A 121,896-nucleotide genomic window follows, 5' to 3' on the forward strand; every position below is an offset into this window, starting at 1 on the left:
CTGCCCTGCCCGGGGCTTAGGCCCTTTAGCTGCCCCTCCGTGACCATCTTTTCCATGTTGTGTATGGCGTGTAGGGGACAGCTGTACCTGCCAGCTCTGCTCACAGCACTAGAGCTGGACACCCATCCATGAGCAGCGACCAAGCCCTAGTGCTCAGCTCCAGCCACCCTGCCCTCCCCATGCTGACCGCAGGGGGAACCCCCTCTGCCTATATATGTTATATATATATGTTTACATATATATATATATGTTTGTATATATATGTTTTATATATTTTTCTAATATGTATATTTTTATATATACACACACATTATACAAAATATATCTGTAGTGTTTTTCCTAAATAGACAAAAAAAAATATTTCCAGACATTTCTATTTCATTTTGATTCCATTTCAGAAAAAGGTTTTGGCCGCTTGAAAATATCACATTTATTTATCCTTTACTCTCATGTACAATCTGATTGTGATGACTTTAAGGAAATTTGAGAGATTAAATACAGAGAAGTTTCCATTCAAGTATAACTTAAGGATTTATTCTTTCCACTATCAATAGGCACACATGTACATATTCAGGAAGTTTATCATAAACTCACTTTTTCTTTGGTCTGACCAACTCCCAGCCACAAAGCAGTACAAAGGTTACTTTGAAATTGTATTATTTAGCACTGTTGTTTATCTGAAATCATCAATTAACGTTAATCTTACTCAACTACTCTACAGAAGATCGGTCCTTAAATTTCATTTCAACTTTGCAGAAGAGCAGCGCTCGGGCTCAGCGCAGAAGTACAGGAGATCGTATCTCTTTGTAATAAACAAAGTAAGGGCTAGCAATACATCCTGTCATTCACAAAGGATGATAAATGTCTTTTGGCTTCACTGAAAACATTACGTTTTCCCCACTTCTGACTTAGGCTGCCCATGCATAATTAAGAACAATGTTAAGAGAGCTTTGTTAAAAAATAAAGGTTTTCACAAGTGCCTGGCAACTGGTGCAGCATAACACTAACCCTATTTGAACAGCTACCCTTCTGCCATGAAAGAGAAAAAAGGCTTGCCAGAACATTTGCAGTGGCAGCTTCCCTTCAGATTATAGAAAGGAATGCCCAGAGCAGTTGTGTAGTCTCCATCCTTGGGCAGTTTCAAGACCTGCCAGGGTCAAGCCCTGAACAACCTGACCTGACCTCAGAGTTGAGCTGAACATGTGTTATCCTATTATCTTGTTACCTTACCTTTATATAATTTATACAGGATAGTCGCTCAACCAATTCTGATTTTCTGTTCTGACATCTTCCACTGATAATCATCCAGCTACAGCCTCCCCGGCCAGCCTGCCCCACAGCACTGGGAAGAGCACTGTAGGAACAGTGGTTCCCAAAGCCACCTTTGGGGCAGTCCCCTTCACTCACGAGCCACAGTACAAAATAAATAGATAGAAAAGCGCAAGGGTGATGTGACACATTACACCTCACTCTGATTGCTCATTTCATTTCTCAAAGCAAATCCTTCATTTCAGGTCCAAACCAAACTGCAACCTGACCTCTGAAGTTAACCCCAAGTCAATTTTCTATTCTCAGTAAGAATCAGCAACCAGAAAAAGTAGCATATGTAGGTATAAACACGGGTATAATTTAAAATTCTTTGTATAGTTAGAAACTGGTTTATGAACATTTACTACTACAATCACTGCAGACATACAAAAGCAGCATCCATTTACATAATCAGTAAAAGCACGAGGTTCACCAAGAATTTGGGGATTCTGCAGTCAGTGAATGCTGTTGCTTGATTAGACTGTTCTCTTGCGAGCTCATTCGATTCCCAGCGTAGGGGACCTGCTGCATCCAAGGGATGTTGATCTTTTAGTTGTTGATTCCACTTGGCAATCCTCCCCAAAACTGCTCCGAGCCTTACAGCAAGCCGTGCACAGCACAGATGACCAGTAGGCAGCCTGAAGATCAGGCACTGGTGCAATCAAAACTACCTTTACAGCATCTAGCTTTGCACAGAAAATACACTGTAGTTATGGGAAATCCATCATCACCCAGGGAAGCTAAAAGTAAGGAATATTGATCTTTACCCAACTTAGTGGTAAAGTCTCGAACGAGCAACATCAATCCAGACAGCTTGTATTGACATGAAGGCAGAGCCCCCCATGCCCAGAGCAACCTCCGAATGCCACCAAGAGACCTGAGAGCAGCAGGGCTTGCTCTGGCTCGCCAGGTGCCACAGCTCAGCCGAGTGTTTCACAGTGCTCCTCACACAGCGCCTTGTAACATCTTACAACTTTAACACTGAGTCTTCAGGCTAATCTTACAAAGAAACTCCTAACAAATGATAAACTATAACATTTCTTAGTCACTATAGCTCTTAATAGTGTAAAAAGCACAATCTCTTTATCACTGTAACATTTTTTATATATCACTATAAAGCACTTCCCTTCCCTCCTCGCTCCCCATCCCTCACCCCAAGCATTCCTCCTGACCACAACTCATAAGTAACAGCTCTGGTTTGACAATATAGGGACTTTGATGGCAGTACCATCTCAGGGACATTTCCACCCCACCACTGCCCCCATTCCCTGCCATAACCTTCAATCACATAGTACACAAGGTGAAGCATTACGAAGCACAACTAAGGAAGGACCCAAGTTAAAAATAAGTGAGATAAGGAGAAATGTTAAGTTGAAACACAACCTTGTACAGGCAAAGCCACTGTATCAAGCTACAGCCACCCCAGCACCTGGGGAAGGGCAAGCCGCAACCCACATGGCCTAAACAGAGTGGTGGAAATAACAAAAGGAGAACAGAACTTAGAGGTACAGAGCTGAGTATGGTAAGAGTCAACATAGCTTTCTTGAGGAGGAACTACCCTGCACAAATCTACCAGACTTGCTCAAAGGCATCCATTAACTGCTGGAGCACATGACAGGGGCCTAGAGCAGACAGTCTGCCTGAATTTCTTAAAAAGGTTTTCTCAAAGCTCTTCATGAAAATCTCTCTATAGAAGACAGACTCTCAAGACTTCTTCAAATAAGAGGAAAAAAGTCTTCTTACATATTAGTAAATGCTTACAGGATATGAAACAAAAATAGTAAGTTTTCCTAATGGGTAAAAATGTTATGAGAGTTTCCTGGGAATCTGTGCTGGAACCTACACTGCTCAAATGTAGAAGAACTAACAAAGGCTGCTGACAATACAGAGTTATTTGGGATAAGAAAGGTGAAAACTGAGTGTGAAGAATGGTAGAAAATGGAAAAACGGAATTGTATTGAAAATTGAAGAAATTTCTATAATGAACGACAGGATAATAAATCGACAGACGAAATTCAACTTTGAAAAATTCCAAGTAACACATTTGTAGAAAAACAACTATTATGCGGCATCACCATACTGGGCTTTAGATTAGCTACTACCACTGAGAAAAGAGATTTGTTTATTTTCTCTGAAGTACCAACTGAAAGTCAAGCAGCAGTAAAAGTGGAAAATCAAGTATTAGAAACTACTAAAAATGTTACTAGAAATAGAGAGGAAAATAGAAAAAAAAATCAATATAAGCACGAATAACGCCATAGAGTATCCACTCTGGTGCAGCATGCAGTTGTAGTCACCTTATTTCAAAGGGAATGCAATAGAACCAGAATCACTACAGAGCAGGGCAAGGTGGAGGAGGGAGATTATGGAGTGACTTCTATAGGTTCATTTTAGAAAAAGTCAGCATAGTGCAATAACATCAAATTACTCGCGGAATCGAGAGGATGAACAAACACCTACTTTTTCACATAAGGGAAATCTCAGTCTGAATATAATAAAAGTATCATGCAGAATATTCACAACAAATTCAATATCTCATGAAACATAACTACATTATAGACTGCATCACTGTAGGATGCTGTGTGGAAAAAAACAGAAACAAAAAATAGTTAAGGCAAAAAAAAGTCAGTCTAGGCATATTAAGCAAAATGTAGATTTATCTCTGCTTGGAAAGACACAAACTACAGTGCCCTGCATCCTCAGAAGCAATGTTCAAGGAAAGATCAATTTTCATTTGTCTTGACGTATTTCCTTTCACAGTCACCATCAAATGAGATACTGAGTTAGATGGATTTGGGCTTGACCCCGTAGAGCTGCTGCTGCACCATGACTCCTCCCAGCCGAGCCAAAGGGAATCCCACCCAACTGGCACCCTTCCTGCAGGCAGGAAAACAGCAAGTGCCCCAACCTACCTGTCCTAACTGCTACCAACTCACCTGGCCAGCAGCACCCAAAGGCACACAGGGCACCCTCAGAGACACCACAAAGGTGAACACGGAGGAAGGGGTGTATTTGCAAGTGCTGTCCTCTGACCTGTGTCATATATCCAGCAAGCTGCTGATTGCAGCGTCCCCTGTAACACAACTGTTATCACGGCTGGCATTAATGATCATCTTAGGTGACGCTCACTGACAGGTCCCGCAATGTGGGAACACACACGGTTCACATCTCATTCAGGAAGAAGTTCAGAAAATGGTGCCCACCTCTCTCTGTATGTCAAGAGCCAGAATAGAGGCAAGCACGGCACAACTCACCATGTCAGAGGATTTGTTCTCCCTCTGAAAGCAGCGCTCCTGCCATCTCATTTTCATGAATCTGGGCAGTGTAAATAATTCCAAAAAGTCAAACAATTGGATAGCAACTTCTCTTCGAAAAAATACCTTCAGTAGCCCTGAAATGACAGGACATTTGAGAATTATGCCACCAGCCCTGCTGTTACCAATGACATTACAGAGGCTATTTCCATTGCCAAACTGGCACACAGTCATGAAATAGAAATGTAACGGAAAGGCCCAAAATAAAAATGAGGAGGAACTCAGTGCATATTTATCTGAGTTCCCTGGAGCTCATTATGGCGTACAAGTAAGATCTCTGTTTCAGAATAACATCTAAACACATGCTGCAGGCAAAGTAATACAAGCACGTTACAGGAGGGAAACTTCTTTATTGACATCTTATGGTATACTCTGTTGAGCATTCACGACCAAGCCCTCTAGTTTTTTTTACCCAAATTTCCTCCATTTTCCTATGAACAACTTTGTCATTCTCATGATTATTCAAACCCTCAACATGAGTATAACCACCTGTGAGATATCCTTCCTATTACATTCTTTTTCTTTGTTTTTCTAATGCAGCCTGGCCACAACACAAGTGACATTTCTCCTTCCTTCCCCTGAACTAAGCAAGCATCACAGGAATGAAAAGTTTGGAATAATTTTGTGTAATTTCATACAATCCATGCAATTTCTAAGTGATAACTTATTAAAATCATACAAGAGATGGGGGTATCAAGGGAAGTCATGCATTTTGAATTCGCCTCTAGAAGAAAAGAGTTGATCCATAGCACAATGTGATTCACTGTAACAGGATGACAGAGGAAAAACAGATACATAATATGGCAACAGGGAAGACAGTCGGATAAATGCAAAATGACTATGGGTAGAAACATCAATAGAAACTGTATCAGTAAATACGACCAGAGTTGGAAAATTTCTATCCTCAATGGCATAAAAAAATTCATTCTTAAAAATTAAAAAAAAGGAAAGCCTTAAATGCATTACCAATGAAGATTAAAACTGCCATATGAACAAATAATTAATAGATAGACATAATATAATAGACATAATCAACAATATCACACATTAAAAATAAGAGAAATTCATAACCAATATAATTTCAAAATAGTAAATCAATTTGACAGAGGTGATATAAAATCAATTAATTTTTAATACTGAGTATCATTAAACTCTTGGGAGCAAATTTATAATATTTTCATCTTTTATGCATTGTAACATTAATGTTTTAATTTATAATTGATTCTGAAATGCATGGACTAAAGCACCATCTCTAATAAAAATAAAAAATTCAAAACCACATTCTGCAAATAATCCATCATTTGATTTTGATATGGCCAATAAAGGTTCTTACAGAAATAGTTTCTATTTTCTCCCATCAAAGCTATATAATCTTCAAATAAAGACATTCACTAAATTGAGCAAGGTCATCAATCTGCAAGTTTTAACAAACGTATATGAAAACGTCTAGAAAGAGATGGAAATCAGAAGGGAAAAAAAATCAAGAAAAATGAATAATGCTGAAGAGAAGAGATAGCCAAAAAAAAAAAAAAAAAGAGTTTATAAGACCTTAGCAAAACCTTTTTGCTTTTCACAGATTATCTACCACTTGTCCTCTCTGGAAACTGCTGAAGCAGTGAGTAAACCCATAAAAGAAGCTAAGTAACAATACTAACAGCAGCAATATTCCCCATAAGCTTAAAAGAAAACTTTCTGGATGCGGATACCTGCCTCCAATTTAGAAAGTCAACAGGGCAACACAAACATATCCCCTAGGTCTGTTCTCCGAATCATGGCAAACACATCTGTGCCTTTGTGCAGATCTCTGTTGTCAGTGGATGTGGCCAGGTTTGTAAGTGCAGTATTTTGGTGGTCTACCCCATACTTAGACCAAGGACAAACTCTAAAATGGATACTGATGCCCTCCAGAATACTCTGCAAAACCTTGCCATTTTCAGGTAATTGTATTGAGATTTTTTTTTTAATAATACCAGAGGTAACAACAGGAAAACAGGATCTCAGTAGTTGCTTCATAGTTCTTCTTTCTCTGCAACTTGATTTTCACTGAATTCATGTTTGTCACTAGAGACATCACCATTAATTGCCTAAGAGTTTGTTAATATGTCAAAAAGTAGGAGGTTTTGAATTGATGCAAGAAATTAAGCCTGAGAAATACAGCAATTCCTCAAGTCCAAATTCATTAACTAACAGGGCTTAATCCAACCATCTCTCTCCCACTTTTAACTGAGCTTTAAAAAATTATATTGCAATACAGTAATTACACATGGTGAATTATGAACTTTAGGCTAAAAAAAAAAATTAGTTACATACTTCACACTTTGGAAATGTGAGAAAGAAGCTGGTAGCATTAGTTACTCTCATATTTCTTGTCCCTCCCATACATTTCACCACTGAAACAAGTCAAATAATTTGCTGCACAGTGAATAATGTCACTTTAAATTTTTTGATTCAACATAAGTAGTGCAGAAATTAAATACTGGCTGCATGAAAAGACACTAGAGTAGCTTTCAGCACAAAAGACAGATACACTATTGTAACACACATAGTTGTGGTTAAAAAAATCAAAGATGACATGTAAGGAACACTATGGCAAAGCACAAGGAGAAAGTTTAAACCTAACTAAATTAGTGGATAAGAGAGAGGAGAGTGAAGAAAGCCACCTCAGCTCACATAGATGAAAAGGAATAATTATTACATTAGGCAGGAAAACCTAAACCAAAGCACAAGAAATAAAGAATAGTCTAGAATGAGTCACAAACATATTCATGTAAAAACAAGGAGTTAATGTAAATACAAGGAGTTACTCATTTAAAAAGAATATGCAAAATACAGCTAATTCTAATTAGATGAAGAAAAATACTTTCCCCAAGTTATATGATTAGACCTCATTTCCACCAAAAGTAGGTGAAAACAGCAGCAATTAATAGGATTCAAAGCAGAAATTGATATTTTGGCATTTATCAATATTTGCCAAAGGATTTCAAATTAATTTATATTAAGATTTGTTCAACTTAAACCAATTTTGTATGAAAATAAGTTCAAAATATTTCATATCTGTCTATTAAAGTTCAGCTGAGAATGTGTCTAGAGACAATGACTCCCAGAATCAGGTGATTGCTGCGGATAGACCCTGGATCCAAACTAGTCAGCTCTTCCTATAATTCAGGCATATATCCTTTCCCATGCTCACTGTATCAAAGGATATCAAAGGTCAAAATGCAAGGAAAGGATGCTAAGAAGCCAACTCCTTACTTTCAGTGAAAGTAACAGAAAATGATTCTTCAAACTGCCTTCATAAATTTTGTCAAAGTGAGCTATCATATCTATTTCATGCTCCTAAAGCATCAAAACACATTTATTTTTGTAATTCCAGTTCTAGTAATCATAGATGAAAAAGTTGAAGGAGCATCACTTTGTACTGGAGAAACCATCTGTCCACACACCCTTACTATACAGCTGAGGAGTGGGAGACCACTATGACTGATTTATCTTAAGTTGCTGGGGAGTAAGCATAAGGGTGTTTACGGACGGTTACTGTAAAGCAGTCAATAACATGGACTTTGCTCATGTGTCTCTATCCTTACACTCCTGCAGTCTGTAAACGGCTCAACAAGTTTTTTGTTTGATGGTGGTTGTTTTTCTTTTCCCCTTTTTTTCCCAATAAAATCAATTAGGTATTTCAACTTGAAAAACATTGTGGGAAAATGAAATAGCTTTATCACCTGACATAACCTCTCCGCTGAACTGAACTGCAACAGAAGAGGCAGAGCAAGGCTGCTATATACCATCAGCATCCAAATGCACCTGCTCGACTGCATTTATGTTTAAAATGATTAAACTGAAGAAAAACGATTTGGTCAGAACTAAATCACTACCACATATTTCATGTTGATTGAGCTATGTCACTTCTGAACCCCTAAAAGGGCTCAAAGATTTTTTTTTTTTTTACCTGTTTAACTAAAGCGACTTTTAGCTAACTTGCACAACCCCTCTCCTATTTTTTTTCCTTTTAGCATGACTAGATGGGCAAAAAATGGCAAGAGACCATTAAGACCACTTTAATGTAATGGTTCATTCCTACTCTTAAAAAATTCAGAAGAAAAGCTTCAAACAGTTTAACACTTGGATGGGTAACACTTAGAAAGTCAGTGAATGTGCATAAAACAGAGATAGAAACGAACCTGAAAAATGACTTTGGTTTCCTGGATTAATAATGTTTTCATATTTTTTCTTATTAACAAGCATACAGGTCATTATTTCCATTGATCTCTTTGATTTGTATGTGGTCTGTAAAGGTTTATCCTTCTACTCATTACCATTAGTCTTCATCTCCTTTCTTGTAGTGCTAAATAAACTATGGAACAAACTATTGGATTTCTCCTGTGAATTTATTCCAATACTGGAAGTAACTAATTGATGTAATCAATGTAATGAAGTTCCCCTCAGACAGATTTGGCCTTGCCCTGTTTAGTTTAGAGGAAATATGGACAAATGCTGAAAAAAACGAAATAATTCAAATTATGTCCAGTAGCGAAGCAGTGTCCTATTGATTTTCTTCTGCAGACTTCCTCTAATGCAACTGACAATATTGCCTCGTCACAAAGACATGGATTCTTTCTCCATAAAGCCTATATCTTCTCTTTTTTTAAAAAAAATTATATGACATCTTTTATACACACAAAAAGCAGAGGACATTTCTGTTATCTTACAAATAAAAAGAAATAAAACTTACACTATTTTTTTAAACAGCATTATAGGCAAAATAAGAAATTGTAGCCAAGCAGAACACATCTTAATGCAAGATTCTTAACAATTTAGAAAAAAAAAAAATCTAACCTTCAGAAGGCAAAAAGCAATTCAAAGGGCAGATTTCTAAAGGCTCCTTTTTTTTTTTTTTTTTTTTTTTAATAAGGAGTTTACCCCAAAGGTTGCAGAATCTGTCAACCTTTCTTTTGTAGCTGCTACACCAGATAGTTTTGGATTCAGTCACTTCTGTCTCACTTCAAGCTAAATTTCTGCAGGATGGGAGGTGGTGTGTAGGATGCCTTGCTGGAACTATTTTCTTCATTTAAACAAAGCTTACTATAAAGTACATGTTCCTAAAAGTGCGAAAAACCTAACCATTTTCCTTTCATATAATTTACTAACGCCGCTGGAAGTGGTACAAAGCTGCTAACAGAAGGAAAGTCGTCCTTGCTTTGCCCCATCACTAGCACGCGCAGGGGTCTGCCGTGACTTGGATGAAGGAACTGCCTTAAGTTAAAACTAACTTGGCAAAAAGAAATAATTAGTTTAACGTGTATCAGAGAACCAACTCATTTCCCAGCTAGGCAAAAGTTTGCTCTGACCTGATCACACAGCTGTGGGAAGAGAGGACATTTTTTTCATGCTAGGGAAAGTGCACAAGAAACTATGGTCCTATAGCAAAAAATGGCTGCACTTTGGAAAGTGTGAGTCAATAATGTTCCTCTTCCCCTCTAATTCCTATTATTTTCCTCTTTCCCTGCCAATTCAACTGCATTCAGCTTCTTTCTTTCAATTAATTTTGTAGACCAGCAATTTTATTGCAATTCTCTCTTTGAATAAGCACTTTCCTGTATTTTACTGAGGTTTCCTAAATTGAAATCAATCCAAAACCTCCATTAATTTTTACCTATCTTTACCAGTATGCAACCTCTAACTAAAAGAAACTGGTCAGATTATATTTATATAAACTCAGAAACTGCATTAAGGTGACAAGCTTTGTACAGAGAAATGACATCTCTTTTTCAATCAGCATAAAATATTTTGAGAAAAACAACAACCTTCTGAACACTTAAGTCTCTGTACTGCACAGAATACAGGTACCACAACACGCAGATGCTTAAAATATAGGGTCCAAAAAGGTCTTAAATATACTGTGAAACATATGTGCTGAAGGATTCAAGCCTTCATGAACTCCTTCAACTCAGATCAAGGTTAAAAGGTGTGGGACCTCACTTAATTTTTGGCTCTAGCAGAGGCCATACTTGCTGTGAAGTAAGGAGACACTGAAGGTAGAAGAGGCTCGAATTGCAATTCAAGAATCTTCACACTTTTGGTGCCTTGGTGTACTCCTTCCTCTTTCTAACTTTCCATCTGCAGAAATTACATTAGTCCTAATACGGAGTTCTAGCATACATTGACCCATGTGGGGTCCACTGAGCGCAGCAGAGCACAGTCCAGATGCCTTGCTGCTGAATTATTTAAAGCAAAGCCATGCTTTAAGACACACTACAAGACACGCTTCAAGACACAGAATGCCCTCTGCTAAGAAAGAAGTCGAAATCAAAACAGTGCTTATAGGATAAATTTAACTCATCCAAAGAGAAATGGTCAAAAAAGAAAGATTTCACCTTGTGCAGAAGATGAAATGGTGAGCCACAGATGGTTTTGAGCAAGAAATTCCATTGCTGAGATTTGAGTAAAGATGAGAACACAGCATGTGAGGAGAGACCCAGTGCTCTTAACTGTGCAAGAGCACAACAGAGGAAGGAACTGATGAGATGGGGGGACTCTAATCTCTTATTCAAGGGCTTAACTGAAAGTAGAAGCAACAATGACATAGGACCTGTGTCCAAGACACGCTGGTAGATCCGTCCCAGTGGAAATGCACCAGCAACAGAACTAATTCATCTGTTGCCTGCCCAGCAAAAAAAAAAGACACAGGTGTCAATGCAGACATGTAAACACACCAAATTACTTGAAGTGATCAGAGAGCTTTGAAATGTAACAGCTCAAAGGGGACAGGCAAGTGAGGCTGAAGCTCCCATTTGAAGCAAGGTTTATCAGACACCTACTCTATCATTCGGGAAAGAAAACAAACTCAACATTTGTAACATACTGCAAGCATTATCAGTATGGTACACATTCGACCAGTAGTTTTCCCAAGCCTGTCAAGCCTTTGCAATATAGGGTTAGAAGGCACAGAATAGACAATCTGTTTTCTAAAACGTTGGTCTAAACGAGATGTTTAAAAAATAATTTATTCTATGGGGAATCAAGCAAAACTTCACTGAGGATTGTTTTAAGAAATATTTTATTCCAGCTAGAAAATGTTTCCCTTTATTATTAGCTTTTAAAATACTTCAGTGTCTTAATTCATGATAGTCCTTCCAGAGGAAGATGGATGAGCCCCTAGTTTATCTTTCAGAAACGTATACATGGAGCCCAGCATTCATACCTGAAGTCCCAAAGGGTGGAGAGTCTTGCACTTGTTTTAGATACCACACAAGTTCAAAAATTAACAAGACAAACATCTGAGAAGATATAACCTACGGAAACAGAAGTTGGGTCTTTATCCTGAATATTTCTGTGTAAACTCATTAGCTATATTTTAACAAAACATAAAATCACATCAGCTTATTTACATAAACTGGAAGGTGTGATACAACAGAAAGAGAGAATGACAGAGGGAAGATACAGCTTCCCAAAAAAGAAGGTATAAAAATAATCACGGCAAAAGCTGTTATATTTGATTCTTTTACTTTTTTTGTGGACTATAACAATCTAAAAATGGATACATTTAAATAGCGCTCTACAAATGCAGCAAGCATCTCAGAGGATCAAATCTGCAGGTGGTGGGTAGCCACTCTACACATCCTACCAATCTTTCTATTTTGAAAGAACTGGGCTGAAAGACTTTGATGAACTGGCATCAGATTCAGATTTCCAGCTCAGATGACAGTCATCACAGCTTTTCATCTTATTCCCCATCCTACTGTTCCTATGCCTTTTGTAACGAATATTCCCATTTGCAAAATGCCATGTACTCCATCCACGGAAAATACCGCGTTAAATCAGCAAGAGAAGCAGTTATTTATTCATCCACTTTTAAGAAAAGGACTCCAACCTCAAGCTTAACAGGCATTGCAGAGACGGTTCTAGCATCTGTCTCCCCTGGTACACGCGCAGTTTATTTGTAGCCTTTGACTATAGGAGCCTGACTGCTGCTTTAGCTACTCAAGTGCGCACGAATCCTGCTATTGCCATTTCCACTGGTGCTAAACTGACCCCTGCTGGCATGATTTCCAGGCGCTGGAAACATCTGGATTTTTTTTAAAGGATCACAAGAATGGAAACAATCTTTTTTCTTTAATGACACCAAAAAGCGTGCTAGTACACCTCCCTGTACAAATTTTTGCAACCCAAGGAACTCACAAAATTAGTTTCTGATATGACCCAGGGAGGAGTAATCAGAGAATACAGAGGAAAAATGAAGACAGACATGTAAGATTATGTGGCTATTCAGCAAGCCCATGCACTAAAAGACAGAATATTTTCTCTCCAAACTTAAACCAGATCAAGTCTTCATAACAAATCCATATAATTTAGAAAATTATATAATAAAAATATTAACCTATATAATTCCATATGATGTTTTTGTAGTTTCATTATTTGAGATTCAGATGCTAGGCTTTTTTGTTTGTTTGTTTTAGGGTTATTGTTATCAGCAAGCTGTTTTTACCTTGAAGAGTTTTTCCTCTATTAGATTCTTTTTTCTCAGGGAATGCCCACATAAGGATGTTGTAGAGTACAAAATCCCCACATGGATCCCATCACAGAATTTCCTCTGAAACACTACCTCAAAGGAAAAGCTGATTCTGTGGGCCTAGCCCAGCCTTCAGGGCCTCATGCAAGTAAAACTATTTATCATGCGAAGCTGAATAAGGACCATCACATTTCCCTACAGGTCATAACAGTGCTTCTTCCTGGGATTGCCTGTACTTCTTCCCAGTTCCCTTTCTCCCAACGTGCCTTTGTCCCCACTTCCAGCCCCATAAATTGCAAGCTGTGAGAAGCACCAAAATCAGAGCTAATGCAAGGTCACTTCCATTCCCTACAGGGGATGTAGGTTACATACAGGTCCATTCATCTACGTATACATATATATATATATATATATATATATAAAATATGGCATCTAAATTTTTTTCTGCAAGATGATGCATATCACCATGACACAAGGAAGCTGCAGCAATGTGCATTTTCCCTGTGTTTTGATCCTGAAAACCGCACATTAGAAAAAACGCAGCACATCCACAAACACTAGCACTCGTGAAGCCTAGTTTTCTTGCCTTTCACTCAAGGCATCTCTATTGGAACCATTTGCTGTCCACTACTGCTGTCTACTGATACATTGTCATGGCCATTTCCCTAAAGGAAACACTAATTTAGGTCTCTCTCCTCACTTATGTACCTACTTTCATAAAACTTGCCGGAGTTATCTCTAAAAGCTCTGTCCTGCTATCTTTGGTGGTAAGCAACCAGCAGTTCCAGAAAGGCCTCATGGAGCAGGATACAAAGCGAGTGCCTCGTCACTTCTTCAGGAAGCAGGCTAAGAGTAGAAGAAGGGGGACAAATTCTCTGAAAACAGAGACAAGAAGAAAAGGAAGGAGCAAGCATGTTACAGAAAAGAGGAGCTGGCAAGAAATGTTTCTTCTTAAGTCAGAATAACTAAAGAAAGTGGCTAAGGCACAAAGCAATTTAATATACTGAAATAAAGGCCCTGGGAAAACAGGGTCAGACAGCAGCCCACTTTTCAACACACGCAGCTCCTGTGTCGTGACTGCCAAAGGGAGCTCAGTCTCTTCACTTGTGCAACACTTTTAATCTTTTCAAAAAACTGAAATTGTAACATGCACAGCTGTATAGGCATGAAAATATTGAGAACTGCAAGATGCAGGAAGACATTTAATTTAATAGACAATACAGTTCAATACTCACCAGCGACACTTTTGGGAAAACTAGGAAAAGATGAACTCTTTTTATATTTACAAAGAACCTGCAAGAGGGCTTTTATTCCTTCCTGATTTATGCAGCCAAGCTCAGAGTCAATAATAACAGGTATATGTGCACACATCTCCATATCAGCATATAGGCAAGCCATTGTATATGTGTCACATGCGTGTGTGCAATACATAATTATAAAAAGCTTATAGAAAATATCTGAAACATTTGGACCACTGTGATTGATGAAGTGTCATTTATGGATACACACGTATTTTAGATAATGCAAAGCAGATACTATGTTCTGATACCCAAGTGCTCAGACATTTAAAATATTTACAGATACAGTCTAGAAAACAGGACCACAACTCTGTAAATAAGAATTTACACCTTATACTTTATTATGTGTGTTTGAATAGTCTCAAACATTACCTGCTTATATCTGACAGTTAAGAATAATAAAGGTGCAAATAACGAATATCATTAACATGACAAAATAATTCAGGGAATCTAATAAGAACTTTTAAATAGGATTTTTTATAGATCCTTCATTTTTATTCGCAATTGCATACCACATGCCTTTTTTTTTTTTGCACGCTACTTTTACCACTTTCATTAAAATTGAATTTTTAGTTTTCACAACAGCATTGCATGGCTTACTGTCAAACACAAGTTGAACACAGAAACAACCATGTGAAATTCTACTGCTTTTGTTATTCAGATGATCATACTGAATAGAGAAAGCTACTTCTAACCTTAAGAGTTTATAAATTTTGAACCAAAAACATGTGGTTACAGCAGGCAAGATACAGATGTTTCAATAGATAGAAATGGAAGAGTAAAAGCTTCTAACAACTAATAGTTTCAGGTTTTGCATACCTATTCCCAATTCCCTCCTCCTCCTTTTGGGGATTGATGAAAGGGGGATGGAGTTAACTGAATTTTTAGTTGATATCTAGTAAATGCTTTACCAGTAAACAGTTAGCCACATCAATCGATAAGCAATACATTCTAACTTAGGTCTCACTGACCTCTCTAAATGAAAGTTAGCTTTTGAAAGTCTGGAATCTCGTTCAGTTACACAAAAATCACTAACCTTTATTTTTCTCCTTGAGGAGAATAATCAATATTAGATATCAAGGCTGTGTATTAGTGCATAAACACAGGGGAAGAATCTGTTTTTAGTCAGAAGAGAAATATTTTTAAAAGTAAGAAAAACAATGCTTTGGTTATAGAACTGTGATGACTCTTATGCCTGTGCAACATTTTCTTTCTACATTTGGCTCCAGTTATTAAAACCATTCCCTCTCTTCTAAAACTACCAAAAACCAAGGTGAAAAAATAATAATAATAAAAACAAGGTTTAAAGATAGCTAAAGAAACAAATCTTTTCTGGGTAAAAAATCTTGTTCTCTTCCACCATTTTGCAAGCTGTTCCAACATACACACTTAAATATAACTATTCGATTTTTTTCTTAGCGTTTCCAATTAATTATATATTTTTAGATATTTCTTAACTCTTAAATCAAATGTCACTTCTGCAGATCAAAAATGCTTTAAAAGCACAGAAATCAGTTTATTAAATTGTTTTATCTTACTTCTTTGGGAAAGCATGTTTTTAAGCAATCATTTAAATCATACAGCTTGCAGTTTTACATGCGTAATTCAGTACTAACATAGTAAATCATTTCATTCACTGAGGTTATCAGCCAGCTAATGATAAAATTATATATACTTCTTCATTAAAGAGGCATATTTCTATTTTCACATTTTGGAATGAATATCACATTTCAATATATAAGCACATCTAGGTTCCATATACAGCACTGTATGTCTATTCCAGTTATATTATCACAGGAAACATAGTACTAGCAGACACTCATATCCAGTATCATCTCTAATATCATATGCTGATTCCAACTTTAGAACTACAGCTAATCAAAATATCCTCAAGGATTCTGATTTTTCTGGGCAAATACTGGAGTAATTAAGCACCTAAAATTCTCCATGTGCTTGCAAAGTATGTAGAAACACTGAAAAGATCAGAGAGGATCAGATTATCATTCTGTTTTGATGACCTGAAGCTACCTGTGAGCTGCCACTTTAGTTGATTGGGCTGTGTGAAATAACCAGGCACAGGAGCAAGCGCCTTTTGGTGACTGTTCTGCTCTGCGGCTTTTGCTGTCCCACCAACCCAGCCCGGGGAGGACAGCCACCAAACCTGTGAACCTCCTTAGGGTGCATAATAAATGGTTGCTGCTATTACTTACCACCTGTAAACGTCTTCTAGCCATGTGTCAATCTCATTTCTACAGGGCAAATATTTTCTGTCTATGAGCATTCAAGTAGAACAGCATGTTACAAGGGAATGAATTAAGAATACTCTAAAATAAACTACTGTAGCCAAAATCAAAAACAAGGCCAGGTGATTGCACAGCGCAAGATGAGCTAGTAAAACAAACAAACAAAAACTTAATTCTATGTTAAAAATCTTGAACAAGCAGAGAAATTAAGGGTACCGTGACCCAACAAGTCAGACAGGGAAGTCAAGAATTTTGGCTTACTTTATTGATTTCACCATCGAATTCGCTCTACTACTCGAAGAATAAAGTTAAAAATTTGTGCCTTCATTTCTTATTCCGAACAAGAAGTGAAAAGCTCAAAGGGTTTTTAATATTAACAATGAATATTCTAATCACAAAAAAAAAAAAAAGATTCAAAACATTTACAAGTTTTTAACTTTTAACTGTAAAAATTAAACATAAGTTTGACTTTTTGGTCTTGTCCTTCCTTGCTTTGTCATGCTGGATCTTTTCTGAATCTCACATTAATTTAGAAAAGCTGCAAGGCTAAATACATACATAAATATATGAGCTTGTATACTAGACAGCAAGATGACTTTCTGAATTACAGAAACAGATTGTGATAGTCTGGCTGACACAGTTCCAAGTTAGTTAAAAAAGCAACTCCATTTGGTTATTCACACCTCATATAAAGATTAAAGCCCTTTGCTGCAATTTCTAAGTCTTATTCCTTAAAAATATGAAGCATTTCATAATGTTTCATACTGCAAAAGCAAAGCAAAGGCGAGCTGACGTTGCCAGCTCTCCCATTCAGCCCCATGCTCAGCAGAGCACCACGTCCCTGTCCCACTCGGAGAACGGCTCGGGCTCTCTGCCCTCCTAATGCCGATGGCTACAGAACCTCCTGGTTAGCTAGCCAAGAGCTTTGCCACAGTACATTCAAGACGGCCTACAAAACACTGCCAAAATGCTAGGAATTACCTCTTCATAAAGATCCAATTTGCTCAGGTTAGCAAAAACAACCTTCAATTTTTACAAGATTAAAAAAAAGTCATGTCTCTCTCAAACACCTGGTTGATCCCAACAGGAGATACCTAACAAATGAGTCAGACATCTCAGAAATTCAACAGAAGTGAAGGTATAGTTTTAATGTTTCCTAGCACACTTGCTTCCTATACAAATAGCTTACTCTTCACTATGCATTTGAAAGAGCACAACAAAATTAAACACAGTTGCTTGGTAACAAACTATGGCAGTTTGTCTCTGCTGTTGACTAGGCACAAAATGCTATCATCATGCAGATCACTATTTCAGTTTGATGCTTTTCTTTTCCCCTCTGTAAACCGTGCTTACATTTTCAGAGCCATAATATGCAATGACAGAAATTGTGTGAAAGCCTTGTCTGTGACCTGCATTAGCCAGGAGAACTAGACCACGCGCTTGGAGGATGCAAGGAGCACAAGGAGGCCAGGGCACCTGGTTCTCTTTATGATATGGTTCTCGCTGCTTATTTATACGGGGACATCAGCTCAGTTTCAGATAAGGCTGTTTCCTAATTGAAACCCAACAGGTGATTAAAAAAATGCAGCAACACTCTTCACAGATGGTAAGAAAGGTAGAAGAATGCTGAGAAACTTGAAGTAGTGTTAGATTAAGATAGGTAAACTCTTTGCTGACCAAGCTGGTAGGAGCAGTACTAGCTTAGTCAACACAAATGCCCATATGTCTCGACCTGAGTACGACCACAATTTGCACATGCAGCAAGAACAAACTCTCATTCCAAACTGAGCATACATAAAAACATTTTTGACCAGAAATAATTCATATTATCCACATAAATATGTCACACTATTTAAAAATCAACAGAGCTACTCAGCTGAATAAAGCAGCAGGATTAAGTCTTTTATGGATGCACGCAGGTTCTATTAACATATATATGTATTAAAGCTTTTTTAGAACCAGTTGCCAACGCTGATCTGGCACGAGCGCTCCCATCTCTACTTTCAATGTCAAAGACTAGGACTTCAACAGACCAAATCAAATAAATCTTCAACTACATTTAAGCAATTAGTTGTGTTAGAAATTTAACTCCTTTGTATTTTTTAGCATCTATCTCTTGATCTGCCTTCAAGTCACTTAAAACAGTTAAACAGATGCAAAAGGTTTATTTTGAGTATCAATATTGGTATCTACTTTAGAACATCAATTACCTAGTATATCTTTTCAGCTATTCTTAAGTTTAAGGCATTTTGGGTGGGCTTTTTTTTAATTTCTTTCCAGTGGGAAAGGCTGTTCCATGAATTCACAGCTGCTTCCTGTAGAGGTTGAGTAGTTTCCACAAGCAAATCATTTTGCTATTCAAAAGATCATCAATGGAAAGAATAGAGAAGAAACATCAGTGTAGGAAGGATTATCCTCAAATTTGCAAAATATTCACTCAGCTAGAGCTTATAAATGCCTAATGTAGTTTTCAAACATACGTAAGGGAAAAGTAACTGTTTTCTTTCTGTTCAGACAGCACATCAGCTAGAAGATTATGCATCTAAACAATTTAAGAAATCCCTGTGTTTGCTTTTCTTTTGTGATTTTTAAACAATAAAGAGCTAATTTGCAGAACTACAGATTTGAAGCCACTGGAAATAGGAGCTGCTGTCAGAGACTCATAATTTTTTCAAAACAATCATCTGCTTTAATTGAAATTTTCCACGCAGAATGTCTGATTCAGACATTATTTTTCAGGAAAGAATAAGGAGATTTGGAGGAAGTAAAAGACTTAACCAATAATGTCTCAAGTATTCTTGAGGTTGATGCAAATATTTCATTTGATCATAAAAGAAGAAAAAAAGAAAAAGAGGTGGGTTTTACTGGCTTGGAGAAACACTATCCTGAAAAGAACTTCAATACCAACTAATGAAAGCTGAATTAAAATCCTCAAAACGTACACTAGCCTCTCAACTACTATGCACAGTTAGAGCATTTATTTGGCAGTTTTAGAGAGCCAAAAAGTAACTCCATGCCAGGTACTTAGGGTGAGCATGAACTTGGTTACAGCTGCTCAGGACCGCACAAGAACAGAGAATAAGTGTCCTTATCTTTCCTCTTACTCCCCAGAAGTGTGAAGCTCTTTGATGGCATTCGGGCCTGACATTAAGCACTAGTAAGACAAGAACTGTATCAAACAGGGAGTGAAAATCAAATGTAAATGCTCACGAGAAATTTCTGTCTGGTGTCACTATTTTCACTGAAATTTTAGTAAATAAACATTTTTTTCAGGCTCCTGCTTGCAGTGGAAGGAGTTCATTTTTTTGATCCATCGTCATGGCTTGCTAGGTATATCTATTAACCACCTATAAGCTTATATGTCTTTCCTGCATTTGAGAAGGATAGAGCCAAGCCGATGTTACAGTCTGATTTCCAAGCTAAAATTCGAACTGCACTTCTTCCCTATACTTGTATTTACAAAGTCATGCAGCACAAAGCAACATGGGGCCACGAATCCCAAGTTCATTTGTAGAGAGCATCTGTAGCTATCAACATATAAACTGCATAGTTAAGAGATAAGAAACATAAATCATCTCTGTTCCCCAAAATGTTAAGACTGAACTAGCTGAACTACAAGATGACTATATGCTCTGCAGAGGACACAAATCAAACTCTGAGGCCTGTGAACATGTGAATACACGGACCAAAGCCAACTCTATACTACACACCAGAAAAACCTTACCCTTCCTAAGGGTGGCTAGACAGGATATTAATCTAACCACATCCTTTAAGTTGTCATTCACTCAACTTAATGAGTGCTTTCCTTTTTGCACCTTCTGCCACATCAATACTTCCTTTTCTCAATCTTCTCAACCTGGACATCCACTGTAGCGTGTAGGTAACTTTGAACTATTTTTCATACTCTGTGAGACACAGGAAGTGAGGAGTTCATCTGTGTGACAGCAAAGTGACAGGATTTTCCCTTTCTCTGCTGAAAAGGGGCTTGTGTTCTCCATTCCATGTAACAGATAATTTGGGAATACAGGATGGAAAGGCCTTCTAGTATCAATTCCAGGCTCTGAATTTACTCAAAGGAAAAAAAAATGCTTGTGAAGGAGCCAAAAGGCAGCATTTCCTTGTACTTAAGACGTTAGAGTGTCTAAGAAACGTTTTAATAGTTATGCCCCTAGATGTGCTTGCACCACAGTATCTTGGTGAAAACCTATGAAAAAGGTATCTGGGTGAAAACCTCTGAAAAAGGTATCTGGGCAAAGGCAGGCAGGGAAAGCCAGGAAGGTGGATAAAATAAAGAAGCTCGCATGACAAGCCAGTAACATAAATATGCCTCAAACTGGGGCAAAAGAGCAAATGCAATTATATTTATTCCAGCGCCTTTTTACAGATCACGATCAATGCTAACATTCAAGCAACATTAAAATAAACAAAATACCATGTGTTAAGTTACATTCCTACTACAGTGAGCTAAATTTCCACTCTGTATTCAAAGATGGTCTAATGCAACTACAAAGTTGAGGTTCTATCATTCAGGCTCTATCATGGTAAAAACTGAGTATGCAAAAATCTCACTCTATTGCCAAAGCCCAGAAAACAAGACTTAAAATTATCCTTCTTCACAATAATTTTCCTAGAATGGAAATACACAAAGGTCACCCTTGGCAGGGCTAACATTTCAAATGTTGACCAAAAATAAAGAGGGGGGGGCTGGTCAGAAAGGGATAATAAGAAATTGTGAAAACAGAGCAATTAACTTCATAAAGTAAATGAAGCAAAATAATCTCTGTTGTGTTGCCAAAAATACATTGGTTTTATCTTCTGAAGAGGCACTCTTCAACTTAATGATAATAAGAACCTCGTTAAGCTCTTCCTTACTTGGCTGAAAGCTTTTAATGCCATAAGCTTTGTGTTTTAACAAGAAAATACCAATATATATTCTGTCAGATTGCCATGATAACAATCAATTTGGCATCACAACGTTTACAGCCTTCTAACGCTGTATTTCTGTCAGGAGAATATAGACAGAATATGGCCAAAGAATCCAATAAAGGGACTGACAGAGTCACTGCCATGCTGCAAAAGCTGACAGCATTTAAATATACAGAAGCCGACCCTGGGGTCGAGGCACCGCTCTACCTGTAAAATTAAAAGATTTTGACCTTGACACTGAGACAGGATGAAGCCACATGATCAAGACAGCTGGATTCCCTGAGCAGCAAAGATAAATTATGAAACAACTGAGAGGACAGGCAAAGAGGGGGAGGAGGAGGAAGGGACAAGTCTGAATTCAGAAAGGCAGAACAAAAGCAAGGCTCAAAGCAAGCAGGCACAGAGATTTTCAAAACAGGTCTCCACAAATTTCACCACTGAAGTCCACTTTTGCACTCTGAGATGTACTTTTAAGGTTTTTGCAGCTTTCAAATATATTCCTTAAAACATTTGGAATGGTATTTCTCAATACATCACGACATTTGAGTTTTTATAACTTAAACCACACTTACAGAATAAGCAAATTGAGTAAGTGGGTTAGGAAAGGTCTTTGCCTTAAGAGCAAAATCTGCTAAGCAGTCCTACCCCTTCCACATGATACCCTCCAATTTATGCCACCTCTATGGTTAAAGCTACTTCATGTTTCTATTCCCACAGCCCCAGTTTCATTGCTTCATGTAGTATCGTATTTTCTGCCTTTTTCACTTTGTCCTCCAGCATTTACACAGCTGTACCTCTCAACTGCACATCAGCGTTTCCTGCCTCCAGATCTCGCACCCCATGCACAGGTTTTTCCTTTCTCTCTGTGGCCCATTTGCTACAACATAGAAGCCACCTGTATTTCAAACCATCACTTTTTTTTTGGTGAAACAACCTCTTTCATTCTCAAAGACTTATTCACTTCAGCTGCCTGGCTGTGACTGACCTCCACTTCAGTGTGACTTGTGCTCTTGCTTTGCTGCCTGACCTTAAAAAAAAAAAAAAAAAAAAAAAAAAAAAAAAAAGCTTGCAACTAAACATGACAGGTACTGCAAAAAATACCATAGCCTGTACAACCTGTTCATCAAAGACAAGCCAGGCTGCAACACCTCAGCAAATGTGACACCTTCTACTTTGCCTTGTACTATTTTTTTTATTATGCAAAGTTTCAGTTTCTATTTATAACATAAAGTCACTGATCTTTATTTCCTTCCATCTCAGGCTGTCCCAACACGTAAGTGCAGGCAGAAGCCTGTGCCTGCTGATAGGACATGGACTCATTTACAACGCCTAGGATACGTGGTGGGAAGGAAACAGAGGAGAGGTAGGAAGAGAGACTGCAGGAACTTGGCTAACATTGCTCTGGGCAGGTTGCATGATATTTTATTTTTGGGGTTGGTGAAATACGCAGGGGAGCACTTAGCTGTGTGTCACTGTGGACTCCTCTGACCGGGATGGAATGACAGTTACAGGGATGTAGCTCATCTGCAGTCCTTTTGTATGGTCACAGCTGGGAAATCAACAGTTAACAAAAGAGGCCACGCTCCTACTTCCCTTCAAATTAGAGCTCCTGATTGCTCTCCCTTTCCTGCACTTCAGAGAGCTCCCCCTCTTGCCTCCAATCAGTTAGTAGGGAAAGGGCAAGTGGAATATGGAATAGGTACACAGCAGGAAATCTTAATTGCACCTGGATTGGTAGAGGAAGCTGAAGCAGCACTGGCATCACCGGCCCTGAGGTTTTCAAGTAAGTCTAAATGAATGAGCCAGGAATACAGGGCATGTATGGGAGGGTGTTCCAATCCTCACAAGTTGGGAGCATAAAAATGTTCCCACTGTCAGATTCATATGCATGCACACATATACACAGCTTTTCCTTAGCTACATACATTTCTGCACTTGGAAGGAAATCATTAGGTTAAACATTTGTTCCATTGTGTTATATCCATCTTCCTCTTCACATCACGTTTAGGTTTCTACGAGATTATTCAAGTATAACACTAATGATATCACATCAACATACAAATGTTGTCAAGATCTTACACTGGTCTAATTTAAGTGTCGGGGCTTTACAATCTTTCCACAACCCAAATTTCACCATTGCCCAAAACTGAAGAATGCTGCTCTGTTGACATAACAACAACACCATACCTTCATTTCTGGTGAAGGTTTTATGCTGTATGTAGAAGGCCATGAGTCTGCAACAGCTTCAACTAGCATATTTTTTTTTTTACTGGGACAGGATCCATGAATTTAAATGCAAAATTATACTTGGAAACAGAATAAAAGATTTAATTGCCAAAATTCAGAATAATCCACTCAGAACATCCTAAAAAGAGGTGATGCAGAAGAGAAGTATAAATTTTGTTGACCTCTAAAGTTTAGAATAATTTCTTTAAGCTGGAAAAGCACATAACGAATGCACTGTGGAGGAGAAGAGGAGGGGTTATCCAGATCTCCCAATCCACATCTAATGAGTAACTTCTCCTTTCTCTTAATCAGTTGTTCATACTTTCAGTGCCTGGAATTCAGGCTTAATCCCAACAACCTGATAAGAGCCAATGTCACAGTGGAATTGCCCCAGTGAGGTAAAGATGCTGAGTCAGAAGCCACGTAGAGATGTGGTCGGTCATACAGGCCTTATTCAAAGGGTCTTTGTTTGAAAAGAGAGAGAAACCCAGTCCAGGCTGATTAACTGACAAAACAAAGATTCATCAAGCAAAAGATTTCTCAGTTAACCATATTCAATTACTTCTGTTAACAGACTTAACCAAACTACACACAGCAGGATCATTGAAAATACAAGGCAAGACCAGAGCAAATATTGTTTTGTTGCCATTCTTAATGTAACGTTGTTTTCTTTTTTATTGCATGCTCAATGTCTTGGCTTTTAGCAAACACTGAAATATAATACCATTTACAAGCGTTGAAGTATGTAACACCTCTGTGGGAAATCCATAAGGCAGAACTTAACAGAACAAGTCTGTCTGGGGACAAGTCCATCTTTGCACAGCAAGTTTTGCATTGTCTCGTTGATATTTGCCAGCAAATTGACACTCAATCTTTTGTTAATTATTTCTCCATGAGATAAATTTTTTTGGCAAAAAAAAATGATACATTCTCATCTTAAAATGTCAAAATTTCATTTACTTTTTGGCATGTAAACAGTGCGGGTCCATAAAATCTTACTGTAGAGGGCTGCAAAATCTCCCTAGGATTAATTATGCTTTTAATTAAATTAAAAGATTCCTCCTTACATGACCTTACATATCAGTCCCATATGCATGTTATCTCCTCTCAGACCTGTCTCAAAGGACAGCAGACTCCACGTTACAGAACTAGACCAGTTTTGTTTTCTTGTGTCTGCCAAGAGACTGTTTGGAATTTAATTGCTGCTGTTATTTATGAACAGTTGTTTGTGAGAAGAATAAACTATGAAGTTGAATCTTTATGGGAATTGTTATTGTAGGAAAGAAAAGAAGTTGGACGTTCTTGTTTTATCTTCTGTTTTAAGTAAGATCTGCCTTAATTATTTTTTAAATAATTATAACTAAAACAATGATTCTATTTCATCACTAAATAGGGGACACTCGTTTAAATTAATATGTAAACATATGTTTTGTGCATGTGTTTTGCATATGTATAAACACAAACTTTTTGAAAGGCTAAAAAGTCCTGGAAGGTTGTAGTAAGCTGCTGTGAAAGGGGGTTGGGGCAGTAGGTAAGAAAAGCCTTCCATGGCAGCCAGCACTGCGGATCCAGCAGGCAAAACGAGACCCACACAGTATTCATTCATCTTCTCCAGTAGAGGCTGAATAAAATAAACAAAGCTCCAAAACTCAATGTGACATGGTCTGATTAAAACACAAAGCATGTGCTGGAAAATAAAAGCTGTAAACAACATAACAACATCCTTATGTGAAAGCATGTTTGCAGTACAACTCTAGATAATGTCACTTGCTCTTCCTTAGCAGGCATAGCAGCATTAGTTTTTTCCAGATCTGTCACAAAACACCAGGGACTGAAAATCAAAGAACTGCACAGTGATAAGACAGATTCCTTTCAAGCAGCAATCTTTCAGGCTTCGAAAGCAAACAGATGAGAGCAGGGCAGCTCCCCTCCAGCCTTCCATTAATTACTAACTACAGCTTCATTCACATTTAGTTTGGGCTCAGCACACTGAGGTAGCTTCAGCACAGGAGCCTGAAGAACACGTGGCACTGAGAGGTGGCACCTCCTGTCACTAAGGCCACCACGCACATGACGTTTGCCTGCTGGACAGGTCAGCAAAGCACTGGCTCCATGAGAGATTTTTCACTTGGAAGTGCACCAAGCTTTTTGATAGCACATTCAATATCAGAGAAACAAACAAAAGAATGAAGACATCACAATCTTTCTGGGCAACTGCATCCAATCCCCCCACTTTTGTCTCATCTACAAACTTGCATTTGGTCCTCCCATCATCCACATAATTAATGAAGATGTTAAAAAATATTGGCCCCAGTGTCAACCCCTGGGGGACACTGCTAGTGACCAGCCTCCAGCCAGACTTGGTGCTGCTGCTGACAGCCTTCTGAGCCCCACAGCTCAGATGGTCTCCTGTTCATCTCGCTCTCCTCTTATCTAGCCTGTGCTTCTCAGCAGCTTGCCTGTGATGGTGGCAATATCCCTAATTTCAAATTCTTACTAAATTTTTAACAGTTTTTCTCATTCAAGTTGTCAAAGCCCATGAGCTTCCACTATGATTACCACTTCTCGAAGTGACTCACATTTAAAACTAATGTGTTGAGCAGTTGACTAATGGAATCACGTTTGGTCTTAATGCCATTAATTACCTCCGCATTTTGACTGAAACAGGGCCAAGTCTCATCCATATTTTTTCTACTACATCTATCATTGCTTGCTGCATGCAGATGCCACCTGCATTACTGAAGAAAAAAAAAAAAAGAAAAAAAACAAGCACGAAAAAGCAAAACATCTCCCCCTCCTCCTAATTGATTTGTTCTACTCTCTGTGAATGAGCTTTTAAATCAGATCCCCTCCTCTTCCAGGAAGATGACGCTACTCTAAAATTCTCTTACTGGAAAAGCTTATTACTTAGAAACAGTACTACAACATACCCTAGAAATCCTGGAACTTTAGGAATTAAAGTGATTTCCCATGCGAATGGCACTTCCTTCCAGTAGCAGCTTGTTTTTGGACAAAAACGTGCTTTTTGCAAACATTGGAATCATTTGGAGAGCAATTTTAATAGCAAGATTAAGAGAATAGAGAGGTAAAAGTCATCTGTGTATGTGTTAAAAAGTCATCTGTTAATGTTAGTCAATATTCTTCTTCTGTAAGGTTTCCAGAGGCTCCCTGACCGTCATCTCCACACAAAAGAATGGCTCTTGAATGTCATCTCATTCAGATTCATTTTGGTACAACAATAAAAACACCTTCTCGTAAGATATTCTAACCTTATCAGAATGCAGTCGCAATATATTATTACAGAACATTTTTTTTAAAAACAAAGAAAAGATTTAAACCTATTGTCAAATAAGACCTTTCCAGTCCAAATCATTTTTTTCTTTATTATCAACAAGAGATCAATATTTTTTCTTATTTTGCAGCATCTTAGGCTATAAAATTTCAGGTTATAGCAACAAGAAAATCAGACACATCACTTCTTATTGCAAGTGAAACATAAAGAGAGCATGGCCAAAAGGAGTAGAGATATTAAGGGATTTTGTTTGTTTTCCCTAATCTCCAGAGTGAATTATTCTGATAACCTGTAGTATAAACCTGCATATTATTAGTTAAGTTTCCAATTAAAGGCTTTCATTCACTAAAAGGGTGAAATAAATAGCCAAAGTGATGTTGCTGAATGCATACACTTATTCACATATATTTTTTGCAGCTCCAGCTTGCTCTTCAAAGAAGTTTTATTTTTAGGGCAAGTATTGCTATTGTTAAAATTACCTCCATCTCCTAAGATACAAGGGGCCATAGAGGCCTGTTCTCACTTTTAACATGCTTATGAAATCTCACCCAAAAGCAGCATTCAACCATAACAGAGCCAAATTACTGAAGCTCTCATTACATTCAAGCTCGTGTAGAGTCATGGTTGATATATGAGTCTATCATTCTCAGCATTGATTTCCAGAGCCCTCTGAATGTCTCTGAGCAATATAATACTCTTAAAGCATTTTTCCCTCTCTCTGCCATTCATCATAACTCAAATCGTCAAGCCTTATTTACATTTCTTTGTTAGATTAAAAATATTCGTCATATAAATCACTACATTTTAGTTATACCTTCTCTTTCCCTTTAAAAAAATCAAATCACTGTAGGTAACAGAAGACCAGCTGATGCATGAGAAATCTCTCATGACTATCATAATGAGGAATGTTAAAGAAAAATATTACAGATTTATTTCATTGAACTGTATTAGTTAAGAAAAGGCTTTCTTGTGCCCCAGTGTGGGCGTTGCTCATGTAAGCAAGTATAGGGATCAAGGTCAACGAATTGCTCACTAAACTCTCCTGACACTGGAGGTGCCTTCTCTGTGCAAACACTTATGTAGAGTAATGCAACATCTGCAGGTAAAACACACACAAAGTGCATAATGCTAGTATTTCTTGTAAAGGCTAGCATTTTATTTAAAAAAAAAAACACTGCTGTGCTGTATATACATTCATAAACAAAAAATTAAATCATAAAATTGTATTTTGGCAAGTACAACATGTAAGTTCATGGGAATAATTAATCACTTGGTAAAAGTTCCTTACTGACAGGAACTGCAGCAGTTTTATTCAATGGAAAATTGAGTTGTAAAGAAGCACACTCTTCATGGGAGGTAAGGCACTGCCTGCTCAGCATGTTTACCACACGTGAATGCGCCTGCACTACGTCCTCAGTAGGTAATCAAATGAAAGTATGTTTTATCAAAGGCCAGATGGATTCAGCTGAGGAATTTCTGTCTTCAAGAAAGCAAAGCTAGTGTTTTTATTTTCTTTTGCCCATTTAATACCTCAATTATTAAAAAATAAATAAATAAACTAACAGTATAATTTTTTTGCCACCATTAATTATTATAGTTGGTGTGTGAGAGTACATTAGCAACAGAGGTCCTGGGTAAACACACAGATTAAACTAGAGGGTTTCCAGATGTATTACTGCTTATAATGATTTCTAGCTGAGAGTGTGCTTACAAGATTTTTTTCTCCTTGCAAATTTGGGGTACCAAAGAGTAAGGATGGTAGACAGTTGTTGCCATTCCATAAAAAGGACTGGTCCAACAGAAATACAACATAACGTTATCTAAAGAACATTTCCTACTAATTCTAGTAGGAGTATATCTAAATTTAATTTCTCGTTATGAAATCTGTGTCTACAGTTCTCTAAAGCAAGTTCAGGGTAGGATCTGAACTTCAGCCTCTTACTCAAGCAAGAAGTCCTACTTAATCAGTCCCATCTTTAATAGCTCCATGAATGGTCCTTTCACTAAAAAAATGTCATGCTTCACATTTTTTCCTTTGCCTTCAGAAACTCCCTTGGCTTTTTCCAGCCCAAAACTGTTCAAAATTCTTTTTTTCCTTTCTCCTTGTATTTGTTTTGCAAGTATCGGCTTTTTCCTGACACTTCACAATTGCTGATTAGTCTTTTTTATCTAAAAGCAACCAGACTTAATGAGAATGAATTCTCAACACCCGAATCACTGTACCTAATTCAGAAATACCAGCACAGTCAGTGAGACATTTACCAAGGCATTTAGAATCATATCCCCAAATTACTTTTTTTTTTTTTTTCCCAAAAATGTAGCAGTCCTGCTGAAGAATTTTAGGAATAGGCAGAATGTGCTATTACTTAAAACAAAGAAAGACAAACATATTAGACAGGCTAATTTATTGAAAGCTCACTTAGAAAATAATTATACTGGGAAAACAAACGCACTAAAAACAAATGCAACAATAATTCAGAACTATCAAGATATAGCCATACCTCAGCTTACCATGAGAACTTATTTCATTCTTCCTTTCAATATACAGCTTTATTTATTACCTTCACAGGCTCCAACATCGTTCAATTTTATGACTTGCTTTCCACCTCACAAAGCTGAAGCTTTTTTCTCTTCCTGTATTAGATTTTAGGCAGCTCAGCTCCCAAAGGGCCTCCTTGTCTGCTCTGTTGAGTTGCAATGCAGTTGCAAAGGAGAAGGTGCATCTACGTGGCCAAGGACAGCAAGAAAATAAAACCATGAACATGCCCACCTTAGCTTGGCTTATGCAGTCATGGAGGCACATTTTAGGCTATAACTTGCCCTTACAGCTAAGCATGACCATGAGAAGAAGCAAACATCTCCAGCCCCATCTGCTGACCCAAACTTGGTTGCCAAGTCCCTGCTCCTGTTTTTCTCTGTAGCTTCTTGCCACACCTCAAACATGCAATGAGTCAATTCAGCCAGCTGACAGTAGCAAACTTACTTTTTTGTTGTACTGGACGATCAGTTTTCCCCTAGATTGAACATGCTCCACCCCAACAACTCCTACGCACCAGGAGGAGGTGGTTGAGCTGGCCCTGCCATCCATGCTTCATCCTCCTGCCAGCTTAGCATCAACACAACAGCACCACACACTCATGCTCATCTCTGCTTCTGGCTTTGGCGCCTGATCCAACCACATAAATTTCACCAAATATTGCCATCCCTTTCATTGGCATTGCTCATTTCCAAAATTCAAGAAGTAGTTCAGATATAAAACCACTGTACAGCTATTTGCGGTCAACTATGCAACCTCAACAACCAGGGCAGATACTTTGTTTATACAGCATGAGAGCAGCACAAGGTAACTCTGAGACCTCTTAAGAGTCAAGATTACTAGCAGAAAAAAACTAACTAGTTTCTCCATGATAGTGCTTCATGTTTTTACAGTTATCTATATTAAAAAAAAAAAAAACTAAAAAAATCTAAAAGCAAAGTTTTGATATGACACCACAGTAGTGATTTGAGTATAGGCCCATCTGGAAACACACACTGATAATTAAACCCTAGTGAGCAAAGTTGTTTTATTCTTATAACAAGATAATTGAAAACTGTCAATTCCACTCCAATATAATTAAACAACATTAGACCACTATCCAAAAATAATATTCATTTGGTAGCTGACTGGCACTTTTTATAATTTCTGCCTTCACCTGAAACCTCTTGACACTCTTTCATTATAGTGAATGCATTAGAAAACTAATTGAAAAATGTGCCTTTCAACAGAGTTTCACTTTGTTATTTGAGATTTAGAAATGAGATTGCGAGTGCAGACTACAATGTGCAGACTACAAAACCAGTGATTGTGTTTGCTAGAAACAAATAAATCAATACAGCATGTATAAATTGCAACAGGCTAGAAATTTTGAAGCACAGTTTTTATCCATAACAGGAAATAAAGTTAATACAAGTAGCTTAAGAATGACATTTTTATTTTTAACAGAAAGAACATTAATAGGGATAGCAAAGCTCTCTTTCAACCCTCTGCCAGAGACTGATTTCAACGATCTGTTTTGCTCCCATAAATCTCTTTTCCTGGTGTTTACTGCGTTGCACACCTCAGGGTTGAGAACAGAACAGATCTGAAACACCATCAAGAGAAGCAGTAAGAACATGGAAAGACTAATAATTTCAGACAAAATAATTCAAAATAATTGGAAATCAGATCCAGATCCACACAGAAGATAGCAAGCGTTGTTTATGGACCCTACTATGCAAAACCAAATGAAAATACCAGAAGGTTGTGTCATAAAAGAAGTAGCTGAAGAAATAGCCAGAGAGAAGCAAAAATCTTATTTTATGTCTGCCTCTCCTGAAGGAGTCAAAGGCAGATGGAGGTGTGTGTCCAAGGGACACAAAATTACTTCAGCTCTTTGATCAAGTTTTCAAGAGCCCAAAAGATGGCAAGACACACAAGACTTTCCGTTTCTTCTTATTTCAATCAAAAACTCACTCACCCTGAGCACAAATGTCATTATATACCCAAACAGCTTACAATGTTTTTTAGCTATGGAACAAAGGAAAAGATTTAAAATCCTTTTTATTTTACACAAGATGTGCAGTACTAATTGCCCTGCAATCCCCTTCTCTTTCCCTGTGCCTCTTGAGAAACAAGCGGGTAGCAGAGCAGGAGTTGCTGGCGCCTTGCTTGCTCCTGCGCTGCCGCCTCACGGCGGAGGCCGCTGCGGGGCCGCCAGAGGCCGCGCTGCTCCTCTCGCAGTCTGGGCACCGGCCCCAAGTGCAGCGTGAGGCCCTGAGACGGCTCAGGAAAGCACTGGGTAGTTTCCCATACCACACTCAGATCCTTCTTTAGTTGTTTAATCTAAAAATGCCATCCAGTGAACCAAAAAAGCTGTTACAAAACTAACTTCTGTTGCCAGGGTCTTGAAATAGTAGAAAAGCGTTAAAAAAAAGAGCCATTTTGTCATTTTAATTGTTTGCTTTTCACAAATAATACAGCGCTTCTCAGTCTATACCACATTTTTTCTATACGTGATACATACAAGTTTCATTAAAAAGTGACTAAACTGTTTTCACTGGTAGCATGCAGTAGTACTAAAAGAATGTGCTGCGTACGATATTTGATAGAATGTGATATGTGCTTAAATATTTCATATCTTTATAAACAAATATAATGAAAAGGCTGAAGAAATTAAGTTGAAATTATCAAGCTGTTTCAGTGAAAATTCAGATATTAGTTTTGTTAGGTGGGGAAAGGGGCAAGGGTCTTTGGTTTTCTTTTCTTGGGGAGATGGTAGGGTGGAAAGGGAAGGCTTCACCATGACTTCCACAAGATTTTCTAGGTGATTTTTTGGTTCAAGAGAGCAATAAAGCATTTAATGTATTAAGAGAGATCAGAAAGCTTGAAAAAAAGATTTACAGAAGTCATTTCTAAAGCAATTTTGAAAACTTATCATTTGGGGACTACTCAAAAGCATTTTGAGGTTTATCTACTGCTGCAGGTGGTATTTTTGTCCTCCAGTAATTTGTAGCATTTTCAGATTTTCTAAAGAAAAAAGATGTTTTTATATTATAGCAAAAGCTCCCGAAGGTAAATCATCTTTTCTAGAAAAGTTAAAAAACATGTTTTAATCCTAGTGTGCACACTAATTATTTCGTTTTGCGTTTTACCCTGTCTGAAGGTTTTTGGAGAGCAGGGAGGATAAGGTATACAATAAATATATATATATGTATATATATTTCTTGAGATAGGTGTATATAAAATACATACATAGAGAGCGAGCGTGTGTGTGTATTTGGACAAACCTTCATTTTGCCTTTTGTACGCTGTCAGAGGGTGCCTGGGGACCAAGCAGTAGAATGAATAACTACACATACATACCTATAGCATTTGGACAAAACCTCTGCTTCAGTATCTTTACAGATGTAAAAGGGTCAGGACAAGGTTATGAAGTTATTACCCCATATGCTTTATAATAAATTGTTATGTAATATTTAATTTACATTTAAAAAGAAAACACACAAAAAAAATAGCGTTCTTATGTGTTGAGAACTAGTCATGTTCTAGACAAGTAGTAAATCTAGAACAGTTAGAACTCTGCATTTCCAACAGCTAAAATATTATGTATTATTTTTTGGCTTTTTTTTTAATGAAATACATTCATATTTCACTATGGCAGTCCACAAGTTCATTTTTATGTAACTATAAATATCAATATTTTGCTTTCTTATTTGCTACAAATCTGAACATGAAAATTGATAATATAAAGTAGAAAAAAGCTCAAATTGTTATTGAATAACAATGTCTTTAATGCCTGACATACCTTGGGGTATATTTCTGACAGTACTCAGTACTCCACTGTTCAGGAGTGAGGGCAATTCAGTATTTTCACTTTCAGCCATCAAGCTTTATCTTTATAATGAAGCCATGCATGGAGGAAAAAAAAAAAAAGGAAAAAAAAAAACACACACCAAGACAAAATACAGCTATTAGTGCGCCTGCCATATAACGCTATTATAAATCAAAACTTGAAATATTTGGCCAAATCCCACAGCAAATATAAATACGCAAATAAAACCTTTTTGTCCTCCCTGGTGTTTGAGATTTTCTGTGACTTACAACCATGTTTTAAGCATCCCCCATTCCTGCCATTATGACCACATCTTAAGGATCCCCCATTATTTACACTCTATTTCCTAAAACATAATTTGTTAGAACATTCTCACCAGAAAGGGGAAAAAAAAAAAAAAAAAAGAGAACCTGAGGGAGGAATGTTTCCACACGGCAGTCTAAGAAAGGAAAAAACAAAATTGTGTAATATGTCACCATAAAATGCATCAAACACTCACTCACAATACTCATTAAACCACTTCTGTCTCACAGGGATCTGATGAACTTGAGAGAGAATATCAGTACCGGAGCCTTTGCAATCACTGTTAGGAAGGACAAACTAAATGGATTTGGGTACATGTTGTATAGTAGCAGCACTTTAAAAAGAAGCCTTAAATAGTGGAAACTATAAAGAATAAATGGTTGAAGCACAAATAGTTCCCAGCTGGGGGTAATCAGACCTGCTCTTGGAAACTCCCAGGAGTTGGCTACAGAAAATTCCACACTCCTTCCAGCAATATGTTGTAAAGTTTTTATGCTACCCTTCAGTTCAATAAATAGACCTAATGATTTGATATGTTTGAAAAGAATTATGGTCAGCCACATTTTTACTATGCCGATATCACGTAACTCTTCACTCTATTAGAGCATTTTGTGGAAGCCCAGAGGGTCATAAACGTTTCTTCAGCCTGGAAGCCCATGAATCAGACCTACCTCGCTCACTGCAGCTACTGACCTAGGGCACAAGTATGGTTGGAAGCTGGACTACATGCAGCTGGCCACAGCTAGAGAGGCAAAACTGAAGTAATATCAGAAAATTGCAGAAATGAATCAGAACAGATGGAGATTTCAGTACTTTCATATGCCAGTTGACAGCTCCTCATACAGCACTAAGGAACTGCAGTAGAGTAGGGGGCCACGCACCAAGGAAGAACAATCTAGACACAGCACCAAGGGTTCCACCAAAATAGTCTCGGTAGCAGCAAACAGCTGCTGAAAATGCTGAAAATGTGAGAACGGCATCCCTGCTATGGAGCTGATGGAGAAAATTCCCAGTGAGTCATACAAAACCTTCCATTACATACATGACTGAATTTCTGTAACAACTTCTTAGGGATAAAGAGAAATTCTAGAAGAGGGTTAAATTTTGATTAAGAGGTACGTGAGCATGTGACTGGGAGCAGAACTGAACTTCGTTTTCTTTTAAACAGATTTACAATTAAGGGCTTGGTTAATTCTTGAGACCTTTCTATTCAAAGGGATAGCCAGAAGTTATAAGCACTATTTTTAGGTCTCTTCTATTCCTACTAAAAATATATATATATTTTTTCCAGTTATAATCTTTTTTATATTTACACAAAACTGTCACGTCAGAAGCCAATTACTGTAACCTAACCCAGCCAGACCACATGAGGCTGGTTAAAAGCTGAAGTCAGTGCAGAACACGGCTGCTTGTTGAATTTTGCTGCATGCTAGTAACACTGTTTTTTTTTTTCCTCTGTAGACTGACTGCTAGCTACATATTGCTTTCTGGATGGCATTTACTCATTAAAGCTCTACACATAATACCTGCAAATCTCTGCCTGAGCTGGTATCTCCAGTGATAAAAGAAAAGGCACTACTGACCAGGTGGTTTCCATAAGGTATATTTGACTCCGTAACAAGTCTCAGCAGAAGGCAGTCAATTTACAAGTACAAAATACACATTTTCCATAAAGACAGGAAAACAAGTATAGGATACTATAAGCACAGAGACAAGGATAGCAATTCTGCCCTTCCTCAAGTGTTTTTTTTTTTTTTTTTTTTGGACATAGAATGTAATGGTAGTTACAGGGATATTATGGAAATTAAGTACTTTTGCTCGAGAGCACCAAAGTTTTTCTGAGGATGCAAAGTGATGATGTATATACATTTTTTATAAAGCATCTGCAGTTCTTGCCTGTTAAATTTTAAAACAGAATAATCTCCATGTCTGCATGGTTATTTTATGCAGGGAATTAATTTTTTTTTTTTAAAAGTAGCTTCTTAACCTGATAGAAATGGAAATATTTTTCAGAAGAGAAAAGGGAGCATCAGTGACTAATATATATTTAATTCTCTGCACAAAATAAGTGTACAGACATGGATTTATGATAACACAGACAATGGCCAGAGAATTCAGCTATCAGGAAGAACATCAAAAGATTAGTTATCCTCCAAGTATGACCTCAGCATAAATTTAATGTCATCCACAAGAAAGGAAGATTCTCTCTGTCTCTACTGTCTACCAAGGAATTGTGAAACTTCTTCATATGTTATCTTTCTTTTGCAGCCAAAATTTGGGAGTTTATGCTATACTTTAAAATAATTATTAAATCTCTTCTTCCTAAGCAGCTTTGTGATTTCCTAATAAAAAACATTTACACTTGCATGAGCCCATGATTTCCTATCACAATAATTGGAACAGAGGTTACTTAAATATTTTGGAGAGTCTTAGCTGTTTTCATTTGCTGGAAGTGAACATTTGACTTTATTCCAAATAAAACATTTCTGACATCTTTATCTAGTTATACAAGTAAACAGCAGATAATCTTATCTGAAGAGCTCAAACAAATCATTTAAAGGAAAAAAGATCATTAACATTTTAATGGCTTTCCAAATCCATGAAATCTATGAAAGTCTGCTGCAAATATGCACGTCAGAACCGTTTTTATGCTATCTCAGTGCAATAATACAAAACATTAATTTAGCTTAAGTGTATCATGCAAAATTTGCTGCAATTCTGCACTTCCCACTAATTTGCCAGGCAGTTAAAATAAAGGGAGTGGGGGAGGGAGTTCAAAAAAAAAAAAAAAAAGAGAGACACCCAGCCACTTTTCTTCTGCTTCCCTCAGGCATTCTAGGAGTACCTCCAAAGGACTCAAGGACTCAGACCACAGAGACATGAAGCCAAAGGCAAAGTGGGGTCTCCTATCCAAATCCCCAAATTAAACTAAAGTAGTAGTAACAAAAAAAAAACAAAACAAAACAGCAACTGAAGAAGCTGTGTAAACTCACAGCTTTAAATTATGGAGATGAAGACTCTGTACTCACACATATAGATTGCTAAATGAATCTGTCCCTGCGACTTCAAAGAAATGAATTCATCAGTTTTCAATTAATCATTGATCTGTAAAACATAAGAATTTTGTCCACACCAGTTACCATTGCTTCAAACTCTGACAAAAAAAACAGCTACTGGAGTGCCGCACTTCACCCCACTTAGACTATATTGTGAGATACATGAGCCCTGATGGCTCATGTAGACCTCCAGGTGGCACATCCCTACTAAAGAGCTTTGATGCTCTTAGTACCAAACCTGGCCACAAAGAACAAAAAAACAGAGAACATGGAAGGAAGACTTGTGGAGGGAACACCACATAAGTCTGGACTGAGCACCTCTGTGAAGAAAATCAACTCTCTAATTTCTTTTCCCAGGCAGAACTGCATAGTACATTAGGCAAATAACTAAAAAGCTATGACCAAAAAGTATGTCTGTGAAGAGACTTGGTTAGACAGTACAACCTCTACATAGGAGATCAGGGCCATCTCTTTGGCTAGGGCCACCGTCACTGCAGAAATACTGCCAGAAGGAACGCAGTTATACACCACCCCACACCAGGTACTAGTCTTTGTACTTCTCTATTTTTGCATATTTTAGAGATGAGATTTGGGGCACTACCACCCCCTTGCACATGAATCTCCTCACCTGCATAAATTCACTTCTGAGTTGCAGGCGAGGGGGCCCTCCCATGCTCTGTGCCAACCCTAACACATGATGCAGAAAGCAGCACTTGCCTCTCCGCAGAACTGTTAGCTTGCGGCTCTCCGCATCCAGGAACACATCCCCATTTCCATATTCACCCAACGGCACACAGGATATGAGGGAATTTAAACAAGCCCATGCTAGATGTGCTAACATAACACCCTTTGCTCTTCAACATTTCCCACCATTGCTCCTCTCCTAAGTCCCCAAAATTAAACATTAAATCCTAGAGCCCACCTTAAGAAGGAAGGTCTCCCAGCTCCTACTGCTGTGACATATATGATGTTTTGGTCTTCCTAATCAACAGTCTTTCTACAGCTTCATGAGAGAGAGAAAGGAAAATAATTTAATCTTGCCTATAACAAAATTTCTGACAGTGAAAAATATCAAAAATCTGCCCAAATTGCTAGGGTTCCTCAATACACGTCCATCATATTCTGCTGATCCATCATCTACTGAAACTCAAGAATCTCAGTTATTTGTCTGCCTTGGAGAGGAAAAAAGAATCTGAAATGTTTCAGGGGAATTTAGAATGTACGAATATCAGGACACCTCGGATTTGGAAATATCAAATTATTGAATTCTATAGTCTCTAGTTTACCCTGAAATTAGCAGTCGTTCTATCATTATGTATCCATTTTATCAAGCAATATAGGTCATTCCAAACAACTAACCTGTCCTCCTCAAAACTGAAAACTCCCTAGTCTTTAGTCAAAGCTTGTATATGTTAATCTTTTTCTTTGGTCTCCAAAGCACAGACAAACATACCAAATAGCACAGGGTCAAGAAGCTATCCCCGTGAGAGATTTATCAAAAAACGCTGTCACACTGTACAGTGAATATTCACTCATTTAGAGTAAATGCTGAGAAACGTTTAATATTCCACAAGACTTTGAGCCAGGATGTGATTTTGATTTTCCTCAAGGCAAAATGACAAAAAGAAAGTAAAATTGGCTTAATGTCAATATTAGCATTCTCCTCCAAATTTGTAAAGTCATCAGAAGAACATACATTAGTTTAAACAAAAATCAATTTTCCGTGAGGTCAGGCAACACTGGTTTGATGATAATTCTATTTTAACCATCTGTTTGTCTTCATTAAGAGTATTCTATTTATGTTGCTGACATTTATTTTGTCTACACAATACCAGGCTGAACGAGAAAACAATTGTCTGATGCATGCTGATCTATTGTTCTAAAACACTGATTTAACTCCATTTTTTGGCCAGTTTTGTAAAAATTCACCACTCACCGCTTGACTTTCCAGACACTGTTTTGCCAGTTATATTATACTGATCAAAAGATAGTATGCCATGAAAATAAGTCAAATAGAGATTTTTTTTTAAGACAGCATACATAAAAATTCTTTTTTTTGTGTCCTTTGCTGGTAGATCAGAGAACAGCTCCCTATGCTCAGTCAGAGAGGCTTACTTTAACAGGTACGTATATGCTTCCTGGAAAACAGCAAGAATAGAGGAATATATTTGTTCACTTTCCAGTGAAATAAATATTTATATAATAAAAATATATATTTTTACATATCAATGTAAAGCATTTTCACCCACTGATCATAAAATCCACATTAATCAGGTGCACATTTGCCAGTAATCACTACACTTTGTTTCTTGGCGGAAAAAAAAAGCAGCGCTTCCTTCTGCAAATTATCACAGGTATCTGTTTAAATCACTGGAGTTATCAAAATTTATATCTGTTAGGGATTTGTCAACACGGCATACAGAGAATATATTATAGCATAAAAATATAACAATGAGCAGCACAAAGATTTACAGGGATCTCTAATCATCTTCCCCTCCATTAAGTTTCCATAATGCGACCTTTATTGGGGCGTTTTTAGCCCTTTTTTAGGGCTTTTGAAATGCACAAAATTCACTTTGAAGGGGAGTTTTAATCAGTATTTCTATGAATGTGAGCTTGAACACAAACAGATGCACCATCTTAATTCTCCCCTGAAGTTCAATGGCAAATGTAAACCTTGTCATTTCTGATCACTTTTTTTTTCCCTCAGTACACTAATAAAATTCAACTTCAGCAATTTGGCAGAGGAAGTCTTTTAAAATAAAAATGATCTGCAGAAAACCCTAGCATTGAGTACACTGAGAACTATTAACTATCTTACAAGCATTTTTGTGTGTGGGACTCAACAAGCCTCAATCTATGCTGATCTCAATTCAAGGCAGTGAATTCAATATTACGAAATATTTTACTTTCTGCACCAAGAGATGATGGAATAGGCAGAAAGTGGAGGGAAAAGCAAGCAGCCCAACCTGGGTGCACAGGCATGGCAGGGTTATGGTTGTGCGGTGCAAGCAGACAGGCTAGGATAAGGAAGTACAGTGCAACAAGGTAACCCTTCCAGATCAGATCTCATTGTTTCACTCATTAATAATGGGGAAAAAGTCTGCCTTTCTCTCAGCGTTTTCTTAAAAAGACCTGACGAATTTCAAAAGTAGAGCCAGTCAGGTTTCTATTCTGATTGCTTCCAGGATAAGCAAGTCCTCATCTGCAAATGGCAATTTCAGGTGATACCAAAGGTTTGCACAGGACAAGCAGTACTCTGAGCGAGGCTTTTTGGATAGACTTTCCTAGGCTTCGCTGGTTTGCTTCTCAAGGAGACTCAAGCCGCCTTTCTCGCTCCCCTCCTTTGCCCACAAAAGTACCATCCTCTTTTTCTTCCATACTTCAAATAGTGTGTTAGCCTCAAAATAGTTAGAATATTCTAATTCAAAACAGAGGGGTAAAAAAAATAAAGAGCTTGGAATCAAGCATATAGGAATTTATTTTGTCAAGTTTATGTTGAAACACAAGTCTTTCAAATAATAATTACAGTAAAATAAACACACTGCATTAACATGATTAAATCACACTATACTGATCCAGTTCAGCTTAATTTATATCACGTCAACAGACCATTAGAGGCACCAGGGCTTTGATGTGAACTAATTAGTCTTCCCCCTTTCAAAGAGGCCAATTGCTTAGTGACAGAACAAGAACAAATAAAGCCTCCCTTCACAAGGCAGTTTCTGGAGGCAGCATTTAAACACCAATTATGTTATTCAGAACAATCCAAACTGGCCTCCAAGAGGTAGACGCAGGCCCTTATCAAGAAAGACAAATGAGCTCAAAAACTAATCTATTAAATGGATTAAATTTAATAATAAAGTCACCATCATCAATGGCTCTTTAAAGAGAGGCAAGAAGTCTGCCAACTTTCAGCAGTTGTGCATGGTAATCTACTACATCCAGGTTTCCAAATGCAACTGCAACTCTGTAATTACACAATAGACATAGCTAGTTTTGCTGACAAAGCCGAGTTTACACTAAAATACCGATTATTTTGTATTTAGATTATTCTTCATTGTGTTTTCTAGTGCTACAACAAGCAAAGTTCAGGGAAATACCCAATGTTAAAAGGGACAAAAAAAAAAAGACAATTGAGGCCTAGATCATGTCACACATTATCAACATGGCCTATTTTCTACCTCAGCTCCAACTAAAAATGACATTTTAAATAATAAGGAAGATATCCATTAAAGTTTACATTATTTTGTCGCAAGTTAAAGAAGTAGCAGGATCTTCTTCACCAGACTATCTTGTGGCAAGAAGGTCTGGTGATCTTCTTCACCAGCCTGTGACCCTCTTTATTTAGTCTCAGAGATTACTGAAGTTGCACTATAGGTTTAGATAGGAAGCAGAAGGAGTTTGAACTTTGAAATACTTTTATCTTCCTCTATGTCAGTTTGAAATATGATGAGATTGGCCAGGACAGCAATGAATATAGACTCCTGTATAAAATTCCAGTTTCATTTCAGCAAGAAAATGCATGCTACATCATTCTAAGGCTAAAATAAAAACCTCAAGCAATTCTAACTTCATTTCCTTTCCTTCTGCATAAAGACACATTCCAAGAATACAGGTTAAACTGCGATTAAGTGAAAGTTTTTATAGCATAAAATTATGGTGCAAGATTAATTAGTGACACTATAATAATAGCAGTGCTAATTAAATCATCCTAGTCTATAGAAAAGCAGTATGAGTAACACTGTGTTAAAAGTTATTCCATGGTGTACATCTCATACTGAACATTCTCACACAGTGCTAAACGTAATTGAAATATAATGTCTTCCAGAACAGGGATTAGCCAACATAAATGGCCTTAAAGTGGATCTACTTGCAAAGTCAGAATGGCATGTGGAAGGAGATGATCAGGTTCTGGCAATAAAGCAAGCGGCAGAAGTTCAAATTTAGCTCCCCTACTTGTCCCTAAGCGTCAATGAGTGCACTCAGACCTTGTTCCTGTGCCCACGAAACCAATGGTGCCATTCTGATTTAGACACCTGAAGTTACTGGAACCTAAACACCCAAGTTCCAACCTAAGAGAACATGGTGGGATGGATACCCAAGTCATATAACAAATACCTGCCTGGGCAAATAGACCTGCGACGGGGCGGGGGCGGTGGTGGAAGGGCCTGTGTACAAGGAGCTGCTGGAAGATGTGCAGGACAGCAGACAGCTACAGAGCTGCACTGGTGCTTCCACACAGCCTCCAGGACTGACCGCTGCATGTGAGATCAGTGAAAAACCAACCTGTGTCCACAACACGGGACATCAGAAAACAAAATCTGACATGGTAAAATGCAGCAAATAAATAAGCCTTAGTGGAGAGGCTTGGAGCAGATGGCAGAACAGCCAGAGACTTGAGGGCCACAAAAAGGTAAGAATCCAAACCCTGTCCAAGGTTTTGAGCACTCCTGGAAATGCATTATATGCATTATGATTGGTGGGAGACACTGATGCTCGGACTTTTTCAAGAAAAGGCTACTTACTCCTGAGGAGAAAGGCTATACAGTCATAATACAGTCTGCCGAGACTGATACTCTTAATGCAAGAATGGGCAAAAACAGCAGAGAGAAGCAGACCAAACTCTTAAAATTCAGAGAATAGATCAAGGGGGATTGCAATTCTACCTGGGATCTCAGAGAGAATGGTAGATAAAGATCACTATGCAAAATTATCTTTCAATTTTTTTTATATCCAAATTGCCTAAAACATTTTATTTGTGCCTCCTCTTTGTTACCATTTAGGCTAGACAGGGAGACAATTATAAAAAGAGTATTACTGGCAGAAAAACAAGAAAGAGTACTTAAAGCTAGTTACAGTTTGAAATAAGACCAAATGAACCTTGTAGGACCCCATGCTCAGATCTTTTACTGCAAGCCTTCCCTGTACCCTTCCCCCCAAAGAACTCAAATTTCCTTGCAACAATAAATCAAAAGCCAACATACCTCATTATTCTCAATCCCACTATTTTATCATTACATGAATTTAATCAACACCACTTGTTTGCATGAGCTAGAGGGCAGGTGGCTGTTCTCTCTCTTGGACATTCTCCAGAATTTCATTTTCATTTGTTCAGTGATGAGGAGCTTTCCTAGTAGCACGGTAATGATAACCTAAGCTGGATGGAGAATATTTTATTGGCCTAAAATAGTTGTTTCTTTTTCTGATGTAAAGAACTAAGAAAATCAACATCTCCCCACTGAAACAACAGGGAATGTAAAACAAATACGATTGAAAAGATTGGACACTGGGAGAAAACTTGCCAAGTTGCAACTACATGGACACACACTTTATTTCACATTACTATATGGAAATAAATCATTAAATGAGGCCCAAGATGATTCCTAACTACTAAAGACACTAACTGCAAAGTTATTATTAAACAAAACCCAGCCTTACCCACTTAACCCTAGTTAAACTAAGTATCAGCTGCCACAGAAACAGAATATGGCACAGTCCTACCAAAAGTTTTTTACCTTAGAGTAGTTCTGATTAGCTCAGGTAAAATAATCAATAGAACCACAAAAATAAACTCAGAGAAACCCACACACTCACCCCTTGATCAGTTTTGTTACTCACTCTTCGGCAAATCCCCCTACTCTCAGTCCATCCATCTGTATTCTCACCCCAAATAATCGAGAGAGATGCTTTGGCAGCAAACAGTGGTGATCAAATGTTGTCTTAGCATTAACTGCAAATTCCCATATTCTCTCCCAGTCACTGGACTTGCTTTTCCCCCTTTCTGTACCTTTCTCATCCAAACTCCACATCTCCCTCCTCCCTCTCTGTAAGTTTCAAATACATCTACAACATTTAGATAGTACCAAATACCATTACCAGAAATCATACGACTTTGTACCCATTCAACTGCTTTTTTGCTTACTTGTTTCTATCCTGGGCATGTTTATCAGCATAATTTAGATTCATTGTTTGTGGTGCCATTCCTTGATTAGCAGATAAAGATTTTCAAAAAACATACCTGGCAAAATGCTTGGAACGCATTTTCTAAGCTCATTTTAGACTCACAGCATTTAAAAATATTTCCAGAATCATGGATATTGTCTCAAATTTTAAAAATGTGGGGAAAAAAAGTGGAAGATTACAAGCAGACTAAACTGCACAAGATCAAAACAGCAAACAATTACTCAAGAATTAGATAGATAGCACAAATGCACATACTGTGAGTTTCCATTTAAAATAAGAATTCTATAATTTATTAAGAGCTTAATCTGCGAGACTGAAGTGACTGCAGGATGAGACACATCAGCATTATTTAGTCTACATAATTTCTGCATGATATAGGAAATTGATATTACAGTGAGCAATTTTTGTATTTCCCTCTTCTCTTAGGTGTATTCCTAGGAAGTCAAAGTAGGGAAAGTACTTTTCACTCACAATGAAGAACAAATGGTGATGCTTCCTTATTTCTACCTATACCAGTCTCACATCCTACCTATTTACAGGATGAGTGCAGACAACTCAGATTTCAGTGATTTTTGCACCATGCAGAAATATCTATCAAAAAATAAAAGGGTGTCCAACCCATTTCCTCTGAAAGTTGAGGGAAATATTGGCTTCGACAATTATGGAAAAAAAAATGAGGAACTTAATTGTGAATAAAGGAAGAATGCAAGGTTCACTGATGTACTAAAACATTTTTTGGCATGGGTAATGGAAGCTTTAATCCCAGGTTTTCTATTTAAAAACAGAAACAATAACCACAAATTTCCAAAAGTGATTATAAAAGCCTTAAAAAGAGCCCACAATCACTTTAAATTCATAAGGGAGACACATTTAAATCATTCACATCCATCTCTAAAATATTAGGGACACGTGTACATACACTCATTACGTTTCAAAAAACATGCAACCAATAGAGGAAGTATAAGATGATCTGCAAGAATAAATACAATGAATTGATGGTTTGATCGATGAAAAATCTTGTCAACATATTCATGCAGGTTGGACAAAAGAGGCTGATATGGAAAAAAATAAACATGAGGCCCATTGGATATGCTCCTATCGGAACTATTCCTGCATCTAACTGCCACGCAAAATGTGGAGGTATATTTGAGGCTTATACATTTAGGTGTATGGAGACACAGAATTATGATGCCAAAATTTAGCTTTTACCACTACATAATCAACAGTTTACCAAAGACAGTTTTAAGTATGCCATGTAGTAGTAAGAAAACTTTGAAAGCCTTCTCTGTGAGCTATGTTAGTCCATGTAATGCAAAGGAGAAATCGAGTTGCTTAGCATTTCACAATGGGCTCAAAGGATTAAGCCTCAGAAGTTTTCAAAATTGTCATCTCAGGCAGACCTCTGAAACCTCATATTTGCAATATAAATACTAATAGCTAATAGGAGTAGCATGGGATAAGCTGCTGAAATCTGGATAATTAGTTTTTCATGTCACTGGAAAAATTATGTTTTCACATGACTGATGAAAAAGCAGTACATCAACAAAAACTGTCCCTTCATATTGATATAATGAAACTCCCTACATAAAAGTAATACTAACAAAAAGTTGGAAACTTCCTCTATCAACACATATAAGTCAACTCCAAGTACCTGAGCATGAGAACTTCCAGGAGGGAAATGTAGGGAGGCAAAGGACAGGAAGCTGTGGCAAATCATCATGCCAGAACCACGTCCAGAATTCTCACAGCATCTTCCCAGGTATCTCATGCCAATGACTATTAAAGAGCTCTTTCAATAATTAAATTAATCTCATAGCATGAAAAATATTTTTAAAAATTCATACTGTAGATCCTAAAAAACATTAAAATTGCTGCTAAATTTTAGGAGTTGAAATGGTAAACACACAAAAAGAAACATCAACACTGAACTATGAATAAAATAGAGAGGAAAAAAAAAAGAACACATTGCTTTTTTAGACTGAATCTCACATAGATAATTCAATTGTCATCCACAGAAATGCCTGCATGGGACAAAAGCCATGTCACCTTCTGTCATTGACTGGATTAGATTTACCTCTGTAATAACCTGTAACAGACAAGATTGTCCTCATTTTCAGAGAGACTGAAGCAGGTGAGATAACAGCAAGTCAACAGGAGCAAGGCCACAAATTCATGGTTCCCCATGCTAAATTCACAGAGCATAACATTTTTCAACAGACTATCAATCTACCTTAACAGCACTCTAGAAGGAAGACTTTTTTTTAAAGACTTTTCAACTTTTAAATATATGAAGTAAGTCTCAGAGCTGATTGATAATCCTGCCACACAGAACTCTAGCTTTGCTCGCAGCCAAAACAAATAGGCAGAACAGCTCCAAGTGACCCATTGCAGGTCATCCCGAAGACAGAAATAGAACAGCTCACTGCCAACAGCATTGCAAGTAGTTATGAAGCTTCTCCTCCTTAATTAAAGCCTTTTTAAAATTGCTAAAAGAAAATGTAAATGTTTTTCCGTTTAACTGTCTCCATGCCCTCAGTTATGAGGGGACTTAGTAATTGAAGTTAATATTGAAGGGGCTCCCATACTCCATTTTTATGCATGTACTGGCAACTGTCGCAGCCATTAAAGCTTTTCATCTCTACTGTTTCCAGGTCACTTCCACAAAGGTGCTAGAAAAAGAGACTGATGTAGCTCAAGCCTTAGAGACCATCACATTTCAAGCCCTGTGCCATGCAGACATGCTCCAGGCAGTGCTAGGCAAAGTCCTGGCCGCCAGGATCCCGCGGAGCCCTGGAGGGCCCCACCACAGCTCTGCAGCACAACCAGCAGAAGCGGCGCCCAGAAGCGCAGAACAGCCTTCCGAGCCGCTTGGTTCTCCAGGCTCTCTTCTCTCTTCCATAGTCAAGCATGAGAAGAGAAGGTGGTCTGCTGAACTTAATTGTAGGCCCATTCAAGAAAGTCAACTTTCCTGGAGGCTTGTGCTTTTCAATCTAAGCTAATGTAACCTGCTTACAAATCCTCTTTTCTTTTCTTCCCCACCCCCAAAGAACAAAGTTTTCTTTCTGACCGTACACAACTGAATTATAGCCTATCTAACCATTTCAAAACTCTTTCCACACCAATTTCTACAGCTGCACAAGGAAAACAGAAAGATTCATTGCTAAACTTTCTTCAAGTTTTTATCGAGTCCTGTCAGAAACTCTATGCAAGTGTAAAGCATCATCACCACCACCAGCAAAAATGATGAAACCGCAAGCAGAGAAAAAGGGAAAAAAAAAAAAAAGGCTAACATCAAATGATACCTTAAAATTTTCTGCTTGCTTCCACAGTCAGAAGATAGGAAGGTTTGGTGGCGGAACAAGGGGAAACAAGTGGACATCCCTCACAAATGAAGTACATGCCCTGTATTTCCTTGCGGCACGACAACTGCCTTTGTTTTTTTATTCCCTTCCCCATATTTATGAAACATTAGCCTTCCTCAGAAGAACTAAGGTGTAGAATGAAAATTACCCCAGCAGCAGTCTATGCCAGGGACATTTTATCCTGTGAACTTCAGTAATACTCATTTCAGATCTCTAGCCTGAGAGCTGACCAGCCCTGCTCAGTAGCTCACGCTGGCTCCTGGAGGCACTTACAAGCTTGTTTGTTAAACCAAGCCAAGCATGTTTAGCAAGTAGGCAGAGATGAATCCATGGGGTCCCAGCTACTGGATAACCACAAAAAAGTTTAAAAGACTGAAGTTAACAGTAAAATCCAATATTACATCTTGGCTGTTAGCTGTACTGCCTGAACTAGTGCTTAGTCCCTTCTTAATACATAATAGTTTTTATCCTTTCTTTTGGTTTTATATACTGCAAAGGCATGGACTGACCTTAGCTCAATTCCTTTCTCACTAGGTAAGAAAACTCCTCATAAAAAAAAGGTAAATGTTAGGAAAGTGGTAATTTGTGAGTATAGGCCTGATACCCCATTTATCACATACAGAACACACAATTTTGCATGAGACAGAACGTAGCAATGCATGTAAGGTTTGAGATGCACAAAGAGCAATGATGAATAAACATGGACTTGCTTATATTATCTCCAGAGATACATCTCCATGATCTCAATCACAGGAAAGCCGAGACGTTCCATCCAGTGTTAATTAGGTTTATAAGCACAGCATCAGAAACCCCTCTGTGCTTGTACAACTTTAACAAAAATTTTACTTTTACCTTCTGATTTTTTGATGTAAGTTGCTTTCCTTACTCTGCTAACATGGATTAATAGATTGACTAGTCAATTCTAATTAGAAGTAACTTACTGACGGTGCTGCTAAAGAATGTCTTGGATTAATAAGGCAAGTGTATTTTGTTTTCAAAGATCCCCTGAATACAAAATATGCCAGCTGATGCCTGCAAGATTTGAGTCACAGATCGAACATAATTTTCTAGTGATATCATTATGTGAGACAATTTGTCTCCAACTTTCACTCAAAAAGTCATCCAAAGAGATTACCGTAGTTTAGTATATAGACTTTACAGAGGATAAGTGAAACCATATAACTGCCTGCCCTCTTCTGCCTACACAATGCATGTCAAAATCCTCCTTAATTAAAAAGTCTTTTTAATTGATACTAGAAACTCTCTCCAAAACTTTGAGTGGAATGAAAAACAACTAATGAAAACCTAATGAGGCAATAAAAAAAGTGTTTAAACTTTGGTAGGAAGAATTAAAAAAAGAATTTTCAAGAGTAGAGCACTTTGTATCTTGAAATGTGCCTCTGCACTTTAAAGTAGTCCACTTTCTTCTGCCTAAGTTAAAATCAGTTATACCAACAGCTGAAAAGGATAACACATTTGCAAGTTAAAACACATTTGCGACTAATCACAAATTTGCTGCTGTATGGTAAAGTGAAAGAGCATGTGAAATCAATGCATCCACTTTCAAAGTAGAATTTTCTTATGAGAAAGAATGGCAAGACAGAAACTGCTGGGAAAATAAGTATTTTCTTTCTAATCCCTATCACCTCAAATGCAATTAAGATACCATCCGGAAAGCTAGCTACATGTGAGAAATTTCATACAATAGAAAAGTTAGGGAGACTGATATTTCAGGAAAAAAATATAATCTTTGTTCAATAAGGTTACCAATAGTCAGTTCCAGCATTCATTTCCCAGAAGATTATCAAATATTTTATCAAAATGTCCTTTAGAAACACCTTCTTTTCCAATAAAATTCTGTTCAAAGACTACTAAAAAATCTGCCACCTTACAGTCCATTAAATGTCAGATTTCATCTTACTGTTATTTAGTATGACAATGGCTGAATATATCTTACCGTTCTTACAAATGTGAGGATTTAAAATTAGGAAATTTTTAAAAGGGTTACCATTTTATCAATTGCCAGCAACTTTTTTGTAAAATCACATTTAAAAAAAAAAGTTTGCAAACACTTGTAATAAGTTCATAAACATTAAGAGTCACTTCTGACTTAGAATGAGGGAATGCAGTGCTATGCAAGACACCAAGTCTAAATTTGGTCCAATATGGAATCATCTTAGGGTTTATTTCATTCAGCAGAGTCACAGTTTCAGAGTCAATACAGTAGGTAGAAATTTTGTTTAATCTCTTCAGTAATTATGTGGTTCTGTATGTTATTATTAAAAAATATGCATATACAAATACATACTATGTGCATGTGTGTGTACCGTATGTGTATGTACCATACATAAATATTTTTGTATATGCATACTGTATAAGTTTTTATCTCCCATCCACTGTTTCACAGGATTCCCAGCTGATCCTCATGCATGTTAAAGGCTGAAGAATAAAATGCACAGACTAATTTTATCTCAAGGTTACAGAAACACCACTAAACCATAAAAATCAAAAATTTAATCTTAACATTAGAAAATGTCTCAGTGGAGTTAAAGCCTTAACACATAATGAATTGATTATAATTCTGTGTTTAATATTGAGGATCAGAATTTAAAAGCAGCCACCATCTCGGATAAATTGTATATTAAATATACTGAAACTTCCAAAGAACGATCAGATGGCAAGCATGAAAAATCCAATTCCAGCTCAAAGAATAGCCAATACAAGAGCAAATTGCCGAGGAAGGCAGAAAAGTAGATAACACTTCTAAAACATCTCCCCATCTAGTACAGGTGATATTACAGGTGACCGAAAAATACATCATGGCAAAATTCTGCCCCCACTCAAAGAAACTGCAAAACTTTCTTTGACTTTCAAAGGGAAGTTTCCCAGAATTTGCACTCAAAGGGACTTTCAGTCCACTGAGTGTCACATGCAGGTGACAAGGAATTTTACCAAGCGCCGAGCAGTAGCCAGCAGAGAGGGAAGACTCTTTTAAAGGGCTTCTCAGAAGCTCTTCTGACTTAAATCAAGTTGGAGAATTTCCAGGAACTATCCAGTATTTACTCATCTCACTGCAGGGCTGTGTTTCTCTTATCTGGCTGTCTGCTTGTTTTTCTTCTTGAGGATTCAGCATCAAACAGAACAAAAATGACCTTTGACAGGATCTTTTTGTAGCATGCAATAAAATAAATGATCCAAAAAAAACCTCAATGCAAGAATGAGCACCTACTGAACTCAAAAGGAATGTTGGAAGTGGTTGGGAAAACAACATTGCATCCTGAAATCACATATCTGTAGTATTTCTTTATTCTATGACCACACATATAAGTCATCACAGCTGGTCTTTTTCAAAGCTACACAACAGAAAAGAGACTACATAAGTCTGCTACCAAAGACTTTACTATTCTAAAGCCTTAAATGTTACCTGCTCGAAATACACGCTCCCTATTTCACTTATTTAAAAAAAAAAATCACCACCACCATACTATTCACACTGACATTCTACTTATCTTCCAAGAAACAACTTACGGGAGAGGCTGAAAACTCTTACTCCCTGGTGGCATACTAAAAAAAATAATATAATGCCATACTTCACAACATATTCATCTGCCAACCAGTTGGGAAAGTTGTAAATTATAACATGAAAAATTACACGGAGCAGCAAAAGCCTTCCAAAGAGCATAGTGCCTAACAGAACTCCAAACAAGCTACTAATTCTGTGCAATACATACGGATATATTAGTCAACTGCTCTCTCCCAACCAAGTCACCTGGCTAGCCAGATTCCTCCTTCCTAGAGTCAATTTTATTTAAATAACAGCATCTATGATAGGTCTATTCCATTTGTTTGCCCTTTGCCTGGACTCTGTAACATAAGGTACTCTGTAACGGGGACTCATCACTGGGACTCTGCAACATAAGCAAAGGAAGAAGGGAATGGGACACTGTTTCTGTAAAGCCACCACACTGTTCAAATTGAGATGTCTCTCCTCAGGCTGAAGACACATGATATGGGGAGAGCTAGCTGACAGCTCACCAAAAGGAACGGTTCTAATCCCTCCTCCCTGAACCACACAGCATTGCCCCTTCTCTGCATTTGTCAAACGCTAGTGAATTGAGCCAGCATGGTCAGCTGGAGAGAGTCTGCTACTGATTTTGTTGAGAAAAGTTCCTTACACTTAGTGGCTGGAATCAGCTCAGAGAGAGATTCACCAAGGTCGCAAGCTGAAACAACGTAGGCGACCATGGTGCATGCTGGTGAGATGGGGGGAAGAGTAGGACTCACGCTCCCGCACTCCGTTGGCTCGTGTTGCGTTCCATCTAACACAACTGCACTCAAAAGCTCTTCTCTACCGATTTCCTTACTGAGAAGGAAAATAAAGATCTGAAATTACTGCTGTTTATCACAGGTCATAATCGTGTAACTACCACTGCCGTATGTGCCACTGACTGAATCTCATCTGCCTGGATTGTTGGTTCAATAATGATCTAAAAGAAACCAAAGAACAAACCATGGCCAATGTCCACTTTAACCTTAATTATTCCATAAGGGGAAAAAAGATGGAAAAAATGTCTCACAAGCTGTGACTTAGTTCATACCAGTGAAGCAATGATCACTTTCTGATACTCAGCTTTACTATCAGCAGTGCAAAACCTCTAAATCAGATAACAGAGCATAAATGTTTCACGCAAAATTCATCGGGTAAAGTTCAGGCCAAACCAGAGTGCCAGCACAAGACACCAAAGCAGTCATAGTGGAGAACAGGTAACACATAGGATTTTTTTCTCAGAATCCTTCTAACAAGAGGAGTTTCAACCTGCATAATTGGTTAGGGAAAATGGTAAACTAATCAGAATAGTTCAATCACCTATGGAAAACAGTAAAACAGTACAGCTGATTATGCTGCTCTTCCATCCAAGGTAAAAAAGCCTTCACTTCATTTCTTTAAAAGATGCTCTTCCTTTCGTTTGTACCAGAAGAAAAATATCTAATCAGATTTATATCATAACAAAACACTTGATAAAACAATTAGAATATACATAACCATTTTTAAGAGAAATCTCCTTGTGGAATATATTAAATCAATAAAGAAACAAATAAGTTAAAGCTATGAGCTTTATGAAGTACTTCTAATAGCATTGTTCAAATGAAGCTTTCTCAAGTGAAAGTAATAAATAAAAATCAGTAAAACTTAAGTGGTAACATAACACTTTTTATATTGAAGAAATGAATTTCACATACTTTTTATGTAGCCTTTTCAAAGAGGAAACTCGCATGACCCCAAGAAAGCAGAGTTTGTGGGGCACTCTACTGTTACAAACACCCATTAGTACATATTACAAAATGACAAGTCAGAAAGTGAATATATCTACAAATACAAGATTTTGCACTTTGTGCAAAAATTCTAGTCACATTGTGTGCTCTTTATCACTATTTAAAAACCAAAATGTTCAAAAACCACTTGATTCAACCAACCTATGTTTTCATTGCAACATTATTTATTACTTCCCCCTGCCAAGAGCTTTAACATGATCCTTTGGTTGCTACTTAAAATTGTAAGTATTACATTTATATAAATAGTTAGTTTTTAATACTTTTCAATGGAAAACATTGTTTAAATACTGAATAAATAGAAAAAGTACATATTTTAAGTTCACTTTAGATTATATATCATTGTGGTTATATCTGCACTGCCCCTCAAAAAATAAAGAGTACAAAGAAAGGAAAATTTATGAGCTGTCAAGAAGTCAGACTTTAACACTTACTTTTGTGAAGATCTGAAAAAAGTCAATTGCAGATGGCAGCTGAGAGACATCCTGGATCTCCTCTTTCAAATACAGTTGCAACGTTTGTGCGAGGTGCCTGAGGCCTTCTTTCATTTCTTCACTTAGCTGTTCAGTATCTTAAGGGAAACAAAAGTATACCAAGGTGTAAAAAGAAACTTTCACCAACATCTTGAATGTGTCCAATGGCAGCCACACATTCTAGACATTTCCTCAAAATTAATTTTGACAGAGGGCAGTTTTGACAGAGGCCAGCCACTTGTCATTTTTTTGACAGCTACCTGTCAACAAAAAGCAGTTTATCAAGTCATACCAAATCATATAAATATGATTGTGAATGAAAGATCAAAAGGCAATTGATAAAGCAGATGTAAAGCATTTGGTACAAAAATTAGGCAATTTCTATATTAAACAATAAAGCATCATTCTTCATGTGGAGAACCAGGTTATGGAGCACTTAAAAAGGACATACGTAAGGCAACAGGACCTCACAGAATGCACACAGAAGCTCATGGTGATCAGCTTCTAATAAGGACACTTTTGTTTTGCATGAATTCTGCGAAGTATCAACAGAAAATAAATCCCAAGTCTATCGACATTGTAAAGTTGTGCAGGAGATGGGGAAAAAAAATAAATGGAAGTAAAGTAAATGGGAAAGTGATAATGAAATAGCAGCTTGTTGAGGATACAGGGCCAAAGTATCACAGACACTACAAATTATCACTGTCCAAATTATCACAGACAATACAAATGATCATTATTACGTGAATATCACTATCACATATTATTTTGGACCTAACTGCAAAACTATAAACATACTTTATTCATTCTGTCTAGGAAATTGTAACAAAAATAAACAGACAAAACCTTTACAAAAGTTTACATAAATGCTGTAACTCAATTGTACTGTATTCTATAGAGTATCAACTTTGATTAATATGTAGAAGCCCAGGAGTCCTGAACATTTTGCACTTTGGATTTAAAAAAATTACAAATGAAAAACTCCTAGTGTAAATACAGCTGAAACGGGTGTTGTGAATCTCTCTGATTTGCCTCCTTTTGAAGTCACTGGTTTTGGAACCGCTGTTTCTAAAGCAGTGAGACAACAGCCCTCACACCTGTACAGCACTGCGATTCCTTCAGGATGAGAGTTTTATTATAAGCTCTTGTCATTTCACAGATTTTTTGTACCATTTAACCATTGCAGCTTAGTCGTTCAATACCAAGCTTTTCTCCAGCAACTTATCACACTCTTTTCCCTTTGTCTCCAGAAAAGAAGGGTGCTAAGAGAAATGAATTTTGTATGATATTATCATTTCAATAAGAAAAAAATGCCTATGTTAGAGAAATTTGCTTTATAACTATTATTTTTTAAGGGAACCTATACCCCTCCTCTTCCCAACTTCTCCTCTGCCACTACATATACACAGAATTTTTCTTCCTGTATCCCAGCACAAGAGACTTATGGTTGTAACTTTATTTGAAGCAACTTGAAATATTGTTCTTAATTCAAATAATCATCTAATTCCTTGTAAACCTTTGTTATTCAATGAACAATTCATTCAGAGAAAAATTGAACAGTGAATCCTATTGTTTGAAAGTACTGAAATACATTCCTTTTATCCTTTTTAATTTGTTGCCTTATTATCTTTTACCCATGCATCATGGGTGAAGGTTGCATGATGTCAGGCTCTACAGCGGTAGAACATATTATAGTCATTGTATTTTTTAGGTTTGCTTGTGAGTTTTTATTTTTACAAAACTATATCAATATATCAAGTTCTAAACATCACAAAAAAGATTCTGAAGTAAGCCAAATATTCAAGTTGCTCTACAAAATCCTTTTAAATAAGATTTTTCTTATGCTGCAAGAATGAACTAACCATGTATTTATTTTCTTATAAAACTTAAAACTTTAACCAAGTAAAAAAATCTGTTTTCTAGCAACAGAAGCTCAGCTGAGAGATTATAAAAAAGATTCTTTCCCATGTGAAATTTGTCAAATTACAGGGATATCTGCACAATTTTATCTCTTCTTTGACATGACTTCTCAATGAGAAGGGGAAAGAAAAAAAATACATGAGCATAGTCTTTGTGAATTGCAGTGCTGTCTCCTTTTTCTTGAAGCTGTGATGGAATTTTGTGCAAAAAGATAAAAATAATGAAACAACTGTATTTTTTAATAAAAAAATTACTTTGAAAATGTATGCAATAAAGCAGTCATCAGGTAAACTGTAGATCCTGAACAAGTAAGATATACACTGTAAATGAAGAAAGTATTAAAAGCAAAACATGGGGAAATTTTGCTTGAAAAAAAAACTTTTTGCCTTGATCTGTGGGGAAAAAAAAGTTCTTCCCACAACTATTTTCACAGTTTCAGTTTTGCATTGCCTTTTTCACACCACATCCTAATATTCTGCACAGCAAAATTTCAGATAGCAAGTTACAAGAAAATTGAATGATCTCTGGACCATTCAGACTTTGTAAGCATCCTGAAATATGATTGGCAATTACTTACTTGACTGAAGATCAGAAAAGGCGTACAGTTGCTCAGAAATGCAGACTGACTGTCTAAGCTGGAGGAAAAACAGATAATTAACACTTACATAGCATGGTTTATCTTAAAAACATTCTATCACACTGAATTATCCAATGGGATATGCCAATAAGGAAATAACTAAGATTAGTAGCATCAACATAAATCTGTTCTTGTGCTTTGTTTTTTTACATATGTTCTAAACACTATCTTTGCAATACTAATTTTATGATGTTACGACACATTCTTCTAATGTATTTTCTTGACCTTTCTTATCCATAGCAATTTACTTTGGCCCTTCACACTATAACCAAAAGCAATTTCTAAAATTAGCAGCCTCAGATTTCATGTGACTATGATTACCATACAGCATAGTCTATGTATTTGCCCTTTAAAACAATCATATGCACATACACTGCCTGACATTGTGTAAGTTAAAATATTACATCATCTTTTATCATCCCAGACCACAACAAATGAACATATTTTTGTTCAAAACAGACATGGCGATGCAAGGTCAGTAAAAAAAGGGCAAATCTTTTATATTTGCAACCTCACAGGCAAGAGCTGCTTAACCTAACAGAAGATTTAGCTAAGGTAAATTAAGCAAACTGTGGTATGTCACACATCCAGGCCTTCCAAGAGATTTTGGGAGTGGGGTGGAGGGCAGGAAATCTAACTTAAGTTAAGCTAACCCAACATTAAAAGTATGGCATTAGGCACTATTAGGAACGGGCTAGCTAACTATGTTTTGTCCTTACCACATCTTTCCACCTTTCATTACGTGAGGCTGAAAAAAGTGCATCTTTCCCTAATTTGTTTCCAGGCAGAAGAAAGCTTAGGAAGCTAGACACAGTCACAGGAAAAGAAACCTCATAAACAAGCCCCTTTTATTTTAATTTTGTCCATGTTAGCACTCTCGATCGATATTATAATGCAGGACCAATTTTGCTGATCGGCCCTAGTTACTTCTGCTTTCTCGTTCTTAATTACATTAAAATATAAAGCAAGGAAGTATTTCCCTGAACCTGTGACACTGAACACAGCTAACAGAAATGTCACTTACCAATTTAAAAACAATCCTGCCAGCCAGCCTGACCGAGTCTGGAGGAAAATTAGGCTTGATGCTCTTAAGACACTTGCATTCCTGCTTGTGGTCCTGCCAAGCTTCTTTCTATTGGGTTTTTAAAAGGAAGAGGAAGCAAAATAAGATATTGTTTTACTAACACGTATCCTAATGAGACAGACTACATATATGATTGCAAAATCAAGAAAAGGGTGTTTTTTGTTTTTTTTTTTAACCTTTATGCAACATACTATAAGCAACACCATAGCTTAGTTTACATGGACACTACCATTACAGTACACTTAGATTTTTAATAAATAATCAATTGGGGCCTGAATCTTATTTTAAGGATAGTGAGAAGAGACCAAGCTCTGTCTCAAATCTCCCAACATACACAACACTCGAGGCCAACAGTTTAGCCAGAATTTGAGAGCACAGGGGCCTATGGAGCCCACCCACTTCCTCAAAATGCAGCTCACCAAGAGAAACAAGTTTCCCACACTAGAAAAATTGCCCCCCAAAGATGTCTCATTAAGCATCAGCTGGGAGGACTGGTGATGAAATGTCTAAGGCTTAAAGATGAGGAATGGTTGCTGTGACCAAATATTATAAAAACAGAAAGAGGAATCAGGCATATTAAAGTTTTGTGTCACATCTGATCCTGCAATTTTTATTTCATAAACCATTTCAATTTGGGTACCAGACACTGAGTAACACTTTTCTAGCAGCAAAAAGAGGGAATGACAAGGCGAGAAAAATCTGTTGTACACTGAAACAAATCCTTAGTCAAAATACAATGAAAAGCAACAAGAATGAGTCTTCAGATAAGGAAAAAAATCATTTTGGAAGGAAGTCTATTTCTGATTTAAGGGTTTTTGTTTTTGTTTGTTTGTTTTTCCCCCTTCTGTATTTACAAGCCCCATTTTTTATAATTTACAATGATTTATAATTCACAGAAACTCCAAGCGCATTTAATAATGTTAATAAGTCTTGGTATAATTAATACATATATCCATACATTTAACACAATTCACAGTAAATGTTTGAAGTCACTGAGCTGTTTCAAATACTTTTGTTAAAGCAAATTGAAATAACAGACACAAAAAGAAATTGCTGCAATGACAAGAACTCAGAATAGCCAAAGCCTTCTGAAGGTGACAATTTCTCACAGAAATGCAGTAGGAGAAAAACAAGTAACTGAGAAAAACAGCTTCCCTTAAATAACTGCCATACACCAAAAGATATGAATATATATGAAGCAAGTCTTATATGTTCAGCAATAAAAGGGGAAAAAACGACAGTGTCACGTGCAAGTGTACCTCACAACTGTGGACATCTGAATGCTATGTAGGAAGATTTAAAAAAAAATACTGCATTATAGCATTTACAAAAGAAGATAGCTGCATTGGGATAAGTAGGCTTCAAAACTAGTAGCACTTCTATTTCTTAGTGGTTTTGTTGGGTTGTATATAGTAAGTAAAGTGGAATTTTATTTTTTCTTTAACATACATGGGAGATTCGTGATTTCATTTCCTTTACCCATAACTTAACTAGGGGAGAATAATGACACCAAGAACACATTAATCCAAATACCGTTAGTGTCACATACTATCTGACAAATAAAAGTTAAGTGCTACTACTGCTTCTACTGTTCAATAGGATTACTCTCGTCCATAAGAAACAAGGTCATGCTTGTAAATGTCCATGCATCGTTCTGTGCAATCTAATTACATTGACATTTTTATCCCACTTAAACTAAAATTGTTCTTTGAGGTGAGCCTTAATCTGTCAAGTTTTTTTCTTACATAAATGTTGCATTGAATTTTAAGCCTGCTAAAGGTGACATCAAAATGATTAATAGCTTACCCAACCAATAAAACACTAATGAGATGAAATATGTGGTCCCACATTTCTTACAGATGTATTTCCATACCAGAACAACGTTTAGATCATAAGCTTTCTTAAAAATAGTGTTTAGATTGAAATTGATGCCAAAAAGGAATGAGTAGGATTCCTTCGCTGAAGGAAGGCTGGAACAGGAATTGCCATTCAGATCTCTGCAAGTGGCTGAGGCAAGGGAAACTCCAAGTGTATTAAATATAACGAAATTCAAAAATATTTCTTCTTGCTACCAATACAATAAGGAAGCAAATTACAGAACCACGTGCAAAGACTAAGATTTGTGGCACTGGAAAGACCTGCTTTTAAGTTAGTCTCTAACAATACTTCTTGGTGGGACTATATTAGCCCCACAGTTCTGCATGGGAGCACCCTTAGAACACCTTGCATGTCACAGGTTTCAGTCCAAGGTTTAATACTGATATCCACTATAAGTATAAATAGCACAGAGTAGACTGTTTTCCTTAGGGACTCCTCTCTTTTCTCTATCAGGGGGTTTCTTTCAATTTTTCAACAGATGTTTTTTCCCCTGTTAAAAAGAAACACTTACTAGAAGGAAGCAAATACAGGGCAGTACCCAACACTCCTCCTCCAGACTTCAGAAATAGCAAATCAAAACACAAACAATAGTGGCAACAGCAAACAAAAACAAGTAAACAATAACAACACAAAACAAAAACCTCCTTTCATCTTGCCCCAAATCCAGTTTTTTCATTCAAGCTCAATGCACCTGAATGCTAATTCCTTTGGTTTCACCTAAGGGAAAAAGGTCACTGCTGATACAGCTTAGAAACTTCTGCAGTACCCAGCAGTTTATGGGTGGCAGCAGCACACAGGCACCAGGGCATCCCTGCACCACAGTCACAGGAGCAGCCACCTCATGGGGACTCAGGGCATGGGCAGAAATCACTTGCATCTGCCTGTAAGGTCTCACATATTTTCAGCTGAGTCGTCTTGCCAAATATTCCCTAATCCAATTTTTACAAAACTAAGGTTTCCCTTGTCTCTATAGCAGCATCAAAAAACACGCATGCTTTCTGAAGATTAATGTGCTAATGAAGAGAGTCAAAGATTGGCGCTCAGCAACAATAACAGCAGCAACATCGAAGTGGCATATTTTTTCCATTGGGAAGTAAAACTTTGTTATGAAGACACAATTTGTAATTTCCAAATGATCATTTAAATTCTCACAAAATATCATTTGGATTTCTTTTTAAGGAGGCATTTCAATAATGTCTGATAATGGTACAGAGTAAACTTCATCTGCAATGATTCTCCCATTTGTCGGGGATTATCTAAATCACTGGTTCCCAATGCAGGTTGAAGCAGTACAGGCACAAATTAATCAACACTGCAGGAGGAGAAGTTAAGAGGAGGAGACAGATGTGGCAACTCTGTAGCTTTGGGGGGATACAAGGCTGCTAAAAAACAGCACTAGGATATAAGGGACAGGAGGCATTAGCAGGTGGCAAAGGGAGAGAAGCACAAGCGCTGAGGAAAGAAAAACAAGTCAGTGAGTTCCAATTAAAGAAATAGTTAGGGGCAAAAGAGCTGGATGTACTTGATCCTGAAATCAGGATCCAGTGGAGGGCCTCAGCCAGAAGAATCTCTTGCTATAGCTTCCTGTCCTACAGCTCTAATCCTTTTCTGAAATTAAAGGGTTAAAAGTGAAAACAAATTGCTTAAACTGGCATGAAGAAAGGATCATAGGAAATTTTGAAATCTGACATAGTTCACTTGAAGATTTCAATTTTGACATCATATGGAGATTTCTACAAACTTGAAATTCTAGTTCCCACAGTGTGGTTCAGAATTCCTTGTTCCTACTCATCTATTTGCTCAAAAACTCATAATTCTCAATGTAAGCTCCATAAAGAGAAATATCTTTCAAAAGACTGTCTTCCTCTATAGTTTAGCACAAACACAGTTTTTCAGAATTTATTGAAAATTTAAGTAAAGTTAAGCTTATATCTAAAGATTTAAGAATGATTCATTTTCAGTAACTTGAAGTTTGGTATTTCAGAGCCTTATCCTAAACCACAGCTCAGCTCCTCTCAGATTGATTCAAGTTTTTTTTTTGGGGGGGGGGCGAGGGTGGGTAGGAGGGGGAAGAAGTGTTTTATATATATATATATATGTATATAATATGCATACACACACACACACACACACACAGACATACACACTTTGCTCCTAGCAGCACAAGCTCATCTCACTGAGAACCATGTCTACAGCTCCGGATGAAGGGCAACCTGAGCAGGCAAGAGGACCACGGAGCTGGAAGCACAGTGCAGGGACACCCAAGATGGCCTCAGCCCATCCTGTGCAAACCCTAGAAGTGTTCATGCAGAGCTATTTCCAATAATGTTCCTAATCCTAGCCTCACTGCTACTGCACGTAAACCAGAACAGGGTATGGCATTACTCCTTCCAGACTTTCCTGCGCCGGTCAGTGCTAGCACAGAGTGCTGCACAGTAGCTCATTTCACAGTATAGACACACCACCAGCAGCTTTACCACCAGTTCTCTTCAGAAATATTTGTTTTCAACTTGATTTACAAATACTCTCATCTTTTATGTTCTTCAAAGTCATACTTTCCTTACTATTTTCCATGATAAATCTACCTATGGCATTATTACTGATGCTACAGTAAGTACCTAATGTACATTGCACACATTTGCCAAACAATTAATCAAAATGACATATTTTCTTCTTTCCTCCTCCATATGTTTTAATCTCAAAACAGAAAGGGTTTGGCATGTTGAAAACAGCACAGATGATAGTAAGGAGGAATTGCTTATAGAAGCATATAATGAAGAAAAAGAGCATTTGAAGGTCATTAAGACTACTTGAAATCACATGGATTTTAGAAAGCATCACTACTAGCTTTGAACCTTAGTGGCTTTTCTTCATTATTCTCTTTAGCTCTTCTCTATGTACAGAAAGAGTCTGTAAGGCGCCCCTCATGGCAGCCGATTCTCTGTCACCTTATGCCGACATTTAGCCCTGCAGGAGGCTGTCGCTCCCTTTCAATACTGTGTTGTGCCACCTTCCACACACATGCATACGGGATAATGCATGCCAAATACAAAACTTCCATTTTAGGACTGAACGCCTTTAAGCCCTCCTTTATAGACAGACCATGGGACCATGCAGGCTAGGAGGGACCTGAAACCCTGCAGAGAGGCGACTGTACCACCTCTCCGGGCAGCCTGTTCCACTGCTTGGCTGTGGAAAAGCTCCTCATCCAGATATCTTGTTGCAACTTACTCTTTTTGTCCCTTGTCCCACTGCCATGCAGAGCTCTGAAGAGCCTGGCTCCATCTTGGCACCCTCCTCGTAGATACCAGGACTGCTGTTAGGTTGCCCTGAGACCTTCTTTGCTCAGTAAATTCTTGAATCCTATTTCTTCTTAAAGAACTAGGAAATATGCTTTGCCATGATGAACGTCGCTCTTGAAATACAAAATATTTTACTACACTGTTGGCTTGCAACCTTCAGTCTACAACCAGCAGTACTGAAGATTCTTTTTTACCCCTCTAATCAAACATAGTGAAACACTAAACATTTCAACTTAATGTTGTCTATCTTACAGATTACGACCATCTTTATAGCTATAAAAACAGTCAAAAATAATTTAAAAATGTAACATGCTTGCACTCTCTGTCCATCGCTACAAATAAAAAATTGTAATGTGGAGGTATGACAATGAGGAAAATGCATGAACATCTTGTAAATAAAGTACTCAAATGGTACTTTTTCTTCAATACCTTATGCCTGTTATTTTTAATCTTACCTGACAGGATTTACCACAGTATTTAGCAACCTTGCACTGAGAGCATCTGTGCAGATGTTCATTCCTGTTAAAAAAAAAGAGTAACTATAAATGAAGTTTTGGATTCACCCTTCTTGTATAACTAACAAATATTAAATAGGTAAGAAAAGTATGTGAAAAAAGACAAATCTGAAACTTATTTTCAAGTAGAAATCACATATTACATACAAAGGTACATTCTCAGTTCTCATATGACCAAGTACAATGGCAGCCTCTTTGCATCAACATTTTTTTGACCGTACAGCTATAATAGTGAGGAATTTGATTTTGTAGATAACAGTAGAATTAGAGCTGTGTGATACAGCTGGCTAATAATTTTATTGTCTGTCTTAAGCAAGTGTCATTATCTGCCTTAAGCAAGACCTCGCTGTGAACTTGCAAATTGTGACATCAAAATATAACTTTATGATAGAGCCTGAAGTTGACATTTCAGCAGAAATTTCCATCTTAGAAAAACACTTCTTCTGACTTTGCCTAAGGACAGCACGCACTGCAGGCAGGGGCGGCCAAATGGAGCTCGGTCACCCCGAGGAAGCACCATCGCATCCTGCCTACACAATACTCTCAAGTATCCCTTCTTCATTCCTTTGCCAAGTATGGGAAGGAAGGGATGTGTGTCAGATGCATACACACCAACAAACACATTGTTATAATACCTTAAAAAATGTCGGTAAAAAATGTCATTACAAATATGAACTCAGCTTCCGATATACTTCTGAAATAACCCAAAGCGTGGCAGAGCCCATTTCAAACTGAAGGGGCAGGCTCAAATTTTCCATTTGAAGACTTTCCTCCCCGTGGCTTCCCATCGGTACTACATACGTCCTTCTCACTCTTACCCCCAATGGCAACCGATGAGACTAAAACACAGTGCAATTCTCTGTCTCTGCTGATGCCAAAACTTCTTCACTCTTCAGTATTTTAAAGACTGCCAGCAAAGCTGCTTCACCGCAGAACCATCCTTTCTTTCTAAAAATCCCTCGGTTATCCCCAATTTTAATTTCTATGTGCAACTTGGAAATTCACACTTATTTTCAAGAATTTAAAGAAATTAAATTTAAAGGAATAATCCTAATACATAACTAAACAACTTATGATATAGGAGTGCCTATTTTTCATTTTAGATTAGGACCTTCAGCATCCCATCTCAACTGCCCACTGATTCAGTTATCTCTAGCCCACTGTACTGCCGAATGACTGAGCAAAATATTTTGAAGACAGACATTTTGTTCTAAGCGATAAGCATCACAATTTACACCTTCAGTCACACACCTGCTAAAGCAACAAAATGTCACAGCATTAACAAGTAAATAACAAATCCACAGATTCCAAAGTATACAAAAAAAAAAAAGGGAAGAAAAAGGACCATCACTCAAAACTTGATTTATTTGCCAAACTGACATTACCAGTCAGCTTATTTGAATAAGGTGACTCCCTGCTGGCACTGCATAATGGAGGAGCTGCACATCCATCTTTGGGAGCTTCCTTAAAGGACGAGCAGATGGAGGATACCTGCTGCACAGCTGAACGGCAAAGCTACTGACGAAGCCATTGCTCTTTCTTGCAATCCTCTCCTCCCTCCCAAACCTGCTTTTACATTTGCAGCACCCATCATTCTTGCAATAGAGCAGTTTAAATGCAAAAACAGCATGATTCCAAACAGTTAATTGGAATATAAAAAAATCAGGAATAAAATTCATGTATTCATATATAGAGGATCCATGTATTTTGGAACATTCTTACAAGTGAGACAATCTGCCTAGTTTATTCCTATCCTTCTCAACATTTCATTAATGCTAATTCAGTAAAACTCTATGCATTTCCATGATATTTCCACAAATTTTTCATTAACTGCAAACACGTTTTGGAAAAACAGCATCAAGGCTACACACAGAGCCCCAACAGCAGCTCACCTAACACGATTAGCTTCAGGGCTGCTAACACACAGAATTTGAACCAACACATTCAGTAGTAATACATCAGTCTCCAAAAAGGTTTCTGCTGAAAAATAAGATGAAATTAAGATACAGCAACGCATAAAAAGGCGTTAGTTACCCAATACAACTTCAGTGACATTTTCCATCTCTGAAGCCCTTTGCAGATGCAAGCACAAGTAAGGATTTCAATCTGTACTTAAAAAAAAAAATTCAAAAAATCCACAGCACTAAGGGTAAGAGGAAGCTTCCAGTTGTCCTCCAGTGTGGTGTTGCTGTTGGGTGCACAACCTACCCCCAGGAACTTGGACATTAGTGCTTGCTTTTGCTATTATTGACTACCAGCTCCACTGACATGGTGGGCACCCAAAATATACACAGGACAAAGTTAAACCTCATAGCTGGAGGGTCCGGGAGGGGAAGCCCCAAATGGATGGATGTGGAAGGAGACAAAAGAAAACCCTTTAGAAAGAGAAGTAACAGATAAGGTCGTAGGAAGTGATGCACATGTGAACAAAAGGACTTTTTAGGGAAGTTTCCTCCATTTTTCTCCCTGTCAGGCACACCCTTTTGGCAGCAGCAGAGCATTTTAAAAGGAGCTGAAGAGCGGGGCGCAGATTGGTGCTTCACGCACGGTTTGCTCACACGTCGCTCCTGCTCAGCCCACGAGGCAGCGGGGCTGCCTTGTGCCAGTTCCCGCTGGATGCCTTCTTGATGCTGTTTCTTCCTCCACCAGTAACAACCTGCCCCACAGCACCCGTAAGAGGAGCCACTTGCTCTCTCAGACATGCCTCACGTGCAGCCCATGTCCCAAAGAAATCCCTAGGCCTGTGAGATTCAGTCAAACATGCCAAGCGCACGAAGCCCTCCCAGCATTTTGGAGTGTGGGCGTTGAAGACCCGTCACGAAGGGAACACGATCGATACCCTTGAAGGGCAAACACATCATTCGGGGTTTTACTGATCTATTTCTCATAACGGATATCCTGAGAACAGGATGTTTTTCATGCAGCAGACCTGTGAGCAGACAAACCCAAGCGCAGCTTCGCCGCCTCACCTTCTCCCTCCATGAGAGGGGCACAGCGCCCAGCACCGCGGGCGTCCCAAGCGGCACCGCGGCTCCCTGTGCGCACGGGCACCCGCCGCCTGCCCCGCCGGACCTCCGGCACCGCCAGCTCCCACCACGCGAGCCCCGGGCCTGCAGCCCCGCGCGCAGGCGGCTGCATCCCAGAGTCAGTGCCAAGCCCAGGCGGCCCTGGACACCCAGTGCTGTGAGCTGGTAAAAAACAGCATATGCAGAAAATACAGATTAAAACACAACAGGTCTGTGCAGGAGCTTCCATCTGAAACAGGCTTCGGAGGGAACCCACTTATCTGCAGCCTTTGAAAGAAAGCCACCAGGCTTATCTGCTGCCAAGTGGATATTTATGCCACCGCTCGGCTCCGAATTAATCCTTGGAATTTAAGAGGCAAGAGTACGAAGTTAAGAAACCTTGAAGTCAGACAAAAATCCCCCATATTCTGCATCTGCACTACACTGTTGAAAAAGCTACAAGAATTAATCTCTTTTTCCTGCAGCAGCAGCACTCAGGAGAAGCAGCTTTTGAAGAGCAGCAGGAACACCAAAAATTGAGAGTTAAAAGGTAATAACTGAAGTTAACCACCAGGGATCTGAGTCACTTTTTTCAAGTGAGACCCAAGATAAAGACTTTTATGTTAAAAAGCTTTTTAATTTCCAAATATAACCACTATCCCCATTATATTCATGCCACAGTAGTGGTACTGCATCATCCAGACAGGGTAGGAGAACATGAACCACTGAAACAGTGTGGCCTGTGGGGAAAGCTCAGTTAAGGCATTTGTTCTGCCAAGCACAGCACCTACCAAACACGGACAAAAACAGAACACTAAAAGTATATTTCATAACTCAGATCTTTGCTTCTGATGTCTCCTGTGCCACTCGATGCTTTAGCTCACTGCCAGTTTCTGGAATTCCCATTTTATCTCCTTCATATGTAACTCTCTCAAACATTTTTGGATACAGCGTATAAGAATGAACTAAATTCAAATAAATTAGGGAAGAATAGAGAGAATCCTTCTCCTTAGTGGACCTCAACTCTGTTCACATTTTATAATCATCCTTGCTATGCAGCCTGGCATTATATATGTTTGGTTTATAAATACATACACTGAATAGGTAATGAACATGCTGGGTCATATTACTTCAGCTGACAGGAAGGGCAGTATTTTTTAATCTGATTTTGTGTGTTGGGTATTATCTCCTGTATTTTTCTTTCTGCATCTTTGTTCTTCTGAAGAATAGTTGTTCTGAAAACTCTGAAAAACACTTTTCTAAATAAAACTTTGTTGTAGTCTCTCATCACTTCTCCACTTCAGTATCATCTTCTCTTATACATCTTATATTATTTTTTTTTCTTTTGGGGGTCAAAAGAGACAGGGCTGAAGGCGGGCTAGAAAAACAGCAAGTAGCAGAAGACAACCATATGGCAGATTTTCATATATTCTTATGCAGCACCTAGTCTTTGTGTTGTGAAGCAGTGACAGCACAATTACTAAGTTTCGATAAGAAAATGTTTATTTTTCAAAAACTTCTTCACAATATTATGAAAGAGATATAATCTTTACAAATATTCCTACATTCACAGAAGGGTGCAAAACTTTCTACTGAAATTGAACAGTTATCTACAGCCACAAATAGAAGACTCTCCTTCAGCTAAACTGAGCTAAACTGAAAAAAAAATTAGTTTTCTGGAAGGTCAGCTTTTGGAAGTGCCATATGTATTCTGATAAAACCAAGAACAGAAAATTACATGACTCTGCACTGAACTGGTAATTGACAGATGTTTCAGATGCAGTGCTTTCCAATGATATCAGAAAAGGAATTTATAAGAAAAATACTCGACAATATGGCCTAATAGGCAATAAATTTATTCTTACTTTTTCATCAGACTTGGACTTACCTGCAGGGAAATAGGAAAAAAAAAAAAAAAAAAAAAGATGTCTCCAAGAGCCATTTCAGTAGCATGAGGCTACATTCTAGTCTTTTAACCGAAAAACGAAGTTCAAGAGAAGAGCTCAGTAGCGTAATAAATTTTATGTGAGAAGACAGACTGCCTTTAGAGAAAAGCATCACCAGCCTTTAAAAAGGTACCTAGATAGATAGCCATACACAGGCACACTTTATCTCCATGTAGGGTGAATAAAACAAATGCTGCCACACCAGAAATCAATAACTGTGAAAATGCTCTAATTATCCTCCCAGAAAAACTCCCTGCTCTGCCCCACTGAAGCAGAAACACAGCAAAACTTGGCTCCGAGACCACAAGGCAACTACTTCACATTGACACCTCAACATCCTCGCCCTGCAAGGCTGTTTTGTCACTGTCTCCCTCAAATCAAGGCTGTCCTTCCCTTTAGAGGGCTGCCCGCGCGTGGCACGCCAACAGGCCTAAATGGATTGATTTCAGTCACCGTATATTCATAATGCCTTGGGATCTTAACCAAAGAAAGCTGAAGAAAAACTGGAGATTAAGATGCATTTTACACATAAAAACCATATATATTCCTTAAAAACACATACAAAAAAGCTACATACAATACTTATAGACTTATTTTTGAACACATGAGTGCATATCCAACAAAACAAAATCTAGCAAAATACTGCACTGCTCCCCTGTTTTTTCCTTAAAAAAAAGACAAACCATTTGCTCATTTATCTCCTCTGTCTCCATATCAGATATTTTATTTCTCTGACCTATGCATCAGCATTCCACAAGAAGAAAGTTTTTGCTCTGAAATACTATACTACAGTAAATATTTAGTTCCTGCTTAATATTTATCTCCTGTATCACACAGATCTCTGATTTTTACTGACGTGTAAAGCTCTCTGATCCTCTCAGGGAAATATCTTCATCAATCTTTTTATTTGTTACCCCTCTTCTATATTTATTTCCTTACCCCTATTTAGGGGCAAACGCTGCCTATTTTAGGGCAAACATTTTTAGGGGCCCTGCAGTGTTTTTTAGACACTTTCCTCTTACTCATTTTGCCATTTCCACCTATGAACAGTTAAACACAAAAGAACTTTCTTTTTTTTTTTTTTGGCACTCATTTGGAAATGAAAAATAGATTAATCCCAACAAAGAACCTGGACACAGCATATAGCTAGGCTCGAAATAAATCATGGTGCATTGTGTCTTGAGGATGAGGAATTTGGTAAGGATGTACACACCAAATGAAGTCCTCATTTTCACTTGCTTGGCTGTATGTTCACATCACACCCCAGTTCCGCTCCTGTGAGATGCTTCATACAGCTTATTCGAGCAGCACAGTCAGTTCTGCAGTTCTGCACACGGGTGCGTGTCGTGGTTGGCGACCCTCCTCCTCGCCTGCCCACCCCGCCAAGGACCACCTCAATTCTGACAGGCCCCTGCCCGCCCTGAGCCGTGCGGTCGCCCCGCGCGCTGCTCCGCGCCACCAAAAGCGCCACACTGTGCTTGCTCAGCTATAAACACCCAGCTCCTTTCTGCACCACAGCATTTCTTGTAACATCTCCATAAAAGCTCCTCGCCCCTAAATTAATGGAATATCTTGGCTTCCAAAGAGGTGCATGCGAGAGGCTGAGTATGTTCACAGTCAAACTGATGCTGTGTTGTCAGGTACGGACCGATCACCCAAGCCTCTCTATTCCTGCTTTAGGTAAAGCTGTTCTCATTCTTCTCTTTCCCCGTTAACTTCCAGATTGAGAAGGCAGCTGGTGAAAGGAATTTCTAGAAACATTTAATTTCTCGGACCTTCCATGAAAGCCTCCATAGCTCCTCCTAGATCTGGGGGAGGAGGAGGGAGAAGAGGTGTCCAGCTTTCCTTCTTTCCTCTGCCTTCCTCCTCCATTACCTTTCAGCAATAAATGTTGGATACTTCCAATCAGAAATGCCCTAAGCATGCCAAATCCAATCCTATTTTTTAACACATTTACTTCAATTACTATTACATTGGAAAGCTATCTTTTATGGTATATAACTACAGTTCAAGCAGAAGCCTACATCACTATTAGGAAGCACAGTCACTATCAGGAAGAGCTAGCCAATAATGATAATAATTAAAAAGGAATTAAAAAAGCAGCAATGGAAACTCAGTTAATTGTATTCTTCTTTCTCATCACCATTTAACAGTGCCCCATCAACACCCGTAAGAATGAGATTTTTATTGACACTGAACAGATACTGCAGTATCTGTTTGTCATGATTCTCTTTAATAAAAGATGAACTGTTAAAAGAGACATCACCATAAACGTGGAGCAATGCAAATATTCAGCATTTGAGAAGAAACAGCATACTGAGTTTTTCCCTATTTAGGTGTCAAGTCATCCATACAGTTTTTCTAGGTCTGCTTGTTCTCTGCAAACAACATCTAAATAATATATCTGCATAAGCAAAAAACAGCATGAACAGCTTGATGCAAAATATCAGCCCCTGCGCTCGAATTATTTGGACAGTAAGCAGCTACCTGAAAAAGTTCCAGTTTATAAATATAAACATCTTCCTTAATTGGGACCAATGTATTTTATGAATAATCACTACATCACAGCTGGCACATTGAGCCTGGCCATCTCAATTTATTCATTAGATTTGCTCATCTACTTATTTATCCCTTTCCCCCATACCACATGGATGTCAAAGATTTCTCTTCCCAAATTTAAGCATAGCTGGGATTTGGGAGACTGTCAAACTTTGAACAACTTCATCGTTTTTGACGACTTACTCACAATGTGCAACACCACAATTTATTCTGTGTAACATTTCATGCAAGTGCTGTAACAGCAATGTTGTCTAAAATACTACAGAAAATGTGGAATACATAGTTTCAAAACATTCACTGTTGACATGCTTCATACTCAGTGTTCTAAATCTAGTATGAGTCAAACAGTACAGAGCTGGTCAAGACACTGTGGCTCCTGATCTGAGCAAGACTTTGCATGACTGGATTCTTCAGGCTCCAAAATAAACAGCCAAGGAAAGCCATTAACCATTTTTGCATTACTTAATTTTTACTCTCCGTACTCTGGTGACATCCTATGGCTAAAAGTGTAATAGATGCTTCTTCTTCAGCTTCATAAAGATTTTGCATCCCAGGTTCCCTTTTCCTAAGTTTCACTTAATAGAGAATCAAAAAAAAAAAAAAAAAAACACCTGGAGAACTATAGCAATGCCTATATATTTTTGGTAAAAAGTAATTATAATTTAATAGCTAAGAGCACAAAGGGCAGGATGCCTTCATGCACTGCACTTCCCACCCACCCATCATATAGAGAATCATAGAATCGTTAAGGTTGGAAGGGACCTCTAGAGATCATCTAGTCCAACCCCCCTGCACACGCAGGGTCACCTAGAGCACGTGGCACAGGACTGCGTCCAAGCGGGTTTGGAAGACCTGCAGAGAAGGAGACTCCACAACCTCTCTGGGCAGCCTGTTCCAGCGCTCTGTCACCCTCACTGCTAAGAAATTCTTCCTTAAGTTCCTGTGGAACAGCAAAAGATATACATCATTTGTGGTTTCCAAATTTGCCAATTTCCAATTGAAAGGTCTTTAAAAATAAGTAGGAAGCATATGTTAGAACTCTAAGTCACCAACATCTTAAGAATAGGCTATCCTCCTTACAAATCAGTTTGACCAACAAGGCATTTAACCATAGAAGTAACTGTGAAAATTTCAGTAGCGATATGGATACACCTGAAGACTCACACTTAGTTTCTTAGCAAATGGCAATCCTCTTTCACACACAATTACATTCATTTATACTACTCTGTCACCTGCAATAGCCACCCACACTACTGACACTTGGAATACTTTACCTTCCTCCAGAAAACTCTTCCTGATGTTAGGCACTGAGCAAAGCTCAAAAAAAAGTTTTTAATACATTTTACTAGTCATATAAACATAGGTTTTAGTATTCAAGTGATTTATGAACTAATTTCATTCAATCTTAAGATCTTCATACAAAGATCAGAGGTATTTTTAAATGAAAACATCTCCATGTTTCTCAGTTTATCACGCAGTATGATTATGATGCATTAACAAGGGAATAAGTGTTTTTTTTTAAAAATAACTATTAAACCCATTAAAGCTATAGATCAATTTTCTAAGGGCACCACTGGAATTTCAATATACAATATGCTTCCTTACACATAGCAACTGGTCCTCACTTTTTTTTCTTTTTTTATACAACAGCATTCAATGACAAGTGTTTAAAGCCAACAAAAAAGCCACAAAGCCACAATATCTGTCATAAGGTAAGAGATTCTTAACTACTTTTCTGCTTAGTTGGTCCAATCATAGCACATCGGTGCAGGCATTTCCATTTCAAAATTGCTATTGGTATTGAGGAGGCTTCAAAGAAGCACAGACTCTGCAAGAATGTTGGAAAGAATATAAAAAAATGACATATTGATGTGGACTATCTGTGGGTTTTAAATGGATTTTGCACAATTATCCAGTTCAAATTGTTTTTTTTATGTCCCAGAAAATACTACGTTTACATCACTGTAAGTCTCCCGTTAAATCTCATTTTCTCCACAGACAAGAAGTGTGGCCCTTTAATCATCCTCCTGTAGCTTCTGCAATGGGTCATGAGTGAAATCAGATTATTTGTTTCAGATCAACAAGCATGGAATGAGACTTCGTAGAGCATAGCACAGGAGAATGAGAAATATGTTATTCCCTATTAGCAAAAAGGCAGAGTGAAGGTTTATTGTGATGGACAAATACTGGGAGAGCGCTGGAGTTTCGGTTACCATATGTCAGTGCTGATGACAAATATCTGTAGAAGTTAAATAAAAATGTTAAAATCAGCAGCAATGTTATGCTGCGCAGAATAAGAGAACTGTCAGCAGTTCATGTTTGAAGGACATGAGCCTCTTGTAATTCCTAAAGTCAACCATGCCCAAAACCAATGAACTGAAAAAAAATGTGCGGGAAGGAATCATCCATCACAATCATACGATTTGTAAAAAGCGTGTGCGTATGTAGGTATTAGTTATATATGATCTCTATTTTTCTCCTACCCTGAATTGCTCATCTAATAGTTGCTCCATATCACCATTCCACCTGTTGCCTTATGTAAAGGTCTCCTTCTAACTCACTGCCTATTGAAAATATTTCTTCCTCAAACACAGCATTTTGTTGAGAGGCTGAAAACCAAAATTGCCCCAGCAGCTCTAGCACCTGCCCGCTCAGAGAGCTCCCCTCATTTTCCTGACATTTTCACTCAAAAATGTTGCAGCACACCAACAACTTACAGCAGCACATCTTATAGCCTCACTGGCGTTACACGACCGCAGTGGGTACTTCGCTGAACTTAAAGCCAATCTGTGCATTTTGTATGCAAGCTTCACCACACGTTCCCTGTAGAGCAGAGACGCAGAGCACGTATTCCTCTGGTTGCAACAAGTATCTTACGGACTGCAAGGCAAACACCAGAGCTCTCCCCTGCACAATCCAAGTAACCAGAACACTTGCTCAAGTACCTACCATCTACCAAAAGAAGCTGTACTATTCAAACGTGGGCCTGAAGAAAACAAACTCTCTATTTTTATAAACACTCCTTGCCATCACTGCTAATGCAAAACAAAATTACAAAAGGATTCTGACACACTAAGGCCAAAGATAACGGCAAAAAGGCGAACACAACGTTTAACCTGTCACAAGGCAGCTCCCTTTTACATTTTTGAAGGAGGAATGATTTCTTGAGGGCTGGCTGCAGACCGTGGAACAAAACAACCATCGATCAGATTTCAAATCAGAAGTTAAGCCTCTGGACAACCTATACTGCCTTGGGTTATTTGATTAGATTAACAGCAAGTTATACTACAAGAAAAAAATGACATGCAGTGTATTTTCTACAGCTTTGATGGCTCACGTATTGAATATATTACATTGCAAAAAAGCGTACTTATTTGGTCAATTAGAAAAATACATACACCAATTAAATGCTGTTCCTACCATTATTTTTAACAGCAGATCAAATTTACAGTCTGCTATTATTTAGGCATTTGAGTTGCCCCAAAAAGCAAACTAAGAAGCTAAGTAGCATCCTTCATAGTGGCATCCTCTCTGCTGTGCTTTCATATTACTGAAGACAGATGAAATATTGTTACTTACATATCACATAACCAAATTTTGGTTAACTTCTCATCTGTAAATCTGGATTTTGTAGGATTTTTCACGTTAGAGAAACTTTCACAAAAACTGAAAATCTGTCATTTATGCCACATTTTGGATTGTGATCCTGACAGATTTTCCAAACTCAGCCACTTGACGTAAGACACACATAAGGCACTGGCAGAATAACTTGTTGATTCAGAACCATGTTTTAGTGCCTCATGTACGACCTTTTCACTTAAATTTGACAAAAAGCTCCCAGTACTACAGTAGGTCATTGAACTGCTGAAAATGAAGCCTTCTGTGGGATAGAGAAAAAAATCAAGGCTCCGACCACAGCATTAATTACCATTTTTTTTTAATCATAGCATTGCATCCCCCTAAAAGAGAGGCATGACAGCTCAAAGGTTGATCAAGCCTCCATTTTTAATCGATTTTCTACACTCCCCATCCTAAAATGGGAATTACATGAAGAGTAGCTATGTCTCATCCCAAAAGGGATGGCAGAAACTCCTTAACCTAACAGACAGGGAACCGCGGGCTTGGATTTGCAAAAATCCAAGGAGAGTTTTAAAAAATCTCTCAGATGGGAATCCTGATTACAGCATGTTTGGTCTTAATCGTTCTCATAAAATTCTTGAACTTTGAAAAGGTCTGTGAACGTTTTAGGCTAAAATCATGAGCAGAGCTTGCAAGACTAATTTATGTTGGCAGTGTTCAAGGCAAAGAATTGCAAACACATGCTCTAGGTTTGCCTGAAAAACTAAAGGATTCAGGGATAAAAGACTTCTGAACAATTAATGATATTGCCAAAATAAATAAGCATGCAGTCATCTGCTAAAATTGAATATATATATATAAACACATAACCCCAAAGCAAAACATATTGCCTATGAAAATACCAAACAGATTAATATAAGTTAGTCATTGCCAAGATAATTATTTCAGGACAGTAAAAGGACATGTCAGGACTCTAACACAGAGTGAACAGATGATATAATTAACAGTCCTATCATATATGAAGAAGTCATACATAGAAAATAAAAAAGAACATTTTGAAGCTTGGACTCTCTAAAATACATCTTAGAGAATGATTCTCAAATCAGAGCCTAAGTTAAGGATAAAAAACAGATAAAGTGATTACCAATTTATTAATACATATACAAGGCCACACCCTGAAATGCTGTGTATTATTACATTATTTTGTGAAGCAGTAAAACCTCATTAAGTGTACACCAAACTAATTGCAAACAGAAAGACTGGCAGGATAACGCATCCTACCATCATATAATATTTAACTTTTAAGCACTCAAAACAAAAAGCAGCTGAATTCCACTTCTGCCCTCGTTCGTGTACTTTTCCTGAGGAGTTGCTCGTTCTTGGACCTCCTCAAGCTGTTAGAATCTACTCATTTTATGTAATTACTAACAAACAGGACAAATTTCACACTGTGCCTTGAAGAAAGCAATTAAGTGCCCACCTACTTGCTTAATTTAGAGTGAAAGCTGTTCAAGTACATTCTCTGCGATGGCGAGAACTCTCTTTATGAAAGCATACTCACAGTGCACACATTAAAACATTAACACATTAGCATTTCCAAATGGAAAACAGATTTGTTGGGTGAGTGGACAGCAGCAGGTAAAGTACTGAACCAAAAAGGCCCTGCTATGTAAATAAAAGGAGAGAGAAAACAAAACAAAAACAAACATTTCTGGGAACAAAGACTTGTGCTTCCATCAGGGCTTGGTCCAGAAGACAAGTCTCACCCAGCATAGCAGTACACCTGCCCTCAGCATCTTGTACCACAGAAGCCTGTGACAAAATTTGCACCAACTAGGATATCACAGGATCAAGGTGGTAACAGAACAACGAGCTACACAAGCGGTGAGTTTCTCCGAGGAGGGAGTATCAGCCTGTGAACAGTGACAAAGCAAATGGGCACTGACTTCAAGAACGTCAAGAACGTCATCTCTCACGTCACCCCAGACCACAGTGACCGACTGTGCCTAACGCACGGGGAAGGCCCCTCTCTGTTGAGGCTGGGTGATGCAAACTGGGGGCATTTACGAGCTGAAGATCTTGTCCTGACCGAAACATTCTGAATTCAACCAAGCAAGGTCAAACCCCCAGGCACCTGCACCACCTTCCAGCCAGTCATTCTGCAGCACAGACACACGCTCAGGTCTACACTGTGTTACACAAAAGAACAAAAAACTTTGGTTTTTGCTCACATCTGCTGACACCTTCGAGGACTCTTTCCATACCACAAGGAAGATAATCTTTTGCAGGGAGCAGGTACTTTTGTAAAACTGTTTTGATGACAAACACCTTTAAGAGATATTTATATGAGACAAAGGGAAAGAAGGAAAAAAAAAACCACTATAGTTTTTTTATAGGTACCTACTTGGTACCTATATCTAGCAAAACCTACGTAATGCTTCATTACATAAGCAGGAAGCTGAGGACACATTGCTGTTAAACACAAAACCAAAAGGCTTATATTAACCCGCTATGTACAAAACTTAATAAATGTTAATAACAGATCCATTATCTACCACTCAATAAGCTACACAAATACTGTTGAAAAGTAGGTTTTTATCTACTGCAGTGAGCTAGTAAGTCCAGCTGACAGAAGGCAAAATATCTATACAGGATGCCCTTGTGGGTTCACAGCGGAGATTCCTCTATCCATCATACCAAAAGGAAAGGAAAGGTTACAGAGGTTAATAGAGACAGAGCATCTGGAATCGACTTCTGTATTGCACTCCACACTCAATATCCTCCAGTGATCACTGAGCTGTTGGAAAGTTGGTACGAATCAATGCTTTCTTCATGTTCAAGATAAAAAAGTATGAAGATAAATTCTAACTCTACAAATCCTCATTAAAGTACATAATGGTAGACAGTATCAATTCACATTAACAAGCAGAGGGCAAACGTATCTGTAACTACAGCAACTCAGATAGTGACAACTCAAATACAAGATGCAATCTGAACAGCTACCTTTTGATATGAAAAGTGTTATATTTTTCTGATATAATTGCAATCATTTCTGCTGGGAGGGGGGAAGGAAAGAAAGAAACTCTCCTAGAAAAATAATATGAAAAAAAAGCATCAATTCCCTTCTCAACCCAGCACTGAATAAATAAGTAAATAAAATCCACACAAACACACATACTAGCGAAGAAATATCTCCCACCACTGACATGCCGTGGTGGAAGAGCAACGTTACATTATAAAGCAGCATGTCTCAATTTACTGGTATGCTTCTGGTGCCCAAAATACTACAAGCTTCACCTATCCTCTTTAAGAGTTATTTTTGTCCATATCTCTAAACCTGTAACCTCTTTTTCCAACAGCAGGTACTGCAAAATCAGCTAGAAAAGCTTGGGTGTGTTTACCCATCAGTGGAACAACAATTCTGTCCTCCCTGTGGTGACCTAATCAGGATGTATTCAGATCACTAATGATTATAAAGAGTCCTTTACACCTTCAGGTGGGAACCGGACCTTTTAATTAGAGCAAAAGTTGCTTTACCCACACTAGAGATTTCTTTCTGTAGAACTCACTATGTATACACTGTTACAGTCTACAGTACAGCAAACATATATTTATGCACAAACATTTAGGAAAAAAAAAAGTGCTGTAGCTCCAAGAAAGACTCCACACCAAAAAAATAATCTCAATTTATTTCTGAAAGTTAAACTGCAAATGCAGTATGCTGTTTTACAGCTGCTCCTCAGATCACTAGTTCAGTTCTTTAGACTGGGAGGAAATTTTCAAAATATTATTTTCCAAATATCGCTCTTCCAAGCAAACTTGTAAAATCTACCTTATGAACTCAATGAAGAGAATTGAGCCTTTCAAGACAGCACAGATTCAGGAACGATTCTGAGCCCCTCAAATTCCCCGTGCTGCCCCCAGGTCCCTCCACGCACCCAGAGCCGCGCGGTGAGGCAGGATGCGGCCGTGGCTCTGCTTCGCGCGCCACGGAGAGCATCGCTTTAAGGGAAGACAAACCTGCCCAACCACAAGATCTGAAACTTAATAGGAGACTAACCCAATAATGATACTGGGAAGCCACATTACTCAGGCATGCTTGCAAATAAGGTTTTTAGGTGCTTTATTTGATCTCATTTGTACATTATCTCATAATGTAGTTTAATACAATTTGGCAAGAAAATTTTCTATTAAAATAACAGCCGAGCTGTGCTTGCAAGCCCCAGAGGAGCAGCACAAAGACCGTTGCTTTCACTAATGTATATAAACGACTGCTCAAAGGTTGCACAGATGCTGCACTGTGCATCTGAACTGACGGTGTGGTCATTTCAAAGAACTCTTGCCCAATCTGTTACCAACTACCTGCTTCTAGCTTCCTGGCTTGGGAAATCAGCTTTGTAAGCAAATGGCTTGCTGATAATTGCCTCACGTTCAATCTGCTATGGATAAAAGGCATGATGCTGCCGCCTCACTTCGAGGAATAGTTACACATAAAGCAGTTGGAGAACTGACAGTACCATTTATGTAGATGATAAACATAGCAATTTAATATACTTTAGAGCTCGCACGTAGGGTCTTCTACACGAGTCGTGTGGCTTTTCACAGCTGATATATTTTCCCCTCCAACATGGCTTCAACTATACTGCCTGTGAGCACTAATTATAGAGTAATCAATGTTAGGCCATATTCCCTTCTAAATGGTTTACAAAGAATGAATAATAAAAGGCTACTGCAAATGGAAACAGATTACCTTGGTAGTATAAATTCTGGTTCTGCATACAATTGTTTGCTATCACAGATAGTAAGAATTAATCCAGACTAAAATTTGTTTCCTTTCTCTAGGCAGAGAGAAGAGAGGAACTAAACACCTACTGCTTACGTATACAAGTCTAAATGCAAGAGTTGTCAAAGATAACCTTGACCTAGAAGCTATATGAAGAACGGAAACTTGCCATAATATTAATTAAGATCACAGGGACAGACAACTGTTGCATTTGTATCTGCTATTTACACATTATTCCATTTACATAAAATGATTTGTAATAGTCCACAAACCATCAATGTCAACTATTGCACACAAAGCTGGAAAGATGTAGAAAAATATTGTATCAAATGGTTGTACCAACAATGCTCAGGCAAGAATTAAATATTTGTTTTCTAAAATCTTTTCCTTAGTCTCAAATCATGAAAGCTATTAAGAATATACTATAGGCTGCAAGCTACATCAGCAGAGTAAGCCTAACTATAGTCTTATTGGAATAAAAAGAAAAAATGTATTCAAGTTTTTTTAAAAAAATTTAATACCATTAAAAACACTAAAAGGCGTCCTATAGACACCTATCTATGGTAGCACAATTCAGTTTTGTGATTGTGCTGACATTACTAAAGAATAATTTTCTTCTGTTGCTTCTCTTTTTTTGAAATTATTATTATGTCCATATGAAGCTGGGGGGGTGCTTATGAATTTCTGGAAAATAAATAAAAAAATCCATCCACAATTAACCTTTTCCAGAATATTTCAGCACTGTTAAATGAATGATGAGCAGGGAAAGAGATCCTCTGTGGACACTTCACTCAGCTTGGAGAGCGTGAGTTTTCATGAGCTTCATCACTGAAAGAGGAGAGAGCAGTACAAAAAAATAAAATGGCATTACAGAGGATGAACAGTCATTTTTGATCATTTTCAAATGACATCTGCTCTACCCTCAGCGGACTGAGAATTGCTAACTGCAGATTCCCTATTACATGAACGGGACGCTGATGAGTGGAGAGGCTCCACTGATGAGTGGAGAGGCTCCAGGCTCCTCACTTGACCCGGGGCAGAGGCCCCGTGGAGGCCGGCAGCAGTGGGCTTTAGCCAGCCATAGGGGAGCTGTACGAGTGCAGCGAGTGAAATGCAACATGCCCCCGTGTCTGAAAACACAGGGGCCCGTTGACAGGCACGGCAACACCTATACACTCACGCACTCCTCAAAATATAAGCAAGCAAGGTCCTTTTAATGCACAGGATTCAGCTGTGAAACAGGTCGTGCTGCCGGTCCATTTTGATTCTGCAGAGGCATGGCTTCCCCTTGAAGTTTCTGCACAGGTTGGTATTTCACAAAGATGACGATGAATCAAGGAACTACAGACGATAAAGCTGAAACTTCTGTTAGAAAAAAAGCCAGATTATCTTTTTGAGCAAAGGAATGATTTGCAACTAAACTGAGCTTTGAATGCAACTAAATTAAGTGCCCAGGTGCTACTTAAGAACTCAAAATAATTACATTTCTACTCCAAAAAAGAACAGAAAATGATTATAGGAATTTACATACAGGTGTGGAAGTGACTGGACTTACTTTTTTTTTTTTTTTAACAGTATTCAATATTTTAATGTAAAGACCTACCAGTACCTCTCAAATATTTATTATTCAATCATCGAACCAAAACTACCTCATTCATATAAAAGATACAAAAAAAAAGGCAATCTGGTAAAATAGTAGTTGAAAATTGCACAGAGTTTTCTTATTTTTCTTGCCTCCTAACCCATCTAATGATGAGATGGGCAGGATTACCGTGATTATCATTAGCTCAAAACCAAACTACTGAGTGAGAGGAGACACACTAGCACTACTCTTGCAAAGTCAGAGCAACTGTGCTGCACGAGTTACACTCTACAGGCTTAAAACTATAGTCCATGTTATATTCCCTTCATGCCATAAAGCGTTGTTACTGCATGTAAGGGACATGTTACTGCATTCATCACCTAGGCCTCGGGGTATGATCATCTGCACGCATTAACTGCAATCACAGACGGCCAAGAACAACCACCCCAAAATAAACCAGCAAGTACTTTTACAGATATATGCTGTGTCTGGTTATTATAAACAGATTCTTTTTTTGGCTCTCTTTACTGAAAATGATGCAGTAATCAAGTAATTAAAAACAAAACAAAAAACTTGATCTGAGTATGCACATCCTATTTCTTGGTAAAGATTTTTCCTCCCTTCCCCAGGGGCCACTTAGCAGCAATCTGGCCAATTAATTAAAACAAAGATTTAAATGGTATTCAGAAAGCAAATAACATTATATACATAAAAACAGTGAAAACTTTAAGGACAAACACACTGACTATGAATCCTGGAAAGCAAAAGTAGAGGGAAGATTTCTGATAATGAATACTTACCACATTTTTCTGAAGAATTATTTGTGAACTTAAAATCACCTTGACCAATACAAACGTCTCATAAGATCAAGTCATTGCAACAGGGCAAAGTGCACGGTAACCGCTGTCAAATTAATTGGTCAATTAAGAGTCAGTAAGTCAACGGCGTTAGCTCCGCCATGCTCCATTGCGCGCAGTTACATCTCTGATAACGGCCCCGCTGGAGTTTATGGATCCTACCTGACCTCTGTCCAAACTCGATTGACTTCTTCTCTGAAAATTCTATTAGAATTGGTCCCTGCATCAGCACTCGCAATAATCAAGAACACAGAGCCTGATTTATGTATAAGCATTTTGGTTTAGTCAAACCATAGGAGACCTGAGCCTGCCTTTCCCCTCCCTTTAAATCATCCACATCCCATTCCATATCAAAAGTTGGAAGTTTTAGATCACTACACAAAAATTGAGATGTTCTGGGGTGGGAGGAGAGTTCTATTTAATTTGTAAATGGCTTGTTGTAAAGCACCATGATCCACAAAAGTAAATATATTAATAAATCACTAACGCAGTCGGCAGTTTTCTAAAATGCTCTGAGGTTCACCTCCAGTAAGAAATGTTTTCTTTGCAGAATTTTTAAATTTTTAAATGGGTTAACCATTCTTCAGAGACCTAAAAACAACAGCTTTGCCTCAAAGACCCTGTAATATTCATTACATTTATTTTCTTTTTCTACAATACCCAGCAATATACATTTAGCACTATTCGGCATAGTTTACAATTTTAAGATATATTAGAAGTGACCAGCAACACAAAACCTTCATAATAACAAAAACCCTCTCATAATAAAGAACACTGCAACAGCAAAGCCATTCGAGTTTAGGTACTCCATTTTTATTATTATTCTGTTCCAGAATTTCTACTGAAAATAGCCTAGAAATTCAAATGGGTATGAAGAAATTTTAGATCTACACAAGAAATGCCCATGCTATGTGCATAGTCCATGTTGTGGACTGCTTTTGCTTAGGGAATTTGGGTAAAAAATTACAATTTTAGCAGTGGCTATAGATAATAATAGGTAATAAAGCAAAAGAACAAGAGACAGAGAGAGCTCATCAACAACTTCAACATTGACTTTTCAGAGGCATGAACAACCTTTGAGAACTGGAAGCTGTTCAAAGATATTCTGACTTCAAAGATCGGGATACTTTAAATACTAGAGCTAGATAATCAACATCGAAACTTTAGAGAAGTTAAGAAGCCAACGTACGACCTGCAGGGAAAGCTCTGAAAAGTTCTAGCAGCAGGCACTCAGAATGCAAGTCTTATGAAAGTTGCAAATACAACTGAATTAATATAAAGGGCATAATCTTGCCTATGCTGACTTCACTACCCTCAAAGCACAACCCACACTGATTTTTAACCAGTACATCCTTCCTCCCCTGGTAAATGCTCTAGCTACATCACACCTGTATCCAGAGAGCAGCCAATCTACCCAAGTCTACAGATACATCCACAGTTTGGCTTTTCTTTAGTATCATCATCCTGACTTCTAACAGATCAGACACCTTTCTCAACCCAGCTTACTTCACTAGAGTTTAATAACATCCAAACTCAAAATCTCAGAACATCTGACCTGTAAATTGCAACTTATTAAAATTTTTATGCTACTGTTTCTACTCAACAATTTCAAGTTGTGCATCCCAATTGCTGCGTAGTACGCAGCGTAGCTTACCACAGATTTAGCCTGGTAAAATATACATTCACATGATTTTACATTGGCTTGCATAAACTTTTGGTAAACAAAACAGGCTTTTGAGTTCAAAATGCAAGTCATATTCTAATAACAACAACAGGTAATATAATGGTGACAGCATTTGGGGGATCCCTAGACTCCATCATGACTTATGATTGACAATCACTATTGCATTTTAAACACTGTAAAAAAGCTTATATCTGTTTTTTTTTTTTAGAAAAAAATGCTATTCCAGTTCAAGAACCGTAGACGTTTCACATTGACTAGAGAGACACTTATTCTGTTCTCCCAAAGAAGTAGTTTTAAAATGAGGCGGGTGGAAACTACCATAAAAGTTTGTATTCAGGACCTGGAGGAAAAAAGAACCATGAAACATCACATACAGCTAAGGAAGTTATAAATCTTCAGAAGCAAATTAAAATGTGGACTTGGGATAATCTTCACATCATGAAGCCTACATTCAGCATCCAGCTGATTTAAGCTCCAAGGTTTATGTCCTAATTAAGAAAAAACAAACACAGGGTTTGCATTGGGTTTCTGGCTTAGCCTCAGCTACCTGGGCAGTTTTGGATAAGGTGGGAGAAGTTTGAGTTTTAACAATGTTACAGCTGACAAAAACGAGGGGCCCAGCGAGCAGAGCCATCATGCTCACCCTGCATCCTTGGGGCCACCCATGGGTGCTGGGCTATTGCAGCCACAGTCCCCAGTGCAGTTCTGAGGCTGTAGTCAACTACAGCCCCCACAGCTACAACAACAACAGCCCCTTTAGACCTCCTTACAACCATCTCCTCCATGTAATTTCTACATTAATCTACCGCAATCACTTTTTTTTTTCTGAGTGTTACACTTGAAGCCCAGCTGAAAGTTTCAGATTTTTGAGCCCAGCTGCTGAGGACGCGCGTTCCCCTCCCCGAAGACACCGCTTCCAGAGCCTTTCTGGATGCAATTCCACACGCCTAGAAATCCATGCAGCGAGCTGAGGCCAAGGCAATGCTCCTGCTGCTCTTCCGAGAGACAGGCTGCATCATTAACCTCCCTCTGCCCATCGCAAAACCTGCAACAACGCAGTGCGCTGCTGCTACAATTAACATGTAGGTGGGTCTGGGGAGGAAAAGGCCACCACCAAATTCAAATAGTCTTGATATGCAAAAGTGAAACTAAAGAAAAGCCTCTATCATTCTCTATGGCATACTAGTGATTTTTCTACCATCTCATACATAACCATGAGGGGAAAAAAAAGATCTTTTTAACTAGAAATGACACTGAATTGACTTTGGCAGAGGTTAAGACAGAATTCTTGTAAAGTCTATCTCCCTTAAAATACATATACATACAAAAAAGATCTGTCAATGGAAAGAAAACCAGCTGGCAAAGTGGTTTTTTAATCAAATAAATCTTTCTTCCTGCAAGTGTATGTCACATGATCAGATTACTTTTCCACTATAGTGTATATGCTTTAAATTAATTCTTACTGTCAAAACCATTTCAAGGAAAATTCTGTGATCTCAGAAACGATTACACAGAGATGAATGATGTAAAACATTCAGTTATTCATAGCAGCAGCAGCTGATACATACAGATTTTATGCACAGTCTGTTACAACTGAATGTAGAATAGCACACTACTGTAATACCACCTGATTTTTTTTATAATGCAATGTAAAGTGGGTATTTCTTTTTCCAGGCCACAAAAACACTTGTTATTCCATGTAAAAACAGATGATGTAATTTTATATTTGGTACCATATTTTCAGGAAGGAGTTTTCTGAAGCAGGGCCTGCAGAGTTCGGCTGACACACAAGCAATACCCTGGGCATCTTTTCTCAGAGACTGACTCATCCTTCATATTTTCTGTTCTTCATAGTCATTTCACTTCTCACTAGCAATTTCATTTCTTGACTGGTAGAATAATCATCAAGAGCATCAAGTCAAGCAAGATCAGAGCAATTAAATAATTATTTCTTAAGCATACACAAATAGACACCTCATCCTTAGAGCTTGTGCTACAGGATTAAGGTTTCACCTAGGGTTTTGAATACTTCAGCACTGTAAATGAGATACTAGTTCTCATTTTAAGACCTTTAAATCTGAATATTTTCTGAGTTAGTGGCCTGAATTCTTTGCTCCTATTATGCTAGACAATTCCCTAGCATAATATGAAAAATAACTTTGTATTTCTATGTTGACCAGCCTTCCTAGAGTGCCAGCACTGAGTCAGCCACCCAGTTTAAAGCTGGATCCCATCACAGGATGGGATCAATCTTGTGGAGCAAACAAAGTTATAAAAGAGATTTAAATACCACTGTAACTTGACTAAAAAGGAATAAACAAAAAACAGGAACAAAACAGGAACAGAAAAAAAAAAAAAGAATAAAAAATAACTGACCAAAGCAACAGCTTAGTATCTGTATTACATGTAGACCTCAGCTTACCGTGGGAGGACACAAACACAGATGAGGCTTTGGTTACTTCAATTCAATTGCTGGCAATGGGAGATTTTCTATTAGTCTAACACGGGACCAGATGTTAACAATTAGTGACAGTCCCTCTAGCAGGGGGCTGACTCTGCTAAAGCCACACGGGAACATACTTTATTGATGGTGAATTTGGGAAGGTATGTCTGGTTTTCCCACAGGCTTTAGCCAACATGGAGATTGTACCCTAATGCACAACATATCACAGACTTGACTTGTCTCATTACCAAAATGGCTTGTAAGAAAAGGGAGCTAAGGGCTAAGGCAGGGGGGACAGCGAGCTAAGCTCACTGCAGGAGAACAGACAGTGATTCCCATTTTCCTCTCCCTTTATAATGTGGATTTTCAGCCTAGACACAAACACAATATAAATATCACACAAGATGAAGATTTAGTAACCACACAAAGGTAGTAGGCTATCAAACATGAAAAAAACTCTGCTAATTAAATTTCTACTTGGATAGAAACTAAGACCTTCTAGACTCTACCTTCTTCTACACATCAAAGATAGGGTCTTAAACTGACACTGTCAATCCAGCACTGCTTAAAGAAGCCACCAGGTCCTCTGTGAATTTTAGATCTACAACACACACTGATGTAAAGGACACAGTTTTTGTAAATGCACTTCCTGGTGTCTATATGACTTTGATGCCAGAGGCTTTTCTATAAAAGCTCAAAACTTCCACCAGTCCTTCCCCTGGAAGTCATGTGGCCCACCTGGGCATCGTGCACAACTTCACTAAGAGAGCACTGTAACATCAGGATGGGACAGGACACAGATAGCCCACTGCTAGCACCCAAGGAGAGCGTGGATCTACTCCAACCTCAACCCACCTTTGTCTTTCCTCTGGAACCAACATTAGCACAAATACAATATCTTCTCATATTCTGGATAAAAATATTGTATTCTATTAACAAATGCTCTTTTCACTTCTTCAACTAAGATGTAGTTGGTAAAACTTCAATAAGACACTTGGGAGAGGGAGAAGATCATAGAATCATAGAATCACAGAATGCTTAAGGTTGGAAGGGACCTCCAGAGGTCATCTAGTCCAACCCCCCTGCACACACAGGGTCACCTAGAGCACGTGGCACAGGACTGCGTCCAAGCGGGTTTTGAAGATCTCCAGAGAAGGAGACTCCACAACCTCTCTGGGCAGCCTGTTCCAGTGCTCTGTCACCCTCACTGTCAAGAAATTTTTCCTTAAGTTCCTGTGGAACTTTTGGTGTTTCAGTTTGTGACCATTACCTCTAGTTCTGCCGGTAACCACCAGTGAAAAGAGGCCAGCACCATCCTCTGCACTCCCTCCCTTGAGGTACTTATAGACTGATTAGATCCCCTCTCAGCCTTCTCTTCTCCAGGCTGAACAGGCCCAGCTCCCTCAGCCTCTCCTCACAGGGCAGATATTCCAGGCCCCTGATCATCCTCATAGCTGGACTCTCTCCAGCAGCTCCACATCCCTCTTGTACTGTGGAGCCCAGAACTGGACACATTACTCCAGATGTGGCCTCACCAGGGCTGAGTAGAGGGGCAGGATCACCTCCCTCGACTTGCTGGAGACGCTCTTCTTAATGCACCCCAGGATCCCATTGGCCTTCTTGGCCACGAGGGCACACGGCTGCCTCACGGTCAACGTGTCCACCATGATGCCCAGATCCTTCTCTGCAGAGCTGCTCTCCAGGTCGGTCCCCAGCCTGTACTGGTGTCTGGGGTTATTCCTCTCTGAGCGCAGATAAAAGGATATAATCTATTCCATAACTTATATCATAGATGATACCTTTTCTAAAGCTTTTTAAAAAAGGTTAATTTTCAACTCTAAAAATAAAATTTTCCCATTATTTGATTTTTTAAAAATTTTATTATTATTTATTATGTATATATAATATTTATTTTATATATATAAAATATTTATTATATTTATATATATATAATATTTTATTATATATATATTATTTTTATTATACTTATTATTTTTAGCAATCTTAGTCTTTGTTGATTATGCTCCCAGACTGAAAAAAAAAACCTCTCTCTTCATGAAAAATACCTCAATATTGGAAACCAGTCATACATAAGTCACTGGAAATAAATGCCTGTCTGCTTCTATCATCACAGAAGGGCACATCTCACCAGTGACACCGCCAAGTGTCATGCAATGACATTTTTTTCTTACCTACAATTTCACCTGCACTTATTGTAAAACAGTCCGCTGAAGAACAGCTTCAACGAGCTTTAGCACAGTTATTTCCACTTATTCTCCCTTCAGACTCTATCCATCCCCCCAGGCGTCTGCTCCACCAGATAAGTAACAGCCTCTGGGATTCAAAGCTCTGTCCTTGCCCTAAGGGAGTGCTCAGGCTGTTGGGTGCCTCCAAAAATGGACCCAAACGGGCCCAAAGTGAATTTGCTTTTTCTAGCAGGAAGTAGTAGATCCTCTCAAGGACATTCAGGGCCAGAATCTGCTGCTGGTACACAAGGCAGAGAGGACCCTGTGGGGCACTCACCTTAGGGTCTCACACTCAGGGTGTGAGAAAAGGTTCACTGCAGCGTAGCTCGGCCAAGCTCACTCCATCCCATGGCATGGATAAGTCACAGATACTGCTTTGAGGTGACAATTACTACTAAGTCTAGTGCTAAAATGGTTATAGGAATTGAACTGTATAATGTAAAAAGCATCATTCCTCATGGCCAGTGCTATCAAAACCAGGACGACATAAACATACATTTAAGACACTGTACATGAAAACCAGATTCTCCTTCCTATTGATGAAACTTAATGAACACTGTTATGCACAGCAGATGAAAAGATCAGATTAGGCAGGAAAAATATAGCTTAAAAAGGACACAGGGATCCTGGCCTGCCTCAGGAGGAGCGCTGCCAGCAGGTTGAGAGAGGGAATCCTGCCCCTCTCCTCAGCTGTGGCGAGGCCACACTTCAACTATTGTGTGCAGCTCTGGGCTTCCCAGTACAAGAGGGACGTGGAACTTTTAGAGAGGGTCCAGTGCAGAGCAATGAAGATGATTAAGGGACTGGAGCATCTACCATATGAAGAAAGACTAAGCGAGCTGGGCCTGGGAAAGAGAAGATGGAGAGGGGATCTCATCGATACGTACAAATACCTGAAGGGAGAATGTAAAGAGGATGGGGCCAAATTCTTCTCGGTGCTGGTCAGTGACAGGACAAGGGCTAATGGGTATAAATTAAACCACAGAAAATTTGTCTCTGTACGAGGAAGAACATGGTTACTGTGGGGGTGACAGAGAGAAGAGGCTGCCCAGAGAGGTGGTGGAGTCTCCTGCTTTGAAGCTCTTCAAAACCTGCCTGGATGCCGCCCTGTGCAACGTGTCCCTGCTTGAGCAGGGCGGTTGGACTAGATGATCTCTAGAGCTCCCTTCCAGCCTCAACCATTCTGTGACTGCGTGATTGTGTGAACTGTGATTTCCGTACAGGGTTGCATCACTCTCTTAAATCACAAATCCAAGCTGCAACAGGGCATGCTGCAGGCGCGTGGGGAGGCCTGTCCGTAGGGGTTTTTCACCGACACAGAGCTGGCTGCGAAGGCCAGCAGCAAGATGGTCCCCAAGGCCATGTGCTCCCTTCGCCCGGGCACCGCGGGCCTCCCGTCGGGAGTCCCCACTGGCACTCGCAAAGGCAGCTCCTCGTCTCTGATCATGTCTTTTAGACCCTCTCCATAGCAGGAGCTGGCACGGGCCATGTAGGCCCCGCAGCCAGAGAGCAAAGCAACTGCCAAGGGGCATCGCAGGAGCCACCAGCGGCGCCCAGCCCAAGCAGACAGGACACTGTGACCGTGGCAGAGTTGCCGGGCAGCGGCAGAATCCCCTTAGCGCCCACAGCCCTGGCCCGTGCCCGGCTCGGCCCCCCGACCCGGCCGGCGCATCACAATGTGCCCCATTGGCACGCGGGTGATAAGGCCCGCGGCGCCCGCCCGCGCCCCAGTGCAGCGCTGTGCCGGTGCGGGGCAGCAGGGAGTCGCAGGCTCCCAGCCCAGCGGTGTTATTGGCACACAGATAGCGCTGTAGGCTCGGTGCGACCTGACCAGCGCCTGCTGTTGGTCGGCGTGGGACAGGCACACACCGCAGCCCTCTGCCTGGCCGTGTCACCATGGGCCAGGCCATGTGCTGCGGCGCCCGGGGCGCAGATGGCCCCGCTGAGGGCACGCAGCAAGGGTCTGGGGCCCCTCACGGCGCGAATCCTGCCAGTGGCCACGGACTCGTGCCCGGGGAAGCCTCCCGACCCGCGGCGCCACTCGGCGCCTTTGTGTCGCGCAGGAGCCCGCAGCAACTGCTCTGCGACAGCGTGCTGGTGACCCGGCGCCAGCGCACCAAGAGCAGGCATCTCCTGCTCCTGCCGGATGCCATGGCCGTCGCCAGGTTCAGGTGAGAAGAGCGGCCAGAGCCGTCCTTTCCGCAGCCACCGCCTATGGCCCCTGCCCCCGCGCACCGCTGCTCCCGCAGCTGCTCCCGCCGCAGCAGAAAGCGCCTCCTCGACGCTCCCTGCTGACGCGGCGGGCACGGGCTGCTCACTGCAGCTCTGTCGGGGCCGCAGAGCGGCACGTGCTTGTGCTGCAGCCCGCAGGCTAACGCAGCTGCCGTCATAGCTGAGCCCTCGCCGACTTTTCCAAGGTGCCCTTGCGGGTGCTGGGGCCGCCCCCAGCACGCAGCCACAAGGCGATACCTGCGCTTCCTCCCGGCAGATGTGGATCATCCTTCCTTGTGAAGCACCAGGTGCCGCTGCGGGACCTCTGGGTGCTGTGTGAGAAGGATGAGGCGGCGTCCGGATGGGGAGATGAGGAGGAGGAGGTTGGGGGCCTCAAGTGCCCCAAGAGCCTTGTCCTCATCTGGCCCATGGGCCCCTGCGTGCTCACTTTTGGGTGAGTGCTGGGGACGCTTGGAGGGCTTGTGAGCCGTGCCAAGTGGGCGAGATGTGTCTGGGGAGGAGGAGCAGCGCGCGCTGACGCTGCTTCTCTTTCTCGCTGCAGGACGCAGGAGGCCAAGGAGCTTTGGCTGAGCACCATGTTCAGGTGAGGCGTGCCGGGGAGCTCAGCGCGCCGGTGGCGGCGCCAAGGCCACCGGCGGTGCAGAGCTGCCCACAGCGCGGGCAGCAGCGCTGGAGCTGGGGGAGAGGGACCCAGGAAGGGGCCCCCGCGCAGGCAGCAGGGCCGGGGCAACGCAGAGCGCTGCTGCCAGCCAGCCAGCGCGGCGGGAAGGGCTCCGCGGCCAGGGTGGCGGCGTGGGGGCGCACGGCTGGTGGGGGGGAGCGAGCAGAGGGGCTGGCAGTGAGCGAGCTCTGCCTTCGTCCCTGCCCTGTGCCCAGCCAAAGCCCAGGAGCCCAGGAGAGCCGGCTCACCCGCCTCGCCTCCCTTCGGCTCCTCATGGAGACCGTCGTGGCCTTCAACGGTCCCGTAAGTGTCGCGGGGTCGTGCGCTGCGCTCCCAGCGCTGCGGCGGGACCTTGGGGAAGGGCCCTGCGAGCAGCTGCTCACGGGACCGCTCTGCTCTCTTTCCTAGCCGGGGTCGCTGACCCCTCGCATCGTGGAGGCCCTGCTGGTGGTGCAGGTGAGCGGGAGCTGCCTCTGGCCCAGCCCGTGTTGGGGAATGGCGGCAGCCACCCGACTTTTGGAAGGGCTCATGGCAGGGGCCATTCCCACAGCCAACCATGTCCTCCGCAGGCACTGAACACTCGCCAGCCCTTCCCGGAGCTGCTGAATTCTTCTGAGGGAGCTGAGGCAGCTCCGGAGGCAGCCGAGGCCACGGACACCTCCGCAGGTAGGACGATGCCCTGAGGACCGGCATCGAGCAACGTGCCGGCTCGGTCATCGATTGCAAGACGTGGGTCACTGCTGAGAGGGGCAGGGGGCCCAGGACCTTAAGGCAGTGCTTTCCTCCTCCCACACTTGCCCGAAGTTCAAAGGGGCAACACTGTTCCCCCAAAGGCATCCCCCATACCCAACCTCCGTAACCCCCTGCTCTTCACAGCACTACTTCCTAGGGGCTGCCACGGCCCTCTCCTCCAGCACGATACTGTCTCCACAGACACTTGTGTCCCCTCCCGACCTGCTCCTCATCTCCACAGTTGCTTGGGTTGCACCTTGCCATGGGCCGTGCTAGGACCTCTCTGCGGGGAAGTGACCCTTTCCCTCCTCAGAGGCCCAGCACAAAGGAGCTGAGAGCCTCTTTCTCCGCACAGCCCAACCAGGGGCAGCTCTCGAGGAGGTTCCTGCCGTGCCCTGCCCAGAGGCTGGAGCTGCAGGCGGCCCACCAGTCGCCGAGGCCCTGCAGCAGCCCCGAGCGAGAAGCCCCAGCGGGAGCTGCAGAAATGGCCCCTGCGGCTCTGCCCCTCCACTGCCTCCTCTGCGCACGCTGCGCAGGAGCCTCTCAGAGCCAGCCCTGGCCGTGACGGGCGGCTCAGGAGACAGGAGAAGGGCCCAGGGAGGCCCCAGGCGTGCGCACAAGGATGCAGCTCGTTCCCAACAGCTGCCCACAGAGAAGGAGGCCCTGCAAGAAGAAGCTGCCGTCCTGGCTGCACAGCCAGCAGCCGTCTCCGCACCCGCCAGCTCCTGCGGGTGCTCCCAGGAGAGCTGCGCGGCCGCTGCTTCTCCCCTTCCTGCCTGCTGCTTGCGGGCCGCGAGAGCCGCAAGAGCCAGGAGGCGCCTGAGAAAGAGAAGGCCGAGGGGATGGAGGAGGAGAGAGAGAAGAAGGAGAAGGAGAGAGAAAAGGAGAGGGAGAAAGAGAAAGAGAAGGAGAGAGAGAGAGAAAGAGAGGGCCGCAAAGGCCAAAAGAACAGAGAAGGAAGAGAGCAAGAAAGAGAAGGAGAAGGAGAAAGGGCAAAAGAAAGGCGATAAAGGAAGAGAAATAAATAAATAAAGAGCAGTGCGAAAAGAAAGGAGTAGGGAAGGAAAGGGGGAAGGAAAGTGAAGAGAAAGGAGTGGAGAGAAGAGGTGGAGAAAGCAAGGGGGAGAAAAGAGTGGTGCCAAAATGAATGGGGAGACGAGAGGGGCAAGTAAAGAGAGCAAAGAAGGGTGAGCTAAGGCAAGAGAGAAGAAAAAGGAGGGAGAAAAGCTAGCGGGAGCCAAAAGGAAAGAAGCATGGGAGAAATAGACAGGAGTGCTCAAGAGGGGAATAAAGGGAAAGGGAGAAAAAAGGAAAAAAAAATAAAAACAAAAAAGGAGAAAGCAAGGGGGGCAGGCAATGATGAAGCAAGAGAGAAAAAAAACAGGCAGGAGAACTAAGGTAGAGAGAAAAAACTGGCGAGTAGGCAAGGGGGATGTAAATGGAAGGAAAGAAAATGAAGAAAAGGGGGAGAAAGAAAAAAGCGGGAGATAAGAATGGGGGAGAAATACTGGTGAGAGAGAAAAAAAGAGCAAAACCGTGAGAAAGGAGTGTTGAGAAAAAAAAGGGGTGAAAATAATGGAGAGAAATGGGGAGAAGAATGAAAGGGAGGAAAAAAGGGGAAGAAATGGGGAGGAACAGTGTGAGGCAAAATAAAAGAAGGGAAGGAGAGAATAAAAAAGAAAGAAAAGGAAGGCCAAGAGGGAAAAAAAAAAGTTGAGGAGAAGGAGGTGGAAAGGGGGAAATAAAAGAGGAAAGGAAAGGGGGACAAAAAGGAGGGAGAGATGAGGAAAAAAGGGGAGAGAAAAGGGAGAAGAAAGAGGGAGAGCAAAGAAAGGAGAAAAAGAGGGGGAGAGAAAAAGGAGGAGGAAAGGGTGGGAGAAATGGGATAACAAAAGGCAGGGGGAACAAAAAGAGCCCAAAACGTTGAGGAAAACGAGGAGAAAAAAGGAGAAAACCCAGGAGCTAAAAGGTGGTGAAAAGAAGGGATGGAGGAGGGGGAGAAGAAAAGGCAGGGCAGAGAAGAGGCTAGAGAAAAGACTGGTGAAGCAAAAGGAGAAGAAAACAAGAGAAAAGTCGAGAAAAGGGGGGAAGAGGGCAGAGAAAAGATGGGGAAAAGAGTGGTGGAAGAGGGAGATGAGAAAAGAGGGAAGAGAAAGGGGGAAGAAAAGGAGGGGGACAGGAATGGGAGAAAGAAAAAAGAATAGGAAAAGGGGAGAAAAGAAAGCAGGAGGGAAAAGAAAGGAGAAGAAGAGTTGAAAGGGAGAAGGGTGAGCAAAAAATGGGGAGAATCAAAGTACGCATTAAAAAAGGAAGACAAAAGGGAGAGGGAGAAGAAGAAAGCGGGCAATGGGTAGAAAGGGGGAGAAAAGCTGGAAGAAAAGGGAAAGGCAGCAGCAGTTGGCAAGCAAGAGCTCCCAAGCGCCTTCAAGCAGAAACACAGGGATTGCCTTGGGGCTGGCTGCCAGCGTTTGGCTGGTGTCCTAGCAAAAGGAAGTGCCCGTTTGCTGGCCTGGAAGCACCTCAGGGCACGCAGGAGCAGAGGCCCAGACACTTCACAGAGTGTGAGACCTGAAGCACAACCAGAGGAAGTGCCAAGAGAAGCGCGGGCTTGAGCTGCCTTCAGCCAACGCATTCACTCCCGGCGACTGGGAATGTCCCGCGGCGTGACGGTGAGCGCTTTCGAGAGACCAGGAACGGGGATCACCCCCGCGGCGTGGTGACGGAGCCGTACATTGCAATTGCTCTCTTTTGCTAAGTGCATGCTCCGGATTTAGCATCACGATCACAGACCCTGGTCCTTACGGGGGACTTCAACGCCCCCGATGTCTGCAGGGATGACCACCCAGCTAGGAAGAGACAGTCCAGGAGGTTCCTGCTGCACACGGCACATAACTTCTTCATGCACGTGGGAGATAGCCAACGAGGAGAGGGGCCACTGCCAGACCTGATACTAACAGAGAGAGATGGTCTAGTTGGAAGTGTGAAGGTGGAGGTCTTGGCTGCAAGGGACCATGAGATGTTGGAATTCACGACCCTGCGAGGAGGAAGCTGGGCAAGAAGTAGCATTGCAACGCTGGACTTCCAGAGAGATCACTTGGACCTCTTCAGGGAGCTCCTTGGAGGAATCCCCTGGGCCGGGGTCCTAGAAGGAAAGGGGGTCCAGGAGAGTTGGCTGATGTTCAAGCAGCACTTTCTCCAGGCTCAGGGTCAGTGCATTCCTACAAGGAGGAAGTCAAGCAAGGGGGAGCAGGAGACCTGTGTGGGTGGGCAAGGAACTCGTAGGAAAACGTAAAGAGAAAAAGAGAGCATACGTAAGGTGGAGGAAGGGTCAGACCCCAGAGAGGTGACAATATAGGAACAGTGAGCAGGGAGCACTGAGAGATGCAACGAGGAAGGCCAAAACCCCTTTGGAATTAGAGTGAGCAACAGATGTCAGGGACAACAGGAAGGGCTTCTACAACCACATCAGCAGCAAGAGGAAGACTAAGGAAAAGGTGGGCCCGCTGCTGAACGGGCTGGGTGCCTTGGTGACGGAGGATCCAGAGAAGGCAGAGTTACTTAATGCCTTCTTTGCTTCAGTCTTTAATGCTAAGGCTAGTCCCCATGAAGTACAGAGGCCAGACACAAGAGAGAAGAGCGGGAGAGAGGAAGACGACCCGCTGGTCGAGGAGGACTGCGTTAGAGATTAGTTGGGCAACCTGGACACGCATAAATCTATGGGCGTGGATGGGATGCACCCAAGAGTGCTGAGGGAACTGGCAGACGTTCTTGCTCAGCTGCTCTCCATCATCGTTGAGTATTGCGTGCAGTCCTGGGCTCCCCAGTACAAGAGGGACGTGGAACTTTTAGAGAGGGTCCAGTGCAGAGCAATGAAGATGATTAAGGGACTGGAGCATCTACCATATGAGGAAAGACTAAGCGAGCTGGGCCTGGGAAAGAGAAGTTGGAGAGGGGATCTCATCGACACGTACAAATACGTGAGGGGAGAATGTAAAGAGGATGGGGCCAAATTCTTCTCGGTGCTGGTCAGTGAGAGGACAAGGGCTAATGGGTATAAATTAAAGCACGGAAATTTCGTCTCCATAGGAAGAAGAACATGGCTACTCTGAGGGTGACGGAGCACTGGAACAGGCTGCCCAGAGAGGTGGTGGAGTCTCCTGCTTTGAAGCTCTTCAAAACCTGCCTGGATGCCACCCTGTGCAACGTGTCCCTGCTTGAGCAGGGCGGTTGGACTAGATGATCTCTAGAGCTCCCTTCCAGCCTCAACCATTCTGTGACTGCGTGATTGTGTGAACTGTGATTTCCGTACAGGGTTGCATCACTCTCTTAAATCACAAATCCAAGCTGCAACAGGGCATGCTGCAGGCGCGTGGGGAGGCCTGTCCATAGGGGCTTTTCACCGACACAGAGCTGGCTGCGAAGGCCAGCAGCAAGATGGTCCCCAAGGCCATGTGCACCCTTCGCCTGGGCACCATGGGTCTCCCGTCGGGAGTCCCCACTGGCACTCGCAAAGGCAGCTCCTTGTCTCTGATCACGTCTTTTAGACCCTCTCCATAGCAGGAGCTGGCACGGGCCATGTAGGCCCCGCAGCCAGAGAGCAAAGCAACTGCCAAGGGGCATCGCAGGAGCCACCAGCGGTGCCCAGCCCAAGCAGGCAGGACACTGTGACCGTGGCAGAGTTGCCAGGCAGCGGCAGAATCCCCTTAGCGCCCACAGCCCTGGTCCATGCCCGGCTGGGCCCCCGACCCGGCCGGCGCATCACAATGAGCCCCATTGGCACGCGGGTGATAAGGCCCGCGGCGCCCGCCCGCGCCCCAGTGCAGCGCTGTGCCGGTGCGGGGCAGCAGGGAGTCGCAGGCTCCCAGCCCAGCGGTGTTATTGGCACACAGATAGCGCTGTAGGCTCGGTGCAACCTGACCAGCGCCTGCTGTTTGTCGGCGTGGGACAGGCTCACACCGCAGCCCTCTGCCTGGCCGTGTCACCATGGGCCAGGCCATGTGCTGCGGCGCCCGGGGCGCAGATGGCCCCGCTGAGGGCACGCAGCAAGGGTCTGGGGCCCCTCACGGCGCGAATCCTGCCAGTGGCCACGGACTCGTGCCCGGGGAAGCCTCCCGACCCGCGGCGCCACTCGGCGCCTTTGTGTCGCGCAGGAGCCCGCAGCTCCTGCTCTGCGACAGCGTGCTGGTGACCCGGCGCCAGCGCACCAAGAGCAGGCATCTCCTGCTCCTGCCGGATGCCATGGCCGTCGCCAGGTTCAGGTGAGAAGAGCGGCCAGCGCCGTCCTTTCCCCAGCCACCGCCTATGGCCCCTGCCCCCGCGCACCGCTGCTCCCGCAGCTGCTCCCGCCGCAGCAGAAAGCGCCTCCTCGACGCTCCCTGCTGACGCGGCGGGCACGGGCTGCTCACTGCAGCTCTGTCGGGGCCGCAGAGCGGCACGTGCTTGTGCTGCAGCCCGCAGGCTAACGCAGCTGCCGTCATAGCTGAGCCCTCGCCGACTTTTCCAAGGTGCCCTTGCGGGTGCTGGGGCCGCCCCCAGCACGCAGCCACAAGGCGATACCTGCGCTTCCTCCCGGCAGATGTGGATCATCCTTCCTTGTGAAGCACCAGGTGCCGCTGCGGGACCTCTGGGTGCTGTGTGGGAAGGATGAGGCGGCGTCCGGATGGGGAGATGAGGAAGAGGAGGTTGGGGGCCTCAAGTGCCCCAAGAGCCTTGTCCTCATCTGGCCCATGGGCCCCTGCGTGCTCACTTTTGGGTGAGTGCTGGGGACGCTTGGAGGGCTTGTGAGCCGTGCCAAGTGGGCGAGATGTGTCCGGGGAGGAGGAGCAGCGCGCGCTGACGCTGCTTCTCTTTCTCGCTGCAGGACGCAGGAGGCCAAGGAGCTTTGGCTGAGCACCATGTTCAGGTGAGGCGTGCCGGGGAGCTCAGCGCGCCGGTGGCGGCGCCAAGGCCACCGGCGGTGCAGAGCTGCCCACAGCGCGGGCAGCAGCGCTGGAGCTGGGGGAGAGGGACCCAGGAAGGGGCCCCCGCGCAGGCAGCAGGGCCGGGGCGACGCAGAGCGCTGCTGCCAGCCAGCGCAGCGGGAAGGGCTCCGGGGCCAGGGTGGCGGCGTGGGGGCGCACGGCTGGTGGGGGGGAGCGAGCAGAGGGGCTGGCAGTGAGCGAGCTCTGCCTTCGTCCCTGCCCTGTGCCCAGCCAAAGCCCAGGAGCCCAGGAGAGCCGGCTCACCCGCCTCGCCTCCCTTCGGCTCCTCATGGAGACCGTCGTGGCCTTCAACGGTCCCGTAAGTGTCGCGGGGTCGTGCGCTGCGCTCCCAGCGCTGCGGCGGGACCTTGGGGAAGGGCCCTGCGAGCAGCTGCTCACGGGACCGCTCTGCTCTCTTTCCTAGCCGGGGTCGCTGACCCCTCGCATCGTGGAGGCCCTGCTGGTGGTGCAGGTGAGCGGGAGCTGCCTCTGGCCCAGCCCGTGTTGGGGAATGGCGGCAGCCACCCGACTTTTGGAAGGGCTCATGGCAGGGGCCATTCCCACAGCCAACCATGTCCTCCGCAGGCACTGAACACTCGCCAGCCCTTCCCGGAGCTGCTGAATTCTTCTGAGGGAGCTGAGGCAGCTCCGGAGGCAGCCGAGGCCACGGACACCTCCGCAGGTAGGACGATGCCCTGAGGACCGGCATCGAGCAACGTGCCGGCTCGGTCATCGATTGCAAGACGTGGGTCACTGCTGAGAGGGGCAGGGGGCCCAGGACCTTAAGGCAGTGCTTTCCTCCTCCCACACTTGCCCGAAGTTCAAAGGGGCAACACTGTTCCCCCAAAGGCATCCCCCATACCCAACCTCCGTAACCCCCTGCTCTTCACAGCACTACTTCCTAGGGGCTGCCACGGCCCTCTCCTCCAGCACGATACTGTCTCCACAGACACTTGTGTCCCCTCCCGACCTGCTCCTCATCTCCACAGTTGCTTGGGTTGCACCTTGCCATGGGCCGTGCTAGGACCTCTCTGCGGGGAAGTGACCCTTTCCCTCCTCAGAGGCCCAGCACAAAGGAGCTGAGAGCCTCTTTCTCCGCACAGCCCAACCAGGGGCAGCTCTCGAGGAGGTTCCTGCCGTGCCCTGCCCAGAGGCTGGAGCTGCAGGCGGCCCACCAGTCGCCGAGGCCCTGCAGCAGCCCCGAGCGAGAAGCCCCAGCGGGAGCTGCAGAAATGGCCCCTGCGGCTCTGCCCCTCCACTGCCTCCTCTGCGCACGCTGCGCAGGAGCCTCTCAGAGCCAGCCCTGGCCGTGACGGGCGGCTCAGGAGACAGGAGAAGGGCCCAGGGAGGCCCCAGGCGTGCGCACAAGGATGCAGCTCGTTCCCAACAGCTGCCCACAGAGAAGGAGGCCCTGCAAGAAGAAGCTGCCGTCCTGGCTGCACAGCCAGCAGCCGTCTCCGCACCCGCCAGCTCCTGCGGGTGCTCCCAGGAGAGCTGCGCGGCCGCTGCTTCTCCCCTTCCTGCCTGCTGCTTGCGGGCCGCGAGAGCCGCAAGAGCCAGGAGGCGCCTGAGAAAGAGAAGGCCGAGGGGATGGAGGAGGAGAGAGAGAAGAAGGAGAAGGAGAGAGAAAAGGAGAGGGAGAAAGAGAAAGAGAAGGAGAGAGAGAGAGAAAGAGAGGGCCGCAAAGGCCAAAAGAACAGAGAAGGAAGAGAGCAAGAAAGAGAAGGAGAAGGAGAAAGGGCAAAAGAAAGGCGATAAAGGAAGAGAAATAAATAAATAAAGAGCAGTGCGAAAAGAAAGGAGTAGGGAAGGAAAGGGGGAAGGAAAGTGAAGAGAAAGGAGTGGAGAGAAGAGGTGGAGAAAGCAAGGGGGAGAAAAGAGTGGTGCCAAAATGAATGGGGAGACGAGAGGGGCAAGTAAAGAGAGCAAAGAAGGGTGAGCTAAGGCAAGAGAGAAGAAAAAGGAGGGAGAAAAGCTAGCGGGAGCCAAAAGGAAAGAAGCATGGGAGAAATAGACAGGAGTGCTCAAGAGGGGAATAAAGGGAAAGGGAGAAAAAAGGAAAAAAAAATAAAAACAAAAAAGGAGAAAGCAAGGGGGGCAGGCAATGATGAAGCAAGAGAGAAAAAAAACAGGCAGGAGAACTAAGGTAGAGAGAAAAAACTGGCGAGTAGGCAAGGGGGATGTAAATGGAAGGAAAGAAAATGAAGAAAAGGGGGAGAAAGAAAAAAGCGGGAGATAAGAATGGGGGAGAAATACTGGTGAGAGAGAAAAAAAGAGCAAAACCGTGAGAAAGGAGTGTTGAGAAAAAAAAGGGGTGAAAATAATGGAGAGAAATGGGGAGAAGAATGAAAGGGAGGAAAAAAGGGGAAGAAATGGGGAGGAACAGTGTGAGGCAAAATAAAAGAAGGGAAGGAGAGAATAAAAAAGAAAGAAAAGGAAGGCCAAGAGGGAAAAAAAAAAGTTGAGGAGAAGGAGGTGGAAAGGGGGAAATAAAAGAGGAAAGGAAAGGGGGACAAAAAGGAGGGAGAGATGAGGAAAAAAGGGGAGAGAAAAGGGAGAAGAAAGAGGGAGAGCAAAGAAAGGAGAAAAAGAGGGGGAGAGAAAAAGGAGGAGGAAAGGGTGGGAGAAATGGGATAACAAAAGGCAGGGGGAACAAAAAGAGCCCAAAACGTTGAGGAAAACGAGGAGAAAAAAGGAGAAAACCCAGGAGCTAAAAGGTGGTGAAAAGAAGGGATGGAGGAGGGGGAGAAGAAAAGGCAGGGCAGAGAAGAGGCTAGAGAAAAGACTGGTGAAGCAAAAGGAGAAGAAAACAAGAGAAAAGTCGAGAAAAGGGGGGAAGAGGGCAGAGAAAAGATGGGGAAAAGAGTGGTGGAAGAGGGAGATGAGAAAAGAGGGAAGAGAAAGGGGGAAGAAAAGGAGGGGGACAGGAATGGGAGAAAGAAAAAAGAATAGGAAAAGGGGAGAAAAGAAAGCAGGAGGGAAAAGAAAGGAGAAGAAGAGTTGAAAGGGAGAAGGGTGAGCAAAAAATGGGGAGAATCAAAGTACGCATTAAAAAAGGAAGACAAAAGGGAGAGGGAGAAGAAGAAAGCGGGCAATGGGTAGAAAGGGGGAGAAAAGCTGGAAGAAAAGGGAAAGGCAGCAGCAGTTGGCAAGCAAGAGCTCCCAAGCGCCTTCAAGCAGAAACACAGGGATTGCCTTGGGGCTGGCTGCCAGCGTTTGGCTGGTGTCCTAGCAAAAGGAAGTGCCCGTTTGCTGGCCTGGAAGCACCTCAGGGCACGCAGGAGCAGAGGCCCAGACACTTCACAGAGTGTGAGACCTGAAGCACAACCAGAGGAAGTGCCAAGAGAAGCGCGGGCTTGAGCTGCCTTCAGCCAACGCATTCACTCCCGGCGACTGGGAATGTCCCGCGGCGTGACGGTGAGCGCTTTCGAGAGACCAGGAACGGGGATCACCCCCGCGGCGTGGTGACGGAGCCGTACATTGCAATTGCTCTCTTTTGCTAAGTGCATGCTCCGGATTTAGCATCACGATCACAGACCCTGGTCCTTACGGGGGACTTCAACGCCCCCGATGTCTGCAGGGATGACCACCCAGCTAGGAAGAGACAGTCCAGGAGGTTCCTGCTGCACACGGCACATAACTTCTTCATGCACGTGGGAGATAGCCAACGAGGAGAGGGGCCACTGCCAGACCTGATACTAACAGAGAGAGATGGTCTAGTTGGAAGTGTGAAGGTGGAGGTCTTGGCTGCAAGGGACCATGAGATGTTGGAATTCACGACCCTGCGAGGAGGAAGCTGGGCAAGAAGTAGCATTGCAACGCTGGACTTCCAGAGAGATCACTTGGACCTCTTCAGGGAGCTCCTTGGAGGAATCCCCTGGGCCGGGGTCCTAGAAGGAAAGGGGGTCCAGGAGAGTTGGCTGATGTTCAAGCAGCACTTTCTCCAGGCTCAGGGTCAGTGCATTCCTACAAGGAGGAAGTCAAGCAAGGGGGAGCAGGAGACCTGTGTGGGTGGGCAAGGAACTCGTAGGAAAACGTAAAGAGAAAAAGAGAGCATACGTAAGGTGGAGGAAGGGTCAGACCCCAGAGAGGTGACAATATAGGAACAGTGAGCAGGGAGCACTGAGAGATGCAACGAGGAAGGCCAAAACCCCTTTGGAATTAGAGTGAGCAACAGATGTCAGGGACAACAGGAAGGGCTTCTACAACCACATCAGCAGCAAGAGGAAGACTAAGGAAAAGGTGGGCCCGCTGCTGAACGGGCTGGGTGCCTTGGTGACGGAGGATCCAGAGAAGGCAGAGTTACTTAATGCCTTCTTTGCTTCAGTCTTTAATGCTAAGGCTAGTCCCCATGAAGTACAGAGGCCAGACACAAGAGAGAAGAGCGGGAGAGAGGAAGACGACCCGCTGGTCGAGGAGGACTGCGTTAGAGATTAGTTGGGCAACCTGGACACGCATAAATCTATGGGCGTGGATGGGATGCACCCAAGAGTGCTGAGGGAACTGGCAGACGTTCTTGCTCAGCTGCTCTCCATCATCGTTGAGTATTGCGTGCAGTCCTGGGCTCCCCAGTACAAGAGGGACGTGGAACTTTTAGAGAGGGTCCAGTGCAGAGCAATGAAGATGATTAAGGGACTGGAGCATCTACCATATGAGGAAAGACTAAGCGAGCTGGGCCTGGGAAAGAGAAGTTGGAGAGGGGATCTCATCGACACGTACAAATACGTGAGGGGAGAATGTAAAGAGGATGGGGCCAAATTCTTCTCGGTGCTGGTCAGTGAGAGGACAAGGGCTAATGGGTATAAATTAAAGCACGGAAATTTCGTCTCCATAGGAAGAAGAACATGGCTACTCTGAGGGTGACGGAGCACTGGAACAGGCTGCCCAGAGAGGTGGTGGAGTCTCCTGCTTTGAAGCTCTTCAAAACCTGCCTGGATGCCACCCTGTGCAACGTGTCCCTGCTTGAGCAGGGCGGTTGGACTAGATGATCTCTAGAGCTCCCTTCCAGCCTCAACCATTCTGTGACTGCGTGATTGTGTGAACTGTGATTTCCGTACAGGGTTGCATCACTCTCTTAAATCACAAATCCAAGCTGCAACAGGGCATGCTGCAGGCGCGTGGGGAGGCCTGTCCATAGGGGCTTTTCACCGACACAGAGCTGGCTGCGAAGGCCAGCAGCAAGATGGTCCCCAAGGCCATGTGCACCCTTCGCCTGGGCACCATGGGTCTCCCGTCGGGAGTCCCCACTGGCACTCGCAAAGGCAGCTCCTTGTCTCTGATCACGTCTTTTAGACCCTCTCCATAGCAGGAGCTGGCACGGGCCATGTAGGCCCCGCAGCCAGAGAGCAAAGCAACTGCCAAGGGGCATCGCAGGAGCCACCAGCGGTGCCCAGCCCAAGCAGGCAGGACACTGTGACCGTGGCAGAGTTGCCAGGCAGCGGCAGAATCCCCTTAGCGCCCACAGCCCTGGTCCATGCCCGGCTGGGCCCCCGACCCGGCCGGCGCATCACAATGAGCCCCATTGGCACGCGGGTGATAAGGCCCGCGGCGCCCGCCCGCGCCCCAGTGCAGCGCTGTGCCGGTGCGGGGCAGCAGGGAGTCGCAGGCTCCCAGCCCAGCGGTGTTATTGGCACACAGATAGCGCTGTAGGCTCGGTGCAACCTGACCAGCGCCTGCTGTTTGTCGGCGTGGGACAGGCTCACACCGCAGCCCTCTGCCTGGCCGTGTCACCATGGGCCAGGCCATGTGCTGCGGCGCCCGGGGCGCAGATGGCCCCGCTGAGGGCACGCAGCAAGGGTCTGGGGCCCCTCACGGCGCGAATCCTGCCAGTGGCCACGGACTCGTGCCCGGGGAAGCCTCCCGACCCGCGGCGCCACTCGGCGCCTTTGTGTCGCGCAGGAGCCCGCAGCTCCTGCTCTGCGACAGCGTGCTGGTGACCCGGCGCCAGCGCACCAAGAGCAGGCATCTCCTGCTCCTGCCGGATGCCATGGCCGTCGCCAGGTTCAGGTGAGAAGAGCGGCCAGCGCCGTCCTTTCCCCAGCCACCGCCTATGGCCCCTGCCCCCGCGCACCGCTGCTCCCGCAGCTGCTCCCGCCGCAGCAGAAAGCGCCTCCTCGACGCTCCCTGCTGACGCGGCGGGCACGGGCTGCTCACTGCAGCTCTGTCGGGGCCGCAGAGCGGCACGTGCTTGTGCTGCAGCCCGCAGGCTAACGCAGCTGCCGTCATAGCTGAGCCCTCGCCGACTTTTCCAAGGTGCCCTTGCGGGTGCTGGGGCCGCCCCCAGCACGCAGCCACAAGGCGATACCTGCGCTTCCTCCCGGCAGATGTGGATCATCCTTCCTTGTGAAGCACCAGGTGCCGCTGCGGGACCTCTGGGTGCTGTGTGGGAAGGATGAGGCGGCGTCCGGATGGGGAGATGAGGAAGAGGAGGTTGGGGGCCTCAAGTGCCCCAAGAGCCTTGTCCTCATCTGGCCCATGGGCCCCTGCGTGCTCACTTTTGGGTGAGTGCTGGGGACGCTTGGAGGGCTTGTGAGCCGTGCCAAGTGGGCGAGATGTGTCCGGGGAGGAGGAGCAGCGCGCGCTGACGCTGCTTCTCTTTCTCGCTGCAGGACGCAGGAGGCCAAGGAGCTTTGGCTGAGCACCATGTTCAGGTGAGGCGTGCCGGGGAGCTCAGCGCGCCGGTGGCGGCGCCAAGGCCACCGGCGGTGCAGAGCTGCCCACAGCGCGGGCAGCAGCGCTGGAGCTGGGGGAGAGGGACCCAGGAAGGGGCCCCCGCGCAGGCAGCAGGGCCGGGGCGACGCAGAGCGCTGCTGCCAGCCAGCGCAGCGGGAAGGGCTCCGGGGCCAGGGTGGCGGCGTGGGGGCGCACGGCTGGTGGGGGGGAGCGAGCAGAGGGGCTGGCAGTGAGCGAGCTCTGCCTTCGTCCCTGCCCTGTGCCCAGCCAAAGCCCAGGAGCCCAGGAGAGCCGGCTCACCCGCCTCGCCTCCCTTCGGCTCCTCATGGAGACCGTCGTGGCCTTCAACGGTCCCGTAAGTGTCGCGGGGTCGTGCGCTGCGCTCCCAGCGCTGCGGCGGGACCTTGGGGAAGGGCCCTGCGAGCAGCTGCTCACGGGACCGCTCTGCTCTCTTTCCTAGCCGGGGTCGCTGACCCCTCGCATCGTGGAGGCCCTGCTGGTGGTGCAGGTGAGCGGGAGCTGCCTCTGGCCCAGCCCGTGTTGGGGAATGGCGGCAGCCACCCGACTTTTGGAAGGGCTCATGGCAGGGGCCATTCCCACAGCCAACCATGTCCTCCGCAGGCACTGAACACTCGCCAGCCCTTCCCGGAGCTGCTGAATTCTTCTGAGGGAGCTGAGGCAGCTCCGGAGGCAGCCGAGGCCACGGACACCTCCGCAGGTAGGACGATGCCCTGAGGACCGGCATCGAGCAACGTGCCGGCTCGGTCATCGATTGCAAGACGTGGGTCACTGCTGAGAGGGGCAGGGGGCCCAGGACCTTAAGGCAGTGCTTTCCTCCTCCCACACTTGCCCGAAGTTCAAAGGGGCAACACTGTTCCCCCAAAGGCATCCCCCATACCCAACCTCCGTAACCCCCTGCTCTTCACAGCACTACTTCCTAGGGGCTGCCACGGCCCTCTCCTCCAGCACGATACTGTCTCCACAGACACTTGTGTCCCCTCCCGACCTGCTCCTCATCTCCACAGTTGCTTGGGTTGCACCTTGCCATGGGCCGTGCTAGGACCTCTCTGCGGGGAAGTGACCCTTTCCCTCCTCAGAGGCCCAGCACAAAGGAGCTGAGAGCCTCTTTCTCCGCACAGCCCAACCAGGGGCAGCTCTCGAGGAGGTTCCTGCCGTGCCCTGCCCAGAGGCTGGAGCTGCAGGCGGCCCACCAGTCGCCGAGGCCCTGCAGCAGCCCCGAGCGAGAAGCCCCAGCGGGAGCTGCAGAAATGGCCCCTGCGGCTCTGCCCCTCCACTGCCTCCTCTGCGCACGCTGCGCAGGAGCCTCTCAGAGCCAGCCCTGGCCGTGACGGGCGGCTCAGGAGACAGGAGAAGGGCCCAGGGAGGCCCCAGGCGTGCGCACAAGGATGCAGCTCGTTCCCAACAGCTGCCCACAGAGAAGGAGGCCCTGCAAGAAGAAGCTGCCGTCCTGGCTGCACAGCCAGCAGCCGTCTCCGCACCCGCCAGCTCCTGCGGGTGCTCCCAGGAGAGCTGCGCGGCCGCTGCTTCTCCCCTTCCTGCCTGCTGCTTGCGGGCCGCGAGAGCCGCAAGAGCCAGGAGGCGCCTGAGAAAGAGAAGGCCGAGGGGATGGAGGAGGAGAGAGAGAAGAAGGAGAAGGAGAGAGAAAAGGAGAGGGAGAAAGAGAAAGAGAAGGAGAGAGAGAGAGAAAGAGAGGGCCGCAAAGGCCAAAAGAACAGAGAAGGAAGAGAGCAAGAAAGAGAAGGAGAAGGAGAAAGGGCAAAAGAAAGGCGATAAAGGAAGAGAAATAAATAAATAAAGAGCAGTGCGAAAAGAAAGGAGTAGGGAAGGAAAGGGGGAAGGAAAGTGAAGAGAAAGGAGTGGAGAGAAGAGGTGGAGAAAGCAAGGGGGAGAAAAGAGTGGTGCCAAAATGAATGGGGAGACGAGAGGGGCAAGTAAAGAGAGCAAAGAAGGGTGAGCTAAGGCAAGAGAGAAGAAAAAGGAGGGAGAAAAGCTAGCGGGAGCCAAAAGGAAAGAAGCATGGGAGAAATAGACAGGAGTGCTCAAGAGGGGAATAAAGGGAAAGGGAGAAAAAAGGAAAAAAAAATAAAAACAAAAAAGGAGAAAGCAAGGGGGGCAGGCAATGATGAAGCAAGAGAGAAAAAAAACAGGCAGGAGAACTAAGGTAGAGAGAAAAAACTGGCGAGTAGGCAAGGGGGATGTAAATGGAAGGAAAGAAAATGAAGAAAAGGGGGAGAAAGAAAAAAGCGGGAGATAAGAATGGGGGAGAAATACTGGTGAGAGAGAAAAAAAGAGCAAAACCGTGAGAAAGGAGTGTTGAGAAAAAAAAGGGGTGAAAATAATGGAGAGAAATGGGGAGAAGAATGAAAGGGAGGAAAAAAGGGGAAGAAATGGGGAGGAACAGTGTGAGGCAAAATAAAAGAAGGGAAGGAGAGAATAAAAAAGAAAGAAAAGGAAGGCCAAGGGGGAAAAAAAAAAAAGTTGAGGAGAAGGAGGTGGAAGGGGGGAAATAAAAGAGGAAAGGAAAGGGGGACAAAAGGGAGGGAGAGATGAGGAAAAAAGGGGAGAGAAAAGGGAGAAGAAAGAGGGAGAGCAAAGAAAGGAGAAAAAGAGGGGGAGAGAAAAAGGAGGAGGAAAGGGTGGGAGAAATGGGATAACAAAAGGCAGGGGGAACAAAAAGAGCCCAAAACGTTGAGGAAAACGAGGAGAAAAAAAGGAGAAAACCCAGGAGCTAAAAGGTGGTGAAAAGAAGGGATGGAGGAGGGGGAGAAGAAAAGGCAGGGCAGAGAAGAGGCTAGAGAAAAGACTGGTGAAGCAAAAGGAGAAGAAAACAAGAGAAAAGTCGAGAAAAGGAGGGAAGAGGGCAGAGAAAAGATGGGGAAAAGAGCGGTGGAAGAGGGAGATGAGAAAAGAGGGAAGAGAAAGCGGGAAGAAAAGGAGGGGGACAGGAATGGGAGAAAGAAAAAAGAATAGGAAAAGGGGAGAAAAGAAAGCAGGAGGGAAAAGAAAGGAGAAGAAGAGTTGAAAGGGAGAAGGGTGAGCAAAAAATGGGGAGAATCAAAGTACGCATTAAAAAAGGAAGACAAAAGGGAGAGGGAGAAGAAGAAAGCGGGCAATGGGTAGAAAGGGGGAGAAAAGCTGGAAGAAAAGGGAAAGGCAGCAGCAGTTGGCAAGCAAGAGCTCCCAAGCACCTTCAAGCAGAAACACAGGGATTGCCTTGGGGCTGGCTGCCAGCATTTGGCTGGTGTCCTAGCAAAAGGAAGTGCCGGTTTGCTGGCCTGGAAGCACCTCAGGGCACGCAGGAGCAGAAGCCCAGACACTTCATAGAGTGTGAGACCTGAAGCACAACCACTTCACAGAGTGTGAGACCTGAAGCACAACCAGAGGAAGTGCCAAGAGAAGCGCGGGCTTGAGCTGCCTTCAGCCAACGCATTCACTCCCGGCGACTGGGAATGTCCCGCGGCGTGACGGTGAGCGCTTTCGAGAGACCAGGAACGGGGATCACCCCCGCGGCGTGGTGACGGAGCCGTACATTGCAATTGCTCTCTTTTGCTAAGTGCATGCTCCGGATTTAGCATCACGATCACAGACCCTGGTCCTTACGGGGGACTTCAACGCCCCCGATGTCTGCTGGGATGACCACCCAGCTAGGAAGAGACAGTCCAGGAGGTTCCTGCTGCACACGGCACATAACTTCTTCATGCACGTGGGAGATAGCCAACGAGGAGAGGGGCCACTGCCAGACCTGATACTAACAGAGAGAGATGGTCTAGTTGGAAGTGTGAAGGTGGAGGGCAGTCTTGGCTGCAAGGGACCATGAGATGTTGGAATTCACGACCCTGCGAGGAGGAAGCTGGGCAAGAAGTAGCATTGCAACGCTGGACTTCCAGAGAGATCACTTGGACCTCTTCAGGGAGCTCCTTGGAGGAATCCCCTGGGCCGGGGTCCTAGAAGGAAAGGGGATCCAGGAGAGTTGGCTGATGCTCAAGCAGCACTTTCTCCAGGCTCAGGGTCAGTGCATTCCTACAAGGAGGAAGTCAAGCAAGGCAGGCAGGAGACCTGTATGGGTGGGCAAGGAACTTGGTGACGGAGGATCCAGAGAAGGCAGAGTTACTTAATGCCTTCTTTGCTTCAGTCTTTAATGCTAAGGCTAGTCCCCATGAAGTACAGAGGCCAGACACAAGAGAGAAGAGCGGGAGAGATGAAGACGACCCGCTGGTCGAGGAGGACTGCGTTAGAGATTAGTTGGGCAACCTGGACACGCATAAATCTATGGGCGTGGATGGGATGCACCCAAGAGTGCTGAGGGATCTGGCAGACGTTCTTGCTCAGCTGCTCTCCATCATCGTTGAGTATTGCATGCAGTCCTGGGCTCCCCAGTACAAGAGGGACGTGGAACTTTTAGAGAGGGTCCAGTGCAGAGCAATGAAGATGATTAAGGGACTGGAGCATCTACCATATGAGGAAAGACTAAGCCAGCTGGGCCTGGGAAAGAGAAGTTGGAGAGGGGATCTCATCGATGCGTACAAATACCTGAAGGGAGAATGTAAAGAGGATGGGGCCAAATTCTTCTCAGTGGTGGCCAGTGAGAGGACAAGGGCTAATGGGTATAAATTAAACCACAGAAAGTTTGTCTACATACGAGGAAGAACATGGTTACTGTGGGGGTGACAGAGAGAAGAGGCTGCCCAGAGAGGTGGTGGAGTCTCCTGCTTTGAAGCTCTTCAAAACCTGCCTGGATGCCGCCCTGTGCAACGTGTCCCTGCTTGAGCAGGGCGGTTGGACTAGATGATCTCTAGAGCTCCCTTCCAGCCTCAACCATTCTGGGATTGTATGATCATTTCATCTATATAAGTTTAGGAGAACATACTGTTCTTCCAGTTAGAATTAAACTCAGCTCTTTATTATGGAAGAGGTATATACACATTCTTATAAAAATGAACACAAATGAACAATACATTTCAGGAAATTAGTAATTCCAACGTATGTGTTAAACAATACAGAATCCTTGTGCTCTCTTCATTAGGAGATCTGCCTGGGGATAATTCCAAGGCTCACTCCACAGAGATTTTCTCTTTCATGCCTCTGACTTCCCATCCGCAGTAGCAGTAAGCAAGGATGAACCGAACTTCCTAAGAGCAAGCCTAGGAGAAACTGGAAGTCATTTATTTCCTCTAGCCAGAATGAATATAAAGGATCTGTCACAAGAAAAAGCCAAAATACCTGCTCTACTGAAAGCTACTGTGACAAAACTGTAAACATTTCTAAGCTGAGAAAGTTTCTAACCTCATTTGCTTACAGAATGGGAGATTAGGGCAAGGGAGGAGGTTTTCATTTCAAGTGCTGGGGGGAAAGCACCGTCTAGGATGACATTATTAAAACCACAGAAACTGATCACACATCATCCAAAGGCAAAAATCCTACATGAGAATATTATGCATGCATTACAGTTTGCAGCTGAGTTATTATACACTGATAACCATTCATTAACTTCAGAGCGCGAGAGACACCTGGCAGGCTATTTCATGCCTCGAAGAGTTTACCGCAAGAGGGAGAGAGGGAAATGTACATTGCAGGTGATTTTGTGTCTGGAAAATAAAATGAATAATTAAAAATTTTGTTACCTTCCGGCTGTTAAGTGGATCGACATTGAGATGTCCCAACACATGCAGATTTTAAAACTGATGCCAAATCCTTGTGTGTTATTGAGCAGAAAATCAAGCATAATCTTTCAATTAAAAACAGTTACTAGTGGAATATTTTTTAGTACAAATTAATTTTATAATTAAAATCTATATGAACACATGGAGATGAGAAACACATACATGCTTCACAAGCAGCTGTAGCTACAAGGGTCATAAAATAATGTGTACAGACAGTTGCAGCTTTTAAAGCTCTGTAGGGGGAGATTAAAACAATGTGAAAATTAAAAATTAATAAGCCTACACTTCAGTTGCTCTAAACAGACAAATTCCCAAAGTTAAAATTCCCATGGTGATCTCAAAGTAAGGACACAGAATTTGGCTCCATAATTATTTCCGAAGCACTTGGGAGTCCTGTAAGTTATTTCATCTGGTCCAAACTAAGAATCATACAGGGAGAAATGCTGGAGGAAAAACAAGAAGTGACTGGAATTTCTCAACAGTATCCCCTCCACCGAAGCAGAAAGCCAAATATCACTACATGCAGCACATAGGAAACTCTGACACTGCTATAAGCTACCTTTTCAAACGCAAAACACGTCCTCTAATTCCATTCCTGAGGTTTGGGACCAAACTGATCAGCTAAAAAGTCTACTTTGAAATGGGTTATTCAAAAACTTGGCAAATCCTGTAACTCAGCACTGATCATTATAACTATTGTTGCACAGAGCACATGGGTAAGTGCAACCACCCTGATGCTACTGTACAACCAGTCCCAGACTCTCCAGATAAATGCCAAGTTTCTGTGCTTCCAACGCACAAAAGGAATCCTCTTGGACAACTACAAAGGCCCAGCTTTCCCATGCTCAGCCCCACAGCAGATCTCTCTGCATCAGGTTGTGTAAGCTCTTAGAGAACTTTCCCAGTAAGAAATCCGGCTCATTTAAAATGCTTTTATCCACCCCTTATGGTGCCTCTTAACTTCAGTAAACTCATGTATTGAACAGAAAATATGAAACTCTTTACATCTCTAATTTCCACTTCCCCCTCATTCTTTTCAGATGCTCCCATGAGCCACGGAGGGCCGTGGCCTTGTCACGCTGGCAGCGCTGCAGGGAGAGCAAGGTGCACTGGTATCATCTTGCAAAATCTCTGCAGAGATTTTTACACATCCGTGCAAAACGAGAAAGAATGTTTCATAACCCTTCAGTAAGCATAGCATGCATATGCTGCTGCTTCAGCTTCCATCTGCTGAAGTCCCTCTGAGTTGGTAAGTGATTAGTCTCACAGTATCATCTGTGGCAGACCAACTTTTTTTTTTTTTTAAATGACAGATTTTTTCCCTTATGACCAGCTTTTTTGGAAATACTTTTCCAAAAATTACCAAATAGCCCTTCTGCTCAAGCAGCTTGGGAGGTTACAGCTGCTGAACCCATCTCAGGTAAGCAATTTTTCAGGCTGACATTTTCTTTACCCTGCTGTAATTCAGATTGCACTGAGCCCTTTTATATTCTTCTAGGATATCAGCTGAGCATCTTCTCTACACATGCCCTTTTTTCTTGGCCTAAGAACAGGTAGTTTTCACAGTTCTAGGAGCCGGGAGGCACAATTAATGTTCTAACACCGAAATATTCCAACCTGGGAAATCGTACAAGCCATAAAATTTCAGAAAGCAAGGCTTTTAGTTCTGGAAGAAACAGGACATGTTTCAGCAATTTTAAAAAGCTTTTATTAATTATAAATTGTATGTTAATTCTAAATACATATAAAACTGTTGGTCTTGGACTCTCTCATATTCATGCTATTAAACAAACTGACTGCAGAAATGCCTTCTGCTGCCTATAATCACTGTTCAAGATGTTCAAGTGGGCTACAGACCCTCTAGGCAATATAAAAACATTTATTAAAATCTTCTCTAATTTATATGTTATCAGCAACTTCCAAGTATATGGGTCAATGCAGTAAATTTCATACATCTCAGATTGATAAGCCATGGAAGAACCTTATTCAAATTCAGAGGAAGACAGTGACAGAACAAGGACTTTTAATCGTCCAGCTATGTATCCAAACTCCAAGAGTTCCTCAAGGAGGCACTAAAATTTACCTACCAGCTGAGAATATCAATACAAGTAGGATATAAACCATAAAGGAGGTGAGCGCAGCCCTTCTTCCCTTTGCCTAGCCCCCTTTGCTAGGTTCTGTTCTCAACGTCTGGACCAACAGCATACAGATGCTCTGCAAAGGCTTCACTTGTCATTTTCTTGCTTTCAGAAAAGACTCCAACTGATCCTTACAAGTGAGAATTCTTACAACAGCCTCTTTGGATAAAGAAAAATAAATCAAGTATAGCAATATATAATATTGCAAAGAGAATTTCTATAAAGTTGGCAAACAGGAACAAAAGGGTAAGTGCTTTCTATAACACAGGATCAAACACTATAAAACTTAAATTCCAGTAATTTTGCAATCAGTAAGAATGGAATATTTCTTTCAGCAAACACACACACCACCACATAGGGCCATTAAGGGACTGCAAAATCAACACATGAGCAATGCACTGACTGCATGACTAATGAAATGTTAGACATTTATTAGCAAGAAGTGGCAAAGGTAACTTCTGGGCTGCAAAGCAAGAACCTTTATAACTATCTTGAGTTGAGCCTATTGAGCCTGATACACATTGCTCTCTCTGGTGCTAATTAGCACAACTCATCTATAGCCTCAAACAAGGAAAGTGTCATTCTTAAATTGGGAGACTACTACAGAAAAGCCCCATAATTCTTTAGTAGATTTTATTTTAGATGAAATACACATTATTGCTATATCTGTTTTATAGTCAATGTCATATGTATCTTAAGGAGATTATTGCTCAGCTTGTTTTCTGTCCCCTCCTCTTCTCCCCTGGGCAAAAATTTCAGATATATCTATCATCACATTGTTGAGTTTCATACAGCATTTAAAAACAAACAAGAAAAAGCTTCCATAGTTGTTCCATCTGTTGCACATCAATCTCAACTAAATGAGACAGTTTCAGTATAACAAGTGGATTAAGATTTTAAGTAACAGAGCAGCCAGTCCCATTTGCTAAAACAACATAAACACTCAGAAAGTGAATTTCTGTGCCACTTCATTTTATAAAAATGTTTTAGTTCATTTCTGCTTTTTCAGAAATCTGGACTTAAATACCTTCAACAGCTGAAGGACTTGGAGTCATTGCACCCCAGAAAGCAACACAAGCTCTATAAAACAGACTGCCATCAGAACTCACACGATGTTTAAAACATCTGGATCTAGAGCGCTTTTTTTTTTTTTTTTTTTTAATCTTAACTTCTCTAAAAGGAAATTCAAGTGCCATGCACTGAATTCATTCCGCTCACACACACTGTGTAACAGGCACTCAAGAACATGTGGAAGAAAATAATGAGGAAGGACAAACTGCAACAGAAAAAGGGTGGCAACATTTTTCAGCTACATTTTCATGTGCAGCCAGTGTCCCTCCACATACCACTTATCCCAGGAGCTCCACATGCTATAGACACTGAATAGCAGGCAGGCCACAGAAAGCAGAGGAAGGGGACTCGCACACTGCTTTATCAGGGATAGGGCAGCCACATTTTAAGAGAGCTGAACCACCACTTCAGACAGAAGTGCAGCAGAGCCACAAATGCACCACAAATGTCTGGCTCTGGCTCGCTGGAGCTACAGTGCAAGTGTTTTACACAGGTCAAGGACCCAGGGAGAAACAGGCTAAGTAACAGTTCTCACTGGGGAAGTAGTATGCACCTTCCCCATATTCCTCTGTCCACCCACTTCAAGCTAAGGTACCAGCAGTAGGGACACACTACTGCATAAAACATTAAATATAATTACCTTAAGCTTTGTGGGAACTGAACTCTGAAGTCTTTCCAGAGCTAGTCAATGAATTTCTTAATATTTACCCAAATGAGAAAGTCTTTTGCTTCAGGTTTTGAGAAAAAGTCACTCACAAAACTCCTCTGTATAATACATTGCCTCCTTCCAATATTCCTTTCTAGAAGTTTGCCTCCAAAGGTAAACTAGCTCTCCATCATAACATTAGGAAATACTGTACTTCATAAGCATATTCTCATTACTACTGCTATAAAATGTAAATTAGGAGTCTCTCCAAAACAGTAGGATGGTTTGAACTTGTGTTCAAGTGACCTGCTTTCAAATGTTGCTTCACAAACAAGTAAGAACATTTTTTGGGCCTTCAGTAAGCATGTAATACACTGAGCAAAGACTTAGCACAGGCAATATATACACTGTTTTTTATTATTTTTTTTTATTTCACTCTCAGCACTTCCCATGAGACAGATATCTTTCTTCTTCCAGGACCATGCTTAACCAAAAGTTTCGTTCAAATTTCCTTCCCCTGTTTTACCATGATCCTTCCTTACCATGATCCTTCCCACTGGCAAGAGCATCCCTGGCACAGAAATTGTCTTTTCAGATCACAAGCACACCTTCTTGACAGTTGAATGAGACAGACATTCATTTGATTTTTTAAAATTGATTTAGCTGATAGAAAAGGTAGGGAAAAACCCACTTCTTTCTCAGTGATAACCTTTTGTCCCTTTTCTGCATTCCTAGTTTGCATCCACTCCTAATCCTGCCCTCTCAGGAGGTTATCAGAGCACTCTTCTGCTTCTTCCTTCCAATGCTGATGACCAGCCTATGTGTGCAGCACACCAACCTGCACGCAGGCTCGGGCGAGCCGGCTCCCAGGGAAGCACCACATTGCATTTCCTATCTGCTGACTGCAGGATCAGCTGCTCTAACACATAAGGGTCAAGAAGATATAGTTAACTTCAAAAATACATGTCCTTTAACTCCATTTAAGCTCAACAATCAAGCTAATAAGAGAATGGATTCTGAGCTGAGGGTGCAATAAATGCAATAAACAGGAAGGCTAAATATTTTATAAACAGATGATTATAGCTTGAGTTAGCATAGAAATTATGCTCTGATGTTCAACTATTTTTTCCACTTGGCTTTCTCCGCAGTCATCAGGACACCATTGGGCAAAATAAAAAAGAAAAAATTACTTTGGGTCTCTAGAAACTCCTGTCCAGCTGCAAAGAGACACAGGGAGAATTCTGATTACAAAAGCTAAACACAGCCCCTTAAATCAGTAAAATCTGTGACAAAACTAAAATAAAGTCAACGAAACGAGAAAACTCAGGACTCGCCTAAGTAATAAATACATTAGAAAACCAAAACCCTGATGTGATATAACAGATAAGCAGCAAAGCTTGCAACAGGGAAGCAGAGGGAGCACACAGTAAGGACAGCAAAGACTTGGGGACAGCAAAGACTTGGGGGACCATTAAAAATAATCTCTCCATTCAGCAGCTTCCGGCTAACACACCCAGTATGCTGTCACACAGACCCATAAGCTTTATTTTTTTTTTTTTCCCCGCTATTAAATCTCCTTTTCACAGAATCACAGAAGAGATGAGGTTGGACTCAAGGGACCATCTGGTTCAGCTGTCCTGCTCCAAGCAGAGTCAACCGCTGCAGGTTACTCAGGACTGTGTCCGATGGGGTTTGGGGTATCTCCAGAAACAATACTTTTGCTTCCCTCTTCTCAAAACCAAATGTGTGTGTACTGCTTATTCTTCTGTTTTCTTTTGCATGGACTTTGGTCTCTCTTGAGCTATCAGAGTAATAGAAAAGCAGTATTATTGCATACATAGCAAAAAAAAGAAAAAAATGCAGATTATGAAAACCAAAACCAATAGAAGCGCCCCTCTGATAAACATGCACCAGCTTAAGTAAAAAGCTGGAAGCCAGTTACAGGAACTTTTGTTTCTATTTATTTTAAAAGAAGGAATAGAATTACCGGTTAGTTTCGACGGGAGATGCCGTTTTCTGACTACCACGTTATCTTTCTCCTGCAGCATCCATATACTTTCCCAACTTGCCTGCCATTCCTGGTTTTCAAGTCTTCCATTAGGTCCCTTTTTAAAATTTTATTATTTCAACTTCCATGCAGCCCCCAGTCTAAGTTCATTCAACAAGCCATTAGGGGGAGGGGAAAAAAAAAAAAAAAAACACAGAAGGAGAATACCAAGACATCCTGCGGCTGTATGTAGACATCAGCAGCATGATGTCTACTCTGGAGGCCCCACGTAGCAGCATTTTCCCACTTTTGCCTGCAATGCTGCCCTCTTCTTTAAACTCCCCTCAGGACAGAGATCAAGAGGATGCAGGACTTGACTTTTATGAATGAGTCAGTAACATCAGAACACAAATAGGTGGACAGACACGACAAAACCTCTGAAGTCCTCACCTATACTATTTTCAATAGTTCCAAATCACTGTAGTAGCTGCTTATGATCAAGAGTGCAGGTGCTTCAAGAGAGAACAGCAGCACCCAACGCACTATACGGCCCACGTGGCCTCTGAGCACGGTTACGATGCAGGTTATCTCTAACATCACATTCCAGTGCCATTTATAATTCTTAAATAATTCAAATTTTAAAAAATGCTCTAATGTAGTGTAAAACTTCCAGTTTCTTGTGCAAAATGAAAAACAAACAAACAATAAAAACAAAAAACTCTCTCAGAAGATAGCTGAAGCTAATTTTGTCACTACATATTAGCAAGAAATTATCCATTTTTAATCACTTACATTTTTCTTCATAGTACTAATCTTATACTTGTGCAACTGTAATCTACTCTAAGAAATTTAATACTAAATATAATCTAGTTCGGTATTATTTTGGTTGCTTTATTATTTGCCATGTGCAGGTAAAACTTCCCATGCAGCATACTGGTTTTTAAAAAGAACAGTAATGTTACGGGCTTCGCTATGCAGACAGAAAAATACAACATTGGGTACAGATTTCAGATACATAATAAAGCCTAAATTCAGATTTACCAGTAGACTGCAACTTAAATTGTCATTCACAGCTTGACAAGACAACAATTTTGCAATAATACTTTTCAGATTAGAGACTGGGATCAGAACAGCAATTGTCAATGCAGAATCATAACAGGGTAAGATCTTTTAAAGCATGCCCAAAATTAAATTTTCTCTTTTCATAAATGACAGACATGGTAAATAACCAGTTCACCCAGGGAGAATTTATTTTCAAGAAGGCCAGTCCCTCTCCCATTCCTACGGTTACCCTGCTAACAGGAGCAGCCTCGGGGCTGCAAGGCAGGGCAGGAAGGGAGAAGGACGTGGGTCAGGATGCTATGCCCATCTGACCAAAGCAGGTCCAGAGAACCCAAAAGGAAAAGAGTGGTTTACAGCAGCAGCACCATTCCCAAAGCCAACCTACCGCGTGACATTGCTAACAGGGGCAGGGAAAACTCCGTGGTCCCCCATGAGGCTGCTGCAAGGGAGCCAACAAATTCCATCAGAGGGCAGCCCTGAGAACCTACTTCGAATCCTATCCTAAACACTGTATCACGCTCCCCCTCCACCGCCTGTAACCTGCCTCTCGGCAGAAGGAAGTGGAGCCTGCAAACCTTATTTCTGGTAGGGGCTTTATCCCTCTTGACCAGGCTCTTTACAGCCTTTTCTGGAGGAGACCCTGCAGGACAGCAAGGCTGGCAGCCCATTCTGCTCACTCCAGTGGGATGTTTCTCTGGCTGCCTGTGACAGCACCATGGAAGCCACCTCAGATACTGCTCCAGGTGGCATTAGGACAGAAACAAGCTTTGGCATTTTTCTCTTTTGAAGGTTACTCCATCCTCCACTATCTCTATGATATGAACTAATATGAACTATGAACTAATATGAACTTTTTTTTTTTTTTTTTTTTAGTATTAGTTGCTCATCTAGAGACGAGAGCACTTCTCTTCCTGGTGTTGTGTGATTTTGCAGATCTTCGGAAACATTCTGACAATATTCCGCAGTGAGTCTGAACAGTGATGATTTACATAGCTCATATTTCACACAATTTTGTTTTGCATCCTTTGCGATTACTACATATAACAAGAGAGGCATCGTCAAGAGAAGACAGCACTGCAGTTCTACTCTAAATTATGGGTTAGAAACACTAAAAAAAAAGATATATATATACATATATCCCAGGATTATCCTACTTGGAAGCACAAAAACATAACTAATCCTAATAGTCATGCTGCTTCCACAGTAAAATTATCACCAATCAAGCATAATTTGTTTATATTCCTCTACTTCGTATGAGGTTATGCACCTTTAAAGCTACTGGAAAACTGCTTGCAGTTGTATCATTGAAACAACATAAAAACATATCATACATTCCCTGTGTTAAATGTGTTATTGCCAGCAAACTCAAACAAGACAGGGTATCAAGACAGTCAGGTTAGTAACTTCTAACTCATTCTGTGATGAGTCAGAGTTTTGTTGTTGTTTTAAGTAGTCAAAAAATCCCATCTGTTATTCCAGTCTACTAAAAACCCTGGAAATACAGCAGTCTACATAAGAAAGCTTTTTATATAAACAAAATTAACCAATTTTGAGACACTTTATTGTTTAACATGTACAAAAAAAAAATAAAAAAAACTACAGTACTCATGATTTCTCATAATGATTAAGAAGTTGTGAGACGAAGAATATATCATCAAACACTAGCTCCCAACACTGCGGTAGCCGGTGGAACAGAACACAAATGTAGCAGCAACACCTTGAACGAGGCGGGAGAACGTTCTCCGGAACTGCAAGACTGCCCTGTTCTGAAGCTATAGCTGTGCTAAACAGCGCTAGGAGGATTCTTCAGGGGCAGGTTTGGAGGTGGCGGATTCCATCCCATCACATTCCTGGTGGCTCTATGGGTGCCGGGTGTCTCCCACGCACGGAAAGCGGGTCCCACAGCTCCCCTCTCCCGATGGGGCGACGCAGACGCACACAGAGCCCCTGCCCAAGGACAGGCTCCCGCTGGCACTTAGGGACAGGTCGTAACTCTGCTAAGCAGATAGATGATAGCTCCTCCATGGAGGAATCCCCATGGATACAGAGCTGGAGAAACAAGCTCCTCTCCTGCCAGACTAAACACAGCAAGGACCCTCATCTTGCTACCCAGCATTTAATACTTTGTTAATTGCCCAACTATTCACCCAAATTCTTGATTAAATTTCTCAGATAGCAGTAGTTTCTGCTGCCATAGTTAGCACACAGTCCTACACCAGACACATTCCTCTTTCTGGAAATGTTGACAGAAGCCGCGTGCACACAGGAACACTCTCATTCAACCTTTCTTGCTGTCTACATGGCCTGTGATCATAACCATAGATGAAATGTCTAGTCTTTCACAGTCTACATATAATGTATGTACGACATTATTTGTACATATTTAAGTTTTTCTTCCTTTAGAGGCATAAATAGTATATAATTTGAAAATTGGTTAATACTACTTCTCTCTATTACTTTCTCCAGGACCTGAGAAATAACTGGCTATATCCAGATTTTAACTGACCTCTTTTCTGATCAACTATGTAAAAGCAAATTCAGTAAGGTTTTTTTATTATTTAATTTATTGTTACTATTATAACAACTGAAGAAAGCAGTTATAAACCTTTTCCCCCTACACTTAAGGTTTGGGGTAGAACGTTGAGAACACCAGTGTTTTCTGATGCAACAGCTAAAACTTCATGCAACATTTGTATAAGAATTTTAAATATGAAAATAACTCTCAGATATTCTTGCTTGCACAGTACTTTACTATTTTAAGGAAAACGCAAAAATTTCAATCACCACATCCACTTGACTAAGCTAACTGCAAATCTGGCTTCTAACCCTGTCAAGGCAGTAGAAACCATGATAAAAAATATGATCATTAATCACCTGGATGAATAAAACCTCTGGGGAAAGAACACACATGGCTCCCGTGAAAGAAAGCTGGTCTGTCTGTTCTACAGGAGCTCCATGAGGGCATCAGTACCAGATGGTAAAAGGCACCCAGTGGCCATAACATATTTGTGCAAAGGCTAAAAAGTCAAATTACTGGGCACAGGCAGGAAAGTCTTTTTACAAACAGGTTTAAGGATATAAAAAATAATAATAAAAATGTTTTAAGAGTTACTTTCCAAAATAAAGGTGATACAATCCTCCAAGACAAGTGGGAATTTCTTTTTCTCAACATCTTTATCAACATCCTGCAGAAGGAGGGCAAAGGGAAAAAAAAAAAGAAAAGAAAAGAAAAAGCAGCGAGATTCCGTACTTTACAGATGAAATTAAGCTTTCCTTACATAACTCAGTCCCCTGTTATGTAAATCTACATTAGAGCAGAACTGATACTGAATCCACCTTAAGAGGCACTAAATCATGCAGAAAGGTCATGTAGAGAATCTTCGGTTAAGGGAAGAGGGGGATATTTTTAATGTTGCTTTCCCAATAAGATTTTTGGAGATCTTGCCCCTCCCCAGATCCTGGCATAACTCCAAAAAAGCACAAAGAGCAGGTTTGAAGTACTATAGATAAGTCTTTAAAAAAAAGGGTAAGACGATGCAACACAATCCTGTGTCTTCTCTTGGGACATGGAAACACAAACTGCCAACACTGTTGTTCTTAATCAAAAAGTACAGTTCTGATCAAAACTTTAGTATATAATACATTTCAGAACAGTCACTTTCAATTGCTAATGGGATATTGTTCAAAACAAACTATCTGCTACCACAATACATCAGTTATTGAATTTTGGTCCAGCCATCTATAAGAGGCGGAAGGGAGAAGAAAAAAAAAAAAAAAAAGTGCACATCAGGAACACATTACTCAGAAAATAGAAATATCTCCAAAGTGAGAAGAAATCACAAAAGGAGAGGCAGTTACTAGATTCCACCACCTAGTCTATGCACCCTAGTAACAAGGAGCAAGAGTTTTAATAACAGCCCAATAAAATGAGGAAGGGAGGTCAGAATTTCTATAAGTAAATGTACTATACATACATAGAAGCACTTTAAATTCACAGTAATTCATTTTAGATATCACTGCGTAGAAGGCTACGGCACTAGCGGAGCCTCTCTGTATCACAGCAGCAGCTTTCCCACCCTGCTTTGGCACCTCAGACCCATGCTGGAAGGACACAACCAAGGTTAAGCCAGGAGCAAAGCAAGTTCCTGGCCCCAAATTCACTCTACATCAGGTTGCCTCTCAGCCTGCAACCCAGGAACAAAAACTCTGCACATGGTCACCAGCCTTCTTGCTCATCCAATACACCTCACAGCCAAAGGCCGCAGGCAATTTTTAGCAGTGGACATTAGGAGGCAGGATTCGGTGTTCAATTACACTCCTGTACAAAGCCTTGAAAATGAATATCTAATAACATTGCTAAAACGTCAAAACAACTTCAAGAAGGAGACCAGCTTTGGCTTTTGTGTTTTCATTTGTGTTCCGGTGCTGCCACCTGCCGCCGCTTCAGCAGGTGCTGCTTTCTTAACTCACATAGGTTAAAACACAGACATGAATGTCAACATCCAGCAAGTTTTCTCGGCAATTTAATAAAAATTTCTTGAATAAAAAGCCACTGCTTTTAATGCGGTATGTAGGGAAAGAGGCCAATCTAGCCATACTTCTTTTTGGAATGAAAGCTAGGTTGCTGGGAAAATACATATAATTTTCTTAAATTATCTTATTATTATTATTAATGGACACTGTTATTATGCAAAACTCTCGAATGCATAGCTTTTTCAGGATGTTGCGGGTGGTAAAACTACTACTTCTCCCAACCAACTCGGTTACATTTTCATACTGAAACACACGTTAAGGGTCGCTCTCCTCCCGTCACTCACGCTGCCCTCTAACCAACCGGAGGTGAAAAGCAAGATGAAAACACCACCCCAAAGCACCCCCACGTCACGAGCCAGGCTTCAAAGCTGTAAAATCAGGGTACAAAAGGGGGATGCGGGGATTCATCCGCCCGCCCCGCTCCCCGCACAGCCCGGGCCAGGAGCGGCCGCGCGCGAGAAGCTCCGCCCTCGCCGCCACGCAGCGCCGGCCGTTACGGCCGTTAGCCCCAGCAGCCCGCCGCCTGGCCCGTCTCCGCGCACACACGCGGAGCCCAGCTGAAGCTGCGGGGGGAAATCGGTGCCGCCGGGAAAAGTCACGGGAACGGAAAGCGAGGACTCGGCGCCCCCTCCCCTCGGCCCGTCGGTACCTGCGCAAGCAGCGCTCGCAAACGCCGCCCAGCTGCTCCTTGGTGACCACGTAGGCGAAGGGCTCGGCCCGGTAGAGCAGCTCTCCGGGCCGCAGGCGCCGGAGGCAGCGGAGGCCGCTGCCCTTGCCCGGGCTCGGGAACTTCTGCAGCGCCGCCGGCTCCATGGCTGCTCCCTCCTGCGCTCCGCGCCGCCGCTTCCCGCCCGCCGCCACGTGACGCGCTGCCGCCATCTTAGCGCAGGGCCGCAGCTGCTAACAGGGGAGAGGGCACCTCGTTTATACTGCGCTCCGTCGATAATGCCTTTATATATAGATATACGTACACATAAATGGAAGGATTTTGGCCGCCCTGTGTCGAGCAAGGATGTAGGTTACTTTTTTTCTTCCCCCCTCTGCCAACAGCCTGTGCTCGCTTCGTGTCCTTTTTTTCACACTTCGGAATTTCAAACTTTTTCATTAATGCATAATGGTGCTCCCTGATCTTTGATCTACTGCAATTGTTCGGGAGCGTCACAAAGTGCACCCAGGTAAGAAGCAAAGTAGTGAAAAGCACGTTTTGACTACAGTGATACTGTGAGACACTCAAAATTTATCCATAATAGCCACTAAAATATTAAACCAGCATTTCTGTACTCGGCTTATCTGCTATAGTCCTCTGCAGTTTCCTCCTGTCTCACAGGGTAGGGCGCTTTGTGGTCGTTGAGACATTGCCCAACCCATAACAACAATAGCAATAACAAAACTTAGTATCCACCTTTCAGGTGGATAAACAGATGAATGGTCAATATATGCAGCAAACTTTAGTAGAAACAAATACATACTCAAGAAAAAAAAAGTCCTACTTAAAAAACAAATGAAGCACGCTCAGTAATGGGCCAATCCAAAACGTACTACAC

The 121,896-nt window shown here is 41.9% G+C and overlaps 1 protein-coding gene across 1 annotated transcript; it reads right to left on the reverse strand.

Annotated features, from left to right (window-relative positions):
* Positions 1–51,562: 51,562 nt before the first annotated feature.
* LOC148594746 (histone-lysine N-methyltransferase SMYD3-like) lies at positions 51,563–121,231 on the reverse strand. The gene is made up of 7 exons (XM_088524279.1): positions 121,002–121,231; positions 62,234–62,297; positions 56,539–56,646; positions 55,455–55,512; positions 52,919–53,055; positions 51,752–51,808; positions 51,563–51,640 (listed from the first exon to the last, which is right to left on the reverse strand). Exons 1-7 carry the CDS (start codon positions 121,229–121,231, stop codon positions 51,563–51,565), a joined length of 732 nt encoding a protein of 243 aa, XP_088380405.1.
* Between the last annotated feature and the right edge of the window lie 665 nt (positions 121,232–121,896).

Source organism: Tinamus guttatus, unplaced genomic scaffold (genome assembly GCF_059628265.1).
Source record: "Tinamus guttatus ecotype Peru unplaced genomic scaffold, ASM5962826v1 Tinamus_guttatus_pri_ptg000208l, whole genome shotgun sequence".
NCBI lineage: Eukaryota > Metazoa > Chordata > Aves > Tinamiformes > Tinamidae > Tinamus > Tinamus guttatus.

Coding starts and splice junctions, on each gene's coding strand:
- LOC148594746 (XM_088524279.1), bottom strand. CDS start 121,231: ATGGCGGCAGCGCGTCACGTGGCGGCGGGCGGGAAGCGGCGGCGCGGA. Junction 62,298..121,001: donor TGCGAGCGCTGCTTGCGCAG/GTACCGACGGGC, acceptor TTTTTTTAACAG/GAATGAACATCTGCACAGAT. Junction 55,513..56,538: donor GCAGGATTGTTTTTAAATTG/GTAAGTGACATT, acceptor TTTTTCCTCCAG/CTTAGACAGTCAGTCTGCAT.